At 52.3% G+C, this 141,825-nt stretch overlaps 3 protein-coding genes across 3 annotated transcripts in view; 1 reads left to right on the forward strand and 2 right to left on the reverse strand.

The window, feature by feature from the left end:
* Nucleotides 1-18,908: 18,908 nt before the first annotated feature.
* DUOX2 (dual oxidase 2) lies at nt 18,909-105,527 on the reverse strand. The gene is made up of 38 exons (XM_084640790.1): nt 105,461-105,527; nt 100,875-101,047; nt 98,938-98,995; nt 96,873-97,007; nt 96,447-96,660; nt 86,459-86,673; nt 59,055-59,165; nt 58,248-58,331; nt 56,583-56,747; nt 53,911-54,098; nt 50,647-50,848; nt 47,502-47,668; nt 47,311-47,371; nt 46,371-46,467; nt 45,772-45,862; nt 43,155-43,257; nt 42,571-42,731; nt 40,633-40,808; nt 39,989-40,107; nt 38,618-38,755; nt 37,532-37,645; nt 36,521-36,723; nt 35,439-35,624; nt 34,739-34,964; nt 31,800-31,893; nt 31,298-31,473; nt 30,889-30,958; nt 28,337-28,515; nt 27,404-27,634; nt 27,008-27,107; nt 26,656-26,705; nt 26,383-26,510; nt 25,423-25,576; nt 24,531-24,763; nt 23,905-24,063; nt 23,206-23,361; nt 22,473-22,601; nt 18,909-20,981 (listed from the first exon to the last, which is right to left on the reverse strand). The coding sequence occupies exons 2-38, from the start codon at nt 101,019-101,021 to the stop codon at nt 20,859-20,861; spliced, it is 5,343 nt and encodes a 1,780-aa protein (XP_084496916.1). The 5' UTR covers nt 101,022-101,047; nt 105,461-105,527; the 3' UTR covers nt 18,909-20,858.
* On the forward strand, nt 68,472-74,968 carry DUOXA2 (dual oxidase maturation factor 2; the record flags this gene model as incomplete). Its single annotated transcript, XM_084640379.1, has 6 exons — nt 68,472-68,618; nt 69,550-69,607; nt 71,567-71,701; nt 72,288-72,501; nt 73,318-73,532; nt 74,676-74,968. The coding sequence occupies 6 exons, from the start codon at nt 68,472-68,474 to the stop codon at nt 74,873-74,875; spliced, it is 969 nt and encodes a 322-aa protein (XP_084496505.1). The 3' UTR covers nt 74,876-74,968.
* A 26,747-nt stretch (nt 105,528-132,274) lies between the features above and the next one.
* The window catches only part of NMB (neuromedin B), a 15,504-nt gene continuing 5,953 nt past the window's right edge, over nt 132,275-141,825 (reverse strand). The window contains 2 exon segments of the mRNA XM_084641894.1: nt 132,275-132,580; nt 140,696-140,907. Coding sequence (XP_084498020.1) covers nt 132,533-132,580; nt 140,696-140,907 — 260 coding nt within the window. The 3' untranslated portion in view covers nt 132,275-132,532.

Raw genomic sequence — 141,825 nt, forward strand, 5'->3', positions numbered from 1 at the left:
TGTAATTTTTTTCTGTGGGAAACTAAGAAGTTGCCTCATTCAACAGCAACTTCTATGCTAAATGCATTGATTAATCAGCCTTTGCAAAAGTTGCAAACATCCTCATGACAAACTATTCAAAAATCTCTGCAATTGGGAAACTGAGGTTGGCCAGTGGTTCCCCTCTGAGTGCAAGCATTTAGAACCATAAATATAGCTTAGTATTTGGAATCATTGCATAGAATAAGGATACATAATTAAACAATCAGTTTGTAAGAACCTAGAAGATAATGGGATTATAAGGAACAGCCAGCATGGATTTCAAGAAGAAATCATGCCAAGCCAACCCACTTTACTTCTTTGACAGGGTTACTGACCTAGTGGCTATGGGGTAAGCAGTAGACCTGAGATATCTTGATTTTTAGTAAGGGTATGGCTACACTTGCAGATCTAGAACGCTTTGAGTTAAACCAGCCTTTGTAGAGCACAGTAGGGAAAGCACTGCAGTCTCTCCTCACTGACAGCTTCAAGTGCACTTGCATGGCCATATTTGCGGCACTTGTAGCAGCATTGGGAGCGGTGCATTATGTGGGGTGGGGTGGAGTGTGACAGGGAGTGTGTGGTGTGCATGTGGGGGGAAGGAGAGTGGGTTTTGGGGGGGGCGCTGAGAGAATGTCAGCATGCTGTCTTGTAAGTTCAGACAGCAGCAGACCTCCCCTCCCGCCTCGCCTGTCTCTCTCACACACAGCATTCCACAGTAACGACTTGCTTTGTCTCTGAGCCGGCTGTCAGAAACAGAGCTTTCAAAGAGCATATCCGCATTCCTAGGCAAGTTCAAAACAATGAGAAGAGTGGCCATTTGACTTAAGGGGATAAGGGGACATTTCCAGAGGCTGATCAGAGCGCAGTTATGCAGCACCTCGTTCACGCTGACCCCCGGGCGTTTCAGCCACTATGCAACAAGCATTAATCTTCTTGCCGAGGTGGAGTACCAGGAGCGCTCTAGCCATAGAGTCAGAGCGCTCTACTTGCCTTGCCAGTGTGGACGGGGAGTGAGCTAGGGCACCTGGGGCTGCTTTAATGTGCTCTAACTCGCAAGTGTAGCCAACCCCTAAGGCTTTTGACGTAGTCCCATATAACATTCTCAAAAGAAAATTAGGGAAATGGTGTAGATAAATTACTACAAGGTGGGTGGACAACTGTTTGAAGGATCATACTCAAAGAGTAGTATTCAATCGTTCACTGTCAAATGGGGCGGGGGGAGGGGGAGCTAGTGAGGTGCTGTGTGGATCAGTCCTTGGTCTGATACTAGTCAATATTTTCATTAATGACTTGGATAATGGAGTGGAGAGTATGCTTATAAAATTTGCAGATGACACCAAGCTGGGAGGGGTTGCAAATACTTTGGAAGACAGGATCAGAATTCAAAACAGCCTTGACTTATTGAAGAATAGGTCTGAAATCAACGAGATGAAATTCAATAGCAGCAAGTGCAGAGTACTTCACTTAGGAAGGAAAAATCAAATGCACAATTACAAAATCGGAAATAACCAGCTCGGCGGCAGTACTGCTGAAAAGGAACTGGGGATTATAGCGGATCACAAACTGAATATGAGTCAACAATGAGATCAGCTTTGAAAAAGGCTAATGTCATTCTGGGGTGGAGTGTTGTATGTAAGACATGGGAGGGATTTGTCCTACTCTACTCAGCACTTGTGAGGCCTCAGCCAGAGTCCTGTGTCCAGTTCTGGCAAAAGATGTGGACAAACTGGAGAAAGTCCAGAGGAGAGCAACAAAAATGGCAAAAGGTTTAGAAAACCTGGCCTGTGCAGAAAGGTTAAAAAAAAAATTGACATAGAATCATAGGACTGGAAGAGACCTTGAGAGGTCATCTAGTCAGGTCCCCTGCACTCATGGCAGGACTAACTATTATCTAGACCATTCCTGACAGGTATTTGTCTAACCTGCTCTTAAAAATCTCCAATGATGGAGATTCCACAACTTCCCTAGGCAATTTATTCCAGTGCTTAACCACCCTGACAGTTAGGAAGTTTTTTTTCTAATGTCCAACATAAACCTCCGTTGCTGCAATTTAAGCCCATTGCTTCTTGTCCTATCCTCAGAGGTTAAGAAGAACAATTCTTCTCCTTCCTTCTTTTATGTACTTGAAAACTGTCCCCTCTCAGTCTTCTCTTTTCCAGACTAAACAAACCCAGTTTTTTCAATCTTCCCTCATAGGTCATGTTTTCTAGACCTTTAGTCATTTTTGTTGCTCTTCTCTGGACTTTCTCCAATTTGTCCACATCTTTCCTGAAATGTGGTGCCCAGAACTGGACACAATACTCCAGTTGAGGCCTCATCAGCACAGAGTAGAGCAGAAGAATTAGTTCTCATGTCTTGCTTACAACACTCCTGCTTATACATCCCAAAATGATGTTTGCTTTTTTTACAACAGTGTTATATTTTTGACTCATATTAGGTTGTGGTCCATGATGACCCCCAGATCCATTTCCGCAGTATTACTTCCTAGGCAGTCATTTCCCATTTTGTATGTGTACAACTGATTGTTCCTTCCTAAGTGGAGTACTTTGCATTTGCCCTTCTTGAATTTCATCCTATTTACTTCAGACCATTTCTCCAGTTTGTTCAAATAATTTTGAATTTTAATCCTATCTTCCAAAGCATTTGCAACCCCTCCCAGCTTGGTGTTGTCCGCAAACTTTATAAGTGTACTCTCTATGCCATTATCTAAAACACTGATGAAGATATTGAACAGAACTGGACCCAGAACTGATCCCTGTGGGACCCCACTCGTTATGCCCCTCCAGCATGACTTTGAGCCACTGATAACTATTCTCTGGGAATGGTTTTCCAACCAGTTTTGCACCCACCTTATAGTAGGTCCATCTAGGTTGCATTTCCCTAGTTTGTCCATGAGAAGATCGTGTGAGACAGTATCAAAAGATTTACTAAAGTCAAGATATGCCATGTCTATCGCTTCCCCCCATCCACAAGGCTTTTACCCTGTCAAAGAAAGCTATCGGGTTGGTTTGACATGATTTGTTCTTGAAAAATCCATGCTGTCTGTTACTTGTCACTCTGTTATCTTCTAGGTGTTTGCAAATTGATTGCTTAATTATTTGCTCCATTATCTTTCCAGATACAAAAGTTAAGCTGACTTGTCTGTAATTTCCCGGGTTGTCCTTATTTCCCTTTGTATAAATGGGCACCATATATGCCCTTTTCCAGTCTTCTGGAATCTCTCCTGTCTTCTGTGACTTTTCAGAGATAATCACTAATGGCTCAGATATCTCCTCAGTCAGCTCCTTGAGTATTCTCAGATGCATTTCATCACGCCCTGGTGACTTGAAGACATCTAACTTGTCTAAGTAATTGATAACATGTTCTTTTCCTTTTTAGCCTCTGATCCTACCTCATTTTCACAGGCATTCACTATGCTAGACGTCCAATCACCACCACCATACTTGGTGAAAACTGAAACAAATAAGTCATTAAGCACCTCTGCCATTTCCACATGTTCTGTTGCTATTATCTCCCTTCAATGAGTACCTGTTCTACCCTGTCCTTGGTCTGCGTCTTGCTTCTAATGTATTTGTAGAATGTTTTCTTGTTACCCCTGTCTCAAGTCATGTTTAGTCTTGAGGAATAAAAACTGAGGGGGAACTGATAACAGTCATCAAATATGTGAAAGGCTGTTATAAAGGGGCAGGGATCAATTGTTCTTCATGTCCACTCAAGGTAGGGCAAGAAGCAATGGGTTTAATCTCTGGCAAGGGAGATTTAGGTTAAATATTAGGGAAACTTTCTAAATCCAAGGGTAGTTAAGCTCTGGAACAGGCTTCCAAGGGAGGTTGTGGAATTCTTGTCAATGGAGGTTTTTAAGAACAGGTTGGATAAACACCTGTCAGGGATGGTCTGGGTTTATTTGGTCCTGCCTCAGTGCAGGGGGCTGGACGTGATCACTTCTCAAGGTTCCTTCGGCCCTACATTTCCCTGTGTTAAATAAAAGGCTGGAATAGTCAAAAATGTTTAGCTTCTATTTTGCACTGCCTCTGTTTTTAACAGAACAGAAGTATAGGGTAGTTTCAACTAAATTGATACCATTACCTGAGGGTGCAGCTGCCTGCCAGGAATCTGGTTTTCAAGATGACGGTGATTTTTATATACATCAGATGTAACCAGCATTTTAAGATCACACAATTTTACTCGGCATAGGAAATTTGGAAACATCAATTGGGATAGTAAAAACTTCAAAATTCACATGTTAACAGGATTGAAAGTGTAATTTTTTAAACTCTTACTGATGTGGCTACTTAGATCAGTCATGGCCAAAGCCTTCATTTAAAAACCAAATGGCATTTTTCTCTTGCTCAGCAATTGCTTTTACACTGAACTCAAATTAATCCAGTGGCATTCCAGATAAAGGGGTTCTCTTTGGTTCCCCAAAAGCATGGAGGAAAAATATGACTAGGCTAGTTGTTAACAGTGTTAGTTTTAAAACTACGGGAGTATTTATGAACATTTTTAGTGTACTCAACAGCTGAATAGTATATTATCAGTTTTGCTATTTTAGTCTTTGAAGTTTTTTAATTTAGCCCGTTCTCTTCATTTTCAGCGTATACACCGATTCCATGAACATGAACCCATCTCTTTTGATTTCGGTGCTGACACTTTAACAATATGATTATATGAACAGACTATGCCAGGAACCTGCTTTGACCAACTAACATAAATCGTAGCCTAGCAACTGAAAAGATATTTCCAATCTCTCTCACTAGTTCACCTGGGGCAAAACTCACAAGGAGCATAATTAGGAAGTTTAGCCAATGAGAGAGAGTTGGCAGTTGCACCTCTCTACATCCTTGTCACCCAGCTTAAAGATAGCAGGTACACAAGCTCCACCCACTGGTACTGCTGTCAGAAGGCTCCGACTCAAGCACATCAGGAGCACGCACACATACTGTGGACAATATATCTCAGAAAACAACAGTGACTGGGAAGGTCAGTAACCCCAGTGCAGATATGTTCCCCCTCCATCAAGCCAACACATTGGGTTTGTCCTTGTCTAGCTGCTAAGAAATCGGATTCTGCCATCTTCCAACAGAAGACCCCAAAACATTCTTCTAGGGCATTCCCTTTCTCCAAGGGTGAATTCTGGAGCAGTGATGGGTGAGCTATCTAATCTGCTGGCATGGGGTCAGGATGGGGTGTCCTGGCCTCGGAGATGAGTAGAATTCTCTCACTCCATGCCCATAACTTACTTTGCTACATTGAATATGAATTAAAAAGCCCCTGCGAAAATTGGCCAGGAGTTTGAGCAGCCAGTTTTAGGGCATGCTGGGAGAAGGAAGGGAGTGTTGGGTTGGGAGGGGCAGTGGCCCAGGGTTATGCTGGGCAGTGAAGCCACCCATTGGTAGCTCTGGGGACACTACCCTTCCTTGGAGAAAACAGCACATGAGAGGGCAAAGGGCAGGCGATTGTGTAAGAAGGAAATGCTTGTGCTTAAGTATCAAGCTCTGCTGAGTTGCTATAGAACTGTCTGTGCATCGTAATCCACAACAGCTGGAGCGCGACTCCACCTAAGTGATGAGTGAAAGAGAGGGAGAGCCGCTGCCAGTCCAGCCGAGAACAGAAAAAGGCGGAAATTCCCCATCCACAAATGCAAGGAAACACCAACATATCTGTCATAAATATAAAGGAAAGGGTAAACACCTTTAAAATCCCTCCTGGCCAGAGGAAAACCCTTTCACCTGTAAAGGGTTCAGAAGCTAGGATAACCTCGCTGGTACCTGACCAAAATGACCAATGAGGAGACAAGATACTTCCAAAAGCTGAGGGGAGGGAAAAACAAAGCCTCTCTCTCTGTCTGTGTGATGCTTTTGCCGGGGACAGAACAGGAATGGAGTCTTAGAACTTAGTAAGTAATCTAGCTAGATATGCATTAGATTCTGATTTCTTTAAATGGCTGAGAAAATAAGCTGTGCTGAATGGAATGGATATTCCTGTTTTTGTGTCTTTTTGTAACTTAAGGTTTTGCCTAGAGGGATTCTCTATGTTTTGAATCTAATTACCCTGTAAGGTATTTACCATCCCGATTTTACAGAGGTGATTCTTTTTACTTTTTCTTCTATTAAAATTCTTCTTTTAAGAAACTGATTGCTTTTTCATTGTTCTTAAGATCCAAGGGTTTGGGTCTGTGGTCACCTACACAAAATGGTGAGGATTTTTATCAAACCTTTCCCAGGAAAGGGGGTGTAAGATTTGGGAGGATTTTGGGGGGAAAGACGTTTTCAAACAGACTCATTCCCAGTAACCGGTGTTAGATGTTTGGTGGTGGCAGTGAAAGTCCAAGGGCAAAAGGTAAAATAGTTTGTACCTTGGGGAAGTTTTAACCTAAGCTGGTAAAAGTAAGCTTAGGAGGTTTTCATGCAGGTCCCCACATCTGTACCCTAGAGTTCAGAGTGGGGAAGGAACCTTGACAACATTAAAACAAGGAGCAGGTGTGCCTCACCCAGGGTGGGCAACCGTAGGCCAGAAAGAGAAGCTGCAGCTGAGCCCCACTGAGGGGCAGGGAGCCAGAGACTTGGCATCAGGAAGATCTGTAAGTGAATTGGGAGCCAGGAGCAGAACTTGCAGCCTTTGCAGGTTTCCGTCCTGATGCTGCTGCCTCGGCAGGGCTGATCCTGTGGAAAAAACCCAAGGCAAAAACCCTTGATACCCTTCCCTGTGTTAAGGAAAAGTTAGTATATGTGACTCCATTTTTGGTTTGGGGCCCACCATTGTCTAAAAGCAAGCACACCATGCACCAGGAGGAGTGTTCCTTAGATACTGCTTTCCTAGTGAAAACCCTCCCCCTTGATTCCAGCCTGTTTCGACTCCCGGTTTCTGTTCTTTGTCTGTTCCTAACTCCCTGCCTCCTGGCCTTGTGATGTGGGCCTCTGTCAAGCTTCCTCCCCCACTCTGAACTCTAGGGTACAGATGTGGGGACCTGCATGAAAAACCTCCTAAGCTTATCTTCACCAGCTTAGGTCAAAACTTCCCCAAGGTACAAAATATTCCCCCTGTTGTCCTTGGACTGGCCGCTACCACCACCAAACTAATACTGGTTACTGGGGAAGAGCTGTTTGGACGCGTCCTTCCCCCCAAAATACTTCCCAAAACCTTGCACCCCACTTCCTGGACAAGGTTTTGTAAAAAGCCTCACCAATTTGCCTAGGTGACTACAGACCCAGACCCTTGGATCTTAAGAACAATGAACAATCCTCCCAACACTTGCACCCCCCCCTTTCCTGGGAAATGTTGGATAAAAAGCCTCACCAATTTGCATAGGTGACCACAGACCCAAACCCTTGGATCTGAGAAAAATGAAAAAGCATTCAGTTTTCTTACAAGAAGACTTTTAATAAAAATAGAAGTAAATAGAAATAAAGAAATCCCCCCTGTAAAATCAGGATGGTAGATATCTTACAGGGTAATTAGATTCAAAAACATAGAGAACCCCTCTAGGCAAAACCTTAAGTTACAAAAAAGATGCACAGACAGAAATAGTTATTCTATTCAGCACAATTCTTTTCTCAGCCATTTAAAGAAATCATAATCTAACACATACCTAGCTAGATTACTTACTAAAAGTTCTAAGATTCCATTCCTGGTCTATCCCCGGTAAAGACCAGCATATAGACAGACACACAGACCCTTTGTTTCTCTCCATCCTCCCAGCTTTTGAAAGTATCTTGTCTCCTCATTGGTCATTTTGGTCAGGTGCCAGCGAGGTTACCTTTAGCTTCTTAACCCTTTACAGGTGAGAGGAGCTTTCCCCTGGCCAGGAAGGATTTCAAAGGGGTTTACCCTTCGCTTTATATTTATGACAGCCTCCCATCCTGATAAGAAAAGTTACTGATGCATTGCTTTAGGACCATGTTATGTAGTTGAAGTAATGGTTTAGCACGGGGAATTACCTAGCAGGGATAGGTGGTAGATAAGGGAAGGGTTTGTCTATTGGCTAAGGTTTCCGATGCACGAGGGCAACATGCTTTGCTAAAAGGTATATAATCTTTGTATAACGTGCATGCGGGGTCCCCACCTGACTAGCAGGGGGGCACCACGCTCGAGCGTAATAAACTTAGTACCTTTGGGAACTCTGCAGTTATGGACTTGGTTCGTGTGTCTCAGCCTAGACTCGAACTGCATGTGACCTATCAGGTATAATTCGCAACACCTGCTAGCACTGAAATAAACCAACAAGAACCTGCCCCCTTCCAGCTGGGGCAGCCCTGAAGGAAGCTTTAGCAAAGCATGTTGCCCTCGCTCCCCTCCGAAACTGATCCAGGAGCCTCTCTGGCTGTGCTGGGATGGATGATGTAGCTGGGAAGGGTTTCCACATAGACCTGATGTGCTTCCCACTAACCTGTGGACTCTGGGAACTTCCTCAAAGTTGTACATGAGCACAAACTCCCGGACCATCCGCCTTGCTCAGTGACTTCTCAAGAAAACCAGGCTAGTGAGTCATGTGTAATCATTGATCATGAGCAGCCACAGGTGTCCTTGTACCAGGAAGTTACCAGAACACCAGCCAGACACCCATATCATCGTGACTTGGGGAAAGGCTGATGGTGCCGTTCCGAGATAAGAGCCAGCCAATTAAGAGCTGAATCAGTGTTTCTGGAGAATGACTGTATTGTGGACCCTTGTACCAACACCACCCTGCCCAAACAATGAACGACACTTAATACTCCACAGTCTGGGCTTCAAAACAACCCCTCAGCCTCTCCAAGCAGATCATCAGAAGCAAATGTTGGGGACAACTTCCTGGTACAAGTGCTGGAACATCCGACTAGGGGCCGTGCTCCTCTTGATCTGTTACTTACAAACAGGGAAGAATTGGTAGGGAATGTAGAAGTGGGTGGCAACCTAGGCAGCAGTGACCATGAGATGGTTGCGTTTGGGATCCTCACAAAAGAAGGAAAGAAGAATAGCAAAGTATGGACCCTGGACTTCAGAAAAGCAGACTTAGACTCCCTTAGGGAACTGATGGGCAGGATCCCTTGGGAGGATAATATGAGGGGGCAAGGAGTCCAGGAGAGCTGGCTGTATTTTAAAGAAGCCTTATTGAGGGCGCAGGAAGAAACCATCCTGAAGTGCAGAAAGAATAGCAAATATGGCAGGTGACCAGATTGGCTTAACAGTGAAATCTCTGGTGAGCTTAAACTCAAAAAGGAAGCTACAAGAAGTGGAAATTTGGACAGATGACCAGGGAGGGGTATAAAAAAATAGAGCATACAGGGGTGTAATCAGGAAGGCCAAGGCACAATTGGAGTTGCAGCTAGCAAGGGATGTGAAGGGTAATAAGAAGGGTTTCTACAAGTATGTTAGTAAGAAGAAGAAGGTCAGGGAAAGTGTGGGCCCCTTACTGAATGGGGAAAGCAACCTAGTGCCAGAGGATGTGGAAAAAGCTAATGTACTCAGTGCTTTTTTTGCCTCTGTCTTCACGAACAAGGTCAGCTCCCAAACTACTGCACTGGGCAGCACAGTATGGGGAGGAGGCAAAGCTTTAGCAAAACTTTAGCAAAGCTTTTGATACAGTCTTCCACAGTATTCTTGCCAGCAAGTTAAAGAAGTATGGGCTGGATGAATGGACTATAAGGTGGATAGAAAGCTGGCTAGATCATCGGGCTCAAAGGGTAGCGATCAATGGCTCAATGTCTAGTTGGCAGCCGGTATCAAGCGGAGTGCCCCAGGGGTTGGTCCTGGGGCCGGTTTTGTTCAACATCTTTATCAATGATCTGGATGATGGGATTAATTGCACCTTCAGCAAGTTCGCAGATGACACTAAGCTGGGGGGAGAGGTAGATACGTTGGAGGGTAGGGATAGGATACAGAGGGCCCTAGACAAATTAGAGGATTGGGCCAAAAGAAATCTGATGAGGTTCGACAAGGACAAGCACAGGGTCCTGCGCTTAGGACAGAAGAATCCCATGCACTGCTACAGACGAGGGACCAAGTGGCTAGGCAGCAGTTCTGCAGGAAAGGACCTACGGGTTACAGTGGACAAGAAGCTGGATATGAGTCAACACTGTGCCCTTGTTGCCAAGAAGGCTAACGGCATTTTGGGCTGTATAAGTAGGAGCATTGCCAACAGATCGAGGGATGTGATCGTTCCCCTCTATTCGGCATTGGTGAGGCCTCATCTGGAGTACTGTGTCCAGTTTTGGGCCCCACACTACAAGAAGGATGTGGAAAAATTGGAAAGCGTCCAGTGGAGGGCAACAAAAATGATTAGGGGATTATTCAGACCCCTGAGCTACTTATTTATACCTAAGTAATTTGTAGTGTAGACACAGCCAGAGACAGTTTAAGTACATAAAGCTAGAACAGCCAGAATCAGTGAGCCATGGAAAAGTAAATATTCTGCACTGCAATTGTTGTACGATGTATGATTATTAAAGCATGGCAAATAACCCACGACAAATAAGTTATTCAATTAATTGCCCCGTTATTTTTGCCTAGGATTTGTTTTACAGTAAGATCCCAATTTTCTAAAATTCATTAATTACTTTTAAAATGGTCAACAAATAATTGACAAATGTACTGCTGTCTTAGCCCTGGTCTACCCTACAGAGTTAGGTCAACGCACGGCAGCTTACATCCATCTACCGCTGTCAGTGTTTACATTAAAATGCAGCTCCCACAGATTTAACTCCCCCACTACACCAATGTAATAACTCCACCTCCGCGAGAGGCATAGCGTTTAGGTCGATGTCGTTAGGTCGACGCAGTGTCAGTGTAGCCACTGCATTCCTTACCTCACCTGTTGCTGCCTTTCAGAGGCTGTCCCACAATGCCCCACACTGACAGTTCAATCAGTGCTGGCCCTCCTGGGGAGGACGCGCACCGCCGACACAAGAAGCGTAGGGTGGACAAGCAAAATCAGTTTAATTACTGCAGTGGCTGCAAGTTGAGGTAACTTAGGTTGACTTAATTTTGCAGTGTAGCCTTGCCCATATAATCTAGCATTTGATTTGTATATTGCAGCTACTGCCTATTAACCTGTCCATGACAGGTAATTTTAGAATTACAAAAATCCACATTTTAGTTTGTAAATCTATAAAATGAGCAGAGATTAACTGAATCAAAAGCAAGTGCTGACTTCATATGACCAGCAAAACACAGAGAACAGGGAATGCTAACTATCTCCCTCCGGTCTACACATACATACAGAGCTGAAACAGTTCCCTACAAGTCCCCATTCTCTATTACCTGGAGAACAATGAGGTATTTACATGCTGCAGGCTATGCACTGACATACAAGGGCAAAATGCATGTATGTACACACATAATAGCTACACACACAGTGCTGCAGTGTAATAGCTTGCTAACCCAAGTAATACTTGGGCAGTTCTTTAGTGATCCCAGACAGCACAGCCCAAATCCCAGCCCTAGGCCTGGACTGTAAGTCAAAGTAAAGGCATGTCCCCATGACCCACTGACTCGCATTCTTCACATTTGAAATGGCAGCCTCATCAGGGTAAAGCAGCATGACCTGCAGCCAGCAGAAAGAAGGGGAACTTTTGTCCATCTTGAGATGAGTCCTCTTTAGCTGGGTTAAAGAGCCTGCCATGGCTTTGGGCTGGGCAGGTCAGGATATGGCTGGGCTTTGGGCGGCTGAGTCTCCAGCGTAGTGCTGGCGGAGTATAATGAGGCGCAGCACATCACCAGTGCATGGAGCGGGGAGGGTGGGCATGTTTAACTGGTTTGAAAAACCATTTCACAAATAGGTCCTAGAATGGGATTTAACTCTAGTGCTGGTGGAACTCCCAGCATCTGCTGCCACACACATCAGGTTCAGCCTTGCCCCATAGACACAGTGAGCTGGCTTCACACCTGCCCCACTCCTTGCGTTGCCATTTACCCCTGGCAAAGGGGCTGTCTGCAGGACCACGTGCATACTTGTAAATGTGCAGCACAGTGGAAAAGCAGGCCATCAAGCCAAGTCTTGACCAGCTTCTCTGCTCCAGCCTCTTGCCTTCTCAGGACTGCCCCCTCGAACTGTGGGGAGCCAGTGCAGGCTGGGGTGTGCTGCGTTACTAGGACCTCATGCGTCTCGCAGGCGAGCTTCTGTGTTATCCCCATTGGGTCATTGCAGGATGGGCAGCCTCACGCCTAGATCCACTGAGTTGCAGTGATCAGCCTGGAATGCACAAATGCTGTGGCTTGGGCTGAATTTGCTGGGAGGTTGTGAACAGCCCTGATCTGATGGCATGGTGACTTTGGGGTGGACAACACTGTGGGGTGTCTGGAACAAACATGGGTGCCCTTCAGGGCAGGTTTGAATACATTTGCCCTGACATGTGTTTTCTCCTAGCCCACTCCAAAGGCCTATTCCAGCCGGGCAATGGAATAATTTTGAATGTGGTTCTCACTGCTTCAAAGCTAGTCAGCGGACAGGCACACACCGATTTGCTCCTGCTTTGGAAGGGCAGCAGCGTGAGCTCCTGGGCTGTGTTGCAGAGGGTGAAGCCTCTGCATCGTCTCCCAACGATCAGCTCCTCAGTATTTCCAGGGGTCACCTGGCATGAGTGCTGCAACTGACACTTCCCGCTGTGACAGGTGCTTCCTTATTTACATTTCTCCCCAGTTTCACCGGCAAAAACCAGTTACGAAAGGGGAAGGGGCTTTAAGAAGGAAGAGAGGGGAGTTCACATCTTGAAGGATTGTGTAAGTTGGGGCAAAATCTCAACCCTTCTTTTTTTTCCAGTTGAGATTGTCCCCAGGCAGCGATTACTTCCTCTTCAGGTCTGTAAGTTAATACCAAGTTATGACTTGATCTTTGTTTCCTGAGTCAGTGCTGTGGCAAAGAGCCAGCTGTCAAGGTGGCTAGTAATTAAATGGATCGTTGCCTTTTTCAGGTACAAGTGAAACAATGTAAAAAGTACGTGCTCACGTGCATGTGTGTTCACGTGGGTCAGGGGCCAGCTCCACGGGCCCATCACACCAGCAGAGAAGCAGGCGGACAATCGTCAAAAATGGGCTGGTCTCGCTTTCTGTCAGGCCTGGAAGGAGGGCGGGAGGTTATCAAACTAGATGTCACCCAATAGTTCCTGTGCAAGGCAATTTGGGGGGACCAGTCAAAGAACCAAGTGCTGCAAGGCCTGGACCATGGAATTTGTAATAAAATGTCTCCGGATTTAGCCCTTTCCCCTTAGAAAGGCATATCCTAGCTACCGCTCTGCTGGTCCATCTCGCTGCTATTGCAGACCCAGCATGAGGCAAGCCTGAGCTGCTCAATTCAGCCAGGTAATGGCTTGCCCAGCTCAGGAATAGCTTGAGCCCAGGTACAGATCTGTGGCCATTTGAGCACCTCAGAGGGGTCACGATGCTGTGGGCCATGGCTAGTGATAACTTCACAGTACCGACAGGGCTAGCAGGCAGGTCCTTCTTCCCCAAGGCCAGAGGCACCCACCACTTGAGGCACAGGAGAATCTCTTGCACCTCTAGCAGTAGAGGGCCTATGAGACACAGTTGAAAAGAGGGTAGGGTCTGATTAGACGCTAGCTGGTGCAGTACAGTGCACCGCCTTGGCACCCTATATTTATATACATTTAGGCTGAGATTTGTCAAAGCTGCCTAATGGATTTGGAGCCCCAAGTCCCATTACATTTCCAGGGGTGCAGGCACCCAGTTCCCTCATGGGCAGCTTCTCTGCCCCCTCAGGGACAGCTTCTCTGCCCCAGGCCCAGGGTCCCGCCCACTCACCCAGAGAGGAACACAGATGTAGTTAGACAGGTACCAGAGGGGCCCCTGCCTGCTTCCCTGGCTAAGAGAAGCCTTGGTGCTACAGGACAGGATGGGCCACCCCCCCTTGTAATGTCTGCTGCCTTTTTCTGCAGCCATATTAGGAGAGCAGAAGCCATGAGCCAAGAAGCAGAAAGACACATCCTCACTTTCCTTCTAAATTACATCAAAACAATGTAATATCGGGCTGGTCAGAAGTCCCCACTCCAACAGTACCCACCATCACCAGAGAAAGAAACAGATCTTAAGACTTTTAAAGAAAACTTTGAGGGCATTCTGCCTGGCAAGGAACCACTCCTCAACAGTTGTGGGTGTGAAATCGCTACTTCTTTATTGTTTTGCCTTTGTGGTCCCCACTTCACTATTGTTTATCTGTAGGGTCTCTCTCTGGTTCTTCAATTGTTTGTTTGTTACGTAACTAACTTTGCAAGGTGTCAGTCGACTAAGGTGGTGGGGGATGATTGGTTAAAGAATTGTTTCATAGTGGGCTAGGATGGGTACAGCTAAGCAGGACTCAAGTTTCACTATATAACCTGGGGTCCAAAGGGAAGTGCTTTGGCAGCAACTCCAGGACACAGCCCACGATCAGAGCTGCCAGACCTCACACTCTGCTGCTAACAATATCATGCAAAAGCTGGAATCCCCGGATGATGTGATCCTGACTGGCCACCAGGAAAAGTTCATCTGCCTTATTGGCAGTGGTGAACATTGTATGCTTGGTGTGTGCATTCTGTTTTGGTGATGATTAATAAATAGAGGTTAAGGCTATTACTGTGTAAGGCAGGGGTTTGCAAACTGGGGGTCGGGACCCCTCAGGGGGTCGTGAGGTAATTACATGGGGTGTCACAAGCTGTCAGCCTCCACCCCAAACCCTGCTTTCCTTCCAGCATTTATAATGGTGTTAAATATATTTTTTAAGTGTTTTTCATTTGCTTCAGAGCAGGGAGGGCAGCGCACCCACAGCCTCTCCCCATGGCTTGTGCTCTGGAGCGCGGCCTCAGGGTGGCCCTGGGCTATCAGGCATGGCTGCTGGCTCCTGCACGCTGCAGCTTGTGTGGCTTTGCTGACATGGATGCCTGCTCTTAAGGGCCACACAAGGGGGTGCTGCCCTGTGGCGAGAGGGCGCCTGTGTCTCTCGCCCCGTCACAGCCTGGGCCTCGCGCAGAGCTCAATGGTTTCTGACTCGCCATGGTTCCCGTTACTGCTGTGACGCGTCAGGACCGGCGCTGATGTTAGCACCGGCAGGGGTCTGCAAAGGGGCACATACCCTGCTCAGTGGCCTCCAGCACTCCCTGCTCCTGAGCGTGACAGGCTCAGCATCTTAGGCAGCCCGCTGAGGAGATCTAAGAAGCCATGTCCCCTGCATTCAGGCAGCTGTTTGGGCAACCCACCACCTCCCAAGACGCCCCGCTCCGTGATGCTGGGCCTTCGGGGTGACAAGGCTGGTTCCCCAAAGTGCCTTGTGTCCTTCGGACCTGGGTGAGCAAATTAGTCATGGAACCCTGTGGCTGCCGGGGGGGGGCATGCAGGCTGCCAACAAGCCCAGCTGTGCTGCGCCTCAACAATAACCACAGGCTGGTTACACGGCAAACACGCCCCGGACTGTGTCATGCACCCACTCTGGAGGAGCAGCAGCCAGCGTGGGGCTAACGGCCTCCATGGGGCTCAGCCAAGCCCTGTGCCAGGGGCTGGGAGAGGCTGCAGCAGACAAGGGCATAGAGTCAGTGCTAAGGGAGTTTCCTTTTTGTAGCCTTTGTTTTTATTTAACGTTAATTGGAGAGCTGTGATAGTACATCATTGAGGGTTCGGCTCTGGCAGCTCCAGCCTCATGTTCCACCACGTTCGTTCGGCCTGGTTTCGAGCTAGAGCTCATGGGAACACATGAAACCACAGGCGAGTAACACAGGCAATCACAAGAACAAGGGCCACTCTCTTTTATTAAACTTACCAACAGCATTATGAAAGTCACAGCATAGACAACCCCTAGATCTAGCCATGCACCAGTTACAACTACAGCTAGCCTTACAGCCTCCTAGACAGCGTTAGGGGCTGATGGGTCTCTTATGGATTGATCATCAGGGAAGGGCTGAGCCCAGCTGGCGTTCTCTGACAGCAAGTGCCATTTTGCCGCTCTGGGCACCCCCTTTTTATAATGTGATTCTGCCTATACTGATGTTCTGGGCATGTCCATGAATGTATCACCCCCCCTCTTTTCCTTATTGGGCTGATGTTGTCCTAGAAACTTAAGGCACCCTGGTTTCTGTAGGCTGTGTAGGTTCTCTTTTTCCTCACTAGCACTGCAGCACCACCTGTATCCTGTGGTTAAGACACATGTTGGAGCCGGATATGCCTCTACAGCATTTCTGTGATTTAAAATGAATCTTCCAGCTGATTTTTCACATATTACCATGCGGTATCTCTTGCCCCATCATTTTAGGGCATTGGTTAGTCTTCACTCATTTACTTATGTCAGCATTTCTTATCTCCAAGGCCTAAAATAGCTAAGCTAAAATCTTACAGGCGTCAGCCTCCGGGGCTTGCGGTTCAGCCTTTCTTACTTACATGATTCCCTCTAAAATACCGATCAATCTTATGCGTCTATAATCCTACAACTTAATGCTAACATACAATGATTATACATCACAGGACATGTGTGTATCAGGAGTGTTGTAAGCACAACACGAGAAGTAATTCTTCCGCTCTACTCCGCGCTGATACGGCCTCCGCTGGAGTGTCGTGTCCGGTTCTGGGCGCCACATTTCAGGAAAGATGGGGACAAATTGGAGAAAGTCCAGAGAAGAGCAACAAAAATGATTAAAGGTCTAAAAGACATTATCTATGAAGGAAGACTGAAAAAATATGTTTGTTTAGTTTGGAAAAGAGAAGTCTGAGAGGGGACGTAACAGTTTTCAAGTACGTAGAAGGTTGTTACAGGGAGGAGAGAGAAAAATTGTTCTCTTTAACCTCTGAGGATTGGACAAGAAGCAATGGGCTTAAATTGCAGCAAGGGAGGTTTAGGTTGGACATTAGGAAAAACTTCTTAACTGCCATGGTGGTTAAGCACTGGAATAAATTGCCTAGGGAGGTTGTGGAATCTCCATCATTGGAGATTTTTAAGAGCAGGTTAGATAAACACCTCTCAGGGATGGTCTCGATAATACTTAGTCCTGCCATGAGTGCTGGGGACTGGACTAGACGACCTCTCAAGGTCCCTTCCAGTCCTATGATCAAATGATTCTATGTTAATCGTAAATGAATAATAAACTAAAACCACTGACTACATTTTGTTAGTCCCTGGCCTGCCAGGGCCAGGCTCATTTCAGTTTGAGTTGTTGGAGCCTTGTGACGGGTGCTAATATACACTGGCCCCTGGGACATGTGCCCCTGTCACAGCCCCAGTCAAGCCCGCTTCTTGGCTACTCACCAGACTCTGGGGCCTGGGTGTTTTAAGCCTGAAAAGCTTAGGGCCTCTGATCACACTCTTGGGGTGCAGCTCTTCTATCACCCTCTCCTGAAAGTTGCAACCCCATGGCCAAGTCCCTGCTGGCACCAGCACTCAGCCTCCCTCCCTGATAGTTCGAACACCCACACTCCCAGCGCTCCACCTGACAGCCTGGGCCCGCTGGGCTATCGCTTCAAGGAGCAGGTGCAAACACTTCAAACACACACACTGACTTTGCACAAGAGTCTGACTCACCATTGCTCTGTCTTTAATCGCACAAGACTCCCAGAGTGACACAGTGTGAATAAACCCTACACCCATGATCCTGCTTCCGGTTCCGCCCCCCACTCCAGAACATTCTTTGGGGGTTGTCTGGGGCCAGCCAGGGTCCTCCTGCTGCAGTGCATGGCTGTGATTCTGAACCATGGAGCCTCCCCCCACCCCAATTCACCCCCTCTGATCTTGGTGGTCCGTCCCCCTTCCCTTCAACTGCCACAACTCCTGTGCATCTCACTGAATCGTCCCCTGTAAGTCCTTTTATAGCCTTTCAGAACCTGGTGGCTCCCAGGGCAGCCTCTGAGAATGATCCTAGACCTTAACCAGGTAACTTCATTGCCAGGCAGCCATTCCTCAACACACCCAGGGTCCTGCTTGGAGGCCAACTGTCTGGGACATTTGTATTTGAATAGAGGACCAGCCTGATTTAATGCCCCCTCTTTTGTAAACCCTGCATCACTGCCCCTTGGAATTTAAGTCCGGCCTGGCAGTACCAGGACAACAGAGGGGAAGACCCCATCCCATCCAAAGTGACGTCTGCAGTCCGACACACATACATACAGAGCACCCCCACCCCCCCAGGCCAACGCCTTCATACATTGTACAGATTCCCGCATTATCCTAACCCCTCTGCCGCCCCCCATAGAGGAGCTGAGTCTGCTACGGCCCTGCCCACAGACCTTGGCCCCTTAGCTCACATCGTAGAAACTTGGGCTTTTAGCTCTGAAGGTTCCCTGGCTACATCCCTGCTGTCAGCCGAGAGGTGGCCATTACAACACCCTCCTGCAGATACCACCCGTGCTCATTACAGAACATGATCTTCACTCGTTCTTGCTAGCTTCACATCGTCGAGTTCAATGCTGTCATGCTGGAGCTGTGCCATCGGCTGCTTCCTGTGCATTGACCAAGCCGGAGGGAACAAACGCAGCTTCTTGATAAGCACATAAGAACAGCCATACTGGGTCAGACCAAAGGTCCATCTAGCCCAGTGTCCTGTCTACCAACAGTGGCCAATGCCAGGTGCCCCAGAGAGAATGAACAGAATAGGTAATCATCAAGTGATCCATCCCCTGTCACTCATTCCCAGCTTCTGGCAAACAGAGGCTAGGGACACCATCCCTGCCCATCTTGGCTAATAGCCATTGATGGACCTATCCTCCATGAACTTATCTAGATCTTTTTTTAACCCTGTTATAGTCTTGGCCTTCACAACATCCTCTGGCAAAGAGTTCCACAGGTTGACTGTGCGTTGTGTGAAGAAATGCTTCCTTTTGTTTTAAACCTGCTACCTATTAATTTCATTGGGTGACCCCCGATAAGAAGAGATTGCTACATATCAAATAACGAACCCCAATAATTACTAAAGACAAGAGAATGATTCCGCAGTTAACCAGTTTTATTTTGGAAGTGCCTTAAAATCAGTCATTTGAATTTACACATTCACAGCTCATCGAGATTAATGATTTCACTTCCCAGCTTTGGTTCTGAGGCATGGAGCGTAACATTCACAATTCACAAAAAGGGTATTTTAATGCTTGGACAGTTTGCAGTAATCGTTATTGTCATTCTTTCAAAGGCATGAATACTCAGCTAGCAAATTACGCTGGGCTGTTGGGTGATATGCCAACAAAAATAAGAGCTATGGGCTTAGCCATTAAATACAGAAAGGGAACAGACAAAAATGAGTCAGACTTTCAGAGCAGCAGCAGCAAATGCAATGAATTAATAGTTTCTTTCAGAAGCAGCCAGCAAGCCCTGGTTTAATGCATGCAATTACTCCAATACAATTCACGCCAAACGAGGGAGCCACACTTCTCTGTGTCCTAGCGGGAGCAGGTGAGAGCTGGGCAAATGGTGGAAATGTGTTTGAATGGGAAAGCAAATGGCGATTCATCCCTCGTAGGAGCAGGAAACAGGCTGCCTTGTGGGGATGGATACAGTCATTAGCAGAGGGGGGAATGTTCCCCCCCGTAGGGGTGCAGCACATGCTCTAGGCACCACTTACATCCCACGCCAGCCCAGTGGAATGAACCCCTTTTCACTCTATTCCAATGGCTCAGGCCCATCCAGAAGCCCTTTCAGGGGGGCCCAGCAACCAGCTCCATCCTGGATTTACTTGCAAGCATCCCAGTGCTCTTTGTACTGGTGTTTGCAGGCTGAAAAGCCTCCCAAGGCCCTTAGCTGAGGATTCCCTTCAGCTGGAGTTGTGCAGACACCCTCCCTGCCCAAAGCACCCTGGTGTGGCTCTGCTGGTTTCCCCAAGGTGATCCTCTTTCCACCCTCCCTAGCACAGCACACTGCTGCAGGCCACCGTCCTTGGACATGGACATGCTGGTGCTGAGTTCCTCTGAGAGCTGGGCTGGGGCAGGCAAGGGCCACGTGACACCCTCAAAAAGGGGGGTCCAGGGCCCCAAGTGAACAAATTGCCCCAGGTCCTCCCAGGTGTTCTGCTTCCTCCCCCTCTGGCTCCCCCGCCCAGCCCGCATTGCTGCTTGGAGTCACAGAGATGCAATTTCTCTGTGTTAGATTGTTGTTTGAGTGCAGGCTAAAGTCTGGCCCTAGTGAAGTTAATGGCAACTTCGCCATTAAAATCAGTGGGGCAGAATTGCGCCTGAGGGCTCTTTTATCTGAAGACTTTAAATTCCATAAGATTTGCAATTCGGTGGCTTAATGTCAGTGTCTCACTGTGAGATTCCTGCCACTGCTCTGGAGCACAGCGGAGTGGCGGAGTTGTGTCTCTCTCTCTCACTCACTCACATACACCCCCCTGTTCTGGGGAGCTGGCCACAGGGAAGTAGGGCAGAGATCCAGGAGGACTGCATTCCAGTGATGCTACCCTGGAACAGAAGCCCCTTTTTTCAGGGCCTCTGTGACGCAGCACGAAGCTGCCAGATGCCAGTACAGAGACTGACGCAGTACCAATCAATCAGTTCATCGGTTCCTAAGGTCAGACGCACACAAAAGACATGCGTGACAGGACCTGGTGGGTCCCAACGGGATGGAAGAGCAGTGCTGCCTGGCTGGCTACACTGCCGTTGGGGTTTCCATAAATCACAGGCAAAGCCGCTCCCTGCTGGGCAGTGAGCTCCAGGAACCTGCTGCCAGTGCAGTGCAGATCCCCAGCATCCTTGCGATTCGCTCCTGGGACAGCGTGGCTCCAGGAGGGCATCTCCGTGAGGCTGTGCGGGGGACGTGCCATGGACACCCAGCAGCTCCTGTCTGAAAAGTGGCAGGGAACCTTTCCCAGGACTCTGGAAGCACTGAGTTCACATAGCAGCTGGCCCCATGGTAGCCCAGGGAACCGCACTCAAGCTTGGGCAGGGCTGTGTGTCTGTGGGTGGGGGGCAGGTTAGAAGTTCTCATAGTGATGCACAAAGTAGGTCTGGTCCAGTTTGTTGATCTGCTGACAGGCTTGCTCCACGTTCTTGGTCATCCCCGGGGGGCCGCAGCTGAACACGCCAATCTTCCACACCTGGGGAAGCAGGGGCATCAAGTAACAGAGCCTCTGAGAGCAAGGGGCTCCCACAGTCAGTCCTCTGCACTGGCCTGGCTCGTCACACCAGCAGTCTCCGTTCTGCCAGAGGCTCAGAGCAGTTCACCCTGCTGCCCTCAGGTGCCAGCTCTGGTTTCCTCCCACCAGCAGGAGGGGTGGGTGGCTCTGCCCCCACTGTGCACGGGATGCTGGGGCCATGTATCTCACACCTCCCCTTCTCTCGGCAGCACCCTCCCTGGTTTGTTGCTCTAGCCCCTGGGAGAGTCCAAGAACTGAACCCGTGGCTAAGGGAAGACTCTGCCCTCAGGCTACACCACCGTCAGCCCAATGCACTTGTACCAGTTTGGCCTGCACCTTGCATGAACGTCCCCCAAAGACACCTCCCTTTAGGAACAGCCTTGACCTTTCTGGCGGGATGGGGAAAACAAAAGCCACGTTTGTTTCTCTGTTCACAACGAGCCTCTTTCCCGGAGCGTCTCAAACACCCCAGCTGGAGTTTCAGCCGCTGGCAGCGCCAAGAACTCGCTGCAGCCATGGCCTCTCCCATCAGCAGTGCACTGGGCAGTACCAGGTCCCATCCCCCTCAGAGCCGGACTGTCCCCGTTTTTGCTACTGTTTTTGTCTAGTTTTCACAATCCCCAAGCAATGGGGCTTCCCCAGCCTGGCACATCCCTCTGCCTTGCCTGCCGGTCAGCCACAAGACATGTCAGTTAATTTCATCCCACTGCTTCTAGTCAGGCCTCCGACATCCCGCCCCACGTTCGCAGGCTGTGGCTTGTCTCCCTTTGCAGAGCTGGCTCTTGTCAGCCTCCCTCACCCATCAATCCCTCCCTGGTCATTTTTGTGGCTCTGCTCTGAGTGTGGCTGAGTTTGTCAGTACTTTCCCAGTGATGGGGTGTGCACGGTCTCCGGGGGCGTCTGGGGCTCTCTGCCCCAGGGCAAGAGGACATTGCGCGTACAGCCCTCCACCGTGTTGGTCTTTCACTGCCATGGCACGGTGCAAACTCACGTCCCCCCAGCAGCCCCAGACGCTTTGGGGATTACGGGTGTGACTCGCTGGCAGGGTGCCAGGCTGCGACGCCCCTGTTCCAAAGGCTTTTGGCTCTTGCTTTGCAGCGGCAGGGCTAAGAGATTTTTGTAACCCTTTGGTGCCCGGACTGGGGTCTGCCTGACAGGACATGGTCAGGAGGGAACATGAGCCAGTGGCAGGATCAGCCCGGGCCAGCTGGCATGAGGCTGTCATTTTCCCTGTCAGTGGGTCTGGCAGATGCCTCTCCCCTCCCTTGGCAAGGCTTCAGGATAATCTGCGGCCCAGCCCCACCCTTTGAATATTTGGGAACGTTTCCTCCAGGCCCTTGGGAGCTCCCAATGCTGCACACAGGGCTCCCCCCCGGCACATTGCTCAGCTGCCAGCTCCTACACCCCTTGCTTGGCAGAGATCGGTGGGGGCGAAGGCCGGCTGGCACTGACCTGGGGATGAACCTCCTGCAGGGACTTGAAGAAGGGCACGAAGGGGGGCCGCCCGAAGTGCGTGATGGAGCGCAGCCCCGTGAACAGGCTCCGGTTCAGCACCTTCTGGAAGTGTCGCTCACAGATGTACTGAAAGGAGAAAGGTGCCATGGGTCAGGGAGGGGAGGTGGGCAAGGGCAGGGCCTCTCTGCTCTAACATGGCCCAGGGGGGCCGAACCAGCATGCAGCAGCACTGGGACCAGGGACACGGCACAGGGGACGGGCCCAGCACAGAGCGGCACTGGGACCATGGACACGGCACTGGGACCACGAACACGGCACTGGGACCAAGGACACGACACGGGGGGCGGGCCAGTACAGACTGGCACTGGGACCAGGGACACGGCACAGGGGACGGGCCCAGCACAAAGTGGCACTGGGACCAGGAACACGGCACTGGGACCGGGGACGCAGCATGGGGGGCGAGCCAGTACAGACTGGCACTGGGACCAGGGACATGGCACGGGGGGCTGCCCCACCACAGAGAGGGACTGGGGTCAGGGACACAGCACAGGGTGGGGGAAGGGGGTAGCCCAGAGCAGCACTGGGGCAATGGCTAATCACCTTATGCCCTCTCTCAGTTGGGTCCTGCCCCCCTAGCCCAGCCTTGGCGGAGGTGAAATTGGCCCTGCCCTCTCCCGTATTCGGACCTCCCACTTGGCACAGAGCGGCAGCCCTGGCGCGGGGCACTCACCAGCATGGTGGTGCGCAGGTCGAACTTCTCAGCCAGCTGGGTGATGTAGATGTGCACAGACACCAGGTCGTGCCGGTCGTTCTCCTCCACCTCGCGGATGATGTCAGCCAGCCACTCGAACTGCCGCTGAGTCCGTGTCACCCAGATGAAATAGATCTGAGAGCACAAGAAAGCGGGTCACTGGCAAGGCCCTCGCAACCCCAAGCCAGCCCCTGCTCCGGGGGATCCCCTGCAGCCAGCCCCCACTCCCCAGGTCCCCTCAGCTGGCCCCATCCTGGGGACCCTCCACCGCCAGCCCCACCAGGATCAGCCATGAAAAGTAAAATCTCTGCACTAAGGGAGGCGATAGGTGGCAGCCCAGAGGGGGCGCACTGAGAGTGCTGGGCAAAACTCATGGTGCTGCGTCAATGAGCATTTCAGAGCCTCTGAGGGAATGGGTTGGGTCCCAGAGACATGCGCAGGGCCAGGGGACAGGCTCTGACAACAGCATCGCGCTGCAGCTATCTGAGACGGAGAGCAAGGGGAGGACAGTGCTGAGACCTCAGAGTGACCTGGAGCAGACAGGCTAAGCCCTACCGCTTGGCCTCGCTGCCCGCTCTCTCCTGAGTGCTGCAGGACTGTTGTCAGACGTTCCTCCCACATCACCAGGGCAGCGAGAGGAGGGGCCCAGGGAGTCCCTCGCACTCTGTGGGCTCTCACCTTCTTGCACGGCATCTTGGAGCTGACCGAGGACTTGAAGACCAGGTCTTTGAGAATGGAGGCGAAGGGAGTTACCCCGATGCCTCCTCCCACCAGCACAGAGACTTCAAACTTGTTCCACTCCTGGTGGCCCTCGCCGAACGGCCCGTCCAGATAGAGCTGGGAAGGAGCCGGTAGTGAGCAACGCTGCCCTGCCCGCGCTGCTGTCTCAGGGAGCAGACCCCAGCTAGCACAGCGCAGAGCGCCCCAGGATGGGGGCAGAGGACATTTTACAAGCAGTGCTCAGAGATCTCTGACACCCCCTTGGGGCAGACAGGAGCCAGGACAGCTATATTTCCTTGGACCATCCCACATGCAGCCAGTGGCAATAGAAACCAGTGCACCAGCCGGGGTAGGATGAAGGACTGAGTCAGCCCATCCAGGAGTGGGACTGGTGGCTCCAAAGAATCTAGCTGCGCTAAGCCAGAAGCTTAGATCTCGGAGCCTGAGCTCCCCCCATGCTACACACAGCTCACTCTGCTGATGCCCGGGTGCTGGCGTTGTCATGCTCGGAGGACTCCACTCTCCAGAGATCTGGCTTTTTCACCCATCCCCAGACTCATAGGGGAGGAAACGCCCGGCTGTACCTTGGGATATCTGCCGATTTCAGCCACAATCTCCGGGGAGTACAGCTCCCGCAACCGGGTGGTCCAGGGCCCTGCAGCTCGGATATGCAGGCTCAGCGCGTCCTCGTGGGGTGCAGAGGTCAGGGTGAATGGGTGGTATTCATTTGTCCCTAGGGACAGGCAGGCAATTCGCACCCACTGCCCAGACTTGTAGTCAAAATCCTGCGGCCGCTGGAACTTGAGATAAGTAACGCCTAAGAGAAGGGCAAAGGTTTTCTTAGCACCTTTCTTAAGATAACAGCTCCTGCTCTGTAAAATCAGCTTCCCCCTGATCTGAGCCATGCCGGGGGTGCTGCACATGGCTCCTTCCTGGGTGGGAGCTGCACATGCACAGAACAGAGGCTCCAACGCTCACCATGCTGCCAGGCCCCGGGTGGGAGCAGGACGGCAGGGGAGGGCTGAGATTGGGTGCAGGGAGAGTCCGGCTGGGTGGTGGTGAAAAGTGGTGTGGTGCTCCCAGCAGAGAAGAGCTTCGCCCTCAGGGGCAGGGCAGCTGAGCAGGCTGCCTGGAGGGTGACGCCAGAGGAAGGCTCCTGGCAGCCTTGTGAGCCTGTGTCTGCTCCTGTTGCTGGGCATGGTTTGGTCTCCAACAGCAGCAGCATGGGGACGTACATTCCAGCGCCACTGCCATGGCTGACGGCCATCGACAGACTTCAGCAGGGATGTACCCATGTGCCTCCTGGTTCAAGGCAGCACAGGCCTGCCCCTGCCAGCCGGAGATAGCTAACCAGGGACACTGAGAGCTCCGAGGCTCCAGATCTCTGCGAAAGCTGGATATACCCCGCAGGCCTGCGGAGGGTCATGCAGACTGCCTGACACGCTAACACCCCCCGAGGAGCCGCCCCCACTGTACCTGAAGGGAGGAGCTCAGCTTTCAGCACACTCATCTCCACCTTCTTCCTGCTCAGGCTGACCAGCTTATCTGCCCCATAGATGAGAGCTGGGATGATGAAATAGATGTGGAAGCGGGGCTGCTGGACCAGGCCGTAGCTGCCATGGATAATGACCTGGGAACACAGCGCCAAACACACCCATGACTGCAGTGCAGGAAACCGCTCAGGTGTTAACGTGCCCCAAATGGAGGAGCGCAATGACAGAGCTACCCAGTGGGCAGTAAGGCTAGGTCAGGCAGGCTAGGTCAGAGGAGCCCTGAGCAGCTGTTAGCTATGACAATAATAATCCCTACTTCTTTGCATCCCCATTCTACAGATGGGGAAACTGAGGAACTGAGCAGGGAGGTGACTTGCCAAAGCTCACCCAGCAGGCCAGTGATTGAGTGCAGACTAGAACCCAGGTCTCCTAAGCCCCAGGCCCATGCTCTACCCACTAGGACCCACAGCCTGCCACATGTGCACTCTCTCTGTGAGCCAGGTTCCAGCACCTGCACGTGCTTTCTAACCAGGCAGCTTGGTGGCTCACAGTGCCATGCTTCAAGCTCTGGGTGCTGAGTGGATTTGCACCCGTCTCTTCTGTACTGACGCATATTCTCTATGCTACCAGTAACATTCATTCTTCCAAGTCTGCAAAACATTCGCCTCCCCTCTGCTTAGCAGCCCCTTCCGCCGCCCAGCTCTGGACCTGTGTGAGTGGAGGACAAATAGTAACTCCCACCTATTGAGTCTAGGTTTGCACACTGTGCTCACCCCCATGGGAGGTGAAAGACTGGTTGGGAAGCCCATCCACTCCCTGTATGTCCCTCCAGCTCCTTGCTAACAGCTGTAAGGAACACTCTGCACCAGGTACAAAACAGGCCTCGTGCCCAATAGCCAGAGCGCAAGAGTGAAGCTGGGCCGCAGGACTCCGATCCACGTACCATGATGTAGAGCAGCACGTAGAGGTGGTGCGTGATCCAGAACCCCCGGAAGCTGATGCGCCGAAAGTGATGGGAGGCGAACACGTACATCACCGCCAGAATCACCAGCAGCAGCACCCCGGTCATGCCTGCCAGAAAGAGGGTTGAAGAATGAGGGGCAAGGGGTCATCAGAATAGCCTGTGCCAAGCTTGGAACCGCCGGGGCGGTGGGTGGGGGAGCTATGCAGACCCCCCCTCACAGAACGCCTGGCATGCACAGATGGTCACCCTTACCTGGGACGGTCTCGAAGAACCACCAGTAGTACTTCTGGGGCATCTGTGACCTAGAGAGGAAAGAGATGACCTAACCCTCTGTCATCAGATCACAGACTTCTCCACAGAACAAACCAAATGCCCACTTTGGTTTCCACTCCACAAATGGCCTCTGACATTGCCCTTTGGGGATGGTGGCCACCCACAGACTGCAGTTTCCCCAAGGAGATCACTTCCCAGGCAGGTTGGATGAGATCTCTCAAGCCATCTAGCCCAGCCCTCTGCATGGCACTGTCCTCCATCTGTGGTCTTACCTAGCTGCTCCTCAAACAGTTGTGCTTTGCCCAGGGCAGGGCCTCCAAAACACACTCACCCATCATCCATGAAGACGTTGGAGAAGAGGCAGGACAGGATGCTGAGTGGGCTGACCGAGAAGATATAGACATTCACTACATGGCCCCCGGTGTGGAGAACTTCAGGACACAGAGACAGAGCAAATACATGGTCAAGCACCGTCATATAGCTGTGCTCGAGAGACCCAAACACACGGATGGAGCTAGGCAACCAATGAGTGCTTTGCAATACAGAGGGGACCCCAATTTTTGCCCGGGTATCTCTGTCTGTGTCTAGGGGGGCAGGTCAGTCCTGAATGGCATGGCCCACGTCTGACTTTGGCTGTGCAGGATGTAGAGCGGCTGGCTTTGGGGGATGCCCCATTCTCTGTCAGTATCAGGGCCAGGGGGATCCCCCCACCATGTAGCCAACTCACTTGAAAAGATCAGGGCCGCCATAGCAAGCCAGCGATGGAAGTCCACGGCGGCGTCGAAGGGGATGTAGCGGTTGAGGAAGGTTTCGCGCAGGAAGGTGATGAGGTTGCGGCACATGGTGAGCAGGATGTAGGAGTACATGAAGGAGATGCTGGCTGCCGCCCCCCGGGAGATGACAATGCCCACGTAGGTGGTGTCAGCAATTCCTGTTGCTGGCGATGCAAATGCATAGTCTGCGGACAAAGCAGGGCAGGGGGGTTACACACAGGGCGAGCACAAGAGAGTGCGGGGGAGAAGCTTGCTCCCTTTCTGTGTCTCCTTAATAGAGGGGCGACAAACCAGCTCATTTCTCCAAAGGTAAAGGCAGCAGGTCATGGTGGAATGCAGGGGTGGGCTAGCGGGAGACTGGTTATGGCTCTCTGATTCCGAGGGCCAGTCTGTGACAGCTCCATTCTCAGCCCTCCCATGATGTAGAGCAGCCTAGGGGCCTGTCTGAACTTACACCCCTGCTTTATGGGATACCAGTGGAACGTCATGCCAGGGGGGGACTGGCATAGTGGAGGAGGGCTCTGCCATGCACAGGTACAGGAACTAGCCTTGCTAGCTTTATGCCAGGGGAAAGAATGCCACGCTGGCCACTTATGGCCAGAGGCACACCCCTTTGCACTGCGGACAACAGGGACAAGTTTCATTAGAGTCTGGCTGGGGACCTCCATTCTCCTTGTCGTTCTGATGTCAATGTGTGTAACTGATTCATGGACTCCCCTCACTGTCCCAGCCCATCACCCCCCCCACCATCAGGCTGGCCTAGCACACAGGGCCCTGCTCCTGGCGCACCCCCCAGAAGCGCACATTCCTGCTTCTCTCCTCCCTGGATGGTGGCGCTCTGAGCTGCCCCGTCAGCAGGGGACGCTCTATGCTAGCTGGCCACTCACAATATGCTCTCTCCGCAAACACGCCGGCAGTGATGGCGGAGAACAGAACCACGCAGGCAATGTGGCGCCGGTAATTCTCAATGAAACGCTTGAACTGCTGGATCTTCTGGTGAACTTTGCTCCGCTGGTATTTTGTCCTTTGGGCCTCGGTGTATAAATGTGGCTGGGGAGGTGTTGCCCTAAAAAGAATAGTCGTCAGCTCACGGTTAAACAAACGCAGCACTCTTCCCACCAGAGTGGAGGGCAAAACTCCAGTGGACTGCGAGCGAGCAGGGGTTAGATCAGTCACATAACCACAGGGACCATGCAGTTCCTGAATGCCACTCAGTGCGCAGGCTCCTTGGGGCAAAGATTCTTTCACTACGTGTCTGAGCAGCAGCTAGTACGTTGGCTGGGCTGGCATTTCCGCTCGCTCCTGTGATACAGCCAATGAATGAGAGTAGTAAAATGGTGCAAATGTGTGTCAGGTGATGCCATCTGGCAGAGTTATATGGGGATTTATAACAACTAATAATCAGATAAGCGTAACAACTTAATAAAGGCAGATAGATACGCTTTAAAGGACAGCCATAAAAGGACATTAATTACAGTAATGGGAAACCTCACTAAGGGCAGGGCAGAAGGCTGGGAACTCCAACGGCAGATCTCTAAATTCATAGGAGTTCCAATGTTGCTCCAGGGCATGTTCCTTCCCTGGGTGACGGTTGGTGTCACTGCAGCTGTGGGTCTGGGCCTCGCCCCTCTCCCGCTCGTTGGGAGAGAGTTAGGGTGAACAAGCAGAGGGAGACCATACGTCCCGTTTTGATTTGAACAGTCCCTTTTTTAAGCTCTGTCTCAGCCGTCCAGACTTCTTTGGCAAGAGTGGGCATTTGTCCAGTTTGCTCTTGGCAGCCCCATGCAGGGGGAGAGACAGGGATTGGGTGAGAGGCAGGCAGGCTCGAGCAAGCAGCAACACCAGCCCCAGCCTCACGAGGGGTGGGGAAGACAGGCAGGCAGGCTCCAGCAAGCAGCAACACCAGCCCCAGTGTCGCGAGGGGTGGGGAAGGCAGGTAGGCAGAGCTTGGGCAATCAGTGACACCAGCCCCGCAGGGGAAGGAGGGACAGGGCTTGGGCAAGTGGCTTGGGCCAGCCCCACGCACTGTCCCGTTTTCCCTTTGGGAAATATGGTTACCCTAAGCAGAGGCCCCCGAGAGCAGGGAGATGATGTGCGGTGGAGTCCCCTACCCAGGGGAGCTCGGGACTGACCTAGCTCAGAACTGCCCCCAACCCCAGGCCCAACTTCGACTGGACCCGCTCAGCCAAAGAGACACGTTCCTCACAAACTGGCTCCTTTCCTGACCGACCTGACTGGAGTTGGACGCATTGCGACTACTCAATGGGCCGGATTCTGACACCCTTACACCCACAGCGCAGCCACTGGCTCCTCGTGCAGGTCCACTGAAATTAGTGAGGCTACCCCAGGTGTTAGGCACTACTCAGCCTGGGGAAGGGCATCAGAAACCAGTGCTTAGTAACTGCGTGTGGCATGCAGAGAAGGGCAGGGGTGCTCATGCCATGCTGTCATCCTACCCGAATGCCAAAACTGATAGTTGCTTTCTTCCTCCCTAGAGGGCCCCTGAAGTTTCAACTGGATCCAGATTCCTTCTTCACTTCCTGCCCTAACTGGTGTTTTATTTTATAATCCAAGCCAATCTGATACAAAGTCGCACAGCCATAATACACATAATGCTCCGGGGCCCTTTTTAAAGTCACCGTCCATAGAGAACAGCTGCATTAGAAAGGCATCAAACAGGAAACACCTGAGCCAAAGCCTGACCCCTCAGGCAGCCGGCTCAGAGGCTCAGGCTAGCGCCCAAGGATTGAGGGGGGGCATACGCATTTCTTGCCCATCCTCTTCCCCAGCTCTGGCCTCTCGCACTCCACAAGCTGTGCCGTGGTTTCGAGCTGGGGCTTTCTCCCTGGTTGGGATTGTGCTGCCAAAGGAACTATTTATAAACCAGAGATGCCTCTGTGGATAATCTGCGTAGCATGGCTCAGAGCCAGATGTGAGGGAATGAGGCTTTGGAAAGCAGCCGGGCACACTGGGCTCTTGTGCCGGGAGGCCAGAGCATGCCAGGTTCTCCTGCAGCGGGAGCCTGGCAGGTTGGGTTATTGCATGCTTATACTGCAGCGTCAGGAGCCAGACCCGCCAGGCCAGGGGAGCCAGAGGGCTCCCCAGAGCAGAAGGCTGCACGTTCCCATGATGCAGTGTAAGCCTGGGGGTTCTATACCAGAAATCTCATGTGAAATCCGGCTCTTGACAAGCTACCATGTGAACTCAGCAGCCAGCCGAGGCTGGAGTCATGGGGAGAGACAGGAGGAGCCGTGTTCTCCCTTACTGGGCTTGCAGCTGGCCTGCTCCCAGACACACGCTGGAGCTTCAGAAGCAGCCACTTGCCTTCCCTCTCTCCCCTCATCCTGCTGGGGCAGCGGCTGAGTCCGAGCGTGCTAGTAGGGAGGAGAGGGGTTGGGAAGACAGAAAGGCAGGCCCCAGGCCAGTGGGCACAGCTTACCCATTGGTATTGGGCCGGTTTATGAAGGAGACGCGGTTGCTCATGTTTTGCCTGAACACATCTGGAACTCCTGTGGGGAGGAGAAAGGACAAAGGTGTGACACGGAGACTACGCGTCCAGGAATGCCCCAATCATGCCCCTGGGCTCTCTGCTTGGGGTGGGAGGGGCTCTGCTGGGACGGGCAGCCTGCTTTGCTTGAGAGAAGGGCCAGCTTGTTGAGTCTCCGCAGCAGAAGGCAACTTCCCCACCTTATAGTGAATGGCACCTCTGTGGGTTGCGGCTGGAAAAGAGACGCTGGAGGAAAGACAGGACTTCACTCTGCCCTCCAGTGCCAGCCACCCCAGCCCAGCTGAGCGCAGCAGAAAGGTCACCTGGACTTTCTTTGCTCTTTGTGCCCCACCACGCTGACCTTTGATGCAGAGCTGGGTGAAGCGCAGCTCGCTGTCATGGTCCCGCAGCATGTAATGAAAATCCTCCCATGTCAGCTCCTCCTTTTCCTGAAAGCCTGACGCCTGGAACATGGACTCAATCACCTGCTCCATCTGATCGCCCGAGAGGCAGTTGTTGGCGATCTCGATGAAGGACCTAGAGCAAAGGGACAAGGCTGGGGGCTGCAGAGCAATCAGCTGACTCTCAGAGGGCAAGAACACAGGCCTGACTGGGGGGTTATAGAGACCCCTGCAGGGGATGTGGCAGCATCATTACTGAAGACACTTCAGATGAGACTGAGAATCAGAATACATCCAGGGGTTCTCAGAGCATCACGATACATCCAGGGGTTCTCAGCTCCAAGTACTGGACCCAAGGGGTTTCACACCTGACCCTCAGCAGTTGAAACACCTCATATGAGCAGCCACTTTTGAGAAGGCGTATGCCAACTACCTATCCTGCAGCACAGACAGGAGGAATACCTCAGCATCCTGATGAGCTCTTCCTTGGAGAGGAAGCCATTCCCGTCAACATCATACATGGTGAACATCAGCTTTGACTTCTCCTCTGGGGACCCTGTTAGGAAAGAAGATGGATGGAATAAGAATTACTTCTTATTTCTGTAGTTCCTTGCAAATTAGGGTCTCAAGGCACTTTACAAGGACTGAGGTGGGGCTTATGGGACCTGCAGTAACACAGTCATCATTCCATTAGAGAAATTCCTGCAAAGAAGCACACTGCTAATGTTACTTTGAATTTGTAAGCAAGTTTGTTTCAGCTGCATTTGCTGCTCCTCTGTGTTTGATTTCTCTAAATGCTGTCACGCGAGCTTTACCAGCATGAATAGACATGAAGAAAAAAATCTTACAGCTTGAATAACTAAACGTTCGTCAAATGCAAATTCTTTAAGGAATATTTGAGCGTGAAAGTCACAATACACACTTGTGTTAGTTAAGGACATCACTCGTCATGTCAGGGAGCAGAAACAATCCCCTGTGTTTATTTAAGTAATCAACAGGGCACAAATTTTGAATATTTCCAACAAACTCCTTCTTAGTGAACTCCCAACCAAGGATGAGTCGCTGTGGAAATCTGCAGTGATTCTGAATAATGAATAAGTCTGAGACCATCACTACCTGTCTGCAGACAGTTTGCAAAGAGAAAAAGAGGCACAATTTGTCAAACAAATTATTTGTTGTGAATTATTCTCCTAATCAGTGCAAGGCAAAGATTTTCTGGCAATCACCTTATCTAGTCTGTCAGTTATCATATCCCACCTCCTTATTCCCTCCCAGTTTCTCAATTAAAGTATTAAGGTTGCGTGTTTCTCTCCAGCCTGGGGGTAAACTGGGGCAGAGTCTGGTACCCTGGCCAGGAATAAAATCACATTTACTTTGGAACCGAGTGTCCACAGAGGCAGTTATTCCAGAATAGCTGCCTTTTCTGCAATAGCTATTCTGGTCAATTTTCCATGTAGACAAGCTCTTAATAAAGCCTCCAAATGCACCCAGTAAAATGTAACACCACCCAACTTCCCCCAAGGAAGCTACCCCCCAAAACTGCCTGACAGTATAAAAAATGATAGTATGAAGTGATCATGGGATACCCCCTTGCCACTGCCTGTTGAAAAGGCAGCTGCAGAGTTTGCTGTAGCTTTCCCTGTCTGCTAGTGCATCAGAAAAAAGGAGATTTTAAGAGTCACATCACTGGCCTCCCGACAGGTGGAGTGCAGGATACCCATTCAGAGACTAACTAGCCAAACTTTGCCCACCAGCACTGACAAAGAGAAGAGATCGCCTTCTCTGCTTTAACAGCTGAAGGAGAAATGCTGTTCTAGTTATTCGTGTTAATTCACAGGTAGAGGTCACTCTCTGCGTGAATGAAACTGGGGTAGAAATTTGGACCCCAATTTAGGAAAGCAGTTATCCTGTGCCTGAACCCACAGTATTCCTGTCAGCAAGTTAAAGAAGTATGGGCTGGATGAATGCACTATAAGGTGGGTAGAAAGTTGGCTAGATTGTCGGGCTCAACAGGTAGTGATCAATGGCTCCATGTCTAGTTGGCAGCCGGTGTCAAGTGGAGTGCCCCAGGGGTCGGTCCTGGGGCCGGTTTTGTTCAATATCTTCATAAATGATCCGGAGGATGGTGTGGATTGCACTCTCAGCAAATTTACGGATGATACTAAACTGGGAGGAGTGGTAGATACGCTGGAGGGCAGGGATAGGATACAGAGGGCCCTAGACAAATTGGAGGATTGGGCCAAAAGAAATCTGATGAGGTTCAATAAGGATAAGTGCAGGGTCCTGCACTTAGGACGGAAGAACCCAATGCACAGCTACAGACTAGGGACCGAATGGCTAGGCAGCAGTTCTGCGGAAAAGGACCTAGGGGTGACAGTGGACGAGAAGCTGGATATGAGTCAGCAGTGTGCCCTTGTTGCCAAGAAGGCCAATGGCATTTTGGGATGTATAAGTAGGGGCATAGCGAGCAGATCGAGGGACGTGATCGTTCCCCTCTATTTGACATTGGTGAGGCCTCATCTGGAGTACTGTGTCCAGTTTTGGGCCCCACACTACAAGAAGGATGTGGATAAATTGGAGAGAGTCCAGCAAAGGGCAACAAAAATGATTAGGGGTCTGGAACACATGACTTATGAGGAGAGGCTGAGGGAACTGGGATTGTTTAGTCTGCAGAAGAGAAGAATGAGGGGGGATTTGATAGCTGCTTTCAACTACCTGAGAGGTGGTTCCAGAGAGGATGGTTCTAGACTATTCTCAGTGGTAGAAGAGGACAGGACAAGGAGTAATGGTCTCAAGTTGCAGTGGGGGAGGTTTAGGTTGGATATTAGGAAAAACTTTTTCACTAGGAGGGTGGTGAAACACTGGAATGCGTTACCTAGGGAGGTGGTAGAATCTCCTTCCTTAGATGTTTTTAAGATTAGGCTTGACAAAGCCCTAGCTGGGATGATTTAATTGGGGATTGGTCCTGCTTTGAGCAGGGGGTTGGACTAGATGACCTCCTGAGGTCCCTTCCAACCCTGATATTCTATGATTCTATGATTCCTATTCAGGACAACACTTGAGCACACATTTAAATTGAAACACATGCTTACGTGCTGTCCTGAATCAGGACCTGTTAGCTACTTCTTACACGCATCATATTGAGAGAGATTTGGTCACATTTGTGTTCTGAGCTTGAAGAAATTTGGCTGAGGCACCAGTGGACTTCAGTGACTACACAGGGACAGGACCTTCGCTTTATGTTTCATTTGATAGATGGACCATGCCAAGGTTCAGCTGAGTTGCGATGGCTGGTGAGCAGAGTGTGGACAAGAAGGAAGCTGTTTAGCTGGGGCTGTGACTGCGGCAAGATGCTTAACGTGAGTCAGTGACTCTCTCCCAGTCCTCCAACAAAGTCTCACCTTTCATGAAGACCACCAAGATGTCCAGGAACTCTCGGAAGGAGAGATATCCATTGCCATCTTTGTCAGCAAGAGAGAACATGGACTCCACAAACATGGACTGGGGTTTGAGCCCCAGCGACTCTGCAAACTCAGCTCGGCTGAGCTCACACTTGAGAGATTCTTTTGCTGTCAAGGACGTTTCAAAGTTGAGGTCTCCGGCATCTGACTTGTCAATGTCCAGCACCTGCGATGAGAGAGGCAGGCTGAGGGATAGTCCCATACTCAGCACTCAAAGAACAGAACCATGCTAACCCACACCCCTTCCATTCCATACAAACACTGGTGGTCTCTCCCCAACTCTTAGCCAAGGTTTAATAGCAGATGCTGTGGCAAAGTCTCCTATGACTCCCATCTGATGGTCATTATTATTACAATACACACTGGAGGGCATTTACTGGTACAATGTACTCATCATGCTGTCATGCAACAGCCTCTTCCAGGTATTAAATGGTAATATCCCGGCACTGCCATTTCCTCAGTCTTCTGTAAATAACAGGGATTCTTTAGTGTCAAACAGATTGGCAGCTTGTTCCTTGTGAGTGGTTTGCCTATTATGATGTGCAATAATAGCAGTAGTGCCTAATGTTTAATCAATATAAATAGCTGGCCTCCATTTACCGGAGTGCTCACCACACCCATGTGCTGGCTTGGTACATACCTGGGCAAATAAATGTCTGAAGAAAGTCTCCAGGATCTGCTTCCTCTGCTCTTTGGTCACAGCCCTCTTCAGCAGGCTGCGTTCCGTCATGTCAGACATGTTGAGAGACAGTCCATTTGTCTCCAAGTAGTTGGTCAGCTTCCGGACAAAGTCACTTCGCTCTGCCTCGCCATTAAAAAGCAACACCTGGAGGAGCCCCCAAAGAATGAGCCAGTGAGCTGGAGCCATTCTCGGCTGGGCTGGGAGTGGCACTCCATTAGCGTGTTAAAACCAGACTAAAATGCCAAGACCCCAATAGCAGCCCCAATACCACTCACAGCTAATCAGGCTCTTGCTTGAAGATCTCATTTTATTTCTCTCTCATGTTCTCTCTGTGCTTAGGCACATGAGCCCTGCTTCCAACCAGCAAGACCCACCCAATGAGTGACACTTCTATTTCCAGGGGGATGATGTAGATTCATTGTTTGAGAGAAGGCTACAGCTTCTTGTAACTAAAGATCAGAACCTACAGGGCCCACCTGAAGCATCCTCTGTGTAGGCCAGACCATCAGACACGTCTGGGCCATTCCTATGGAGCTCTGGTTGTTATTTAGATAGGCAGGCGTAGCCACCATTAACATGTTTCATGCTGCATGAACCAAAGAGTGGAAACATAGGATCCAAAATACCGCTTGAGATAAAAATGCTTCCTATGGACTCTGGAGTTTCCACCTGTTTGATTGATTTACCAGCACTAAGTAGAATCCTGACATTTATTTCATGCATACGTAGGGCATGCATGCTTTGGAGCGTCATGTTTACTAGAAATTCAGAGTTATTAAACCTCACAGATCTGGGCAAAAGGCTTTTTCAGAATCAGTACAAAGCATTGGTGTTATTATCCACTGGCCTAGAACCTCCAGTGTAAGGCTACCCCAGCAATAAACCCAGCCACCCCTGCCAAAACATTTAGTTTAGGCTCCCAGGAACACGTCATCAAGGGAGGTGGAGAGTAGGGAATTTATTCCTTATGACTGGCACAGCCAGGCAGAGAGAGGGCTCAGAGGCAACGCCAAGCACATGTCATGTGTCCTACCACATACCAGGTCATACTCTTTGGGAATCTTCAGGAGCAAAGCTTTGTTCCCTTTGTTGATGGAGAGGACCATGTCCACCTGCTGTTGGTTTTTCAGACTGATGCTGCGGAGCACGGCTCGCCGGTTGTCCAGCACTTTGATAATCTTGTCTGGATGAAGCTGAAGGTAGATGAGATTGCTGTCTGTCTTGGGACCTTGCCACTCCAAGGCTGGCGGGAGAGAATGCAGGGAGTTGGGTCAGACTGGTTGTATGTGAGTATTAACAAACATTTTTCTTCACTGGGAGAGCGGCCTACAAATATATCTACTCCTGTTTGGGGTGGGTAACAGAAGCCCTTTATTCCTCTGCTGATCAAGCGGTCTATCCAAATTGCAGGGCGAACTGTACTAAAATGAGCTCAATTCTGGTATCACATGGACTGGTTCTGTCTGGTATAATTCCATTGTCTTCAATACAGTTACTCCTGTTTTACACCAGCGTACGGGAGATCAGGGTCAGGTCACCGGCCTCCATTTTTAAGGACATTATAGAGCTGGAGGTCTCCATTTCATAGAGGATACATATTATTCAGTAACCCCAGATCTCCTACTGAATCACAAGGCAACACTGAGGGAAAAATTCCTTTATCCTATCCACATGGCTCTCGGAGCGTTAGAGCTGAGATCACTCATGCAGACGGGAGAGGGGGATTTTACTCTAACTGGGCAATGCTAGAGAGAAGCTCCACAGTTTCCAGATCAGATGCCGGTAGCCTGCTCTAGGGCCAGCCCCAGAAGCTGCCACCTGCCCTCACATGAGTGCCCTGTACCAGAGTTTCCCTCCCAGCTCCCAACTGAAGGTGAGCTGCATGAAGAAGGGTGTCAGCTCCATGCCAACGCTGTCCTAGACAGTAACCCACACTGACAGCAAAGGGGGTTTGGTGGATGCATGACTTGGACTACGGAGGAACCACCCAACTCCAGCGAGCTGGGGGTTCCACCATGCCCCCCCGAGCCAGCCAAAGGTCCCCGCCTTACCCTGCACTCCCTCGCCCGACACCTCTCTCCTCACACTGGGGTTCGCTTTTCTCTGCAGCTTCTTGAAATCGCGCTTGCGGAAAGTAGCGACAATCCAGGCAACGAATAAACTCACTGAGGGAGCAAATGAGCAGGAAAGGGAAAAATGAGGTAACAGAACAACACAGGACCACCCACCTTCTGGCAATTCAGCCCTGGTGGTCACCCACGAGGGCTTACAATGATTCCCACCTACCACTGGGGCCTGGAGGGAATGTGGGATTGTTCCCCTCCCCGACTATGGCACGTTTCAACCGCAAATGGCTTTATTTAATCAAGGGTTCCAGTCACAGTTGAGCCTCTGCCTCCATCTCTGGCATCGCTAATGTCCCACTAAAGGTTCCTGCTGCTGCTGGGACCAGCGACTCACACAACCATAGATGTGTTGGGCTGGAAAGGACCTTGAGAGGTCATTTGGTCCAGCCCCCTGCAGGACCAAGTAAACCTAGACTAGCCCTGACAGCTGTGTGTCCAACCTGTTCTTTAAAACCTCCAAGGATGGGGATTCCACAACCTCCCTTGCAACCTGTTCCAGAGCTTAACTACCCCAGAACAAAAATCTGTCCTGCTGCAGACTATGCCCATGGCTTCTTGTCCTACCTTCATCAAGACAAGACCACCAGATTGTCTAATCTGACCTCCAATCAAGCACACACCCCTAAATGTCACCCAGCCACAATCTAAGGTACATTTCCCCATTACACGTGGCCCCAGTGTCACAAGGGACCCTGGCGCGGTGAAGTGACTCTCAGTGAAGTGCGACAGGAACTATCATCCTGCAAGCTGCTGAGTATCCTCCTTCCCTAGTGACTGTGATGGGAGCTAAGAGTGCTCAACATCTCTCAGAGGTACTCTACTCCAGCCAGGACTGGGCCTTTGCAGAGCAGGGGATATCACAGAGCTGCAGTGGGCCAATTCCCAAGGGTGGCTAAATGCATGCAACTCCCACTGATGCCAGTCAGGTGCTCAGCCCCCAGGGCGATTTGGCACAACAACTGCATTTAAGCAAAGAGCAAATAAACAAAGGAAGCAAAGACCAGTGCAAACCTAAAGGAAAACAGCAGAGGGCGACGAGGATAAGCCCGAATCCAGCCCCGCTGCCTTCGAAATAGTCCAGCACTGTCATGGGTGTGCAGTTTGCCAGGTGTTCTGTAGTCAGCTGCTGGGGCTGAGGACATGGATCCGCTGGTAGGCAGAGAGAAGATGGTCTGAGTGCCATGATACCAACCCAGCTCACGCTTGCTTTGCTCTCTAGGAGCACACTCACTATGGGATGACGTGAGGTCTTCTCTGGAGTCTGGAAGGGTTCCCCTAAAGCTTGGGAGGTCCTGGGGAAAAGCTCTGGGCCCTACATTTAACTCCAGCTCAGAGTTTTTGGGGCCAAATCCTTGCTGTCAGTTACATGGGTTCCAGTCCTCTGGTTGCTGCACCCATTTAACTGAATTGGCCTGCTCTGGATTCCTTGAGAAGTCATTTGTACAATAGTGTTCTGCAGCGCCCACTCTCCCATGAGACCTGGGAATGGGCAGTGAGGGAATTACCATGTCTTATGAGTTATCGGCACTACGGAGCAGGTGCTCAGCCAGGCTTTAGCATCAGATGACAGGATCATGCTGCAATTCTGGAAATCACTCTTGGCGCAGTTACAAGTTGTCAGGATTTTTGTGTCTTAAACTGAAAGCAATAAAGCTCTTGCAATGCGATTGGAAGAATGCAATAAAAAAATTTGCATGGTAAATGGATAACTTTATAGGGCAGGGTGGGGCAAAAACACAGCTGCAAAATGATCACTGACATTAATGGCCACAACTCACAAACAAACTGTGGTCTACTTTCTTCAGACCAAGGCCAGTAACAGGGGACGAGCGCATGACATGGAAAGTGAGGAAAAGCGATGGATGCTGGGTTAGCCATAGGTGCTGGCCTGGGACCTCTGGAATTCCTGCCTGCCAATACCCAGAATGCTTTACCAGCTCCGACCTGACTTATGGCCATGCCAGGGTGTGAGCTCTGGGCCATCCCCATATGAACAGAGTTGGCTTTGCTCATTGCTCATTGCAAGGGGGTTCCATCAGTCTTGGCCTCCAGACCTTCTCAGCAGCACTCTTCTATTAGAAACCATGGCAATTCCAGCCAGGTCTGTGGCTTTTCATTCAACTCCTGTGCCCAGTGTATGCTGCCCAACCCAACTGCTAATGGACACATGGTCCAGATGCGCAGCGGGGTGTATTAGAGGACAGCCATGCAGGGAGCGTCACCTGGACGATGCCCGAGCAGGGAGCCTCTCAGCTGGTGGGCAGGGTGCTGTGTGCAACCTGGCTGTATAGCCCAAGACCTACCATGGGGAAAGGTGAAGGGAACATAGCAGCCTGGCTCCCCCGGGTTATCACCCCAGCAGCACAGAAAGGAAATACTCACAAGTATTCCAGTTAAACACCTGCATCGGGACATCTGTCGAATCCGCATAGGTGACATTAACAAGGACATTATGGAATGTGGTCTTTCGAATCTCTTCAATTTCATCATTTGTGAATAACCTGGGGAAAGAGAAAATGGAATCCATGTAGGCGTCAGAGACCCCTGCCCACACAAGGACTGCGTGTGACCCCCCAGCCCATGCCCTCCCCAGATCAGCACCTGGAGAGTCCCAAGAGTGTGTCTGACCCAGAGCTCCCAGCCTACACTGTGCCCCAGATCAGCCCCGGGAGAGTGCCAGGATTGTATACCACAGACTCTGACACCCATCCCACATCATCTCAGGATCTGGGGAAGAGAACTGAAGATCAAGGCTCCACAGCAGCTTGTCGATGGGTTGCCAGGGAGCTGCTGGGATGGGCTTTCTTCACCCACATGAAAGTCTGAGCTCGTTCTCCATTGGCCTGAAGTGCTTCTCGGGCTTCACCATTGGTTCGCACTTTGTAGGACTCCAGGCCCCAGTCTCAGGCCAGTTACAGTGCATTACAGGATGTTAAATTGCACAACACCATCTTGGCCGTACTCTGGGGGAACAATGGCCAATGCAGGGACCACCCCTGGCATGGGCTGCCAGGAGAGACACTTACCTGTTCTTTGTGTTTTCGAACCAAAACCTGTCCCCGTCACGCAGGCGCGTAAACTGGTCGAAGATGATGGCGCTGAAGAGGTCTCCGGGGTCTCCGTTGCTCTCCAGCATGCCCCCTGGCAGGAGTTCCAGCTTGGAGATGTCGTTGTCGTATAGGGCAGCTACATTCTGAAGGACCTGGAGAACAAGCCCCATGGGTTAGGAAGGACTGATTACACCCAGTGCCCCCATGCGCTAGTGGCTGAGTGTATCAAAAAGCCGTGAGAAGATTCATTAGCCCTTTGGGGTCTTATGGAAAAGCCAGCTGGCTGTGGGATGGTGACAATGCCAGCTGTGTGTGTGACCCCGTACGAGTGCCACAGCTTCCCACTGAAACGGAAGGAAGGAAGCACCAACCAAGGTCAATTGATCCCCTCTGCCCCTCCTCGCCCCTCCCAGAGATGTGAAGACTCGTCTGGTGTGGGAGGGGCAGGTGCTGAGAGCCCTGGCTCGCTGCTCCAGAGAACCCCCAGGTCTCTGCCAATGAGAGCACAGGAAAGCCTAGCTGCTCTGTCATTGGCAGGAGTATCCCTGTGCTTCCCATTGTGCCTGACTCCTAGTGGTCTGTAATCTCCACCTGGCACCTCCACCGTCAGCTCCTCACTGAGGTCCCCTGTGGCTGGCCTCCTTTCCCCCAAAACACATAGACTCCAACGCTCCTGTACCATCCTCGCTGGAGCTGGGGCCTGATTATCAGGGGGAGGGATAGTTCAGCGGTTTGAGCATTGGCCTGCTAAACCCAAATTCTTGAGGCGGCCATTTAGGGATCTGGGGCAAAAACTGGGGATTGGCCCTGCAGGGGGTTGGACTAGATGACCTCCTGAGGTCCCTTCCAACCCTGAGATTCTATTATTCTATTTGCCATCAGATTAAGGATCTCTCAGCATGCAACTCGCCACTGGCAGAGAGACGTTGCAGCAGCTGGCTGCGGGGGCTGATGATACTTGTAGCTAGGTAGGAGTGAGGACTGGGGAGAACCTGGCCAGTACTCTCTGCCCTTCCTACTGACCACTCGAAACCTACGTCCACACTGCTGTCAGAGGGGTGGTGGCAGGAGCTCACGCAGAGGTACCCACACTAGCTTGAATCTCACTAGTGGGCTAAAACCAGCAGTGAAGCCGCAGCAGGCTGCAGTGCAGGCTGTACAAGTCCACCAGGGACCCTGGGTATGAACATGTGTTGCTGGCCTGCGATAAAGCCATCCCGTCTTCACTGCTGTCTGTAGCTGTGCTAGCTAGACTATCTCTGAGTATGGTGCAGACATCAGCTAAGGGTCTGATCTGACCAGTGGGAGGGGCTAAGAACCGCACTGAGGTGGGTAGATGATTCAGTTGTATCAGCCTTGCTCACAGCTGTGACTGCTCCAACTCCCCAGGCTGCTCCAAACCTCAGCCCAGGAGCAGCTGCGGCTCCAGGGAAGAGTAGAGCACACACAGCTATATGGGAGGGTGGGCAGGCGCCAGGCAGTGAGCTCAGCACAGAGCTCGTCACCAGGGCAGGGCAGGGCAGGGCAGGGCAGGGCAGCCAGCTGCACCAGCCACCAACGCCTGAGGCCCCAGTGATGCTCTGAGGGCAGCAGCAAGGAACCCAGCTCCTCACGTGGTATCTCTCTCTAGCCAATTTTAAACCCAGACCGAGGCCTGATTTACACACAGCGTTTGAGCTAGTGTAGCTATGTCAGTGAGGGCTGTGGCTCGCTCCCCTGACCTTTGGGAAGAACTATCCCAACAGAAGCACCTTGGGACCAGTGTAACCGTGTCCACACTAGGGTGTCGTAGCGCCTTGACTTCACCAAGACAGTTAAAGCCGTATGACTTTTGTGTGCAGATGAGGCCCCAGCGGTGGGTGTCTGAGGCTAACACAAGCCACTGAGGTTAAATGACATCTCGGTGCTTCTGACCTTTCCATCCACGTGGGCAAAAAATGACCAGTTTGTGGCAGTCGGTAAGTCAAAGAGCTCTTGGGCCTTGGTATAGGTGGACAGGCCAAGGTCTCGGCCCCGCTGGATGTAGCTGGCTATGTAGTCGGTGCGAGAGTACTTCAGGGGCCCGTACCAGTAATCTGGGAAGAACAAAGAGAGGAGCTAAAGACATGGTAATGCAAAATCAACCTCCAGTGATCACCCTTCCTCTCACAGCACAGCAGGGGCCCTGAGAGGACAATCCTGCATGCTGGCCTCTCCCCTCACCAAGTCCCCTTCCCTCATGGACTCATCTTAAAGTGAAGATTGCTGCCCAACACTAGCTAGGAAGGGCTACAGGAAAGAGAGCAGCTGGCCACAGCCACAGCTGCGGTTAGCGCAGGAGAGTGTCAGGACTCCTGGGTTCCATTCCTGACTCTGTCACCGACTCTCTGCCACGCCATGTCCCCTCCCTGTGCCTCTCCGCCCCAGGTGTAAAAGGGGAACAACGAGACTCCCCCTAACAGCCAAAAGAGACAGACATTCAGCCAAACTGCACAACTGCAACATGAAAGCGTCTCAACCTCTGAGATCCTCCACCACCTCGTTGTCCTCCCGCTCCGCGATCTGGGAGCACATTCCCAGCAGCAGGTCATCCACATCCTGCGCTGTCTCAAGATTGGGGTTCTAAATGAAAGAGAGATTCTCTGTCATTATGGTGCAAACCTCTGAGACACCCGTGATGTTCGCACTCGCCTGACCCAGCACCCAAAGGAACCTTGATTCATAGAATTTGAGGCCAGAAGGGACCATTAGATTTTCTAGCCTGACCTCCTGCCTAGCACAGGCCAGCGACTTTCACCCAGTTACCCCTTGATTGAGCCATTCCCTTGTGTTTGACTAAAGCACATCTCCCAGAAAGGCATCCAGGCTGAATGTGACAACATCCCAAGAAGAAGACTCCACGTGTTCCCTTGCTAGCTTGTGCCAAAGGTGGGTCGCTCTGACTGAGAAAGGTGGGCCCGATCTCTAACTGGAATATGTCAGCTTCCTCCAGGCCTTCACAGTCCTGCAGGCATCAGGCTAGATCCTCAGCTGATGGAAGGCACTACGGAAGCCAGTGGGGCTTCACAGATCTACACCAGCTGAAGATCTGGCCTTAGACCTGAATGAGAATTGCTCGGCTAAAGCCCAGGGCAGGAAGAGGCCGGCTCTGGAGGCTCATTAAGCCAGTTATGCAGTTCCTGCACTGCAGGTTTCACTGGTTGGCAGAACTGTTGGGTTCTGTTTCAGGGACATCTTTACAATTAGTACCAAAACATGAATTTTTTTTGCCATTATTTGTGAAAATCTTTCAGCAGGTGGAAATCCACCGCCAATGGAAGGCAGAAGGTCCCTTGGGGCCCTGGAGGGTGTAGCACCCTATGCCTTGTCTGTTCCCATAGGTGCCAGGTCTTCCTGTGAGCCCGGGCAGCACCTCACCGTGCGGCTGCCACACCCATGTGCGTAACGATCTCCAGATCTGGCTCCCATAGGACAGATCCATTATCTTGGCCCTGCCTGAGTCTCCTGTCTGTAGAAGCTGCCTCCCCAGGGATGGGATGGAGGAACAGAAGCAGCATCAGAGAACAAGAAGGAGCTTTTCAGGAGTCAAGCTGGTTGGGAGTTTTCTGCTGAAACAGTTTTTCAATGGAAAAAAGTTTCTGCAAAATAGCAATTTTCTGCAGGAAAATTTTCATTGACCCAAAACGTATCAACTTTTTCTAGGGAAGATCTCAACAAAATCTCTCATCTGCAGTTGGTTCGACCCAAATGAGAGCATTTGGTGCATTCAACTGTATGGACGTGTTTCATTTCAAGTCTGTTCAATGTGAAACTGCAGCTGCTGAAGGCACCTTATGTCCTGGTTCTCCCCTACAACCCCGCCTCTGACCAAGCTGCATGGTGCATCACGGGAGTTACGTGCCGGGAGTGCAGAATGTGGGTGAGAGGCACCAGAATCCAGCTCCCATGAGGCACTGCATGGGCAGATGCAGTGTAATATCGAGCTGCTCGGAATGAAAAGTCCCGACTGTTCCAAATGGAAAACGTTTGAATTTCTTTGGGTGACAGCAAGCGCAATATTCCAACTTTCCTTACAATTTGGGGTGGAAAGAAACACTGACTCAAGGGACTTTCTGGAGGGATATAGACCCCACTCTGCTCAGGAGGGCGCTGCCCGTGGGGTAACTCCCTGCTTTATCTCCTCAGAGCTGCAGTGCTTCGCGTGTCCGTTCGCAGTGAAGTGCTAGGGTGGGGCAGTGACTGCATTAGTCAAGCACTGGGCAGCTGGGTGAGGTGGTCCCGGCGGCTTCGGCAACAGCTCCCTGCCAGCTCCCTGAGTGCAGTCCTACCCGCCTGACTCTCTGTGTGGTGGAATTCCCACCAGGCCATTCTGGTGATGGGATGCGGTTGGCAAGGGCCTTGCCATCACTGGAACGGTCCATTCGGCCCCCTGATGACCAGCGAGGCTCTGATCCTCAGGATGGCTGGTAACCCTCACTTCTCACAATCTGACACTCTGCTACACGGCAGGCCGAGCCAGCCCACCACCATACTGCGCCAAGACCCTGCCCTCCTGACCCTTGAGTGCTCCCCTATTTCCTATTGCAGGCGCATTCAGAATCAGAGACCTGAATCCAGCCCATTTGCTGCGACCGTGGCCAACTCTGCAAGCCTGGGGGCCCTGGGCGGGCCGCGGGCCTGTGCCAGGTGCCGGCCTGCCTCATTAGAGCTGCCCATAAAGTCTGAGACCCCTGGGGATTCCTCCTCCCTGCCTGCCCCACTTTGAGCGGCTGGGCCAGAGCTTTGTAGTCCATGCTCTCAGGAAGGTAAACAAAGGGACGGGGGAGGGAGGAGTCTTTTAATCACTCATCTCACACAGCCACAGCTGCAACTCCGGGAGCCCATCGACTGGCAGACAGCCACCGGCCTGGGGGGAGGGTTATCCCTGCATGCTGCCTCTTTCGGGACAGGGCTCCTGGAACTTCAAGAACCTGCTGTACCGAAGCATGGAGCAGCTGCCTAAATCCTGCCCTCCTGCTTCTGGGGCCAGGTCAGGCGGCGCAGCGGGGACAAGACTTGGCCCGCGATGCAGGTAGTCCCTGCCTTTGGCCAGGGCGCGGATGAGACACTGCCCTTCCCAGGCCCGCTCCCCCATACCTTTCTGCACCAGTAGCTGTTGCAGAGCCGGAAGGCTGGCGACTTGCTGTTGTCTTGGTTGAGCACTTCCTGGAAATGGCAGCTCGTGTTTCTGGAACAGAGGAGAAGGGTGAGGCCTCGCAGCCCCTCTGGGCAGGGATAACAGCGGGGCTGAGAGGGGCTTTTCTGCAGCTTGCTAGAGTCTGAGTCCCCAGAAAACAGTCCTGAGTGTAGACAGCACCTTTGTATCCATACTGCTATATACACAGCTGGGCGGGAGCTCCAGCTGCCCCAGCCTGCGCATGGCATGACCCGGGCTACACTTCTCTGCTGAGAGGCAGTAGGGCAGGGAGCCCGCGTGGCCCCAGACTCTGGAGGGAACGCTTGCTAGGGCGGTGGTGCCAGCCCTGCTGCTAGGAGCTGGCAGGAAAGCACTGGGTTGGGTGATGCTTTGGAGGCTTGTGTCTTTCAGGGTTTGGGGTGGATCTGTTGCCCTCCAGGAGTGGAGAGCAGCTCTCCTTGCTGCAGTCTGACCTGCGACTGCTGCCTCCACTCACCCGCCTGGCACTGCTGCTTCCCCAGCTGACGGGCACCCCCACCTGCCACGCGGCTCTCCCTACCTCCTGTAGACTCCAGGGGGCACCATGGTTGCCAGGGAGTGCCCCATGGCCACCACGAACTCGGTGGATATGCTGGGATCCACATGCTGCTTGTAACCTGCAACAAAGAGCAGCTGCTGGGCTGCACCTCCTGGCAGGAGAGTGAAGAGCCCCCTCAGGGCCCCTCGCTCCCCCATCCACCCACTGCTCCCCCTCAGGGCCCCTCACTCCTCCATCCACCCACTGATCCCCACAGCCCCCCCTCAGGGCCCCTCACTCCTGTATCCACTCAGTGCTCCCCGCAGTCCCCACTCAGGGCCCCTCGCTCCCCCATTCATCCACTGCTCCCCACAGCCCCCCCTCAGGGCCCCTCACTCCCCCATCCACCCACTGCTCCCCACAGCCCCCCCTCAGGGCCCCTCACTCCCCCATCCACCCACTGCTCCCCACAGCCCCCCCTCAGGGCTCCTCACTCCTGTATCCACTCAGTGCTCCCCACAGCCCCCCCCTCAGGGCCCCTCGCTCCCCCATCCACCCACTGCTCCCCACAGACCCCCCTCAGGGCCCCTCACTCCCCCATCCACCCACTGCTCCCCACAGTCCCCCCTCAGGGCCCCTCGCTCCCCCATCCACCCACTGCTCCCCACAGCCCCCCCCTCAGGGCCCCTCACTCCCCCATCCACCCACTGCTCCCCACAGACCCCTCTCAGGGTCCCTCACTCCCCCATCCACCCACTGCTCCCCACAGTCCCCCCTTAGGGCCCCTCGCTCCCCCATCCACCCACTGCTCCCCACAGCCCCCCCTCAGGGCCCCTCACTCCCCCATCCACCCACTGCTCCCCACAGACCCCTCTCAGGGTCCCTCACTCCCCCATCCACTCACTGCTCCCCACAGCCTCCTTAGGCCCATCACCCCACCCTTTTGCTTGCCTCCTGCACCCCGTGCTTCCTGCCCCCTCACCAGTGTACGACGAGATGGTTTTCTGTAGGAATGTTGGCAGCCACTCATACAGGATGATATTCTGTGGAGGAGAGGAGGAGATGGTGTCAGCACAAACACCCACAGAGCTCAGGGCAGAGGGCCCAGCCGTCATCACTCCAGGGGCTCTCCCTCGTGCTGGCCCCTCTGCATGGGGCTCCCGGCTCCCTCACCTGGTAGGTAGCAATGACCCACTTGCGCGCATGCTGGAACACGTCCTCGTCCGACCAGCTCGGGTGCTGCTGAGCCAGCTTCGAGGCCCAGTTATTGTGGTAGCGGAACCAGACAATGCTCTCGGCCTGCAGGAAAAGGTTCTCGTTCCCTCTGGCATTCCCAAAGTCTACAACAGTCAAGGAACCCATGAAGTGCATGACAAACATACACAGAAGTTAGATGAAAACATAAAATACTCTTGCTGGCAGGTTGCCATGTAACACAACTATATTTCTTAGAATCCAAAACCCTACTGCAGAAGAATCAAAACCAGAGAGAGGCAATTAATTGATCTTTAACTATTCATGGTAAATAGGCCCAATGGCCTGCGATGGGATGTTGGATGGGGTGGGATCTGAGTTACTGCAGAGAATTCTTTCCTGGGTGTCTGGCTGGTGAGTCTTGCCCACATGCTCAGGGTTCAGCTGATCGCCATATTTGGGATCGGGAAGGAATTTTCCTCCAGGGCAGATTGGAAGAGGCCCTGGGGGTTTTTCGCCTTCCTCTGCAGCATGGGGCATAGGTCACTTGCTGGAGGATTCTCTGCACCTTGAAGTCTTTAAACCATGATTTGAGGACTTCAGGAGCTCAGACATAGGTGAGACGTTTATTGCAAGAGTGGGTGGGTGAGATTCGGTGGCCTGCATTGTGCAGGAGGTCAGACTAGATGAAAATAATGGTCCCTTCTGACCTTAATATCTATGAGTCTATGGGAGACAGAGCAGGCTGTTCTCTAAGGCAGCACAACCTTTGCTCTAGGCCAGCTCTTTGCAGATTGCATGCCAAAAGACCCAGATTGCACATTTCCCTCCAGACCCCCTACCCTGCGAGCAGAAGCAGGAAACTCCTTGAAATTTAAAGTCGTCACTTGTTTTTAAGACCATTTTCAATATACCATGGAGCTGACTGTTGCTGCTATGGGACAGAAAGGAAGCCTGCTGCTAGATTCCACACGCAGCTTCCCTGGTGCTATGGGGAGGGAAGAGATTGGAGAGGGGATGTTCCGGGGGCTGTGTGTGCTGGCACTGGGTAGGGGATTTTCAGTGTCCATGTCTGCCAGCCAGAGGCCATTCTGTGGGGAACAGAATAAAGGGAGAAGAGAAGAGAAGAGAAGAGAAGAGAAGAGAAGAGAAGAGAAGAGAAGAGAAGAGAAGAGAAGAGAAGAATGCCAGTAACTCTTTTCTAGTCCTCTCTCTATATATCAGAAGGGAGAGGAGTAAGAGGGAACACAATAGAGAAATAGAAAAAACAAGGAGGCAGTTGATTAATTTAAAAAGCAGCACATTTAAACCTGATAAAGTCAGGCAGTGGTTGGCAGAGGATAACTCGCCTTTAACACCAAGCACAGCTACCCTGTGGAACTCATTGCCACAAAGTGTGGCCAAGAAAAGAGGTTACATTTCTCTCTCATTTCTTTCTCCTTCTGTTTTTAATTTTTCCTCATGAAAAAGTAAAAGACAAAGCAAACAAAGTTGTTAGGTGCACATCAGGTATTTGATATAGTTTTATGGTAAGCAATACACTTCATAAAACAGTCATAAAACATCTCTCGTCCGTAGTGTGGCATGGCATGAGCTCACCCCCTGCTTTGGCCCAGAAGATACTGTGCTCTTCCTAGTATCAGGTAAAGGGGCAGAGAGCAAAGGAGGGCCAGATAAAGAATTCTTTAAAAAAGCACAGCTGGATTATGACCAGGTTTGTGACCTGCAGCCTAGATCATTTCAGATTAGAGGGGGAGAGTGGGTTTCTATCAGCATAGTTTGGGCTGGGTTGGGAACTGATGCAGGGCTGCCTCAAATTCACATTGCATCTTCAACTTACGCAGGTTCCTGTCTCCTCCCTTGCGTGATTTGGCATTTCTCTCCCTCTTGGGCTGGGTCCCTGCCTCCTTCCCCAGCTGGGCACCCACACAGAGTGGTTCCAAAACTTTCCCACTAGCTGGGAACTGACTTTGTTGTGACCTGACCAACATTATCCCAAAAGGAACCTTTGCTCATGCTTCCTCCCTGAGCTTGGCCGCCCCAGGGGCCTCCCTGGCCTAGTTCCCTCTCTCTAGGGAGCCAATCCGGCTAGTCCGGATGGAATTAACATGCTGCACTTGCTATAGTGAGTGCGCGGAGCTTCGGCAGCTTTGGGCAGAGTTCTGACCCTCACTGGCAGGGAGGTTCTACCCCGACACACGACCCGATAACTGTTCCAGGGCTGCGTGGGCTGCAGAGCAGCCTGGGCCTGAAGCAATTCCCCCCATAAGGGCTAGGGAGAGGCCCAGCCCTGGCAGGCTTAATGGTGCTGAGTCTGACCAGGATTCTGCCTTCTTTGATCGCTGCCCGCCGCACTCAGGGTGTGGTTGGGGAAGGAACATTACACAGGTGAGTCTTTAAACTGTGATTTGAGGACTTCAGTCACTCAGCCAGAGGTTAGGGGTCTAGTACAGCCATGAGGGGGTGGGTGAGGCTCTGTGGCCTGCGACATGCAGCAGCTCAGACTAGATGATCATGAGGGTCCCTTCTGGCCTTAAAGTCTAGGTGACCCACCAGCACGGCCTGGGTCTGTAGGGGCAGCACCTGGCTGCAGGGAGTGGCCAGCACTTTGCTGCCTGGGCCTGGCAGGTGCTAAGAAATGTTTCTCTTCATGGCGCTGCTTGAATGCGGCATGAATGCCTCGGTTCCACACCACACACCACACCCAGGAAACAAACAGCTTTGTGTCTGGGAATTTCTGCTCGGCAGCCCTTTCTGGGGAGAGTGCTTGGCATCAGGTTCCCTGGATGCAGGGGGATCTGGCCTACCCACCCAGCCCTTTGTTCCCTGCCCTGAGGTGACGCTCTGCTCGGACACACCCGGCGGTGGGTTTGCTCGGGGGATCGGGAAGGAGACTGATGACTCAGTGCTGGGCGAAGCCCAGCAGTTTTAACCGCTTTTCTGCATTAATTTGCAGCATGAGAGAAGACATTTCTCTCAAGCAGCCTGTGCAATCGGCCACCTCTAGGCCTGATTCTGATCCAGGATGGGTTGGAGACTTCAGCCTGGGTAGGGTGTGAAATAACCTTGCAAATGCACCATGGGAGGCTGAAAGATGGGAAACTGGGACATGAGGCTTCCTTACCATAGATCCCTTGGGGGCCGCCCTGTCCCGTGGACGGGTCCAGAGCCTTCCACATGAAGTTTCTCCCGTCCGTCTGCTTTGGGAAGCTCTTGTCAGGCCCAGAAGCCAGCTTCCCACCAGAGAAACTCCTCAAGGCGTCACTCCAGGAATGGGAAGGGCCATAAATGGCACTTCCATCAAGCCAGCCTGTCACCATGTTTATCTGAGGAGAGAAGCAAGGGCTTGGGTCAGAGTGGGATGATCGGCTGCCTCCTGGTCTCTGCATGAGAAGGATCAGGGCTTAGCCAAAGCCCAGGTCCTCTGTGCGCTTGTATATATTGATGGTCCACTACACACACGGTGAGATGAACAACACGTATTCCACAAGGAACAGAAGTCTTACTACCTTTTTATCAATCTGTAGCAGAAGTCACCAGAATCATCAAGAAAGGGATGAGCCTGCCAGTGTTGATAAACTACCAACCCCGTGACTCTTCACCCAGATAAGGGGCCTTCCCAGAGGTTGGAGGAAGTTCAGTTTTCATTCTTTTAAATTATTTTTCATTTCCTGCTTTCCTTTAGATTCTGAAACAAGCTCTTGAATCACAGGCTGAGTGAGGCAGGGCAGGAGGAAGTACTGGACTCCTCCCCAGCAAACCTGCTCTCAGCAAGGTGGTTCTAACCAGAGCCCCTCCTTTTGGCTGCTGCTCATCCATCCCTAGAGCCATGTCTCCTGCTGCTGCACTGTGAAGTCTGTTTCCATTACAGCTGGGCTACGCATTTCACGTGGCAAACATTTCCAGTGAAAAATGGCCTCTTTTGAAAATATACATTTCCTTGCAAACATTTTGGTGTCTTCAACACTTTTCAGGATTTGAAATTTTTCTAGGAAACATTGAATTAAAAATGCAACCTGCTAATCAGGCTCCACTGTGATTTTCCATTTCTGAGCTCTGTCTGTTTGTGTTCATCAGGTATCAATTTCAGACTTTTTGTTTTCTGGCTAGACCATTCTGACTGGACAAATTAGGTACATGGTGGGACTTTTTTCAGCACATAAACAAATTTCAGTTCTGAAAAAAATTTCAATCTCAAAACTGAAAACCTTCATTATGGGAAATTTTTATTTTCAAAAACAGTTTAAAAAAATCTGTGGATGGTTTTTCAAGAAAATTAAATCAACCCATTTGGAAAACTAGTGACATGAAATGACACGTGCAATGTGTTTTCATTTCTCAGCCAGCTCTGCCTACAGTTGGCTGATGTATTGGTGGTGATGGTACCACATGTTCCCACATCCTGACACTTCAGAATATTACCAGGTTACACTGAGCCAGCCATGCTGGTGTGTGGAAATGCATTCGATCCCATGATGTTTTTTCATAGTACCAAGACTAGGGTGCCATAATGCATTTATCCTTTTGCAAGGTCTATGACTGCCCATTTGCACAGCATACACATTCTATTGTTTATTACACCACGATAAAGGGAGTTTACTGCCTAGAATGTCTTGTTTATTACATGTCACACAGGAGCAGAGTGACAGAAAGGCTTGTTAGTCTAGTGTAAGCATTTCCTCAAATTAGTCCTAAAATGACACTGCTCATAACCCATTTCTAACACACCAGAGCTACTTCAGGGCCGATCACTAATATTTTCCTTGGGCATTTTGACTAAAGTGATAGAAATTCCCACAGCAAGAGAATTTTCTCGACCGTTATCACCGTAGGTGGCTACGTTTTCCCCCAACTCTGGCCTCCCAGAAAGTTGCGAGTGACTTGATTTGCCAATCAATTGGATCGTTTTGGGTCAATCTACAGAAATTGATGGGCTTTCTTTTGAAAGAACAAATATTTTGCTCAACGACCCCGAATGCTGACTTTGCCGAGTTGCACCAACAGCCCCGATGCTCCTTTTCGGTGCTGTTTTGTACATGGGGTAAGGTACTGCGGACTGTCTGTCTTCACAGATTTTTTTTTTAACAACAACAAAAAATGTGATTCCCCAGCCTTTCTTCACTGGGCTGTAATGCAGACAGTACCCCATGCTGCATGCCGCCCATCCAGCGGAGCCCTGTTACAGGCTGGGAGCTCTCTGCTCGGAGGTGAGTAGGGAATTTTAGGTTCCTGTGATTTCCTATGAGATGGTGTGATACTGGGAGAACATGGGGAGAGCTCGTCAGTGTCCCTAAGAGGGCTGGGATGAACCCCTTAAACTGAAGTTAGCAGATATGTCCTCCAGGAATCCAGGGCCTAAAACTAGTGAAAGAGCAATTCAGTTTGCAGTTCACAAACAAAGCAGTGCTGTTTAAGTTAGGGTGACCAGACAGCAAATATGAAAAATTGGGACAGGGGAGGGGGAGGTAATAGGAGCCTATATAAGAAAAAGACCCAAAAATTGAGACTGTCCCTATAAAATCGGGACATCTGGTCACCCTAGCTTAAGTGCCAGCAAGAATGAAAAGGCCTTTAAGTGGCGGCATGCTCTCTGCATACTGCACTGAGGGGAGACTTCTGAGCAAGTGCAATTGGATATTAATTAATGAGGAAAGCCTGAGAGAGGGTCAGGGCACCTGGCCTATCTGAAGCTTCACACAGAAAGAGCCAAGGGGTATAAATAAAACAGATGCTGCAAGAGAGACTCATCTCTCTTCTTCCTGGCCCAGGTCCATATGCACTGAGTGCTGGAGATACAGGGGTCCAGCTAAGAGCTCAAAGGGCCAGAGAACAAGCTAGATGATGAAAGGAAGGATGGTCCCCTCCAGTGGCTAGGAAGCTAGGAGATCTGAGCTCTCTTCTAGGGGTACTGTGACCTAGGGGAGTTTGCCTCCTGTCTGTAAAATGTCAATTCCCCACCTTGCAGGTGGGGCTTGTGAGGCCTGGCTCACTAACGCTTGTAAAGGGCGCAGCGTTCTTATCAGAACCTGCTTATCTTGGTCACTACATTTTCAGTAACGCATTTTCTGTCTAGTCCATGTCATTGCAATGTTTCCTCTCTTGCATCCTGGACTGGTGACCAGTGGGAACTGTGTTGTTCTCAGGTCACTGCGGGCATTAATGTCTTTAATAAATGGGGAGAGTGACTGGCGTGTGAGAGGACGGTGCTGCTGCTCTCTGCTCTCTTGTCCTCTTAATTTCATAAGGCACCTTTATGTCACTGTGCCAGAGACCTGTTGACACATGCGCTGCCTCACCCCAGCCAGTTACAAAATACTCCTGTAAACAACAAATGGAAGAAATAAATACAACCCAAAAAGAAACAAAAAAGGAAATGCTGCCCCTTCACCTGTTCTCGGGGGTTGTTGGGGCTCTGCCCCGTTTCCACAGCCCACTTGCTGCGCTGGAAGGGTAGGACCACGTTTCCAGCATTGTTAGGGTCAAACACGGGGTCTCCCATGGGGATGCGGATGTTTATGAATTGAGCAGGGCAGCCGGGATTCTCCACCGCCAGGATCTCCGAGAGCACATGGAAACCTACGAGAGACCCAAGCAGAGACAGTGACTGGGACAGCTGGGTGGGAGCAGGTTGTCAATTGCACTCCAAGAATAACAGCATTCAACGAGATTCAGGCAAATTCTCCATGGCCCTGCGTAACGACTGCTCTTCCAGCTCAGTCAGAGCAGGTCAGGTGATATGCGGATGTGGGGGGTGGGCTGCACACGGATGGCCATGTTGGACAATGACCCACAGTCTCTCTCTGACTTTGCCACTGGCTTGCTGGCTGACCTTGGGGAAGTCACTTGACGTCTCTGTTCCTCCGTTCCCCAGCTGCAAACAGGAGTGATGATACTTGCCTCTCTCTACAGTGCTTTGAGATCCCTGGGTGGGATGGGCTATGGGGCAGAGTACTGTGAGGAGTGCTGGGCTTTACCCATCTGTGAGGCTGGGCAGACGAACACATGGCTAGCACAGAGTCCCATAGTCAGCAGGGATTAAATCGGATTAAGCCAGTGGCTGTTCAGAGATCCCAATAGGTTCTGCCTTTCATCAGCCTGATGAAACCTGGTGCCTCACATGACCTTGTTCCTGGCCTGGCCACCCCTTCTCCTCTGAGCCACTCGCTGAGGCCTGTCTGAGCCTTGAGGGATTGTGGGGAGCTGTTCTCCAAGCCTGGCGACTGCCTGACATAAGCCAAGTGACACACAGCAAGCAAGGACAGAAGAGGCATCTGTCCTACAGGCAGGCTCTGAGCCGGAGGTTCACACCCTTCTTTGTTGGGAGCCTTTGAGCTGTCTGGTGTTGGTTGAGGCTCGAGGCAGAGGTGCCACAACCCTGTGAAACAGGCCACTTGTGGGCTAGTCCAGTCTGCATGGCAGCAGGCAGGGCTGGAAATCTCACAGGCTGTTTTAATGCTGGCAGACTGTGCAATGCTCGGGAGGGGAATTTCTGACGCGTTGTGGAAGCACTGACCATCACTATCTCTAGCCAAAAGCAGAGCAAAGGGCCCGGGGAAAGCGGGGGAATTTTGAGGATGTATTCAACCCAGTCCCCTAAACCTTCCAGGGTTCTCCCACTCCTGGGTACTGCAGAGCTGCCCTCAGCCTGGGGATTGCATCTCGCCTGGGGATTGCATCTCACCAGGATAACAACTTGCCTGCCCACTTCAGAGAGCCTCTAGCTCAGCTGGAGAGATGGGCTGGATGCAGGACTCTCTGGCTGGGTTCTCTGGCCTGTGATCAGAGGAGAGAGTCATGGTCCCCTCTACCATTGAAATCTCTGAGATAAAATTGAACAGAATCCTGGCCAAAGTCTCTGCTAGCAGCCAGCACTGAGCACTGCTGGGACAGGCTCTTGCTGGGATCCACTGCCCAGACAATCGAACAAACACTCAGCGAAATGATTAATGAATGGGTGAAGTTCTGCGTATGACAGGAATGGGTATTTATTCATGCCTCTTGCAGACAGCAGGGACACTGCTGACTGCCCCAGGCTAGAGGGACTGCCCCAGGCTAGAAGGACTACCCCAGGTGAGCTTGTGTTTGCTTTGCCTTTTGGATCAGTGAGACTAAAGGAAATAATAACTGAACCCCATTTCCTCTTGCTCTTTCTCCTCTGCTGTGCTGGCCCTTTGGCTTCTGGGAAACCTGCTGCCTGTTTGCTCAGCCTGCATGAACATACATAGGGGATTACACTCTCCAAACATGACTCAGACAAATGGAGGAAGCCACCAGTGTGCAGAGCAGGGCCACAGGCCCTGGTGCGAGAGGAGCCCGGATCACACCCTCACCGAGAGGAACGTACTCTGAGAAGCATGAGGGACATGCCCCTCCAGAAAGGGCTGTGGGAACATATCCCAGCCTCAGAGGACAGAGCTGGCCTGGCAAATCCTGGTGCCCAGGGCTGCAGAACTCCAAATGAGTGGCAGGGGCAGCTGTGTAGCTAAATCACCTGCGCTCCGGTGAAATTCTTACCAGGCAGAGTGTGGAGGGGCAAGAGGAGCCCCAGCTCTGAGTCTCAGAGGCACCCGAACCCTCGCTGAGTTTATAAGCTACACAAGAGTCTGCATCCGATGAAGTGAGCTGTAGCTCACGATAGCTTATGCTCAAATAAATTGGTTTGTCTCTAAGGTGCCACTAGTGCTCCTTTACTTTTTGCGAATACAGACTAACAGGGCTGCTCCTCTGAAACAAGAGTCTGCCGTGGAGTAGGAGCTCCTCCTACACCAAGTGTTCATGCATCATTGGTATAAAACTCTGTCTAAAACAACAAGGAAGTTTCCAAACAAAAACCTCATTAAGACAGAGTGACGGGCCACCACCACTCCTCGATGCCTCCCATTCAAATCCTTGTTCCTAACCCCCAGGGCTCAGCCAGGTCTGACGTCTTGGTTCAGAAGTTATAGATTTGAATCTGTCTAACCAAGGGCTTTGTAGGGGAAAGAGCGAGAGGGGTCACAACGATGGGAGTAAAGAAATAGCCCAAGGGCTGTTCCCAGTGCCCTGCCAGCCACCTCTTACCAAAGAAGACACCCAGCACCGTTCTGTTCCTGCTGGAGGCCAGCCTGGAGCTCCCCCGCGCGGCCACGTTGCTGAGGCTCCGAGCGTTGGGCACGTTTGGCTCCTGCACTGGCTGGTACACGCCATCAGCATAGTTAGCTGGCAGGAGATGCAGCAGCTTGGAACCTGGTGGTACAACATCAGTATGTCACTGTGTCCAGTATCCCGAGGACAGATGGGATCCCATGGTTGTGGGCAGCATACAGGGGAAAGGGGGCCCTTGGGGCTGCCCAGAGGGCTAGGGAAATCTGGGCTGGGGGGAGAGTACAAGGTAACTGGAGCGTTTAGGAACCTGCCTTCCAGAAAACCTAGTGTCTTTGTAAAGGACCGTCAGGGCTGCACTGCTAAATGTTACTGCGGTGTGCTAAACATCCAAATAGACACATTCTTTCTCCTCCACACAATCAGATCCACACAGCATCTCCCCATTCATCGGGGCACAAGGGATGTTTACAAGGGTCAACTACCAGCACGGACCATCCAACCCTGCACCCCCAATAACAGGCCATGCCAGATGTGTCAGAGGAGAACAAACATTTAGACCCAGCAGAGCCATGTCAGCCAGGAGCATGAAAACCCCCCATAACTGACAAAAGACAAAGCCCACCTGCAGATGCAGCTAGCCTGCATAAAAGCCCTTTTTCTGGGAGAGGCTATTCCATTTGGGGAAATGGTAGAAACTATCCTGGGAAAAGCACTCGTTTGCTAGTGCTGGTCTCCTGATCAACGCTAGCAGCAAGCCCTTGCCAGTGGAAACGAGGCCAAAGTAAACAACGTTCTGCAAGCTCCATCAGCTTGAGTTTCTGGAGGGATTGCAGGTGGGATTTTGAAAAGCACCTAAGGGAGTTTGGTGCCAGCACCCTTTGAAAGTCAAAAGAAGACACATGCATAAGGGAGTTTGGTGCCAACACCTATTGAAAGTCAGTGGAAGCCGGGTACCCAAGGGAGTTTGGCACCTATCACCTACTGAAAGTCAATGGAAGCTGGGTACCTAAGGGAGTTTGGGGCCAGCACCTATTGAAAGTCCATGGAAGCTGGATACCTAAAGGAGTTTGGTGCCAGCACATATTAAAATTCAGTGGAAGCCGGGTGCCTAACTCCCTTAGATGCTTTTGAAAATCCTCCCTGAAGGCGCAACCCCGTTGAGGACCTGATCAAAGCCCACTGCAATCAATGGAAAGACTCAGGGGGCTTTGGCCCTGGCCAGCGGAGTGGGGGCTGCCTGCCCTGGAGGTGACCAAGGTACAGATGACAGTAGCAAGGCCTGCATCTGAATGTGAAGGTTGCAACCTCTCAGCCAAGCGCAGGTGGCAGAAGCCATACGCTGCTGTATTACAATCACCTCAAAGGACCTGGGGATCCAACAAGAGTCCTGAGCGATACCCAGGAGCAACCAATGGTAGGCAAACCCCCTCTGCCACCTCCTCTGGATGCCCCAAGCCACCATCTTCAGCTCAGGCAGGTCTGGACTGAGCTTTAGCCTCCTGGTCCCCGTCAGGCCCCAGTTTTAAATCAACAGTTCTGCCCAGAGGCAGGACAAGCCAGGTCATCTACTCTGACCGAAGACGTCAAAGCTGCTGGCCTGGCCTTGCTGCCAGCACTGGCCTCCCATGCTCCCGCACTCACCTGCAGAGCCGCGGCTGTGGTACAGGAGGTTGTTGTACCAACCGTCATAGCGCTGGACTTCCCAGTGAATGTTCTCTTGAGCACCTGTGAAGACACCAGACCCCAGGGCCATATTCAGCTGGGATGGCATGTAGCGTGAGTGGCAGCTGTTATAGGGGAGAGGGGGACTGAACCCAGGGAACAGGATGCAGGTTTGGTTTGTACAGCCACAGTTGGAGAAAACTGACAGCAATGTCTCCTGAGATTTTAAACAAAACATTGAGAGGGGCCCTGGATCAGTGTGCTGGTAGCCCAGCCTGCCAAAGGGTCGCTAAGGCAACACCTCACTGCCAGCAAGGAGAACATGCTTCCCAGCGGGGCAAGATAACTCCCTCTGCTACACAAGGAACACTGGATTTCTGTGTCATGGGACTTTTACCTCTCTCAGAGTGAGGGGCCGGACTGCCTCCCAGCCAATCAGACCCCAGGGCTGCGAGTGAACTGAACAGCAAAATGATATTACTGACCAATCAAAGCCAAGGGGCCATACCAACATGTCCCACTCCCTGCATAGGGAACACCAGTGTGCATGGCTTGCCCACAGAGTAGTAGTCACAGCAAACAACAGAGCCAGGGCATCCACCCCACAATCACATGCCAGGACACACCCTTATCTCAGCACCTCTCCTCCTCCCCCAAGAGACGTGGCCTTGGGCGGTAGATTCTTTGTAATCAAAGAAGCCCAAACAGAAGTGAGAAAACATGGGGCATTCCAATATGTCAGTAACCACAGATGGGGGGTGATGGAAGCAAGGTAATGGTACTTACCCACTGCGCCCCACGTCCCAGAAAGGAGCCACCCAACCAAGGCCAGGATCCAAGTGTTAGTCCTGGCCATGACGGTCGTACTTTTCCTGGGAGACCCTCCCACTGATGCCTCTGAAAACAGAGAGGAAAGCAGGTGAATTGGAGCCCCACAAAGAATTTCTAAACCTCTGAAGGCCTTGGTGTCTCGCAGAGTGCAGGGGGCCAGAGAATGATGCTGTAGCTTGCTGGTTAGAGTATGCACACAGGATGTGGGAGACCCAGGATTCAATCCCCTGGCTCCAATAAAGTTTTAATTATTTATCCACAGAGGAACAGGAGAGACTGAGGCAGCCCCATGTCAGAATATCCCATCACCTAGTGGTTAGGGCACTCAGCTGGGAGATGCCTGTTCAAATCCCTTCTCCCCATCAGGCAGAGGGGGGACATGAACTGGGGGGGTCTCCCACATCCCAGGTGGGTGACCAACCCACTAGGCTTAAAAGTTATGAGAGAGATGCACCTCCTCACATAACATGCCTTAGGTGCTTAACTCCAAAGGGCTTCCCAACCGTGGATCTCTAGGAGGGATGGACGCCTCCCTGCAGCCTAGACTTAGATACCCATCTCTGAGACAGGACAGGACTTAGTATGCACTCCTCTCGCTGCCAGCTTCCATTGGCTGACTTAGCTTATTCCCCTAACATGCTAGATTGGAGTCAGTACTTGAAATCATCCAACCAGTTTAACACTTGTTCTGCTTCTGAGGCAGAAATCTTAAGGGTGGAGACCAGCAGTCTGCAAAGGCATCTTGCCTATGTATTTCTATAGTGTTCCTGTCCATAAGGCACAGTTCTGAATAGCAGGTCTGCACATCAGGGGAAAGCGGTTGCAGAGTTCACATGTTTGCTGTGCACGTCCAGCAAATAGTAGCATGGTGGGTCTGCTTCCAAAGTTATTTTCACCTGCTCTGTGGAAGGACCCCCTCAATGCACTGCCTCGGCAAGAAGTCACATTGTTTGGATAAACCGTTTTCTGGACATAGTTTCTGACAAAGATTACACAATCATCTTTTCCCACATTCCAGGCCTAAGTGACACTCCAGGTGTATCACGGTTTTTACATAGAGGCTAATGGAACGCATGTATTGTACCTGAGTTTTAGAAACCCCTCAACCTGGACCATAATCTTTATCAGTTCAGTTTTGCATCTGCAGTTAATGATACCGGAAACTTTTCTCCTATTATTAGCAGCAAATACAAATTATAGCATGTGCACCTCTAACTCCAATGTAGTAGTTTAAGATCTAAATGCTAGCATCTACGCCCACAAAACCAGATACCATCTCCAGGCCCTCAGTTTGCCTGGAAGAGGAGATACACACTCTAAACCCCATTATTTTTGTTGCCCTTTGAATACATGATGCCATTACAGGTGGTTTGAGACACTGTAAACAAATGTTCCTTTGCTGATGAGAAATAATACTGTATAAATCTCCTCTCAGCTGATCTCAGAGCCATACGTTAGCAAGTATTATTACAAGCAAACCACTTCATTGGCTTTTGAAAGAAAGTTACTTCTTCATGACATATAGATTTAAGATTGAACTACGACTGAAAGATTCCTCTACCTTGAAAAGCACAGTACAGCGAAAACAGAAAGGCGACATCGCCTTTCGGTTGCAAGCAGTATGGCTATGTATGCATATGAGTACGTGTTTATCAGCTGACAGAATAGTTGCTAGAGGAAAGAGTTACAACCAAATTTTCAAAAATTGCCAGCTGGGTGTAACATTAACTCAGACAGCTCCAGTACAACTAGTGCTGTGAATCCCTACTACAGCATTATCCGTAGCACCAGTAGAAAGAGACACTCACAAATGGCTACTTCTCACAAGCAGAAAACCGTAGATTCAGACTGTAACAGGATCTGGGCTGGTATGAAATGAACAGGAAATTTCCACTCCTGGTCCAGTTTAAAGAAATATAAGATAAACAGCAGAGAAAGATGGAATGTTACGCAAGGAAAATTATTAGAAGCTAGCCAACAGCGGGAGTGTCCAGTCATATATTTCTGCAAAGAGAGAGAGAGACTCTAGTCTCTACCAGCAAGGCATTTATACTGTGCTCTTCCTGCCATGGCATTAGCCAATGCACTCTCCATTCAGGTCACTTACTTCACATACTTCTCCTCTGTACGTAAATGTGATGAGCTGGGCACATGCCTCAGGGATGGGTTAGGGTTAGGGTTGTTAAGTTTTTCATTCTCTCAGGGGTAATACTTAGCTCTTATACAGCACTTTTCATCAGTAGCTCTCAAAGCACTTTATAAAAGAGAAGGAGTATTTGTGGCAGACTAACATGGCTGCCACTCTGAAACCTTTATAAAAGAGGTTGCTATTGTTAGCCACATTTTACAGATGTGGAAACTGAGGCACAGAGAGTAGAAGTGACTTGCTCGTGGGCACCCAGCAAGTCAGCGGCAAAGTCAGGAATAGAGTCCAGATCTCCTGCACCCAAGTTCAATGCTCCATCCTCTATAGCACATGAGTAACTAATGGATTTATCTTAACATTCCCTCCATGAAATAGGGAAGTGCTATCCCCAGTTTATAGCTGGGGACCAGAGACACATGGTAAATTATGTGATTGACCCATGGTCCCACAGGAATCAAACCAAATGCACTGTCCAATAGCCCATCCTTCCTCCCTTTCCCCGTCCCTTCACTGTCTCAGAAAGGTTCTGCTCTCATGCAGAGTTCCAGCCGACATGAGTTTTGAAAGTTCTTTTGTTCTTGTCTTCTGGTGCAGCCTGGGGGATTTGTACTAGGCCTGTGAAGCAGGGAGGCTGACCCTATACATCTGGGATTCTCATCTCTCCATGGCCTGGCCCGGAAGATCCACCCAGCCTCTATCAACTGACCAAGACTGTGGGGAGTATTCAATAGGGACCAAGATCCCAAAATCCTCATGGGGAGCAATTAACCAAAATTATTTTGGTGGCTCCCGTGTTCCACTTCCTTGCCTGTCCTTTTGGGAACTCTCCATACTATCCATTCACAGGGCTGGTGCAACCACTAGGTGGACTAGGCGGTCACCTAGGGCGCCAAGTGGTTTGGGGCTGCCAAAAGCGCACTCTGGGGAGGCGGTGGAGCAGAGGTGAGCTGGGACAGAGAGGTGCGGGGAGGGCCACCTGCAGCAAGTAACGGCTTGGGGGTGGCGCACAGGGGAACCGCTCCCCACCCCAGCTCACCTCTGCTCCGCCTCCTCATCTAAGCACGCCACCCCGCTCTGCTTCTCTCCCTCCCAGGCTTGCATGCCAAAGAGCTGATTGGCGCCACAAGCCTGGGAGGCGGGACAAGCGGTGTCGGCGTGCTCGGGGAGGAGGCGGAGCAGAGGTGAGCTGGGGCGAGGAGTTGCCGCATGGCTCCCCGGGCCGATGGGAGTTGCTGCACGGCTCCCCGAGGGGAGAGGGGGCGGTGGGGAGCTGCTGCAGGGAGGCCGCCTCAGGGCGGGGGGGGGGGTGCAAGGTGGAAGTTTCACCTAGGGTGCAAAACATCCTTGCACCAGCCCTGTCCATTCAGCATGTCTATCCCACCAAGTTCTAGCTAGGACTCTGGGACTCAGGCCTGCCAAGAGGACCTTCTGCACCTGAATCATGTGGTCTCCTGGGGGTGGTGCTCCTTGAGCCTGGGAGTCTATTTCCCATGCGTGGCCACCTAGCACTCCAACCAACCTGTGCAGCAGTTTGTTGCTTTGATGTCTACTCATCTGAGGGCTGATTTGCCCGATTTCCTGGATGTATTCGTTCTGAACCAGGCCAGTGTTCTCTCCCAGCACCATGGAGAAAGAACAAGCACGTTGGTGCTGGTGAGCTCAAGCGTAGCTCGCGAAATGCAGGCCAGCCCCTGGCGTGCCAAACAAATGCCTTGCATTATGGCATCTAGCAGCTCTCTGGCCTGTTTATTGAACCACTCCTGAAAACACTGGGCTTTGACTGGGGAACCAGTTTGCAGACTTAGGCAGGCTCCACAAGCCCTGGAAGCCCCACAGGGAGTTTGCAAGGTTTGAAACCCCTCCTCTACTGTGGTGAGAGGGAGGATGTGCTGGGAGGTAAACAATAGACAGGGAATCTAGTCTCAGTTCTGCCCCAGGGAAGGTCACTCACTCTCTGTGTCTCAGATCCCTGCTGGCACATTCAAAAAGCCAGCTCTGCCCTGTCCAGCAATGGGGTTTGATCCTGCTCCTCTGCCCACACCCCACTATAGCTCTGAGCTTCCCCACCCCATGAAAACACGGAACCCTGGTTCTGCCAGAGCCAAGCCCTGGTCCTTGCCTCCTGCTAGGAGCCTGGGTGTGGGACTCCTTGGTTCCCTTGATGTCTCCAAAGGCTCCAGGCCCTTCATCAAATCGTCCAGTGAATCCTATCCAAAACCGCAGGACCCTAGCAAACACTTCAGCAACTGCACTCCAGATAAGAGTGATGCAAACAAACCCTCAACGCCAAAGAAGGGCTTCCAGGAGGAATTGGCAAGGAGTCAAGGACAAGCGCCCTCCACGGCTGAGCTGCTGTGTATTGAAAAGGGAGGGGAGGGACTAGCTTCCCCAAACACTCACCCCCCTGTGTAGGAACCCTGGAGGCTGACGGGGGCTGCTCCCAAGTACCCCAGAAAGTCTCTCTGCTCAGTTAATCAGAGCTGCGCAGCACAGGGTACTGGACAGCTCCGGGAAGCTGGTCTCAGCCCCGGCTCTGATGTAAAGTGCCCTGCTTTTTTTCAAAAGATTAAACGCTGCAGAATGCCGGCTGGCGGCTGCTTTAGGGATTCTGAACCTTGCAGCACATTCAGTCCCCCCCGGCCCCCGATTACATTTCCAAGACCCAGCTTCTCAATGGGCCCCTAGCAGCGCCCAGTCAATCCGGCTGGGTGAGAAACCGTCTGGGGCCAGACGGTGCTCAGGGCTGGCTGGCAGGGGATGGGGTGGATGGGATTTAGCCCCGTCTCCGGGCAGGCCAGGGCTTGCTGTCCCTGTGGCCGGAGGGGGTCTGGGACCCCGGGAGTATGAAGAGAACTAAACCCACGGGGGCTCGGTAGCCCCACAGGGCGGTTGTACGTGCCGAGGAGGCAGATTCCCATCGCCTGGGTCCGGACCGCCTCGCTGCGCTGAATGGCTGGGGGCGGCGGGGGGGGGGTATCCGGGAAACAGCCTGCGGACGGGGAGCAGGCTCCTGGCGAGCCCCGGGGAACAGGCGCTGGGGCCCTGATCTGACTCCCCGCCTCCCTCTGGCCAGGGCACAGCCAGCAGCTGGGATGCCCAGCACAGCCCTGCCCGGGGGCAGCTGGCGGAAGCAAAGGGGACAGAATGTGCAGGGGAGCCCAGGTGCCCAGCCAAGGGCCAGGGAAAGGAGGCTCCCGTCCCGAGGGGCCTCGGTCCTGTGTCCCGGCCTCGGCGAGGGAAATACAGAGCCAGCCAGCCCCGCGCGCGGCTCCCCGCGGAGGCCAGAGCCGGGGATTCGGCCCCTCCCCAGAGCAGAGACCCTCCCGCCCAGCTCCTCCACCAGCGCCCTGAGCCCTGCGCAAGGGGCCTTGGCCGGGAGAGCGAAGAGTCCCCGTGGCCAAGATTTCACTGGCGGGGAGGGGGCAGAGCTCCCGGTGGGGGGGCTGCGCCTGGCGCTCCGCCTTGGGTCTGGGCACTTCCAAAGCGCGGAGCGACCCGCGTTGGGGAGGCGGGCTGCGCAACGGCTGTGCCGGACTCCATCTGCCCTGGCCAGGCGGCTCCAGGACTGCGGGCGGCGGGCGCAGGCCGGCTTTCCCCAGGGACGCCACCTGCCCGCGGCAGGGCCCTCTCCCCCGCACAGCTGGGCTCCCACAGCGCACCTCAATAATCAAATAAATCAATTGCAAATTAGCAAAGAGGAAGCAAATCCTGCCCCTTGTCAAGGCCACCCCCCCTCATCGCTCCGAATTCGCGCCCCTGGACCAGGTGGTAGCAAGTTCCGACGGGTAGCCCAAAAGGCCGCATTTGCGCGGCGGAAGCCGCTACTGGTAGCAAAATTGGAGGGATGCTGCTTCTGCCGCCACAGCTCCCACGTGTGAACCGATCGGGGGCGCGGCGCCCCCCAGCGGCGCCCTGCGAGCACCGCGCCGCTAGCGCCCGGTCCAACCCGCAGCAGGTGCATCCTGCGGCACCTCCCGACCCCAGGGCCCCGGCCCCAAGAGGGCGGCGCACTCACTTGGACCGCGGGTGCGCCTGGTGTGCGGTGCCGCGCAGCCCTCCGGCCCCGGTGCCTCCTGCCTGGCCGGCTCTGGGCAGAGTGGGACTGGGCGGCTCGCGCGCCAAGGAGGAAGAGCTGGGGGGCGGGGCCCAGCTGCCTTATTTGCATAGTCACCGGCCCCCGGAGTCGGGCGGGCACCCCGGGGTGAGTCGGGCGGGCACCCCAGGGTGGGGCGGGCGGGCACCCCAGGGTGGGGCGGGCGGGCTATAAGAGAGCAGCCCGCGGGCTACTGCTAGCACTGCTGGACCCTGAGCGCTGCCCTGCCGGACAGGTAAGCGAGGGGCAGGCGCCCACCCTGGGCTGGGGCTCCAGGCAGCAGGGAGATGCTCCCCCCTGCTAGCGCATTTCTGCCTGGAGCAGGCTGCAAGGGGGAAGCTAAACACTCCGGGCTTCTCGGGGCTACCGCAGTGCAGCCCATGGGGACTGGCTGTGTCCCCTCTTGAAGATCCCTGGGGACATGACCCACAGCCCCTTTACCTGACCCCGCTCCCAGGGGACGTGTGGGTGCAAGAGCCGTGAAGCCAAATCCGAGCTGACTCCCCCTCCTCCTCCAGACAGGGCATTGGCTATCCCCTGAGAAGCCCTTGGCGGCCGGGTGGGATCTCATCACTTGCCTTTCCCGTCTGGGGCACCCCAGAGCCAGCCGAAACACCCGCTTCTAGCCCCGAGAGAAATTGCCAAGGGAGAATTTTCGTGGGACACTTTTTGCAGGGGAGCTGGGAAACAAACCGGACTGTCCCGGTGGCGGGATTCGGAGCGAAATGTTGGTTCCGATTCAGTTTTCAACAGCCCCTCCCCTCAAAATACCAGGGTTTGATTTTCATTCCCCTTCCCGCTTGCTCCCCCTTGATTCCTTTTGCCGCTGAATGGCTTAGGATGACCCCGTGCCAGCCAACTTTGCTTTCTTTTCTTTTCTCACTCTAACTTTTCAAAGTCTCTTCACCTTTTGGATACTGTCGGAGCCGCAGAATTCACAAGTTTCGTTTTTTTACAGCTCTGCGATCTTTCCCCAGCCTTTTGAAAAGTTTCAGGGGAGAAAAAGAAAAAGAGGAAAAACGAACCCCCCCCCCAGGTCTAGAAATCCTGGATCCAACCCCAGAGAGGGTGAAACCTCGCCCCTGCTAGAATTTTGAAAGCTCAAAGAATTTTCAGTTTTCAAAAAGTGAACTTTCCATCTGGAATGAAGCCAGATGAAAATGGTTGTTTGGCTTTGAAATTTCTCATTGAGAAATAATATTTTTATATATAAACCCCCCTTTTTCATCAGGAGACATTTTCAGTCCAAATGCAGCGACTTGTAACGGCCGAATAGTTTCATCAGGGGAAATCTCGGCAACGAGGCAGGGGCTGCTGTTTTTTGAACTGAAAAAATTATCTCGCATGATGAGGCTGGGGCCGGTGCGTTGGGTCCAGCGCAGATCCCTACCCAGAGCGAGGCATTTCTGCGCAATCCAGGGAATGCCCGGCTGCCGCTCGACGATTAAAGTTGGACACCGTCTGATCAGCGTACCGGGCTTTTCTCAGCACCCCAGAGCTGCCTGAGCGGTTTAACCAGAACCTGATTCCCGAATTCACACTTACCCTGCGAGTTACCCCACTGGAGTCCTTGCTTGAGAAGGCGGGTGGGTTCTAACTCAGGGCTTGTCTACACGGGGGAATCGACCGGAAAAGCTCTCCTGGAATCATTGCTCCGGAATAAATGTGATTTTATTCCCGAATAATTACTCCGCTTTCGAAATGCGTTAATTATTCTGGAATAAAGTGACTTCTCCTCCGGAGAAGAGAGGTCCTACATGGGAGATATTGTGGAGTAGCTTATTCCACAGTAGCTATTGCGGTCAATTTCTCTGTGTAGACAAACCCAAACACACGGAGAGATTCCAATCTAGCGCACATTACTATTTAATTTATTTATTTATATTGTATTGTATATATATTTAGCATACGCTAAATTCCTTATTATAAAGCTCAGAGTTCTTGTCAGGTGTTTATTCGACTGAGTTTAGGTTCCCTTGCTCTGCCCCTTCTAACCGTCATCTATTTTCAGTGAGTTGTAATATTCCGAAACTTTCCTCTTTGGGGCTGAACTGTCCCGGAATCTTCCCGGAAGAATGCAACGATTTTTTTGCTGGAAAGTTTGAGCAAAATCAGTTTCGCTATTTGTGAGAAAGAGGAGAGTGAGAAACAGCCTGGACTATCCATGAGATAGAAATACCCTTTTTAAATCTGTATATTTTCTAAAGAAATCACATAACAATCTTAAGAAATAATCAAACTGGACAGAACAGCCCCGGCTGCCATGAATGCTGATGGCAGAAATGTATCTAAATCTCCTAGGCAGCTTTGGAAAATGCCAGCCAATACTCCTGTGCTCCAGCCAGTCGAGGGTGGGGGGGAGAGCTGGGAACTCCGAGCCAAATCCTGACTCTGCCCATTGCTCCCTCTTTGACCTTGGGCAACACCTCTCACCCTTTGGCGTGCATACAGGATTTCTGCTCTGCCAGGCTGGAACGGGGGGGGGGGGGGGGCGGTTACTTGCTGCTGGTAGCGATACCCACCAATGGTATCTGAGACCCAGGGCCAGCAAACGGGGCTAACACAAAGCCAGCTTTATAGGTGGAGAGATCCAATGCACAGCCCAGCCTGCGGCGGGTCAGGGCGCCCGCTAGCCCGGGAGATCGCTCCGACGGGTGCGGTTGCAAGGCGCACCGCAAAATACAAAGCCCCTGACTCCCGCGGCTGCACCGCCAGGCAGGACCCAGCTCGCCCTTGCCGAGCGCGGAGCGGTGGCTGCCTTAGGGTCCGGGCTGTCCAGGGGAAGGGGGAGGCTGAGCAGCGGGGAGCAGAGCCGCGCTCGGTGGGGACGTGGCTCTGCTTTCCCCGCACCGTCCGCTTCCCCAAACCCCGCCCGCGGCCGGGAACGGGGCCCAACCTCCGGGCCCGCAGAGCAGCCGAGCCCTGCTCCGAGCGCCGCCTCCCCCGCGCCTCTGGCCGGCGCCTTTCCTCTGGCCCCCGGCGCGACTCATGCCCTGGGGCACGTTCCCATCCCAGCCCCCTCCCCGCGGCCGGGAGCGCGTCCCAGGCGGTGCTCAGACACGCTGGCCCCGGGCACGCCTGAGTCTCTCTCGGTCTCTCTCTCAGGTTTCCTGCCCTCCGCCCAGCCCGCACCATGACTCTCTTCGACGGCGTCTACCCCTTCTACCCTCAGCCCAGGAAAGCCTTCGCCTTCGATGTCAGCTCCATCATCGTCATCGCCGTCTTCCTGTCGCTGGCGCTCAGCTTCCTGCTCATCCTGCCGGGGATCCGGGGCCGAGCGGTGAGTGCCCCGGCCCCGGCCCCAGCCCCAGCCCCGGCCCCCGCCCCGGCCCCAGCCGCTCCCGTGCAACGCATTCGGGAACAGAGAGACCGAGAGCTCTGACCTGCCAGACCTACTGCATGCGGGCACTGACACCCCCACCTCAGCCCTGCCCCACAGCCCCCTGCTAGGCCAGTACCCCAGCCCTGCCCCCCAGCTCTGCCAGGGTATCTCAGCCCTGCCCTACAGCCCCCTGCTAGGCCAGTACCCCAGCCCTGCCCCCCAGCTCTGCCAGGGTATCTCAGCCCTGCCCTACAGCCCCCTGCTAGGCCAGTACCATAGCCCTGCCCCCCAGCTCTGCCAGGGTATCTCAGCCCTGCCCTACAGCCCCCTGCTAGGCCAGTACCGTAGCCCTGCCCCCCAGCTCTGCCAGGGTATCTCAGCCCTGCCCTACAGCCCCCTGCTAGGCCAGTACCCCAGCCCTGCCCCCCAGCTCTGCCAGGGTATCTCAGCCCTGCCCTACAGCCCCCTGCTAGGCCAGTACCATAGCCCTGCCCCCCCAGCTCTGCTAGGGCACCATGGCCCTGCCCCACAACCCCATGCTAGTCGAATACTGGGCTTCCCACACCCCTGCATTTGCCCCTCCCCTCTGATAGGCTGCACTCCTGCTACTCAAGTCCTGGCCTCTCCCCCCTCACAGCAGTTTTGCTGTAAATCCAATGACATTATTGGTTATTTCTATTACAGTAGTGCCTAGAAGCCCTGATCAGGATTGGTGCGAGGTGCTGCACAAACAGGTGCAAGAGCCTCTGCCCCTGTCCCAGAGAACTTAGTCTCATAATGGCTTTGCTCCTTTTAAGTGATTTTGTTACATTCACTCACTTGCAAGAGAACTGAGGACCCCTTGGGCCACTCCTTACAGCTGACCCCCCTTCCATCTCTCTCCTCACAGAGGCTGTATTGGCTACTCCGGGTTATCCTGAGCCTTTTCATTGGGGCGGTGATTGTTGGTAAGTGCTCCCTCGAACTAGCCAGTGACCCACAGGGCTGTATTCCCAGAGCAGGGGCACTTCCTGGTAGGGAGGCTTTGGGTGTGTGCACAGGAAGCATGGGCTAGTGGTTAGAGCACAGGCAATTTGGGTTCTCTTCCCAGCTCTGACTAAATCTTCCTGTATGACCTGGACAAGTCACTTAACATGTCTGGGCCTCAGTTTCCCCATCTCTATAATGGGCTTGATAGTATTTTAATAAATGCATGGCCATCTAGGAATGCTGTGGCTGTCACTATTCTGCTCTCTGTGGCCACTCAGAGCTTCTCAGGGAATAGAAATCGAATCCCCCTGTGCCCAAACACTCAGCCCCTTATGTGATCTACAGGAGAATGGCTGTAAGCAGGAGGGAGGCCTATGACACACAGCTGAACAGTTCTGGTGCCAGCCAGTGGAGGGCAGTAGTCATGTACACATACATGCACACACTATCATATTTGCGCCTCTCACAGGGATGCTGAGAGTGGCTGAATTCCTGTTTGTAAAGCACACTGGGACCCTTAGAAGGCAGCTGCTGGAGAGATGCTGAGTGTTGTTATAACTGGCAGCACGCGATAGCCCTAGAGATGGGTCCCTGCCATTTTTACAGGCTGCTCCCTGAGTCCAAATGCCACGGGGGCACTCTGAGGAAATGCAGAAGACTGCCTGTCAAAGAAGGGGCGTGAAGCAGCGGGTACAGCCCCCACCCCCTTCTCTGGGAGTGAGTCCACCCTCCCTGAGGCACTTGAGAGCTGCCACATGCTGCTCTCAGCATAACGAGATGTCCAAGTGCTGCTTGGGCACACAAGAATAATTAATCGTTTTCAGAGCCGAAGCCAAGGATTTCTCTGTCTGGCACCACCCGGAAGCCCAGTTTGGAGTCCATAGATAGACACTCTGGCTCTGTGATCCCCAGCAAGTACTGGGGGGGCGGGTCCTGAGTACTTGGGGATCACACCATTTTGCAAGTCCTTCTGGACTGCAGTGTGTCTACAGCAAGATCTCAGAGTTTGCCCTTGGGGCATTTCCTCTGAATTCTCCCCTTGGGTGAAAGGAACAGGTCTGGGTTTGTGCCTCCACAGTAGAAGCACGAGGTTCAGCCCCTGAGCCTTGCATGGATCTCAGGCAGCTGCTGAAGGCCCCCCCATTGCAGACCACCCCAGCTCCGGCTCCCCCATTCCCTGGCAGTGCAGTGTCATTGGAGCTGGGGTGCTGAGAACTCTAGGGTCTGTGCCTGCCACGCCACCCCCTTCGAGGCCTGTTCTACAGGGGTCTTAGGTTGCATGAACTAGATATGCCCCAGGGGCTGGAAGGGGGACAATTTGATGCATCCCCTCTGCTCCACTCCTTCACACATAGACTCTCAGACCCCCCAAGCGTCTCCCTGAACCTGCCTGAGACAGGGAGGTTGTACAGGCTTCATCTTTAGAGCTTGAAAATCTGAAAGGTTCAAGGATGAATAAATTATTTGTTTTTTTTTTTAAAGTGGGCAGCTCCGCAAACAAGGGGGGCAGCACAGGGCAGCTGAGCACCCTGCTTGTGGCTCCTAGGTCTGTGCTCTTTCCACTAGGCCACACATCCACTGCTTTGCACCACTGCCAGTGAGTGGCTTCCCAGGTCCTGCTGGAACATGCCTTAGTCAAAGTGACCCTTTGGATCCAAGATGTGCAGGCTCCTCTCTGCTTCTGTTTGCCACAGGGCCAGGCAATTCTGCATGGAGGGATCCCAGACAGGGCTAGGTGTGAGCCTAAAGAGCTTATTTCAGTATGAGAAGCCAGTCAGGGCCTTTTGGAGCTTGGCCGGCTGATGACTGCGCAGAGTCCATGGCTTAGTTGTAATCCCTACAAACCCAGACTCTGCCCACAGCTGGTGATCATGAGGGCAGCAGCGCCTGGTGCTAGCCCCTGACTAACTCCACCCACGATTTCTCTCCCCTTCCAGCTGTGCAGTTCACCGGGGACTGGGAGACTGGCCAGGTGACAGCGAACACCTCCTACAAATCCTTCAGCCGCACCATGGTGAATGCAGACATTGGCCTGCACGTCGGCTTGGGGGGAGTCAACGTCACGCTAGTGGGTGAGTGCAACGCTGGGATGCATCAGCCAGTGAAACGCGGCCCATGTGCACAGCCCGTGGGGATTTCTCTCCAACCCTGACTTTGGGCATCATAGCATGAGCCGTTGGCCCTCACTTTGTCGTAAGGCCACCGACTCCATTACCAGCTGCAGGGGCCCCTGTACATCTCCTCTGGCTCCCACTGCATGCTGGGTACCAGTCTGCTTGCTGGGCCGCCTAGGTCCTGTGTGGGGCGGGGGGAACTGCCTGTAACATGCAGTCCAATCTCTGGTTGCGGAAAGCACAGTTGCTTATCACCCGGTCAGTACTGTCTGACTTCTGCCTTCTGGGCGATCCATAACACACAACTCACCAGACCTGGTCAGCCTGGGAAGAGCTGGGAAGGGGAGACAATGGGGCTTCTCCTCTTTCTGGGGTGAACTACTCAAGGCAGGCTGGTGGTATGAAGGGGCAGTAAGCTCAGCAATAGCCCTGCCTTTAAGGTAACTAACTGGCCCCCCCATTACTGCTTGGCCCCCTGGAACCCCACACAGTGCGGAATCTCTGTTCTGCCCCAAGGCTAACGAGATGCTTCCCTTCCCTGCAGGGAAGCCAGTGAATCAGATCAATGAAACCATCAACTACAACGAGCACTTTGCCTGGCGCTTTGGAGAAAACTACGACGAAATCTATGAGGAGAGCCTGGTGAAGGGGCTGCCCAGCCCCATCCTGTACGTGGCAGAGAAGTTCAGCCGGCAGAGCCCCTGCGGCGTGTACATCCAGTACAGGATCTCCGGCCACTACACATCAGCAACTCTCTGGTGAGCCTCGTCCTTCTTCACAGGGAGCCGGACGGTCTCCCTTCCCGAGGGGAACAGACTGGGCATCCTTGGTTTGGCCCCGGGCCTGCTCCAAGTGAGATGGGTTTGCTAGCAAAGCCTGCTGTGCCTGGAGACTCCTCTGGAAAGCCAGCACTGGACTCCCATTCCCTAGGAGCAGACATGGCCTGCAGCAGTGCCTGCCTCCCCCCAGCTGCAATGGGGTCTACACCAGTCAGTCCATTCACACTAACCATACAGCACCCAAGTCAATCTGCAGCAGAAGCCAGGCCCTGGGGATCACAGGTGTAGGTCCAGTGGGGCTAGAGAGTGCTCAGCACTGCTGAGGATCAGGCAGGTGCCTAAATATGGATGGAGGAGTCTGACTTTAGGCTCCTGTTTTTGAAAATCTTGGCCCCTGTTGCCTACGGCCAGGAAGCATGAGTGGGTGGACAGACTGCGGGTGAACTCCACGGGGGCTGGACAGACAGACAGGCGAGACTGGAAATATGGTCCTTCCGATCTGACTTGGAACCTTCTTTTGACTTGGAGTTGAGGGTTGGAGCCCACCCACTTTGAGCGCAGGGGGCGGAATTCACTGCAGTCTGTCTCTTCCCTTAGCCTGCCCCTGGCATGGCTTTCAGCACCTCCTGGCCCTTTGCAGAACTACAGAGAAAAGCTGCCCCACCCCCTACAAAGGAACAGCCATGTCCCACATTAGGAGCCATGCTCTGTCCATGGGTACCGCCCCTCTGTCTTGGCCTGTTCCAGTGGCTGTGTGTGGGTCTCATCATTTTGTGGCTTTTCTGTTCCCACCAGGGTGGCATTTTGTGCTTGGCTCATTTCCAACATGCTGTTCTCCATGCCAGTCCTGGTCTACGGGGGCTACATGATCCTGGTCACTGGGGCCTTCATGATCTTCTCGCTGCTCTCCTTCTCCACGGTCAGGAACTCCCCCATGTGCGCCATCCAGTTCGGTCCAGCCTCCTTGCAGACTGTCTACGGGGCATCCTTCTGGCTCACGCTTGCAACAAGTAGGCATCACACTTGCTTTGTTTGTGATGTGGTTCTAGGAGAGACCAGGCAGCTGAGAAGGAGGCAGATTCCTTCTGTGCACCTGCTGCTTGTTGTCCAGTTCTAAGTCCCTCACAGCCAACCCGTGAGGGTCAGAGTCCTCAGCTATGAACCTGGCTGTGCTGCTCCGTGCTCTGCAGCTGCCCCTGGGGCTGATACAATGAGAGTGCGTGCTCCCACGGAGCCTGGGAGCTGGTATTTTTTCATTGGACATGTTTGATTGTGATTGACATTGCTGGTATTTTTTCCTGGAAACCCCAGAAACTGAAAATGTTTTGGTAGAAATTATTAGTTTTGGGTAAAAAGTTTTGGCATTTGGAAAAACATTGGTTTAGATTTTTAAAACCTCATTTTTTAACTGAAAACGGTTTTTTAAAAACCAACTTTTTATTTTGTTGTTGTTAAGTTTTAAAAAAAATCACAGGAAATTTAAAAATCAAAAGGAAAACAATTCTCCACAAAAAAACCCTGTCGTTCTCCAGCCAGCTCTCCCAAGCAGGCTGTATCCGCAGCTCTGCCAGCACCCGCTGGCGTAGGCAGCTCCGGATGGAACTCGGCTCTGAATCGCTCACACCCAGCCAGCCTGGTCTCCGGTGCTGTTTGGAGAAACAGGCCTCATGCTCAATGAAAGTACCAGTTCCTCTGCACAGTGAAAAGCATCGCTCCCAGTGGTGGGCGGAGTGGGCTGGCAGGCCACTGTGGGACTTTTTCAGTAGATTGTGGATTTTATATGCACTTAATGGGCCAAGTGGTAAGAATTCCCACAGTCTATGTATGTTCCCCAAAACGTCCAGCTGATGGTGCTGTAGGGTGTGGCATAGGATTTGAAAGGGGGGCAGAGCACAGCAGCCCATGGTGCCGTCACTGCAGTGAGAGGCGGAAGGGGGTGTGATAGTTCCCCATTTGGAGGCCGTTCCCTTTTGCCTGTCAGAATACATACAGGGGGCATCAACTGGGTGGAAGCTGGGATGTGTCCTGGGCTGGTAGCTGGGTGTGATCTGTCACCCTGCGTGAGGGACATGCTGCTCCCAAGGGGCCCTCCTTGTGGAGGGTGCACAGTAGAGGAGCTTGCTGAGTGTGTGTGCGTTGCTTGTGTCTTCCAGGCTTGCTGTGTTTCCTGATTGGGGTGATGGTGGTTGTGCTGCACTACTTCCGACCTAAGGCATTGAAAGCCTTCTTTGACCGGAGTGAGGACGAAGAGGAAGGGAATGTGATGCTGGGAGAAGCGTATGGCAACCCCCACTTCTGGGCAAGCAAAAAGAATCCTCATGACAACTTTGCACTGACCATCAAGGCGGTCTAGAGGAAGCTCCTCCGCCCTCCCTAGTTGGACCCTAAACTCGAGGGAGCGGAGCATTATGGAGTCCAGATCCTTCTCCGGCTCTCCACCGAGATTGAACTTGCACATCCTGTTGGCACTTCAAAAATCAGCGAGCGCCTTGCCATGCTCTGCTAGGCTGAGAACCCTCCGAGTTCATCTTCTCTCCAGCGGCCTCCAGAGAAAGGGAAGGCGCTGCCTCGTAGCCAGCAGGGACTCAGCACACGTGTTGAGCTGCATAGTTGCTCTGCTCAAATGGGTTCACAGGAGCCATTTCTGCTTGCACTTCCGCACCCTTTCTGGCGTCAGGTCGAAACCCTCCCTTCTCCCACTGGACTCACACCTGGCTACAGATGTTGAACCCATGAGTCGGGGGACTGGAATCTCGCATGGAGAGGCTGTGACCCCCACATACAGTAAGTATGTGAGACACACTCGGATCCTGCAGGCGGGACTGAAATGCTACTGGCATCCAGTATTCTACGTAACAGACTGAAAAGGCCAAATCCAATATGAAGAATATTGAAGCTGTTTAGTATGTTCAATGAGCAGCCATGGACAGGGGATGGGGTGGGGCAGGGGCAGGGGGAAGGGCAGGGGCAGGGGGAGATTGCAAAGAACAATAATCAAGCCATGAAGTGACGGTTCCCTAATTAATGAGCTGCCTCCTGCTGCAGTCCTGCGGGTCAGCACTGCACCTCTCTCTCTGTTTGCGAGGGCAGCTGGAATATTGGCATGACAAGACAGCAGGGGAGCGTTGCACTAAAGCACTGCCAGGAACTGCAGGTATAGGTACAGCAAGGGGGTAGAAGTACCTTCCTGGGGAACAAACATTGCCGACTAAAGGGCTTTACTCTAGCAGCAAAAGGCAGCACGAGAACCAATGGCCGGAGGTTAAAGCCAGCCAAATTCAAAGTGGAGAGAAGGCCCCAGTTGATAACAGTAAGGGAGCGTAATGACTGGCACAAACTCCGAAGGCAGGGGTGGATTCTCCATCTCTGCAAGTTTTCAAATTCCAGCTGGCATCTTTCTGGGCCTCAGCCTTTAAGGCCAGAAGGGACCATCCCAGCCTCCAGTGTGTTACAGGTCACAGAACCTCCCCCACCCACTCTTGCAAAAGGACTATAACACAAGTTATGGGGCTCAATACCGAGTCAACGGGGGTGAAGTTCTCTGGCCCGTGCCATATGGGAGGGTTACACTAGATGATCCGATGGTCCATTCTGGCCTTAAAACGGGTGTATCCCTGCCTGCTTCAGCAGCCACATGGGGCAGGCGCTGTATGCTGCCTGTAGCTAATATCACAGCCACGAGCCTAATCCACTTGCTGGAACAAGGGATTAGGAAGGTTTCACTTTAAAAAGAGATGCATTGGGTGGGTACAAAGTTGAATGACTCCTAAAGCCATGGATTCAGTCCTATGTACCCCCAGATCCCAGTCACACCCCCAGGTCCCACAGCTTTGCTGGCACCTGAGCCAGCCAATCCTTTGTGTTAGGCCAGCCCACCCCCATGTTCCCCCTGTAGAGACCTAGGACACACCTGGGGCCCCACCCCTTGGAGATCTAGCTCCCTGTTCCCCTGGGGGAGGCAGCACTTGGGCTCACTATCACCTACGGCTTTCAGAGACCCTGCCGTCACCTCCCTGGTGCTGTGAGTCACCACCCCGGGGCCAGGTCTCTGAACCCTCTGTAAAACTCCCTGTGGTCATCCAAGCCGCTTGTGGGGGGTCCATGAATGTGCTGGGGCAAAGGATTTGTGGGGTAAGGGCCCAGGGGCAGGCGAGCTCCGTAAAGGAGATACTAAGGCTGAGCGTGGGGCCCACAGGCGGGTGGTCACATGACAGCACCTGACTGTCTGACAGTGGGCAGGCAGCAGGGGACCGTGCCCTTGCTCCGCACGTCTGGCGGGTGGGGGGGTGGTCCCTGTCGCGCTAGGAGCAGGAATGCAGGCATGGGGGATGGGACTGTGCACAGACTGCCACACCACTGTGGGGACTGGCTTCCTAAGAGAATCTTCTCACAGGGCCCGATCCTGTGAGGTGCTGAGTGGCTCTCCAGCTGGAGGAGCACGTGCCAGACCTAGGGCTGCACAAAAGGAAAGCAGTATGTTTGAAGCGGCCTGGCTCCTTTTGCCAAACCTGGGCCTGACCTCAAGCAAGCGATGACCTAGCGCGCAGTGAAGCCGACAGCACTGTGGCGTGCAGCCGCTCAGGGGATTGGGCGGCTCTCTGTACTGAGTTGGTCATGAGGGCAGGCGTCACATCACATGGAGACTCCATTGTCTCTTGGCTGGCTCCCCTCGGCTGGGCTGCCCTCTATTTATCCAACATTCCCTGCAGCATTTCAGCATCTGGGCACATGTAATTTGTGATGCATCCTGGTGAGTTTTGGAGTTTGTGTATGCTAAGAACACTGTAATAAAAACAATAGAAGTGTAGCAACGTGCAGGCTCCTGCCCTTTTTCTGACTGCCTGGGCCAGCTTGTAAGGGCAATTCATGTAGTGGGATCTGAGCCTCCAAGACCTCTAGCCAGGCCCCAGGGCTGATCACTCCTGCGAGGGGCTGCTCTCTCCTGTCTTTTCCACTCCCTCAATAGCACCTGAAATCAGCCTCCCTGCAAGTTTCAAATGACACATTTTGAAGCAGAGGTGAGATGGGATTTTCTAAAGCATTTAAGTGAGTTAGGAGCACAAGTCCCACTGGATGTCAACCCAGGGGCTGCTTTAATTGCACCAGGGTCTGAGAAGGCCTTCAGCAGACCCAGAATTCAGAGGCTGCAAGGCTGTAGAAAGCCTGAGGAGCACAGAATCTAGGCCCCAGTCTAGACCCAGATCAAAGGTATTTAGGCTCCTCACTTCCACTGAAATCACTGGGAACTAGGCACATAAATGCCTTGGAGGATCTGGACCCAAGCCATGAGCCCACTATGCCTCTAATTCTTGTCACTTAACCTCAGCTTTCCCATCTGCAAAATGAGCATCCTCTTACCTGAGGCTGTGGGCATGACATCTGGCACATTCGGGGGCATTGCTTATGGCAAAAATCTTTATTGGGCAGGGGAGCTGTATCTCAGGGATTACAAGATGAGTCACGACAGTTTCGCAGTCCCTGATATCAAAGACTGTGAAAGACATGGTGACATCATGATTGCCACCTCTCCAGCAGCCATTGCTAGGAGTGGACCATTTACCAGAAATATCATCACACTCTCCGTGCTGTAATGCCCTGAGATCTGTGTAATCTACCCAGAGCTGATAAGCGCTGCCTGATTCACTGCCAGCCGCTTCCTTTTAGCTAGGACTGTGCTGTATGCTTCCTTGTAGCAGTCCGCCACAGAGCCCAAGATCCACAACTGTTCCAGGATGACACTGGATTTGTTTAAGAAAGGGTGGCAGCTGTTCTGAGATCTGTGTTATCTACCCAGAGCTCATAGGTACCACCTGATTCACTGCCAGCTGCTTCCTTTTAGTGCGGATCGTGCTATATGCTTCCTTGTAGAGGTCGGCCACAGAGGTCAAGAACCATGCACCACCACTGTTTCAGGAATGATGCTGGATTTGTTTATGCAAACATGGCAGCAACAACACTGAAGCTGAATGGTGACTGTGGGGAGCTAACAGTTCATGCAGAAAAGTGTGTGGAGGTTCATGGGCTGTTAAGTTATAGCCCAACGTCTTAAAAAAAAAAAAAAAAGCTCATTACAGAAGTGAGATGGTAACAGATCCAGTAGCTGATACTGTCTGTACTGTACTTAAGAACATGTCTGAGATGGAAGCATGACTCTGGCAGATGGCATCCTCTATGGAAATGCCAGTTACTGCTGGAGTGCCCACATATGCCCCCACACATGGGCTGAGCCAGGCGCTCCCCTCCCTTGTCCTGTTGTGAGGAAGAGAGGTGCTGTACAGCACTATGTGGGGAGAAGCAGAGAGCCCTGTATTAAGGCTGACTAACGCTTTCCAATATAAAAATTCTTGGGACGGTTTCTTTCAAGAGCACTTGCACGTCCCTGGGCTCTAGCAGGACTTGAGCTCTGGCCAAGAAACAAGGAGGTGCCTTTTGCTGGCCTTATCCACCCTGCTCCGAGTTATACACTGTTGAGACACCATCTCCCATGTATGGGTCTGCTTGGTTTCAGCAGTGTGCCCCAGAGCCTCAACATTCTCCAGCCCTGGGCATGCACCAGCCTGGTGTCTCACTTCAGCCTGGCACATAGAGCTCAATCACCAGCCAGACTGCCTCCATCTCCTTCAGTTTTCCCCTGTGGGCTAGGGAAGGGGCACTGTGCTGGAACCCAGGAGCCCATGAGCTCAGCCCCAATCTGTAGACCGACACAGGCTAAAGAATTCTGTATCCTTCACTGTTTTTGTTATTAAGCTGGGATTAGAACCCACTGTATTATTGCAGGAGGCCCAGTGCTATCCATTAGCCACCATGCTCTCAGCACTTATCTTTCTCCTCGGCTACGTTGTCTGTAAAACAGGGCCACTCAGGTCTAGGTAACCCAGTGTGTTGCTGGCCTCCATTAGCAGCTCATTCACATCCCCCGGCCTTTTGCCACGGCCCCCTGGCAAGGTTAGTTCTGTGGCTCGCGTGGGAGCAGCCTGTACTGACCGCTCAGGCCTCAAAGCCTGATGATGCTAGGTCATGAACTAATGGTTGCAGGTGCACATAACTGGAAGGGACTTTTGCCTTTTCCACCCTTAGGAAATTACATTAAAAACCCATAACTGAGGTTGCAGAGTCAAGCACCTGACAGTTGGAAAATGCCAATTTTAACCTTGCTTCGGCCGCCTTAGTTCAGCCCCCTTGTGCCTCTGCTTCCCCCACCCAGTCTTTAATCACATGACCACATGCTCTAACCCTGCCTCACTCAGCTAGAAGAATCTGACGTGACAGGGCAGCAGTCGGATGGGTTGGTTGGGTGCACACTGGCCTACGGTGGGTGCACTTTGCTGTTCTTCAGCAAACTAATTAATAGTTCCCCATAACCCTGGACTGCAGCCCTGTGGCCTAGCATAGCATATCCCACTGCCCAAGTGCCCATCTTTGGAGGGGAATTTGGGATCTAATCTCAGGTCCATTGCTGTAAGGAGGGACAGGCGGCAGGTCTGAGCAGACAGCGGCTGCCCCAGTCACAGAAACTCTGGAAGTCACATAAGCCATCACCAAAGCCGGGAAAAAGCAGAGGGCACCGCTCAGTTTGGAATGGTGGACAAACATCTGCACCACTTTCCAGCAGGTGCTAAGCTGAGAAAGCAGGGCAGCATGCCGCCAGCACGCCACCTGGTGGAGGAATGCAGACTAGTGCCGTATGACTTACAGCACTCATCTAAGAGCTGCTGAGCCACAAGGGGTGTTGTGCTGGGGGAGCAGGGTGGGACAATAGGGTCTTCAATGCACTGGTACCATGCCCCAGCACAGCCTCCTGAGACAGCCCCAGCCCCTTCCTTGGCTACTGGGCGAGGAGCTGGGCAGCCTTCTCTCTTCCTTCTCTCCATTCCCTCCTGGCTGTGGGCAGGGAGCAGAGCCCTGTGCACTTCCTACAGCAGGGAAGGGTCACATCTACGCCTCTTGCTGAGGGATCCCCACTTACTGGTCAGAGGGGCCCAGCTGTTCTGTATCTTTTCCTCCCGGGATGGAGGTGGGGAACACAGGTGCTGCCACAGCGAGTCCAAGCCAGGCTCCATCCAGTCTGGTGCCTCACGGCAGGCCTCCCAGGAGGGTTCAAGCATCCCCACTTTGGACAACGATGCACTAAGCCATCCATGGCTAGAGCCTGCTCCTGAGCCCAGGATGTCAGGGCTCAGCTTGTGCCCTGATGGACAGGGTTTAGAAACCTTCTAAACAATCACCTGTGGAACTGCACATGGAATTCTTCTGATTCCTAGAAATGTCTAATCCTTTTGAGGGATCCTCCTATGTCCTTGGCTCAACAATGTCTTGTGGCAGTGAGTTCCACAGGTGAATTATGGGTGGTATAAAAAAATTTTCCTTCATTCTTTTTATTTCAATGACTGTTCATTCATCCATACACCCATACACCCTATGTATCTGGTTAAAATTATTTTTTTTTAATTGATAACACTTTTCACTGAAAAAAAACCCCATTTTCATTTAAAAGTTTCATTTGTCAAAGAAATTGCAAAACAAACGGTTTTGCCAGGATTGGCCCCATGTTAGGAGAGCTATGACAAAGTCAAAGTGCTTGAAACAACGGGAAAGCAGAAGGGGCTTGGTGCTGTCCTGCTCGGAGGGTCTGATTCTCACTGACACTAATGCTCTGCCCACACGTATGGCACTGCAGCAGCCCAATGCAGCCACGCCACTGCAGCGTGTCCGGGGAAGAGGCTCTATGCCGAAGGGAGAGAGCTCTCCCGTCGGCATAAAAAAATAAACAAACCCCACGTCCGCAAGTGGCAGAAGCTATGTCAGCGGGAGAAGCTTTCCGGCCGACCCAGCACTATGCACATGAACACTTACGTCGGTGTAATTATGTCGCCCCCCGCAGAGGGTGGTTTATTTACACCCCTGAGCGACATAAGTTATTGCCTGCATAGGCTGTAGCGCAGACATAGACTACACAGGAAAGCTGCACCTTCTTAAAGCAGTGTTAACTGCTCCATGGACACCCTTATTAAGAGGGGCTCATTTCAGTCCAGTTTAATTGATTCCTAGGGCTTGTCTCCGTGGCAAGTTACAGTGAGGCAAGCTGGGGTTTGAATCTGCAGTGTGCTGATTTGCTGCACAGTATCAGCCTCCGGGGGACATTCAGGGTGCAGAGGCAGGGTCCACAGGGGATGTGTGGACACCACATGCTGGTATGCTGTAGATTTAGACCCTGTCTTGCAATGCAGAACCTCGCAGTGGAGATAAGTCCCTAACTAAAATTAAGCAAAGTCTCGTTTAAAACTGAGATCACAGTGTCCACAAAGACTCTGACACTGTAGTGACATGGCACCCACCTCTCGTGAGTGCCGCCTTCTGGGCAAGTGTCTCTGTGTCCCGGGCCTGGTCTCAGGCTGTACCCCCAGGGCTTCCTCCCTGGAGGCAATGGTATTGCCCTCTTAGTCCATTTTGGCCCCAGCTCTCCAGCTGGGCCTCTTAACAGTTCATATCCCCTTCTTGGGGGGTGGAGGGTGAGAGCAAGAGAAGAGACTTCTTGATACCTTACATGCGTGCCCCTTGGAAGAGCTAGTTCTACAGCATTCAAGAGGTAAGGCTATGTTCAATTCAGTCCTAAGTCACTCACCGGAGATGGTTCAAGAACTGGGTATAGCTGAGCCACCAAGTAAGAGCCAGTGACCTCGGTCTAATTAATTTCCATGTCCCTGGTGGAGGAATCTTACAAAAAACCATCTCTGCGCCACTAATCTTCAGACAGCAGGTTCCAAAAAAACCCAATACAACTCACCAAAAAGACCCGCAAATAAAAGGGGAGACAATCCGAATCCTCACCCTTGGCATAGGTCTTCACACTGGAGGACAAAACACAGGAGAGCTGGGCCAAAGCATTCTGTGTCAGAGATCTGGCTCTGGAACCAGCATCCAGAGGAGAGCCGGCTAGGGTAGAGTCTGACCATCTTTAGGAAACACTGCAGAACCTCCTCCTTTGAAAAGGTCTTTCCACTGGAAGAAGGACCCTCACAGCATGAACACCCCCTTCTACCTACACATGGCCAACCGGCTCTCAAAACAACCCTGGAAACGTGAAATCAATCACCTAAAGAATCCCCAAGACTAATAAATTAATACAATTTGAAAAACACACAAACCCTCCCACAAGCCGAGATTTTACCCTGAAAGGGGAGAAGTGCCAGAGACCTATGAAGTGCACTAGGAACTTCGTTAGAGCTATTGATTTTAAGTGGCCGGTGCTGCAGTGATGGGTGGCAGGATAAACCCCAAAGAGAGAGAGGATTCGAGAAGGTATTTAAAGCAAACAGATATCCTTTGGAAGGCTGAAATCCAGCCTCAATGGCATAACCTTCAGCAGATTCGATGCATGATGGAGACTGGGAGGGTGAAGAGGGAACTTGGATGAGCAAACAGCCATGGACACAAAAACAATACACAATAATTCCTTCAAGTATCTCAGGAGCAGGAAGCGGGTCTGCTGGGGACAGACACTGAAGCAAAGCTAAATGCATCACTGGGACAAGTAAAAGAACAGTCAAATCACCAAGGCGAGGTGGTATCCATCTAAGAGTTTTGAAAGAGCTCATTGAAATCAGCTCCGGTCCTGGCAGGCTTGGGGATCCTCAAGGAGCCTTATTGCAGTGCCAGGGCGTAGGCACCATCTTGACCCCCGCTCCGCCCCAGGCCCCGCCACCACTCCACCCCTTCCCCCAAGCCCCCGCCTCGCCTCTTCTCTCCCCTGCTCCACCCCGTTCGGCCCCTTCCCCCAAGTGCAACCCCTCTCACCCCCACTGCCTCCTGCACACTGCTGAAGCTGATCTGCGGCAAGCAGGGAGGCTCTGGGAGGGAGTGGAAGGAGCTGATTGGTGGGGCCGCGGGGAAGGGGGGGAGGAAGCGCTGGGGGGAGGGAGAGGAGCTGATTGGGGGGCTACCAGTGGGTGTGAGCACCTATGGCCAGGGGAACGGTGTGAACAACCTGTGCAGAGAGAGCGATAAAACGCCTAGATGGGCACTATGTGAGGGACAAACCAGCTTGGTGCCAGGGAAGGACAATCATGTCTCCACAATCTCCTGGCACCCTTTCAGCACCCCAGAAAGCAGGACCAAACGGCGCGCTGCCTGATTGTATTGATTTGGACTTTTCAAAATGCCTTCCGTAAAGGCCCTCACAAGAAGCTTGTAAGGAAACTAAGGAGTGCTGGAGGGAGAGGGGAAGAATTCCTGCCTGGGATCAGAAACTGACCCAGGATACGTCTACACAGCAGCAGGGAGGTGTAATTCCCAGCGTGGGTGGATGTACGTGTACTAGCTGTGCTCGAGGGAGCACCTACAAATAGCAGTGTGGCCATAGTGGTGGCCACCCGAGTACAAGCCCCCCCATGCCCTGGGTAGTTCTCGTGTGGCTAGCATCCCACAGCCTTGCTGCTATTTTTAGGCACTAGTTCCAACCGAGCTAGCGGGGGTCTGTCTGCCCGCACTGGGAATTACCCCTGCAGGTGATGTGCAGCCGTACCCGAGAGAAACGAAAACAAAACGAGGAATAAACGGCCCATTTTTAGGTAACAGCAGGTGGCTGTCCAGGGCAGTGTACCAGGGCTGTGCTGTATAATACCTTCCCGAATGATCTAGGAGAGGAGGGGAGCAGTGGCAAGACTAAGGGACCTAAGGAAGCTGGGGGATGGCCAGTGGAATTCAGGCTTGGCTACTGCAAGGCAATGCACATTAGCTGCTCAGACACACGGCTGGGGCCTACACAACGCACAACCACTCGGAAAAGAGCTGGCCATCGCTGGGAGCAGCTTGAGGCTAGATGGGCCCCAGGTCTGTTCGGGCCATGCCTACATGCCTGGTGTGGCTGTGCAGAGCTGAGCGGCGGGGGGCAGTTAACGATGGATAGGCCACGAGAACTCCCTCACCCAGCCTGGGTACAGGCTGCTACCAGCACAGTTTTGCACCTCCCCAACCTTCCCATCGTGGCTCAGCTCCGCCAGGCAGGCAGGGGAATGGCGGGCACCCAGCAGGGATTCCCTACAGCTCAGTAACCATCACTTTGCAATGCTCGCTCAGGGGCACCAGGAGCGTGTCCTGCTCAGAGGAGCTTGCTTTGTCTCTCAGGGGTTGCTGGGCAGGCCCCTCGTCTTCCTCTTCCTCTCCCCCTTCCTCACTCAGATTAAAGACCAGCTTCAGCTTCTCAGGCTGTACAGAATTCAGGACGATCACGCCCAGCCCCAGCAGGAAGCACAGCAGCCCTGCAACGCAACATGGGGGGACTAGTTACAGGCTGCAGGTCTGTACCTTTCCTGCACTATACTACCTCTGTGCCACCAGAGGGCTCCCTGGGCTTGGCTGAGCCTCATGGCCAACTACATGGGCTTTGGTGCCACTCTGCTCTGATGGTGCAGTGCGAAGCAGTCCAGGACGTGGGACAGGGTGAGCAGAATGGACTATGGTATCCCAGGGGAGGCCTCCCTGTCTCATGTGAGGGGTCATAACATGACAGGACTCGCTGCTCGAAAAACTAAACCGCCTCTCTATGGAGAGAACTATTTACAGATCTGCTGCAACAGCATCTAGCATTCCAGCCATATGCACACTGACCGACAGCCTGGTGCCTCTTCCCTTCCCTTCCCTCCTGCAACTTTGCTGCACCCTCCAAGTTCCATGCAGATTGCTACCACTTTATATAATGCAATATCCTCCGTATTATCCATCTCGTTCCTTGTACACCTTAACATCTTGTTCGCTTTGCAGATTGCTGCTACTGTTGCACACTGAGCAGGACATCACTGAGTTGTCCACAGCGAGCCTTGCCCCTTTCCTCAGTAGTTACAGATAATTTAGAACCCACTAGTGAGTCTGAATACTTAAAACTGCTGTTTCCAATGTGCATGACATTACATCCAACAGCACTCAATGCCATGGGCCATTATATGCCCCCCAATCACCTAGCTTGGTTAGCTCTTTCTAAAGTTCCTCACGCTCTTCTCCAATCTTGCCTATCCTCAATATTTTTGGGTCATCTGCCAATTTTACTACCTCGCTGCTCAGTTCTTTTTCCAGATCTTTAATAAATGTATCAAACCAGTCCTAGCTTTACTGCTCCACTGTTAGTGGAGTTGAATATGCCAACCCTTGTAGTCACTCGCTCACACTGTACTGGTGAACGCCTTCTTTGAAAAGATACTAACCATCTCCATGATGGGCTTGAATTTCCAGTGCTTTTCCTCTTGCACTGTATCCAGGGCTTAACTTGTGCCAGGGCTTGCCAGGGCTGGGATACCACCCGGTATCTCTAGGTTTGGCAATTCAGAGCCCCAACACCTCTGGGCTTGGCAGCTCACAGCTCTGGCACCTCTGGGCTTGGCACATCAGTTATGAAAGTAACAAAATTACTGGAGCTCCAGCACGCAACTGATGGAGCCCTGGCACCTCTTTCAGTACAAATTAAGCACTGCTGTTATCCCAGCATGGGGGAGGGATTCAGGTAAAGGGGATTACCCACCCCTCGGAGAAGCAGACATTTCCTGTGTGATTAGAAACCTCTAATTTGTCCGCCTTGGCATTTAATCAAATCCAAGGCCCAAGGGGGCCCCTGAGCTGCAATGTTGCTCTGATCCATCTCTCCAGAATCACAGCCCAGGGCCCGCTCCTTTCTCACGGCTGATGTAATGCTGCACTTGGGGTCTGGAAAGAACTTTCTCAAAGGGTTGTCAGAGCCCTGGGCAAGGTTCCCCTGGAGCTCTGAGCCAATTTGCCCTGTTGGAATCAGGTGGAAGCACCCCACACCATCAGTTTCCTGTGGCCAAGTGCGGTGTTGGGGGAACTGGTGGCTTTTGGTCCCACCTGTCTCTTTCCCTGTGTTGCTAGGTCACACAGCAGCACTGGAGAAGAGGAGAACCCCAGTTCACTCAAAAAACTGCCCACTGACCTGTTGCCAGCGTGAACCAGAAGGATGCCCCGTACACAGTCTGCAAGGAGGCTGGACCGAACCGGATGGTGCACAGCGGGGAGTTCCTCGCGACAGAGAAGAAGAGCAGTGAGAAGATCAGCAGTGCTGCCGTGAGCAGGATCATGTAGCCCCCGTACAGCAGGACTGGCATGGAGAACAGCATGTTGGAAATCAGCCAGGTGCAGAAGGCCAACCTGCGAGAGAGCAGCGGGGTTGAAAGGAGAGGCCATCCCTTGCTTTTACACTGACCTGCTTTGGGCAGCTCCCGAGACCTTCTCTCCGATCACGAGTGGGCAGCATCCTCGTCACCTGACCCTGCAATAGTCATCCTTTGCACTGGTATAAAGGGCTACAGAGAGCCAGGCCCACAGATCCCACGGCATCTGCACTGAACCCAACCTCCTGCCTCGCCCGAGGGGCACTTCAGGCTGAGCTCAGCCCCGGTGTAATGCTACTGAATTCCAGGGATGACTTTCTTAGAGGATCCCAGTTGGACACACTTGCCCTTGAAACCACCTCCTCGGCAAGAGGGAGGACTGGACGTGGCGATAGTGTGCAGTGAGGATTGAGCTGGGGGTGCAAGTGTGCAAGTGCAGGGGTCCCAGTGCTCACAGACTCTCCACTCCTCACCTAGGGGAACATCTCCCTCTGAGAGGCCCTGGAATCCATGGAACGTGTGCATGCAGAAGAATTTCCTAACTACCCATGCCAGACTGCATTATCAAGGGACACACCTGCTCTGTGATGCCAGACCCGCCACAGCGGCCTTGCCAGGGGGTGCTCCAGATATTCAGAAACCCATCTTGGGAGATGACCTTGAATCAAATAGACCCCACCGTTCTAAAGCAAGACCCTACGGCAGTTTGGGCCAGGGAGTGACAAAGAACATGGTACCCCACTGACGCTGCAGGAGGGCTTTTGGAAGGCAGAATGCAACTACCTGAGGCAGAGTTTGGCTGGGATGGGGACTAACATCCCTAGTTCTGCATAAATGCCATGTGACCATAACTGACCACGGGTGGCCAGGGCCTTGGCTGGGTCTCCTCCAGGATTCAGAGTGGTAGCCGTGTTAGTCTGTATCAGCAAAAACAACAAGGAGTACTTGTGGCACCTTAGAGACTAACACATTTATTTGGGCATAAGCTGTCATGGGCTAAAACCCACTTCATCAGATACTTGGAGTGGAAAATACAGTAGGAAGATATATATAGCAGTACATGAAAAGATGGGAGTTGCCTTACCAAGTGGGGAGTTGAGACAATTCAATTAAAGTGGGCTATTACCAACAGGATGAAAAATCACTTTTGTAGTGTGTGACGAAGTTCCTCCTCTGCCTTGGTGGATCCTGTGCTTTTTGGCAGATTTGCTCACCTCAGAGTTTCACGGCAGCCCTCAGTTTGGCCACTTTTGCTAGTGGCTCAAACCTGCCGTTCAGTCAGCTAACCTCAGCACTGGCCAGCATGGGGGAAATGGCAAACAATCTCCAGTCTCTGTTGTCCTACCTAGTGGGTCAGGGATAGGCCAGATCCCTTTCCAAATTAGACCTTCCCTTCTGGTGTTGCTCACAGACCAGGTCAACTCCTCCTATGTCCGATCAGGAGTTGGGGGGAACCCAGGCCTGCCCTCTACACCGAGTTCCAGCCCAGGGCCCTGTAGATAGCAGCTGTCCACATCTCCTGTTTTAGCTGCATGACAGCTACAACTCCCTGGGCTACTTCCCCATGGCCTCCCCCCAGCACCTTCTTTATCCTCACCACAGGATGTTCCTCCTGAAGCCTGATCACACTTGTACTCCTCAGTCCTCCAGCAGCACACCTTCTCGCTCCTTGCACGCCCCCCACTAACTGATCGGAGGTCCTCTTAAAACCAAGTGTCCTGATTAGTCTGCCTGCCATAATTGATTCTAGTATTTCTTAATTAGCTCCAGGTGTCTTAATTTGCTTGCCTGTCTTAATTGGTTCTAGCAGGTTCCTGATTGCTCTAGCGCAGCCCCTGCTCTGGTCACTCAGGGAACAGAAAACTATTCATCCAGTGGCCAGTATATTTGCCTTCTACCAGACTCCTGTAACACCTGCCCCTTTTGCGGCGTGAGGGAAACCCTGGCGCACGTCTATCTGGAGTGCGCCAGGTTGCAGCCCCTATTCCGGCTCCTCACCAATCTTTTGTTACGGTTTTGGTTGCACTTTTCTCCTCACCTTCTCATCTACACACTCCCTGTCCGTGGCCCCACTAAGTCGCGGGACCTCCTGGTCAACCTCCTCCTGGCCCTGGCTAAAGCGGCCATCTATAAAACCAGGGTGAGGAGGTTGGCCGATGGAGTCTCCTGCGACTGCGGGGCCTATTTCCGCTCCTCTGTCCGTTCACGCCTCCGAGCGGAGTTCCTCTGGGCGGCGTCCACCGACTCCCTTGACGCCTTTGAGGAGCGGTGGGCGCTGTCCGGGGTTCTCTGCTCGGTGTCCCCGTCCGGTTCCCTTCATTTGACCCTTTGACCGCACTCCCGTCCCTGTTTTTCATTAGTTGTCCCCCGTAATTAGTTGGTTCTCCAGGCCCTGTGGATCTCCCCCTTAGGCTGGGGGGGGATCCTTTTGTAGTGGACGAGCTCTGCCCGCCCACGTCCTGGATTCCCAATAGGACCAGACTCCTGTAACACCTGCCCCTTTTGCGGCGTGAGGGAAACCCTGGCGCACGTCTATCTGGAGTGCGCCAGGTTGCAGCCCCTATTCCGGCTCCTCACCAATCTTTTGTTACGGTTTTGGTTGCACTTTTCTCCTCACCTTCTCATCTACGCACTCCCTGTCCGTGGCCCCACTAAGTCGCGGGACCTCCTGGTCAACCTCCTCCTGGCCCTGGCTAAAGCGGCCATCTATAAAACCAGGGTGAGGAGGTTGGCCGATGGAGTCTCCTGCGACTGCGGGGCCTATTTCCGCTCCTCTGTCCGTTCACGCCTCCGAGCGGAGCTCCTCTGGGCGGCGTCCACCGACTCCCTTGACGCCTTTGCGGAGCGGTGGGCGCTGTCCGGGGTTCTCTGCTCGGTGTCCCCGTCCGGTTCCCTTCGTTTGACCCTTTGACCGCACTTCCGTCCCTGTTTTTCATTAGTTGTCCCCCGTAATTAGTTGGTTCTCCAGGCCCTGTGGATCTCCCCCTTAGGCTGTGGGGGGATCCTTTTGTAGTGGACGAGCTCTGCCCGCCCACGTCCTGGATTCCCAATAGGACCAGACTCCTGTAACACCTGCCCCTTTTGCGGCGTGAGGGAAACCCTGGCGCACGTCTATCTGGAGTGCGCCAGGTTGCAGCCCCTATTCCGGCTCCTCACCAATCTTTTGTTACGGTTTTGGTTGCACTTTTCTCCTCACCTTCTCATCTACGCACTCCCTGTCCGTGGCCCCACTAAGTCGCGGGACCTCCTGGTCAACCTCCTCCTGGCCCTGGCTAAAGCGGCCATCTATAAAACCAGGGTGAGGAGGTTGGCCGATGGAGTCTCCTGCGACTGCGGGGCCTATTTCCGCTCCTCTGTCCGTTCACGCCTCCGAGCGGAGCTCCTCTGGGCGGCGTCCACCGACTCCCTTGACGCCTTTGAGGAGCGGTGGGCGCTGTCCGGGGTTCTCTGCTCGGTGTCCCCGTCCGGTTCCCTTCGTTTGACCCTTTGACTGCACTCCCGTCCCTGTTTTTTCATTAGTTGTCCCCCGTAATTAGTTGGTTCTCCAGGCCCTGTGGATCTCCCCCTTAGGCTGTGGGGGGATCCTTTTGTAGTGGACGAGCTCTGCCCGCCCACGTCCTGGATTCCCAATAGGACCAGACTCCTGTAACACCTGCCCCTTTTGCGGCGTGAGGGAAACCCTGGCGCACGTCTATCTGGAGTGCGCCAGGTTGCAGCCCCTATTCCGGCTCCTCACCAATCTTTTGTTACGGTTTTGGTTGCACTTTTCTCCTCACCTTCTCATCTACGCACTCCCTGTCCGTGGCCCCACTAAGTCGCGGGACCTCCTGGTCAACCTCCTCCTGGCCCTGGCTAAAGCGGCCATCTATAAAACCAGGGTGAGGAGGTTGGCCGATGGAGTCTCCTGCGACTGCGGGGCCTATTTCCGCTCCTCTGTCCGTTCACGCCTCCGAGCGGAGTTCCTCTGGGCGGCGTCCACCGACTCCCTTGACGCCTTTGAGGAGCGGTGGGCGCTGTCCGGGGTTCTCTGCTCGGTGTCCCCGTCCGGTTCCCTTCGTTTGACCCTTTGACTGCACTCCCGTCCCTGTTTTTTCATTAGTTGTCCCCCGTAATTAGTTGGTTCTCCAGGCCCTGTGGATCTCCCCCTTAGGCTGTGGGGGGATCCTTTTGTAGTGGACGAGCTCTGCCCGCCCACGTCCTGGATTCCCAATAGGACCAGACTCCTGTAACACCTGCCCCTTTTGCGGCGTGAGGGAAACCCTGGCGCACGTCTATCTGGAGTGCGCCAGGTTGCAGCCCCTATTCCGGCTCCTCACCAATCTTTTGTTACGGTTTTGGTTGCACTTTTCTCCTCACCTTCTCATCTACGCACTCCCTGTCCGTGGCCCCACTAAGTCGCGGGACCTCCTGGTCAACCTCCTCCTGGCCCTGGCTAAAGCGGCCATCTATAAAACCAGGGTGAGGAGGTTGGCCGATGGAGTCTCCTGCGACTGCGGGGCCTATTTCCGCTCCTCTGTCCGTTCACGCCTCCGAGCGGAGTTCCTCTGGGCGGCGTCCACCGACTCCCTTGACGCCTTTGAGGAGCGGTGGGCGCTGTCCGGGGTTCTCTGCTCGGTGTCCCCGTCCGGTTCCCTTCGTTTGACCCTTTGACCGCACTCCCGTCCCTGTTTTTCATTAGTTGTCCCCCGTAATTAGTTGGTTCTCCAGGCCCTGTGGATCTCCCCCTTAGGCTGTGGGGGGATCCTTTTGTAGTGGACGAGCTCTGCCCGCCCACGTCCTGGATTCCCAATAGGACCAGACTCCTGTAACACCTGCCCCTTTTGCGGCGTGAGGGAAACCCTGGCGCACGTTTATCTGGAGTGCGCCAGGTTGCAGCCCGTATTCCGGCTCCTCACCAATCTTTTGTTACGGTTTTGGTTGCACTTTTCTCCTCACCTTCTCATCTACGCACTCCCTGTCCGTGGCCCCACTAAGTCGCGGGACCTCCTGGTCAACCTCCTCCTGGCCCTGGCTAAAGTGGCCATCTATAAAACCAGGGTGAGGAGGTTGGCCGACGGAGTCTCCTGCGACTGCGGGGCCTATTTCCGCTCCTCTGTCCGTTCACGCCTCCGAGCGGAGTTCCTCTGGGCGGCGTCCACCGACTCCCTTGACGCCTTTGAGGAGCGGTGGGCGCTGTCCGGGGTTCTCTGCTCGGTGTCCCCGTCCGGTTCCCTTTGTTTGACCCTTTGACCGCACTCCCGTCCCTGTTTTTCATTAGTTGTCCCCCGTAATTAGTTGGTTCTCCAGGCCCTGCGGATCTCCCCCTTAGGCTGGGGGGGAATCCTTTTGTAGTGGACGAGCTCTGCCCGCCCACGTCCTGGATTCCCAATAGGACCAGACTCCTGTAACACCTGCCCCTTTTGCGGCGTGAGGGAAACCCTGGCACACGTCTATCTGGAGTGCGCCAGGTTGCAGCCCCTATTCCGGCTCCTCACCAATCTTTTGTTACGGTTTTGGTTGCACTTTTCTCCTCACCTTCTCATCTACGCACTCCCTGTCCGTGGCCCCACTAAGTCGCGGGACCTCCTGGTCAACCTCCTCCTGGCCCTGGCTAAAGCGGCCATCTATAAAACCAGGGTGAGGAGGTTGGCCGATGGAGTCTCCTGCGACTGCGGGGCCTATTTCCGCTCCTCTGTCCGTTCACGCCTCCGAGCGGAGTTCCTCTGGGCGGCGTCCACCGACTCCCTTGACGCCTTTGAGGAGCGGTGGGCGCTGTCCGGGGTTCTCTGCTCGGTGTCCCCGTCCGGTTCCCTTCGTTTGACCCTTTGACCGCACTCCCGTCCCTGTTTTTCATTAGTTGTCCCCCGTAATTAGTTGGTTCTCCAGGCCCTGTGGATCTCCCCCTTAGGCTGTGGGGGGATCCTTTTGTAGTGGACGAGCTCTGCCCGCCCACGTCCTGGATTCCCAATAGGACCAGACTCCTGTAACACCTGCCCCTTTTGCGGCGTGAGGGAAACCCTGGCGCACGTTTATCTGGAGTGCGCCAGGTTGCAGCCCGTATTCCGGCTCCTCACCAATCTTTTGTTACGGTTTTGGTTGCACTTTTCTCCTCACCTTCTCATCTACGCACTCCGTGTCCGTGGCCCCACTAAGTCGCGGGACCTCCTGGTCAACCTCCTCCTGCCCCTGGCTAAAGTGGCCATCTATAAAACCAGGGTGAGGAGGTTGGCCGACGGAGTCTCCTGCGACTGCGGGGCCTATTTCCGCTCCTCTGTCCGTTCACGCCTCCGAGCGGAGTTCCTCTGGGCGGCGTCCACCGACTCCCTTGACGCCTTTGAGGAGCGGTGGGCGCTGTCCGGGGTTCTCTGCTCGGTGTCCCCGTCCGGTTCCCTTTGTTTGACCCTTTGACCGCACTCCCGTCCCTGTTTTTCATTAGTTGTCCCCCGTAATTAGTTGGTTCTCCAGGCCCTGCGGATCTCCCCCTTAGGCTGGGGGGGAATCCTTTTGTAGTGGACGAGCTCTGCCCGCCCACGTCCTGGATTCCCAATAGGACCAGACTCCTGTAACACCTGCCCCTTTTGCGGCGTGAGGGAAACCCTGGCACACGTCTATCTGGAGTGCGCCAGGTTGCAGCCCCTATTCCGGCTCCTCACCAATCTTTTGTTACGGTTTTGGTTGCACTTTTCTCCTCACCTTCTCATCTACGCACTCCCTGTCCGTGGCCCCACTAAGTCGCAGGATCTCCTGGTCAACCTCCTCCTGGCCCTGGCTAAAGCGGCCATCTATAAAACCAGAGTGAGGAGGTTGGCCGACGGAGTCTCCTGCGACTGCGGGGCCTATTTCCGCTCCTCTGTCCGTTCACGCCTCCGAGCGGAGTTCCTCTGGGCAGCGTCCACCGACTCCCTTGACGCCTTTGAGGAGCGGTGGGCGCTGTCCGGGGTTCTCTGCTTGGTGTCCCCCTCCGGTTCCCTTCATTTGACCCTTTGACCGCACTCCCGTCCCTGTTTTTCATTAGTTGTCCCCCGTAATTAGTTGGTTCTCCAGGCCCTGCGGATCTCCCCCTTAGGCTGGGGGGGAATCCTTTTGTAGTGGACGAGCTCTGCCCGCCCACGTCCTGGATTCCCAATAGGACCAGACTCCTGTAACACCTGCCCCTTTTGCGGCGTGAGGGAAACCCTGGCGCACGTCTATCTGGAGTGCGCCAGGTTGCAGCCCCTATTCCGGCTCCTCACCAATCTTTTGTTACGGTTTTGGTTGCACTTTTCTCCTCACCTTCTCATCTACGCACTCCCTGTCCGTGGCCCCACTAAGTCGCGGGACCTCCTGGTCAACCTCCTCCTGGCCCTGGCTAAAGCGGCCATCTATAAAACCAGAGTGAGGAGGTTGGCCGACGGAGTCTCCTGCGACTGCGGGGCCTATTTCCGCTCCTCTGTCCGTTCACGCCTCCGAGCGGAGTTCCTCTGGGCGGCGTCCACCGACTCCCTTGACGCCTTTGAGGAGCGGTGGGCGCTGTCCGGGGTTCTCTGCTCGGTGTCCCCGTCCGGTTCCCTTCATTTGACCCTTTGACCGCACTCCCGTCCCTGTTTTTCATTCGTTGTCCCCCGTAATTAGTTGGCTCTCCAGGCCCTGCGGATCTCCCCCTTAGGCTGGGGGGGAATCCTTTTGTAGTGGACGAGCTCTGCCCGCCCACGTCCTGGATTCCCAATAGGACCAGACTCCTGTAACACCTGCCCCTTTTGCGGCGTGAGGGAAACCCTGGCGCACGTCTATCTGGAGTGCGCCAGGTTGCAGCCCCTATTCCGGCTCCTCACCAATCTTTTGTTACGGTTTTGGTTGCACTTTTCTCCTCACCTTCTCATCTACGCACTCCCTGTCTGTGGCCCCACTAAGTCGCGGGACCTCCTGGTCAACCTCCTCCTGGCCCTGGCTAAAGCGGCCATCTATAAAACCAGGGTGAGGAGGTTGGCCGACGGAGTCTCCTGCGACTGCAGGGCCTATTTCCGCTCCTCTGTCCGTTCACGCCTCCGAGCGGAGTTCCTCTGGGCGGCGTCCACCGACTCCCTTGACGCCTTTGAGGAGCGGTGGGCGCTGTCCGGGGTTCTCTGCTCGGTGTCCCCGTCCGGTTCCCTTCGTTTGAGCCTTTGACCGCACTCCCGTCCCTGTTTTTCATTCGTTGTCCCCCGTAATTAGTTGGCTCTCCAGGCCCTGTGGATCTCCCCCTTAGGCTGGGGGGGATCCTTTTGTAGTGGACGAGCTCCGCCCGCCCACTTCCTGGATCCCAATAGGACCAGACTCCTGTAACACCTGCCCCTTTTGCGGTGTGAGGGAAACCCTGGCGCACGTCTATCTGGAGTGCACCAGGCTACAGCCCCTATTCCGGCTCCTCACCAATCTTTTGTTACGGTTTTGGTTGCACTTTTCTCCTCACCTTCTTATCTACGCACTCCCTGTCCGTGGCCCCACTAAGTCGCGGGACCTCCTGGTCAACCTCCTCCTGGCCCTGGCTAAAGTGGCCATCTATAAAACCAGGGTGAGGAGGTTGGCCGACGGAGTCTCCTGCGACTGCGGGGCCTATTTCCGCTCCTCTGTCCGTTCACGCCTCCGGGCAGAGTTCCTCTGGGCGGCGTCCACTGACTCCCTTGACGCCTTTGAGGAGCAGTGGGCGCTGTCAGGGGTTCTCTGCTTGGTGTCCCCGTCCGGTTCCCTTCGTTTGACCCTTTGACCGCACTCCCGTCCCTGTTTTTCATTAGTTGTCCCCCGAAATTATTTGGCTTCCCAGGTCCTGTGGATCCCCCCCTTAGGCTGGGGGGGGATCCTTTAGTAGTGGACGAGCTTCGCCCGCCCACTTCCTGGATCCCAATAAGACCAGACTCCTGTACCCCTCTGGGCTGAGTCTGTCACAAGTGGTAAGCAGGGTGGCTCATTTCAAACAGTTAACAAGAAGATATGAGCAACAGTAGGGGCAAATTAGCTTGGGGAAATTAGTTTTCTTTAGTTCTTGTAGTGACCCATCCACTCCCAGTCTTTATTCAGGCCTAATTTGATGGTGTCCAGTTTGCAAATTAACTCCAGTTCTGCAGTTTCTCATTGGAGTCTGTTTTTGGACACCATCTGTTACTCTCACCTTCTTGTTAAGTGTTCGAAATAAGCCACCCTGATTACCACTACAAAAGTGATTTTTCATCCTGTTGATAATAGCCCACTTTAATTGAATTGTCTCGATCCTCCACTTGGTAAGGCAACTCCCATCTTTTCATGTACTGCTTTATATATCTTCTTACTGTATTTTCCACTCCATGCATCTGATGAAGTGGGTTTTAGCCCATGAAAGCTTATGCCCAAATAAATTTGTTAAGTCTATAAGGTGCCACAAGTAATCCTCGCTGTTTCTCCTCCAGAAGTGGCACCTCCACCTATCTCCTACGTGATGCACTGAATCGTCACTGACTGAGAAGGAAGAGTACCAGCTACAGAACCACCAATTTCTGGAGCATCTAGGATGGGTTCTTGTCACCCAAGTACTGGCCTTGCTTATCGTCTGGCATGGCAGCAGATCATGAGCCCAGCTAAGTAAACCTTAGCTCAGTGTTAAGAGCATCTGGATGACTCTGCAGAAAGCTCATCAACAATCTGTCAGATGCTATTCAAGCCTTGGACAGTAATTTCCTAAGGATGGTTTATGGCCAATGAAATCAGTCCCATTATGATGCTACATTGAGCCGCACACTGTGCATCTCAGGAAGCTACTGAAGCTCTTTGACCTTCCACCTGAGAGAAGCCCCTTCCCTCGTGGACGGATCTCCCAAGGTGCGGTGTCTTGCTGGGCCTTACCACAGAGTGACAGAGGTATAGTGGCCAGAGATCCGGTACTGGCTGTGCACGCCGCACGGGCTGTGCTGGCTAAACTTCTCTGCCACATACAGGATGGGGCTGGGCAGCCCCTTCGCCAGGCTGTCCACGTAGATGCGGGCGTAGTCTGCTCCCAAGTGCCAGGCAAAGTGCTCATTGTAGTTGATGGTTTCGCTGATCTGATTCACTGGGTTCCCTGCAGGAAAGAGACATGTTTCTGTTCTGCAGCAGCTCAAGGAGACCGAGCACATGGGGAAGGGGAGCTGGGAAGAGCTGCTCAGTCACCCAAGGGCAGGGCACTTTTGCTGATCTTACCTCCCCTCTGTCCTGCCAACCTGCCCCGGGGGAGCTGAAAGACCCCAGTGTCTCCCCCTCCTACTCACGCTTGACTTGAAGACCAGGACTCACCCACTAGCGTGATATTGACCCCCGCCAAGCCGACATGGAGGCCGACGTCTGCGTTCACCATGGCACGGCTGAAGGATTTATAGGAAGTGTTCACCGTCACCCGGCCGATCTCCCAGTCCCTGGTGAAGTTAACACCTGTGAAGACGGCAGTAAACAGACATAGCCCCTGTGCTACTGAACCAGCCATTGGCTGTGCACAAAGAGCGAGTGACAAACTCCTTGTCTCCATGGCAGCAGCCAAGCGCCTGTACATCAGGGGTGTGCATTGAGAGCGCTCTAACATAGGGCTGTCCTGTAAATGCGCTATGTAGATCCTGCAGGCGGGCAGCGGTGATAGTATGCCAACTAGATAGCTTCCACAGCATGACAGCAGGGTCTATGTGGGGCAGTCAGAGCACAGCCCCATCTCAGCGTGATCTCCATGAGTCTGTCCTGCTCTGCTGACCCAGAGGCCACAGTGCGTCCTGCCCGTCCCAGCCCCAGTATGGAGAGCCTCACGCCCTGGCGGAAGACTCACCATCAGTGTTTGCCCCTGGTGAGGGAGGTGACTTCACTCAGGGCAAAGGCACTTGGTCCCTCCTCCCCTCAGCACAGAGCAGGCCAGGGGTAGCTAGGCTGGGGAAGGCCACTGGGTTGTGTGTGGGCATGGGGGGAGCTAGGCTGCTTGTAGGGGCAGTGGAATTTGGGGGGAGGGTTGTTTGTATGAGGCACTGGTTTTGGGGGATGGGGCTTCAGGTGAACATGAGTAAAAGCCAGCTGGCCTCTGTGTTGCCCTTGAGCCCCAGAGCATTGCTGGGGAGCCTGACTGACAAATGCATGACTTCAGTTCACCTCTGGGTGGGATTTCACTTTCTGGCCCCTGTGTGAATAACCTGCTGGTCACATGGAGGGGGCGAGCGCTGGCAGCCAGCCCTGAAGGGTTTATTTACCTTGAGATGTGCGTCACCCAGCGCTGGCGGCGGCCTGGCCACCGCTCACAACTTCTGCACAAGTATGTTCGAATCCTGCCCATCCGTCCCAGCACAGGTGCTGACTTTCATTTTTCCCAGTGGGTGCTCCACCCCTGCTCTGCCCCAAGGCCCTGCCCTGACTCCCCCTCTTCCTGGCCTCGCTCTGCCTCTTCCTGCTCCCACTCCACCCCGTACCCCAAGGCCCCCCGCCATTCCCCAAGCACCTCCTGCCAGCTGCCGAACAGCTGATTGGTGGCCCCACCAAACAGCTGTGGCTGGTAGGCGCTGAGCACCCCCTATTTTTAATATGGGTGCTTGAGCCCTGAAGCACCCATGGAGTCGGCGCCTCTGGCTCCAGCATCTCCACTCGCTGAATGTCAGCGGTCTCGTCTCTGAGAGCTGCCCTTTCCCCGATGCTGCCATGCCGAGTGCCAGGAGGATGGCACCGTGCTGCTGGGACACCAGGGCATTGCAGCCCTGCATGCCTGAAAGGGAGCTCACTGAGCCCAAAGGGAAAGGGCTGGATCGATAGCCTGAGGGACTGCAATTCCCTCGGGATCCATAGATCACAGCCCCCCGCGCAACCTTCCCCACCCCCACCCCACAACCCTCCCCTAGAAAGGCTGTGTTCAGGAGGCTGTGGCAATTCTCGGCACACCTATCGGCCCAGGCCTCTCTGACGAGGCACAACAGAGGGTCCCGCTGAGGTGCTGGTGTTTGTGATGCAGACGCTTTCATGATTAGGGTCCCCCAGCAGATGTCCAGCGGCAGTGGGCCTTGTGTTCTGTCAGTGCTGCAGATGACCCCTGGAGGAGAGCTGCTTGAATGACTTGTTGCAAATAATTTATCCTACCAGGGGCCAGCCACTCCTCTGCTCGCTAACTGCACTGCTGGAGCCAGCGCCTCAGAACGTTAGTCAAAAAAGGGGTTGAGTCGTCTTCTTTCCCCGCACGGTATTCAATGGGACACCCCCACTTCCTTGCTCTTCATCAACCTTTGCTCTTCCTCTCCTCTCTACCGGGGAGTGTTTCTTGCTATTTCCCACTTTGGTCCAGCCTCTCTGCCTGAAGGGGCAGATGACTACGGGGAACCGGGGCGTGGCAGCAAGTACTCACTGAGAATCACTGCTCCAATGAAGAGGCTGGTGACCACTCGCAGCAGCCAGAAGAACCTCTGTAGGGAGGACAGGACAGATCAGGAGCCAGCCACGCTCCCCTTTCCAGTCTGTGAACTCAACAGAGCCCAATGGCAGAACCAGAGAAGTTCTGTTCACTTCATGGTTTCTGCAGGCCAGGGCTGGCCAGAAATTTCTGATCAAAACATTTTTCCTTCAGAAAACAGGGCTTCCTTGAAATCACCATTTTCTGCAGGAAAAGATTGATTTCAGAGGGATTTTCCAATGGGAAAATCAAAACAAACGAGTTCAGTTAGAAACCTCAACCAGAAACAAATCATAATGTTTTGGAACCTGCCCCAATCCTGAGTAGGGTGACCAGATAACAAGTGTGAAAAACCGGGACACATTTTGGGGGTGTGGGGTGGGATAGTTGCGTATATAAGACAAAGCCCTTAATATCGGGATGGTCCTGATAATATCGGGACATCAGGTCACCCTACTCCTGAGCCCCAGATTAACTGCAGTGGAAGTGGTAGATTCTGAAACAAACTGAGATGGGACAGGAAACTGCAACTCCCATGAGTCACTGCGGCAGCTCCCTCACAGGGAAAGACTGCTGTGCATCATGGGAGTTGCAGTCCAGCCGTGGCATGGGGCCTCTAGGGGAACGTGGTTGCGGAGGGACACAGACCTACAACCCCCTGAGGCACTGCAGTTGCACAGGCCAAGGGAGCATTCTGAAATGTTTTTACCTAGGGAAGTTGAAACCTTTCAGCGGGTTGAAAATGAGGCAGCAGGGTTCTGTTTCCACGTTCCCAAATGGAATTTTCCTGAACTTTTCAATTCATAGAAGTTTAAACATTGCAACATTTTGTCCCAATTCAGGAAGAAAATGTATGTCACAATATTGGAATCTGACACCAGACGGGAAACCTGTTGGTCAATCAGGTCTAATGTAGGCACACGTGACCAGGGCTATTGTATTTTATACTAGTGTTGGGGACAGTCTGAGGTCACAGTGAAGGTTTGGCTTTGGAGAAGGAGGCAGGGGTGTGCTGGGTGGGGTTCCTTTGCTACAAGGCCAGTGCGTTCCTTGTGGAGGTGTGAGATTAACCAATAGCACGTGGGGTATCGAGGCCTGTGAAGTGTGGCTCTCTTCACTGAAGTTCTTGTTTCTCTGAGGTTGCGTGGGTGGGTTTCACAGATCAGCTGTGGGATGGTGGGACAGATACCCCCAGAGCTAGAGCTGGGCAAACGCTGAAAACCTTGGATCTGGGCCTGAATGTTCCTCATGAGTCTGGCAGTTGGTCTAGACCTCCATGAGATGGGGCCAGACATGGAGCTTGGAGCCAGGTCCAGGCTCCAGGCCCACCTCTAGATAACACCTCAGACATTAAAGAGCCCATGAAAGCAGGCTTCTGGCCCAGTCTCCTGGGCCAGGCTAGCCCCCTCCATGCTGCTTTTCATTAGGAGGAGTGCCCAGAGGCATTTCCCCTAGTCAAAGTGGCTGCAATAGCCCTTCTAGTTCCCTGGATGGTACTAGCGACTCGGTTACTGGGGCAGTGATGTGTCCCCCTGGGGTCTCATACACACTGAGTGTGTCGCTGTCTCTCTGTGGGGGAGGGGAGGGCTCTCCGCTTCCTCAGCACTTTAGTGGGTTGTTCTAGTGGCCAGATGGCTGCTCACGCTACCTGCAGGCCCCAGAGCGCCTCCCCAGTGCACGAGTTCAATAGCCTCTGCCCCTGGGGAAGTTCACCCATCCAGAGACAGTGTCAGCTGTTCGGTGCCATCGTGGCCTATCAGTCTGTGCCACATGCTTGGTGGGGGAGCTCTGAGTCCACCAGCCAGGAGGAAAGGGGTGAACTCCCCCTTGCTTTTAGCCTAGGACGGGAAGCTGTGCATCCCCCACCCCCTTCACCGAATTCCTGCCCTTACCCCTTTGCCCCGGATTCCAGGCAGGATGAGAATGAACGTGGCCAGCACGGTGAGGAACACGGAGATGATCACGACCCAGGTCGTGTTAAAGGGGAAAGGTGTCCTGGTGTTGGGGTAGAAGGGGAAGGAGCCATCGAGCAAGGTCATCACAGTGCCTGGGAGAGGCAGGAGATCTACAGACACAACATGAGCAGCGAGTGAAACGAATGCTTCTGGCTATTCCTCCCCACAGAGCAGGGACACACTTCCCCCTCTCTGGAGAGCAGAGGAAATATACCCTGGGATACCAGCCCGGCCTTCTCCAGCTCTGCCGGAGCCCCTCAGTCCCAGCCCACGGCCCCCTGCTATCCCAGCTCTGCTCCGGCCCCCCAGCTCTGCCGGTGCCCCTCAGTCCCAGCCCACAGCCTCCTGCTATCCCAGCTCTGCTCCGGCCCCCCAGCTCTGCCGGAGCCCCTCAGTCCCAGCCCACAGCCCCCTGCTATCCCAGCTCTGCTCCGGCCCCCCAGCTCTGCTGGCACCCCTCAGTCCCAGCCCACAGCCTCCTGCTATCCCAGCCCTGCTCCCCCAACTCTGCCAGCTCCCCTCAGTCCCAGCCCACAACCCCCTGCTATCCCAGCCCTGCTCTCTCCCACCAGCTCTGCCAGTGCCCCTCTGTCCCATCCCTCAGCCCCCTGCTATCCCACCCCTGGACCCTGTTGTATTAATTTAGATGGAATATAAGGGCCAAAGATGCTATCACAACTCAGTTATTGTTCAACATTAACCAGTTTTCAACAAGGCACGGGGTTTGGTACGCAGAGACACTTGGCCTGTTCAAGTTCATGGCAAACGCACCATTCAACAGTATTTTTACCTTTTATTAAGAACACAAAAAAGAAGGACATACAGTTAAAGTCTTTGAAATGTGACCTGTTTAGTAAGGCTTGTAGTTTAATGACCTTTGTTGTTCCCTTTTCCTTTAGCTAGGATTACTGTATTTCAGGTTCCCAAAAAGAGGACACTGCCAGAGGGGCAGGGAGCGGGAGAGGGAGTGGGACATGGGGTACAGTTGTGGAAGGGGGTGTACTAGGAGGGGTGCCTGGGATGGGGGTTGGAGGGGGTACCTGCAGCCTCACACTCGAGGTGGGGGGCAAAAACAACAAGGAGTCCGGTGCCACCTTAAAGACTAACAGATTTATTTTGGCATAAGCTTTCATGGATAAAAAACCACTTCTTCAGATGCATGGAGTGAAAATTAAAGATACAGGCATAAATATACTGGCACATGAAGAGAAGGGAGTTATCTTACAGGTGGAGAACCAGTGTTGAAGGCCAATTCAGTCAGGGTTTATGTGGTCCACTCCCAATAATTGATGTGGAGGTGTCAATATCAAGAGAGGGAAAATTGCTTTTGTAGTGAGCCAGCCACTCCCAGCCCCTATTCAAGCCCAAATTAATGGTGTTAAATTTGCAAATGAATTGTAGCTCTGCAGTTTCTCTTTGAAGTCTGTTTTTGAAGTTTTTTTGTTGAAGGATGGCTACTTTTAAATCTGCTATTGGATGTCCAGGAAGATTGAAGTGTTCTCCTACTGGCTTTTGTATGTTACCATTCCTGATGTCTGATTTGTGTCCATTTATTCTTTTACATAGAGACTGTCCATTTGGCCAATGTACAAGGCAGAGAGGCATTGCTGGCACATATCACATTAGTGGATGTGCAGGTGAATGAGCCCCTAATGGTGTGGCTGGTGTCGTGGGGTCCTATGATGGTGTCGTTAGAGTAGATATGGGGACAGAGACAGCAAGGGGTTTGTTACAGGGATCTGTTAGAGGTTGGGGGCATGTCACGGCAGCAGGACGGCTGGTGCAGGATGGCTGGTCAGGACGTCTCTCAGGATGAGGATGAAGAAGGCCCAGGGTCCCAGGAGACAGTGGGGTGGCAGCCATAGATTGGTGCAGCTTGCTCCATTAGTCAATTTTTCCCCACAGTCTCTTTCTTTAAAGACCTCCCAAGGTGGTGGTGGGAGAACAGCCCTTCCCCTCATTATTTGTCCACCAATTAGGCCTAATTTCCAACACACCGATTTTGGTTCATTGCTTTTCAATCTCACACTGTTCTTGTTTACCAAGCATGATCTCAACACAGTCCTTGAGTTATTTCAGGGGGCCTTTTTGTATGGACTAATTCAGTCTTGTCTGCTTTCGTGCTTTTTCCCATCAACATCTGCTGTTACCGGGCCATCTTATGAATTTACGCTCACTTCTGACAGTTAAGCTCACAATTATGGGAAATGTGTAGGCCCAGTGATTACAACAGCCCCGGCACAGCACTGCCAGCGGCCCTCAGACCAACCTGCAGCCCCTCTGCTATCCCAGCCCTCACCCAGTTCTGCTGATGCCCCTCACCCAACCCACAGTCCTGTTGCTATGCAGTGCAAATGACTGCCCCCAACTGCTCTGCTGACGCACCTCAGTGCTGACCCGTTATTGACCAAAACCGGCCCTGGAGATAGAGAGCTCTGTGTGTGTTACATACTGACTAGCTCTGGGCGGGATTACGGACCATAATGCCATGATGATGACCTGTAAAGCCAGCCACATCAGGAAGAGTACCTCCTCAAGAGCTTTAAGAGACTGTCATGCTTTTCGACAGGGCCGCAGGGGGAAAAGGCAGGGCAGGGGAGGTTCCAGTACTCCTGCTCGAGTCTCCAGTTTTTAAATATTATGAAGTTGGCCACCCTAGGCAGGGGGTGAAGTTCATGCACAGTGAATCACTTCACTCCCAGATAGGTCTTTCCACAGCTCTGAAATGGTCCTGCTCACTAAAGCTCCTCTTTTCAGGGACTCAAAATGCCTAGGCTGAACAAGCCATGTTTCAATAAAACGTGGTTTAAAAAACCATGTATCTTGTGAGTCCCGTCAATAGACATATCAGAGTCTCAAAATGGCTCATCCATATCGCCTGAAATTTGAGGGGAAAAACCCCCAACCATAAAAATTGCACAATTTGAAGTGGAAACGGCCTTTGCTGAGGGTTTCCAAAAGCAGCCAGTCAGGTCCATCGGTATAGTGGAAAGCAAAAAGCCTCCCGAACCATGGGCGGGGGCTGTCTATCTCTGGTAGCCCTGGTTTGGGCCCATGCTCTGGCTGCTTCATGGGCCAGCTTCTCAGGACAGCTCAGCATTCTGGGTTGGAGATATGGGCTCTGGGCACTTCCGAAAAGCTGGTCCGAGGTGCGGGCGCTGAGCACGCAGAGATCTGCCCACCCTCTACCCTGCAGATTTACAGACTACAGGCAGTGAGTCACCCTGTGCATATGCTGCCAGCCTGTCCTCCATGAGTCACAAATGGAGGTGCCGCCGGTCAATAAAGGGAAACTAGTAAGTCATCATGGGAACAATTTTGTCACGCCTACCCAGAACCCCAGAGACATAGCACTAGGCTGCAGAACTCCCTCAAAGCGTCTTCGCACATCTGAACCACCTACTCCCTCATCCTCTGGGAAATCGTCTCTCCTGGCATTCACAGGCAAGAGAGGCCGGGGCCTAGGGCAGGGTGGGCACACGTCCAGAGAGGCAAATTTACTTCACTTGGGCCCAGCGCAGTGCCAGGGCAAATGCCCTGCCTGGCTCGGTCATGAGCACAAAGCGACTGGGAGAGGAGGGGAAACACGGTGCTCTCAGGACCATGCACATTTCAGCCAAAGAACAAGGGGCGGCTGAGAGCGCCTCCAAGCCGGCCAGCATGATAGAATGCTCAACTATATTATACTGTTCAGCCACTAGGTGGCACCGTGCCTCAAATACCTTATTTAAAGGCCCCTCAGCCATGCCTGGAAGAGCCTTAAAGAAAGAATCCAATGATGGACACATCTGGGACAGGTAAGCCAGCCCTGATCTGGTACTGGAGCATGACAGCCAGTGTCTCCTGCCAACTCCATGGGGACCAGCTCAGGTCTCTGCTCCTGTGCTGTGCCCCCACCAGACTGCAGCCTGCCCTTGGGTCCAGGCTGGGGGTGCTAGCATAGGGGGAGCCAAAACAGCACAATCCGCCCTCCCTCCCCGCATTTATTAACATTCGCTGAATGTTCTTGCTGTAGCTTAAAGCCCTGGGCCTGAGGGGCTTGTTGGGCCTGTGCCATTCAGCCCCAAGGCAGTGCTGAGCCGGCCATTCCAGGTTCTAGGTGAGGGGCCCTTTTCCTTGTATTGTCACTGAGCTCTCCCTGCCGCTTCCCTGCAGCAGTGCTCAGTGCTCAGAGGAGACGGGTGATTCTGGGGTGCAGTGAGTGACACCCCCCCCTATTGGCCCCATAGCTCAGAAGTTTGATCATGCCACAGGTGCCTGCTCAGGAGTATATGGCTCTAGGGAAGCAAGACTGCAGCTCCCCCCCCCCCCCCACCCACATACAGAGCAGCCCCCATCACCACGGCAGCGAGGCACTTAGTTCCCATGGGCAGTTAGTTGCCAGCACCCCTAGCAAAGGGGGTGTCCCAGAAGCTCTGCTCTGCCTGCAGAAGTGCCCACGTCCCCCAGCGCGCCAGGCCTGGCTCTCCCACGCTGTGTCTGGGAGCAGTGCACAGAGGCAGCAGCAATGCACACTGACTTACCCGTCTCTGCTGCTCACCAGCAGCCAGCTGGGCTGCTGAGCAGTGGTTCCACACGCGGCCGAGCGCTGGCTGGAGAACCAGAGCTGCTCTCCCTGCCTCTATATAGGAACTCCCTGGGCAACAGGCAGGCTGCCAGGCCTGCGCGTCTTGGCTGTGCTTTTCCCCATGGCACATGCCTCCTGCACTCCAACAGCAGCAGGTTGCTGGAGTGTGTCAGGGAAGCACCAGCCCCACCCACACCTGAGCAACATCTTCCTGCGCTGCAGTTACCCACCCCTGCTCCAAGCCCGGCGCAGACAGGAGGCAGCAGAGCCACAGACATGACCGCCCCACCTGCTGCAGCAGTGAGCACCCTCTGGGTGCTGGGGGCCTGCTGGGAGCCTGCTGGGAGAGGCACGTTCCAAACTCTCCGCCCTGCCCCCGCTGGCCCCTTTGGCTGAACTGGGAGATTCCAAACTGGCTTATGAGTTAGTTTCAGTCAAGCAAAAAACTAGATGGATAAAAGTTCCAGTTGCCTTTTTCAATGAGCCTTCAGAAAAGGTTCAGAGAAGGGCAACTAAAATTATTAGGGGTTTGGAACGGGTCCCATAGGAGGAGAGATTAGAGACTAGGACTTTTCAGCTTGGAAAGGAGGGAAAGGAGCTTTTCAGCTTGGAAAGGAGACTAAGGGGGGATATGATAGAGGTATCGAAAATCATGAGTGGTGTGGAGAAAGTGAATAAGGAAGTTATTTACTTGCTCCCATAATATAAAAACTAGGGGCCACCAAATGAAATTAATGAGCAACAGGTTCTTCTTCACTCAGCGCACCTTGCCTGAGGAGGTTGTGAAGGCTAGGACTATAACAGGGTTTAAAAGAGAACTGGATAAATTCATGGAGGTTAAGTCCATTCATAGAATCATAGAATCATAGAATATCAGGGTTGGAAGGGACCCCAGAAGGTCATCTAGTCCAACCCCCTGCTCAAAGCAGGACCAATTCCCAGTTAAATCATCCCAGCCAGGGCTTTGTCAAGCCTGACCTTAAAAACCTCTAAGGAAGGAGATTCTACCACCTCCCTAGGTAACGCATTCCAGTGTTTCACCACCCTCTTAGTGAAAAAGTTTTTCCTAATATCCAATCTGAACCTCCCCCACTGCAACTTGAGACCATTACTCCTCGTTCTGTCATCTGCTACCATTGAGAACAGTCTAGAGCCATCCTCTTTGGAACCCCCTTTCAGGTAGTTGAAAGCAGCTATCAAATCCCCCCTCATTCTTCTCTTCTGCAGGCTAAACAATCCCAGCTCCCTCAGCCTCTCCTCATAACTCATGTGTTCCAGTCCCCTAATCATTTTTGTTGCCCTTCGCTGGACTCTCTCCAATTTATCCACATCCTTCTTGAAGTGTGGGGCCCAAAACTGGACACAGTACTCCAGATGAGGCCTCACCAATGTCGAATAGAGGGGAACGATCACGTCCCTCGATCTGCTCGCTATGGCCCTACTTATACATCCCAAAATGCCATTGGCCTTCTTGGCAACAAGGGCACACTGCTGACTCATATCCAGCTTCTCGTCCACTGTCACCCCTAGGTCCTTTTCCGCAGAACTGCTGCCTAGCCATTCGGTCCCTAGTCTGTAGCTGTGCATTGGGTTCTTCCGTCCTAAGTGCAGGACCCTGCACTTATCCTTATTGAACCTCATCAGATTCCTTTTGGCCCAATCTTCCAATTGGTCTAGGTCCTTCTGTATCCTATCCCTCCCCTCCAGCGTATCTACCACTCCTCCCAGTTTAGTATCATCCGCAAATTTGCTGAGAGTGCAATCCACACCATCCTCCAGATCATTTATGAAGATATTGAATAAAACCGGCCCCAGGACCGACCCTTGGGGCACTCCACTTGATACCGGCTGCCAACTAGACATGGAGCCATTGATCACTACCCGTTGAGCCCGACAATCTAGCCAGCTTTCTACCCACCTTATAGTGCATTCATCCAGCCCATACTTCCTTAACTTGCTGACAAGAATACTATGGGAGACCGTGTCAAAAGCTTTGCTAAAGTCAAGAAACAATACATCCACTGCTTTCCCTTCATCCACAGAACCAGTAATCTCATCATAAAAGGCGATTAGATTAGTCAGGCATGACCTTCCCTTGGTGAATCCATGCTGGCTGTTCCTGATCACTTTCCTCTCATGCAAGTGCTTCAGGATTGATTCTTTGAGGACCTGCTCCATGATTTTTCCAGGGACTGAGGTGAGGCTGACTGGCCTGTAGTTCCCAGGATCCTCCTTCTTCCCTTTTTTAAAGATTGGCACTACATTAGCCTTTTTCCAGTCATCCGGGACTTCCCCGGTTTGCCACGAGTTTTCAAAGATAATGGCCAGTGGCTCTGCAATCACAGCCGCCAATTCCTTCAGCACTCTCGGATGCAACTCGTCCGGCCCCATGGACTTGTGCACGTCCAGCTTTTCTAAATAGTCCCTAACCGCCTCTATCTCCACAGAGGGCTGGCCATCTCTTCCGCATTTTGTGATGCCCAGCGCAGCAGTCTGGGAGCTGACCTTGTTAGTGAAAACAGAGGCAAAAAAAGCATTGAGTACATTAGCTTTTTCCACATCCTCTGTCACTAGGTTGCCTCCCTCATTCAGTAAGGGGCCCACACATTCCTTGGCTTTCTTCTTGTTGCCAACATACCTGAAGAAACCCTTCTTGTTACTCTTGATATCTCTGGCTAGCTGCAGCTCCAGGTGCGAGTTGGCCCTCCTGATAACATTCCTACATGCCCGAGCAATATTTTTATTTTATTACTCTTCCCTGGTCATATGTCCAACCTTCCACTTCTTGTAAGCTTCTTTTTTATGTTTAAGATCCGCTAGGATTTCACCATTAAGCCAAGCTTAATGGCTATTAGCCAGGATGGGTAAGAAATGGTGTTCCTAGCCCCTGTTTGTCAGAGGGTGGAGATGGATGGCAGGAGAGAGATCACTTGATCATTACCTGTTAGAGAGATTACTTCCTCTGGGGCACCTGGCATTGGCCACTGTCAGTAGACAGGGTACTGGGCTGGATGGACCTTTGGTCTGACCCAAGATGGCCATTCTTATGTTCTTATGAGCCCATTTGGGGGCAGCTGAACTCCCCTCAGACCCTGCCCAGCACAGGCTCCATCCCTAAACCCAGGGTGAGGGTGTGCAGCATAGGTGTTGATCCAGCACTGTGTCAGTGAGACAACTTGGACTGCCAAGGCCCCCGTGCTGCATGTTACACATGGGGCCAGTCCTGCTTTCACTTCCAACAGCCTCACGGACTGGGATCAACCTGGGCTCCTCTCTCCCTGTCTGAGAGCAGAGTCTGGCCCTGGGGTGAGCTGGTGAGAGAGCCGGGGGAGGGGGAAGTGGCGCTGTAACTTGCATCATTTGGCATTCAGCAGGGGTGCCACATGACATGCTGGAGGGTGCAGATGAGGTGTCATGGGAAAACTACCCAGTGGACCAATGAAGGAAGTCCTCAGCCTTGGCTCACAGCAGGGCTGCCCGCTCTCGTGACTGTATTATGAGCCTCGTGATATTTATTATGTTTAAGACCCCAGCTCCTGGAGTCATGAGAATCTCAGCTTTCATAGTGGGGGAAAAAGTAAATGTCTAGCCCTGGTGGTTGCGGAGGAAAGTTGGAAACCGTGACCTACGGCTCAGAAGCCAGAACACAGTCAAAAAGAAACCCAGCATGAATAATTTTTAAAACCTCATGATTTTGAAGTCAATTTCATGCTTTTAGGTGCTTGATTTATGATTTTTGAATGCTTGGGGTTGGCGTCGCAGTCACAGCCTGCAGCCAGTGGCTGGTTCTGCTCTGCCCACGCCACCCTCCAGCAGGGAAGTTGCACCAGTGTAACCCCAGCACTGAGGCATGACTTAAGCCTTCTCCCTGTTGCCTTCTGCATGGATGGGATCTCCCCTTTCACTTTAGGGGCATGGGTCCTGTATCTTGGCACCTGGTGCTTCCACCTCAGGGGGACTCCTCCCAATGCCTGGGACATATGGGGTGCTGTCCCCTAAGAAAAGATTCCTACCAAATAATATACTAGGAGCATAGTCCAATACACAGGAAATAAAATAATGATCAGAATCCCCAAAATAACAATACAACAATGGGGAGAACTTTATTAGGTACAGGGAACAAAGGATAAGGAAAGAACAAGAGTAACTAGAATAATAAAAAAGCAGTAATACCTCAAGCCTTCCCGCTTCCAACACCTACAACTGGCCTAAATCACCCCGCTCCCGCCCAGCACCCGCCTACACAGACAGAAGGGGCAATGCAGCACTGCAATCAGTGGCCAACTTAAAACCCTGAGCAGAATAAATAGACATAGGATTTCTTACACGGTCCTCAGACTCCCTAGTCTGTAGTCCAATGGACGGTTAGGTTGGCTCTTGGCAGCCTCATCTGGATTCGCTCCTCAGCCTCCAGGGTTGCTGGTCTCTGCTGGGCTGACACTTTTAGGACCCAGCACCAGAGCTCAATTTCCCCTCGGGTAGGAATGGGAAATCAGTGAGGACCACCCTGGTTTCAATGTTTCTCTTTCTGCTCCACTCCAAACAGCCACAACTGAAAGTAGAACCAACCCTTTTGTCTCCGAGTTCTGGCATATGATTGGTTCTTGCAATAGCTTCTGCTTCTTCCATCTCTGCTGTGGGCTCTCGGTGACAATGGAAGTGGAGTCCTGAGCCTCTGCCACACTTAACACTGTGGTGAGACATATGGGGCACCTATGGGGCATGCTCAGGGGCACCTCTCTAGTCTATAGCCCCTGGGAATTCAACCTAGAGGCTCCCAGGGACACAACTGCCATGAGCTCCAGGCTGCTGCTGGGGTTTATTTTGGCTCTGCAGGGCACTCGGATGGAGAGCGTGTCCATAGGAATTATGCTGACCTAGAGTACTTGTGCAGTGGGAGCTTGCAGTCAGAACGGACAGGCAGACAGGGCTTTTTACCCAGTGGGGCGGACATGGGAAAAACACAGCGAATGGCATTTCTCCTTGTTCTTTGTCAGGCCTTTTAGTAGCACAGTGCTACAATTCTCTGTCTGGCTGTGGCCTGATTCTGCGGCTCTCGCTCACTGGGAGCAGGGCTGACTCATGCAGAGAGTCACGCAGATATCCCCATTGGGGTGCGTCAGGGCAGGCTGCTCCTGCACACCACATAGCCACAAGCTTCTGGGGTTGCCCCCACCCCGGACCCACTCTGACCCACTGCAAGCCATGGAGCAGCTTGATAACTCTTCCTGGCAACCCTGCCTGCTCAGTCCCAAAGCCGCAGCATGGGGGCCAGGCTGGTCAGTCATCCCGCAACACTGTGCCTGCGTGAACTGGGGGAGGAAGGCACTCTCGCCCCCTGGAAGAGATCTCAGCATCTGGTAAGGGTGGCAGGTGCTATGCAGAAAGAAGCATGTTATGCTACAGCCCAGCAAGAAAGAAGAGATTTCTGGGGAATGACTTTATTGCCCTATTTCTGTAAGGTCCCAGGCTGACCCTGTCCGATTCCAAACACTGATTCCACGGGACTCTGACAGGCGCTGCTAATCACCTAGCCTCACTTCCCCAAAACAGGTGTGTACAGGGTCTCTGTCTGTGGCAGCAGGGGAGATTTCTGAGGCCCAGCTACTACCCACCCCATTGTCTTGAATCCTCTTGAATTACTGCCCAATCTCTGGGACAGGTAAGAAACAATGGGATATAGTTGGGGAGAAATAAACAACCCAGCAAGATGCAGTTCTGGGCTGCATGTGCCAAGGCATCAAGTGTTGGAACAGAAGGAGAAGTCCCTTTGCACAGATACCACACCTGGGATGCTCAGCTCCAGCCAGAGGATGCCAACAGATTGGAGGAGCACGGAGAAGAGAAAGAAAGAAAGAAAGAAAACAGGTTTGGGGACTGATGGGGTCGAGTGAAAGGACAGATTAGAGCTAAGGACACACTCGCTGGGCTAGTGATTCCCAAAGGGTGCTCTACGTGTTTACACTTTGTGGAAGGGTGCAAAGCCTGAGGCAGGAGAGGAATTACTGAGGGGTTATATGTGATGACTAGGCACGATGGAGTGAGAGGAATTAAGAGAATGAAAATGTAGCTGGATACTAGGAGAAATATCTGAGCGGTGAGATGTATCAGGCTGTGGGACCATCGCGCTAGGGCAGGGGACATCACTGATTAAACATGCTAAAGTCCAGGAAAAAGCACTGTAGGGAAGAATTCTGCACTGGCTTAGGGAGTGTGAGAGATAGTGTGGGTGGCCTAGCGGGCTTTCCTAGCTCAGTGCTGGAGAAAGAAGGGGCCCATTCTGCGCTATCTGTCTGTGGACTAGAGTATCCAGGGACCCAGAGTCCAGACACAAAGAGCAGTTCTCTGAAGCCTCAGTCAGGATCGGTCACATCTGGAACTTGTCCAGTGCATATAAAGCCAACTTTTTCTGTGTGAAACAGCTGACCCTGCTGGCTCAGAAAACTGAGTCACCAGCAGAATAGAAAGAGAAGGAGGCTGTGATGGGTTCCCCCCAGTGTGCCACCTGGAACTGGGGTACCATTGAGCCCTCTGATCTACCAGCCTGGGCTCCCTCTCACATTGTGCTGCTGTGACAAGTTGCAATGCCCTCCAGCCTGCACTTTCACCAGCATTCACACAGGTAGGGACATACCCAGCTGCAGTTACACGCAGGCTCTCTGACCACCAGCTTCCCAGCCTGGGATCCCAGAGCAGTACTGTCCTGCCCTGGTCAAATCTGGCCAGTATATGGGTTTAACACCAGTCTGTCTCTCCCTCAATGTGAAGAGAACAATGCACACTTGTGGTAACCAAGCTGAGATTTTCCCTAGACACTTTAGTCAAAGGCACACTGGTTTGGATTAAAACTTAAAATAAGTTTATTAACTACAAAAAGATAGATTTTAAATTATAGCAAACAGGTCAAAACAGATTACCTAGTAAATAAAGAAAACCACAAGCTGAGCTTAACATACTAGATAGGTAGGATATGAATTAGAAAATTCTCACCCTGAGTGATAAACAGACTGGCAGATTCTTAAGGCATACGCTGCCTTTGCTTTGCAGCTTGGGTTTCACAGGTTTTCAGACAAAAGCAAGCAATCCCTTTAGCCTGGATCCAGCACTTCCCCCAGTTCAGTCTTTGTTCCTCAGGTGTTTCCAAGTGTGTTGTTGAAGGGAGAGTGAGGTACCATCATGATGTCACTGTCCCCCAGCCCTTTTATATCTTCTTCCCACTTGCTGGAAAGTTCTTTTGCTGTGACATGGGTCAAACAGTTCCCATTATGTAGTGCTATCTCTGGGAGGTTTCTATTGTACACAGTCCTTGGGGTAATCCTTGCGCTTGTGTGCATGTCCTCAATAAGCCATTAACATTGTTTGGCCTTTTTACTGTTGTACCTGAAAGGCTGCTTGAGGGTGTTTTCAATCTTACAACATGTTTCAGTAACACACACATAGCCAAATTTCATAACTTCATGTACGACAGGAGCACATACAATCCAGTGAGATATTAATGTCTAGCAGATCAAGACTTCTAGAATGATACCTCACAAGGCATGCTTTGTACAAAACATATCCTAATTACATGACAGTGGTGAATATTGGGGTTCCAGGGTGCCACAGAGGTATCAGCAAGCTGGTCTCCCAGAAAACAGGCATTAGTCACAGTGTGCTGCAGGAACCGGAGCCTGGCCTTGCTTTGCTTATTCCTGGCAGCGTTCTGGAAGTCGGGCTGTCAATACAAGTCACGGAGTCCAGTTCCTAGCTGCTATTCATTTAAATGGCAAGAACCTGAGCCAAGCAAAAAAAAAAAAAAATCCCAAACAAATTCCAGGGGAGGCAAAGGGGTTGCCCTGGCAGGACCAGGCCTTGGAATGTTATTCTTTGTGTGTTGTCCACAAAGACATCATCACTCATCAGCCCTCATAAAAACCTGTGTCAGACACAAAAATAACAGGAAAATTCCAATTCTTCTTCCCTTTTCTAAGTGAAGAAACAGAGCAGACAGCAGTGGAGGAAGAATGGGCCAGTGGCAAAGGCACCAGCAGAGGAGTGAGGGTTCAGTGCCTGGCACTGCACAGATCCTGCCCTAGCTCTCCCCTGGGACCTTGAGCAAGTCTCTGTGGCTGAGGCTGTAAAGCTGGGATACAGCCCTCACTCACAGGGGTGTCAGGAAGAAAGATGCATTCCAGACTGTGAGGTGTTCAGTGCGCCGGATACATACCTTGCTCCAGTTTTCAAAGCAACCCAAGGGAGTTAGGTACCCCGATCCCTTTGAATTTGGACACCTGACTCAGGCTCCATGAAAAGTCCATCCTGAAATAGGATTTCCCTGACATTGGGTCTGAACACACGCACGCTCTCTCTGAAGCATAATCCGCGCACCCACAGGGCTGTGAAGTTATGAACCAGGAGTAATGGGTCAGGTCGGGGGGGCGGCCAGGGCTGGGAAAAGGGTCCCAGGGCCGGCCACGCACAAACACCACCCCTCCCCTATAGGGGGCCAGAGTTAACCCCTGGAACAAGCCCCACACTTCACAACAGCACAAGACTTTTATCAAACCCAGGCACAGCCAGGAGCAGACCCACGCCTGGAACTTGAGCTGCGGTTACAGCTACAGACTCCCCTCCCATTCCCCACCTGGCTAGACACACAGACTCTGTGCCCCATGCCAATGCAATCCCCTCCCCGCTGTGGGCCGGACCCACCTCTCCATGCACTCTGCTCTGGTGCTGGCATGTGGGGGGAGCCCAGGCTGGTGGGGTGAGTATGTGGCCTCAACTCCTGTCAGCTCCAGGCTGAGCATTTCTAACAGTCCCCTTTTGCCAGCAGCTGGCTCTCACTCCTGCTCCTTCCCTTGTCTCTTCTCTTCCAATCTCCCTGAGCTGGGCTTTTCCCACACCACTTATTCACTCAAACCCTCCCAAAGTTAATGAGGGGTGTTTGACTGGCATCCATCCCCCAGGCAATCAGGTTTGTGCACAATAGTCGGGCAGGGGAGGGGTGAGCTCTCTCCCCAGCTCCATAAATTGGATGCAATGGAACAAAGCAACCTCAGAGATCTCTGGGAGCCTGCAATCCTCTTGTATTAGTGCATCTTTACATACCCTATTGGACAAAGCACAGGACAATGTAGTTCAGGGAATCCGGTCTTGGCCAGTTATTGTGTGCGCACGGATGGGGGACACAGACTTGCCCTGTGTGAATGCACTGAGTCTATGACCACGCTATGTTTTAAATAATCCTTTCATTGTAATTCTCCATATATTTCTGTTGCTATCCAGGAGCAGAGGGGCAGATCCTCCCCTGGCATAAATTAGCATTGACTTTAGTGAAGTTACAACAGTCTACACAAGCTGGGGGACTGGCCTTGCGCCTGGTTGTGGCTCACGTACCATGTTTGCAGTCACAAGCTTTTTAAGCAAAGAGCATGTCACCTATTCACGGTTCAGATTCTGCAGAGGCCTCTTTTTCATCACAGCAGCCTGCGTTGTTTTTGGTCAGTTATGGGTAATAGTACACTTATAGATCATTTCGAGTACGTCTTTGGAAAGAGACAAATTACAGCTCCAAATCATTTCACAGGTAATAAAATCACCGGGTCAGTTCAGCTATCGTGGAAAGAGGCAAGCAGCCAAGGTAGGGAAGAGTGGGACACTTGCATGATGATGCTGAACTGCCCAAGCAGAGTCCCGTGCTCGGTCCGCTGGCCCTTTATCCACTCAATTACCTCGAGGCCTGTGCTTGACTTCAATGGAACAAAATGGAAGCATGTGTTTAAGTGCTGTCCTGAACAGGAATGGACTTAAACAAGTACTTAATTGCTTTCCACAATGCCCTTGATTTTGCATTAATTCCAGTAGGGCTACTCCAGCACGGTGCTCTTTAGCCTGAATAAAGATGACAAAATCAGCTGCCATGCATGTGCCAGGAATCTCCCTATGGCTGCCTGGTCCTCTTCCAATTTCGCCCCTGGATCGCCAAGGCAGGTGATGCTGTGGGTCAGATAGAGCCTATCTTACGCAGGGCGAATTGCATCCGTGCCATGGTGAAGCTAGCCGAAAGGCCGAGTGCCTCTGGAGGGCCATGGGCGAGATGACTGCCATATTTCATATTGCAGCCTGCATCAGGCTTCAGCTGGGCCTGAGCAGTGCCAGCTCAGAAGCCCAGCCCTTTTCTCAGAGGGGAGCGCTCTGAGAAATGGATGACGAGGCCGTCCTGCGGCTGCAGCCCAAGCTAATCGCAATGGCAGCTCAGGCACTAGCCCCAGGTGATTTCTGCCTCTGGCAGCAACTGAGCTGCGTTGTCCAGGAGGAGACAGTGTGCAGGGTGTGCCATAGGGTGACGCAGGTGGTCCGTCAGCAGCAGAGCTGAACCGACAATTCCAATGAAATTAGCTTCTCCTGTTTGTGAATTGCACCGGCTGATTGTACCAGTTTATTCACCGGCCAACAGCTGTTCAGTTTGAGCAAATGTGGGTGGTTCCCCCAATCCGTACTGCCAGCGTGGGCTGGGGATTGGCCACCAAACTGGGGCTTAGGAGACCCGGGTTCTGGGCCTGCTGGGTGATCATGGGTGGATCATGCACTCTCTTTTAGTGCCATTCTCTGCCTCATCCATTTCTCTTATTTGCTCTTCAGGGCAGAGGCTGTCTGTCCGTGTGTCTGTACAGTGCACAGCACAGTGGGCTCTGGATCTCCGCTAGTGCAATATACATGATAATAATAATTAGCCATTTCTTAGCCAAGAAATAGGCCAGGTCACCTAAGTCACATGGTATTGTTTCTGCTCCCTTACTGGATGACTTCGCCATCATAAAATACATCAGTGCCCATCCAGCATGGATTGCTATCTGTGAGCTCCCTGCCCGCATGAGCCTTACAGATGTCACAGCCTCCTCAGCAGTAATTAGCAGCTAGGAAAACCACTTGGTTTCCCCCCCCCCAATTACCAGTCTCTGCAAAGTAGTGTGGGGCACCCCTGGGAAGCCCATGAGCCAGCTCAGCACAGGAACAGGACTGTTGCCTGGCCTGCTGCTCCAGCCTTGGGGAGAGCTTGGCTTTTACCCCGTACGGGGGCTGTGACAGAGCTGCCCAGTACAGATGCCACTCTAGGGGAGAGTGCTACAGCTACACAGCGGCCAAATCACTGCAATATCGCTGTAGAGAGAGGGGCAGCTAATCCTGAGTCTCCTAAAGGAAAAGGTGGAGGCCACATTGCTTAAGTCACGTCCAGCTGAACTGGACAAAGCGCTGACAGACTGTCTCGGGATGACCCCAGGGTGCTGACCTTGGAGGGGATGGCCAAGGGGATCCACATAGATCTTTCCCAACCATGCAGTCAGGGCTCCTCTGAAGCATGCAGGGCTTCCAGTGGTCCCAAAAAAGTGTATGTGGGGCGGGGGTGGGGGTGTGTGTGTCTCTCAGCACCTGGGAACACTGAGACAGTGCTTTAGGCCGGCCCCTTAGTTGCCCAGCTCAGTTTCAACACAACATTTTTTGCCAGGTCCGTGAGCCTTTGCGACTCCCTTCCGCTTGGAGCATTGGCTCTGGGTCAGGAGGGGGATTTATTCTCCGCGCGGTGCACACAGCCAGTAGAGGAGGGACCATGGTGAGCCGGCTTCGGGGTTTGCCAGTGGGGTGGGTGGAGGAGGCTTGGCATGCTGAGCTTGCTGCCTTGTAAACCTTTAAGCCATGACTCACTGGGAACGGGTGCTTCTTCTGATAGAGCCTGGGAAGTGGCGAAGGGAAATAAAAGGCATTAGTAAATCTACTGTGAAACGAGAGACAAGAAATTTACTGTTCGTGGCTTGGAAAGCTCCCAGCTGGGCTTAACTATTAAATGCCACTGCAGTGCACCAGAGAGTAAGAGGTTAATAAAACTGACTAGGGTTGGAACATTGCAGACAGATGCTGGGCATGTTTTCCTCACACAGCTCTGTCCTTCAGCTGCCCCAGCTATACCAGTCCTGTGCTCCCCCCACAATTCTGCCAGTGCCCATCCTTCCTGGCCTTCCGCTCCCACACCAGGGTCTGTCACCAATCCAGGCACTCCCAGCGGTGGAGGCTGTCACCGTTCAGTAGGAAACTGCACCTCTGACCCCCTAGTGGCCACCTTGAGGTTGACCACTCAGGTCTCAGGCCTCTAGCCATCACCCTTCACAGGGTGGTGTCCCATGAGATTTAGGCTGCAGTTCGCTGCAATCCCCTTAGCAAGTCTGAGTTTAGCTCAGCATCTGCCCCCCTGTTCTCTCTGAGGCAATGGCAGGGTTAACCAGTGACCAGTCACCTTCACAGAGCAAAGTGGTATTTATTCAGAACAAAACCATTTCAGAGAAAACGGATCTTAAAACCAATAAACAGCTTCTATGCAGGTCTAGTTTACCAGGTGTCCCTACCTTCTATGAGAAGACCTGGCAGGGTTCAAAGCACATCGGAGCCTCGCAGGGCTGGTCCCTCTGGTCCCAGTCTAATGATACTAAACTGCTCAAGATAGTTAAGACCAAAGCAGACTGTGAAGAATTTCAAAAGATCTCACAAAGTTAAGTGATTGGGCAACAAAATGGCAAATGAATTTTAATGTGGATAAATGTAAAGTAACACACATTGGAAAAAATAACCCCAACTATACATACAATATGACGGGAGCTAGTTTAGCTACAACTAATCAGGAGAAAGATCTTGGAGTCATCATGGATAGTTCTCTGAAGACGTCCACACAGTGTACAGCAGCAGTCAAAAAAGCAAATGGGATGTTAGGAATCAATCATTATATAAAATCATGAGTGGTTTGGAGAAAGTGAATAAGGAAAAGTGATTTAGTTGTTCCCATAATATAAGAACCAGGGGCCACCAAATGAAATTAATGGGTAGCAGGTTTAAAACAAATAAAAGGAAGTTCTTCACTCAGTGCACTGTCAACCTGTGGAACTCCTTGCCTGAGGAGGTTGTGAAGGCTAGGTCGATAACAGGGTTTAAAAGAGAACTGGATAAATTCATGGAGGTTAAGTCCATTAATGGCTATTAGCCAGGATGGGTAAGGAACGGTGTCCCTAGCCTCTGTCTGTCAGAAGGTGGAGATGGATGGCAGAAGAGAGATCACTAGATCATTACCTGTTAGGTTCACTCCTTCTCGGGCATCTTGCATTAGCCACTCTTGGTAGACAGGATACTGGGCTGGATGGACCTTAGGTCTGACCCAGTATGGCCGTTCTTATGTTCTTATGTCAGTTTTTGATTTGGCTCCCTATGCTAGGTTGGTCACTTTTTCCAGTTCTCTGTCTGCCTGGCCTCTTTAACCAGGTCAAACCAGTCTATGCTATTTACCCAGGGAATGAGGCTTCTCTAGCCTACTTACTGGTCTAGGGGTTTGCTTTAATAATTTCCAGGTGACAGTCTCTACGTAAAAGAATAAATGGACACAAATCAGACATCAAGAATTATAACATTCAAAAACCAGTTGGAGAACACTTCAATCTCTTTGGTCACTCAATTACAGACCTAAAAGTTGCAATTCTTTAACAAAAAAACTTCAAAAACAGACTCCAATGAGAGACTGCTGAATTGGAATTAATTTGCAAACTGGATACAATTAACTTAGGATGGAATAGAGACTGGGAGTGGATGGGTCATTACACAAAATAAAACTATTTCTCCATGTTTATTCCCCCCCACACATACACACTGTTCCTCAGACATTCTTGTCAACTGCTGGAAATGGCCCACCTTGATTATCACTACAAAAGGTTCCCTCCCACCACCCCCGCTCTCCTGCTGGTAATAGCTCACCTTAAGTGATCACTCTCGTTACAGTGTGTATGGTAACACCCATTGTTTCATGTTCTCTATGTATATAAATCTCCCCACTGTATTTTCCACTGAATGTATCCAATGAAGTGAGCTGTAGCTCACAAAAGCTTATGGTCAAATAAATTTAGTCTCTAAGGTGCCACAAGTCCTCCTTTTCTTTTTGCGAATACAGACTAACATGGCTGCTACTCTGAAACCAGGTGACTATAGTTTCTGCAGGAAACCCTGTAACTCCCCCATGGAATCAGAACAGTCCCCAGCCCATACAGACACACGTGATGCTTATAGAGCTGATACAGTGATCTTTGAATATTATGTGTCTGTCATATTTATCACAAAGACAAATTAGCGCGAATGCCACTGTAGTTAGATGTTCAGGCCATAAATATCTAGTCTGACCTCCCGTATCACATCCAATGGGCTGCTCCGTTGCCGGGCTTTAACAGCTTCTGAAATTCCTCACAATCCCTTCTAGACTTGACTCACTTCAATAATTTTGGTGCCTCTGCAGATTTTTCTGTATTTCACCCCCTTTCCCAAACCATTAATAAATATATTAATCAAACTGGTCCTTGTATGGGCTGTTGGGAAACCCAGCTATTCGCCTCCTTCCATGTTGATGATTGGCCATATTTTCCTGCTCATTGCTTTCTACCTCTCAATGAGTTTGTAATGCGTGATGGAATGGGTTCCTGAAAACCTTTGAGCAGACTGAAAGTTTGCCTATATTTTCAAAGCATTCCAAGCTCTGGGCTGTGAGTCTGTCACTAAAGCAAGCAGATGCTGTGAAAATTCACCCAGCTGGACCACAGGTGCCAGAGAGTCATAGATTCCCAGGCCAGATGGGACCACTGCGATCATCTAGTCCAATCTCCTGCATAACACAGGCCAGAGACCTGCCCCCAAACAATCCCAAGAGCAGAGCTTTTAGAAAAACAGCCAGCCTTGATTAAAAATGTTCAGTGATGGCGAATCCACCATGATCCTTGGTAAATTGTTCCAACAGTTAATTGCTTTCGCTATTAAAAATGCACGCCTTATTTCCAGTCTGAATTGGCCAGTACGACGCAATGCAAAAAAGAAAAGAGTTGTTGTTTTTGGCCTTGTTGCGTTATGGACAGTTGTTTCTGCTGGGGATTAATGGAGAAACTCACAGAACTTGCTCCTGTTCCCATTGAAGTCACTGGGAATTTTGTGACTGACTTTACTAGGAACAGGGTTGGGCCCACAGTAGAGAAAGGCTGGGTAATGGCAGCTGCAGATAGCAGCATCCCTGTTATTATCTTGATGACATAAAGTACTCACGCTTTCTCTGGCTGCAGGAGAGAAAGCTCTGAGTCAGCCTCATAAACCAGCTATCATTCGGCACAGACTCTGCCCCAGCCCTCCTGTATGGGAACTGGAATTCAAATGTATGTCTACAAGTAAAAGTCTGGTGCACTGTGGGTAGCTATCCCACAGTTCCTGCAGTCCCCACCACCCATTGGAATTCTGGGTTAAGCTCCCAGTGCATGATGGGGCAAAAACATTCTTGCGGGTGTTTCTGGGTGTGTGTCATCAGAAAGCTATGGCGGACAATTGTTTTGCGCCTTTTTGGTGTGCAGACGCCATACTGCTTTCAGCAGATGGTGCACCGCTGCTCTCCTCCTACTATGAATCCACCTCTCCAACTCAGCTCTGCTCGGCCATCATGAACTGAGCAGCACAGCTTCCGCCGCCAACTCTGCTCTCCCGCTATTGCCACACTTCCGAGCTTCTCCATGTTTTCTGTCCTGGGCTCCCACCTCCGTGAAAGCCACAGAAGACAACCATTTTCCGCCGTTGTTCGGCTACCGTGAACCAAACAGCACAGCTTCCGCTGCCGCTCTGCTCTCCTACGTTTCGCACCCTTTTTCCAGGATTACCTGTGCAGGTGCCATAGCCATGGAACCTGATCAGATCTCCGCGGCAGTTTTGACCATTGTAAATACCTCGCGCGTTATCCAGCAGTATGTGCAGTACCTGCAAAACCGGGTGAGGAAGTGACAACAGCGCGATTACTATACTGATGAGGACATGGACACAGACAGCATGGCGTGTGGCGATTGGGAGATCATGGTGCTGTTGGGTCAGGTTCATGCTGTAGAATGCCAATTCTGGGCCCGGGAAACAAGCACAGACTGGTGGGACCGCATAGTGTTGCAGGTATGGGATGATTCCCAGTGGCTGAGAAACTTTCATATGCGTAGGGCCACTTTCGTGGAACTTTGTGACTTGCTGTCCTCTGCCCTGAAGTGCAAAGACATCAAAATGAGAGCAGCCCTCACAGTTGAGAAGCGAGTGGCCGTAGCCCTGTGGAAGCTTGCAATGCCCGACAGCTACCCGTCAGTCGGAAATCAGTTTGGAGTGGGGAAATCTACTGTGGGGGCTGCTGTGCTGCAAGTAGCCAACGTGATCATTGACGAGCTGCTATCAACGGTAGTGACTTTGGGAAATGTGCAGACCATTGTGGATGGCTTTAATGCGCTGGGGTTCCCTAACTGCGGCGGGGCGATAGATGGACCGCATATCCTTATCTTGGCCCCGGAACACCGGGGCGGCCAGTACATAAACCGAAAAGGGTACTTTTCCATGGTGCTGCAAGCACTGGTGGATCACAAGGCATGTTTCACCGACATCAACGTGGGATGGCCGAGAAAGGTACATGATGCTCGCATCTTCAGGAACTCTGGACTATTTGAACAGCTGCAGGAAGGAACTTACTTCCCAGACCAGAAGATTACTGTTGGGGATGTTGAAATGCCTATAGTTATCCTCGGGGACCAGCCTACACTTTTAATGCCATGGATCATGAAGCCGTACACAGGCACCCTGGACAGTAGTAAGGAGCAGTTCAACTACAGGCTGAGCAAGTGCAGAATGGTGGTAGAATGTGCATTTGGACATTTGAAAGCGCGCTGGCGCAGTTTACTGACTCAGTTAGATCTCAGCACAACCAATATTCCAATTGTAATTGCTGCTTCTTGTGTGCTCCACAATATCTGTGAGAGTAAGAGGGAGACGTTTATGGCGGGGTGGGAGGTTGAGACAACTCACCTGGTGGCCAGTTTTGCACAGCCAGACAACAGGGTGATTAGAAGAGCGCAGCAGGACGTGCTGCACATCAGAGAAGCTTTGAAAGCCAGTTTCATGACTGGCCAGGGTATGATGTGAGAGTTGTGTTTGTTTCTCTTAAAGTTACCCACCCCCTATTTATATATTAAAGGAAATAAAGTCACAATTGTTTAAAAACCATTCTTTATTATTTGTTGCGCAAAACATTGAGAGAAATCAGAAGCTAGACGGGGAAGGGGGGTATTGGGTTGGGGGGTGGAGGAGGAGGGAAGGCCAAGTCCAGAAACCAAATCAAAATTTAGGATATGCCAGCTTTCTGCTGCTTGTGCAATCCTCTGGGGTTGACTGTGTGGGTTCCCATAGCCTCCCCCCTTGTGTTCTTGGGCGTCTGGGTGAGGAGGCTATGGAACTTGGGGAGGAGGGAGGTTATTCAGGGGCTGCAGTGGCAGGCTGTGGTCTTGCTGCCTTTCCCGCATTAGATCCACCATACAGCGGAGCATGTCAGTTTTCTCCCCCACGAGCCTGACCATAGCATCCTGCCTGCTCTCATCGTGCACATCCCCCCTCTCTTCGTATTCATGTAATGCTTTATGCGACTCAGCAATTGTTTTCCTGCACGCATTCAACTGGGCCCTATCAGTGTGGGAGGACCGCATGAGCTTGGCAAACATGTCATCCCGAGTTCGTTTTTTCCGCCTTCAAATCTGGACCAGCCTCTGGGACGGAGTAGATAGGGACCTCATCGAAACATGTGCACCTGCTGCAGGAGGAGAAAAGGGGAGGGTAGTATTTTAAAAGATACATTTTAGAGAACAAAGGGGACACTGTTTCTCAGTGAAACAGGCAATTCATAGTACACAGAACAAGTTCTTTCTGTACAAGGTCTCATTTCGCCTCTTATACTGAAGTGCCTGCCACTTCGGTGTGAGTAAGCCATCACATGCAGCCAGACCACTGAATTCAGCTTGCAGGCAGCAGCCAGGCAACAGAATTCAGCTTGCAGGCAGCAGCCAGGCAACAGAATTCAGCTTGCAGGCAGCCTGAGGGCTCTCTGGGATGATCGATTCACACAACACCCTCCCCCCCGCCGCCACACACACACACACACCGCGGGGCTCCAATGGGGCTCTGAGCAGGGATGAGCCCTTTAAACTAAATACAAACAGCCCAGCACGGCTGGGTTTCCCCCGACCCCCACCAAGTGGCTCCGATCAAGCTCTCACTCACCAGAAGTGCCTTCTCCAGGGTCATGGCCCAGGAGCACACTTTGGGAGTAGGGGGAAGCTATTGGCTCCAGCGTTAAGAATAGTTCCTGGCTGGGGGGAAAGCAGATCCCCACTTGTCGCCTGTGCACTGTCCTCCTCCTCTTCCTCTTCATCCTCCAAAAACTCATCCTCCTTGCTCCATGCTACTCCCCCCTTGCAGGTATCCACGGACAGTGGTGTCATCACCCCCCATAATTGCATGCAGCTCACAGTAGAAGCGGCATGTATGCGGTTGTGACCCAGAGTGCCCATTTGCCTCCCTGGCTTTTTGGTAAGCTTGCCTGAGCTCCTTGATTTTTGTACAACACTGTTCTGTGTCCCTGGAGTAGCCTCTTTCTGTCATGGCCCTGGAAACTTTAGCATATGTTTTTGCATTCTTTTTTTTGGAACATAGTTCTGCCATAACAGATTCATCTCCCCAGCGTGCAATGAGATCCAGTACCCCCCGTTCGGACCATGCTGGAGCTCGTCTGCGAATCCGGGACTGCGTGGTCTCTTGAGATGTTGGACTCTGCATGGTTGCCTGGGATGGTGAACTGTGCTGATGGTGACCAAACAGGAAATTCAAAAGTTCCCAGGGCTTTTACTGCCTACCTGGCTAGTGCATCAGAGTTCAGAGTGTTGTCCAGAGTGGTCACAAGGGAGCATTCTGGGATAGCTCCCGGAGGCCAATATTGTCGAATTGTGTCCACAGTACCTGTAACCCGGAACTGCGATCTCGATTTTAGCGCTACTCCACTTGCCGAGGTGCAGTACAGAAATCGGAGTAAAGAGCCCTTTAAATCGAAAAAACTGGTTTCGTCGTGTGGATGGAACCAGTGCTATTTCGAGATAACTCAGCTAATTCCAAAATAACCACATACTGTAGACCAGGCCTTAGGGCTTATGGGAGGTAGGACCATGATGCAACACTGGGCAGGCCAGCACTCTTCCCACGTGTGAGTACACACACACAGGGTGCTAGAGGAGAGCCTCCTCCTCGGCGGCCAGGGCTCATTTCACATCCCTTGACTTGCCGTAAGAGCAGGACAGACACGCCAGCTTGGAGATGCTCCTGAAGCTGGTCTGTCCTCTCTGGCATGTCAACTGCTCCCTGGCCATCATCTCACCACAGGAGCTTCTCTATCTCCATCTTCCTTTGTGGAAGATGCCAGAGTTGGTTCACTCTCTGCTCTGACCCAGTGACCCCAGCTGCTCCCCTCGAGCAAACAGAGCTACCAAAACCCTCTGGGCCTTAGGAAACAGCAGGAAACAATTCACATTGCAGGGACACCGAGAGATCAGAGGCTTGATTTCTCTTCCCTTTGGATTCCCCAATCCTCCAAAATCTTGCAGAAGAGAGGAGAGGGAGAGACGAGCAAGGACAAATTGCATCTGCCTTTCCCCTCTTCCCAAGGTGCGGGAGATTGGCGTGTTCAGCTGCACTGCCCCCCCAGTGGCAAAGATCAAGAGCTTGGCACAAACCTGTCTGTGGATCAAGAAACAGGACTAGGCCCATTTCTCCCACCACTACGCAGGACATTAAGAGAGAAGGCAAAAGGACCCAGATATGAAGCCAGTCTGTCCATCTGCATCTCCCGCATTGATGCACAGGGAAGCACAGGCCCTGGGGTGCCCTACCTGTGCAGGGCTGATCAGCTGCAGCATGGTGAAGCTACCTCTATCAGTGTGTGGGAGAAATGCCCAGCTACCACCAGGGTAAGTACCACAGCCAGCCAGCGGGTGAACATATAAGCTGCTTCCTGCAGCAAACGGGGAGGATGGGGCCAAGCAGATGGGCCAGCGATGTGCAGAGCCACTCTGTCTGCAGGGCACTTTGCCAGGGGCCAGAGTTTCTGTGCAGTGGCATCTCCGCAAATATTTGTGCTTAGTTTTATGAGAACAAAGAATATTTTCCTGCTGCTTAAAACTGGGTGTTTTGCTGCCCAAGTCTGCTTCCTCCGCAGACACAGGCCACTTCCCACTGGGCAAGCTAACAGAACTCCCCCGTCCACGTGGCAAAGGGCCAGGCCAGCCCAATGGGTGCTTGTTAGCAAGTGCTCCTGCCAGCCCCTCGTTTCCACCTGTAAAAACTTACTGCCACCAGCACCAGGCGTCTAGCAGTCCTGAGTCAGGCCCCAAACACAGGAGCTTGGCTTAACAAGCAGGAGGTTTTAAAAGGTAAATAACCATTGGGCTCTTTGCCTTCTGGGTGGTGAGCCTTTAGGCTACAGCTGAGACACGTGTTCCAGTTTTTCTCTGCACCAGCGAGGACTGGAAATGTACCACTTTGTAACACACGCTGAGCTGGTCGTGCGGTCACTGGGCGGCAGAAGCTGTGGAATTTAGAAAAACCACTATCGCGAGATGCACTACAATCACTAGCGTTGCAACCCTAGACCATGCAGAGCCCTGGCTGTGAGCTGAAGGGCTGTGAGCCATGGGACTCTTCCCAGACTTGCCTGGCCCCATCTCCTCCCAGGACAGTGGAAAAGAGAACAACCGAGACCCCAGTGTAAGGCTGCAAGCTGAGGTCAGCGCCTTTGGGTACACTGCATGGAGGTGAGTTTTGTTTGTCTTGAATGTTCTGCGCACCCCTTTCTTTTACCAAGTGCCCCCCCCCCGGACATCTCAGCTGTCTGGACCCATCTCAGCCAGAGGCCTGGGAGCTGGTTGCTGTAAGGGAGTGTTTGCGTTCCAGCAGCACATGGCTGTACTTACCTTTAAACCATGTGAGGCTGGGGTGCCCTGGGGATGGTATTCAGCCAGGGGCAGAATGGGACTATGGAGGCAGAGCTCGCCAACCTCATGCAAGGAGCTTCACTGGGGGAGGAACAGTCTGAACACACACACTGCTGGACTCCGAGTCCCTGTCAGTGCTCACAATTACCACGGGCAGGTCAGGGAGGCCTCCTGCCCAGTGAACAGTTGCACTCCTAGGACCAGATCCAGGCTTGCAGGATCCTAGTCCCCTAGAGGGCAGAGGGATCTGTGCTCCACTCAGACCTTGAACAGCCAGACAGACCCAGAACTGCCCTCACACCGCATGATCACTTGCCCGCTGTGTTTCCAGCTTGAACTCTGATGTGGCCTTTGTCCCTTGCCCCAGGGCTGTTCTGTTGCAGGGTTCACACCAATGGACGCAGGAATTGATGCCCTGAGGCATTTCCCTTTCAGGGTCATCCAGGGGGCTAGGCACTCACTTTGTTTCACAGCCATGTGGGTTCCCCAGGGTTTTAAACCCAGTTTCTGTAGCTGCTGCCACCTGCTGTTTTTTTGTTGCCTGCAAGGAGGTACAGCTCATTGAGTCAGTGCCCGTGTTTCATGTATCACCCCGAGAACGCGATCCTGGGACGGCCGTGTTATGCTGCCACAAAGGGCAGGCTGGCTACAGCCATGTAAACTGGCCACCTCCATACCTGGGTCCCTGACCACCAGGCTGTGATGTGGCAGGTGTAGGATAAAGGAGCACTGAAGGCAAGAACAATTTTTGACAACCTAATGGAAGGAAAACCCTGCACAGAGCAGAACCCTGCTGCAGGGGCAGGCAACCAGGGCAGCCAAATCTTTGCATTTGAGGCACCAAATCCTTGGGGGGGTTACATAAGAATTGTGCTTGACTTTTTTTTTTTTTTTTTGCACTTGGACTTTTTGGGTGCGGGGGTAGGGACAGCAAAACTAGCAGTCCTGGGCCTACTCTGCTGACATCCCGGCATGAGGACACTTCCCCACCCCTTCCTAGCCCACCCGCTGAGCTGCCGGACACCCCCCAGCTCCTCTGCTGGATGGAAGGTGACTCCAGAAACTATAGCACCTAGGGCAGCTAGGAAAGGGTCTTCTGCTCAACTGCAGGTCTTCCCGCTCTTTTCTCTCAACCCAAGGTCATAGGTTGGGGGAAGGGACATTTGAGGCAGAAGAAGGTAGTGGGGGAGGTAACAGATGGGGCAGCTCTTGGGAATGGTCTGACCAGGGACCAAAGGGAGCTGGCAGGGCAGATGGGAACAGTTTATACAATAAGTGCTCGGGAAGAGGGGAACTGGCCATGGCAAAGTGGGGGGAGTTTGTATAACATGGCTACCAAGACGAGTCGTGCACTCGTCGCCGCACTGGTCACCTTGTGTGCAGGGAGTGCCCCCCTCCTGACCATTAATGTTTGTTTTCATTGTCCTGGAGCAGTGGGGAAGCTCCAGAAGACTGGAAGAAAGCAAACGTGCCAGTTTTTAAAAAGAGTAAAGGGAATGACCCTGTTTATAGGCCTGTCAGCCTGATGTCTACCTGGGGCAAGGTAATGAAGGGACTCGATCAATAAAGAATTAAAGGAGGGTGATGTAATTAGTGCAAATGAAGATGGGTTTATGGAAAACAGATCTTGTCAAACTAACTTGATATCTTTTTATGAAGATATTGCAACTTTGGTTGATAAAAGGAATAATGTGGACATAAGATATTTAGACTTCTGTAAGTCATTTGACTTGGTACCAAACATTTTGACTGAAAAACTAGAACAAAATAAAATTAACAGGACACACATTAAATGGATTAAAAACTGGCTAACTGATAGGGAATGGTCATCAAACAGGTGTGTTTCCAGGAGGGTCTCTGCAGGGATTGGGTTTTGGCCCTTCACTACTTTTTATCAATGATCTGGAATAAAACATAAAATCATCACTGATCACGTTTACAGGTCACATAAAAATTGGAGGAGCAGTAAATAAGGAAGAAGACACGTCAGTGATTCAGAGCGAGCCGGATCACTTGATAAACTGGGCAGAAATAAACAATATGCATTTTAATATGGCTAAATGTAAATGTTTACATCTAGAAACAAAGAACGTAGGTCATCCCTGCAGGATGGGGAGCTCTAGCCAAGGAAGCAGGGATTCTGAAAAAAATGTTGGGGTTGTGGTGGATAATCCGCTCAACATGAGCTCCCAGTGTGACGCTGTGGTCAAGAGAGCCAACGTGCTCCTGGGATGCATAAACAGGGGAAGCTCAAGTAGCAGTAGAGAAATTATTTTACCTCTGTGTTTGTCACTGGTGCCACTGCTGCAGGAATCCTGTGTCCAGCTCTAGTGCCCACGATTCTACAGTGATAAATTGAAGAGGGTTCGGAGAACAGCCACGAGAACGATTAGAGGACTGGAAAACCTGCCTTCTAGTGATAGACTCAAGGAGCCCAATCTATTTATCTTAACAAAGAGAAGATTAGGGGGTGATTCGATCACAGTCTGTAAGTACCTACGCAGGGCTGGCCCATAAAATTTTGGCACCTCAGGCAGGGAGCTCAAATGACGCCCCCATGCCCCCCCGCTTGGGCCAAAACTTTGAAAGGTCTCAATTCTGCCTTCTTCCCATTCTACTCCTCTCATGGTACTGCTCTGCTACCTACCCCAATAAAGGAGAACTAACAACTTAAAATGTCTTGTTCGGAAACTTTAAGTAACACTTAACTTTCAAACGCCTGGACAGCAAATGTAACTTTTCTTGTCTGCACAGGAAACACTGGTATTTTTATCTGTTTCAATAATCAAAGTGGTGCTTTCCGTGCCTTCTTGGTTGCAAGGATTTGAACTGCTTCCTGAAGGTTCATAGTCTGGGCCAGCTCATGCTCTATTGAGATGGTTGCAAGGCCGACCAGCCTCTCCTGTGTCATTGTGGAGCGTAGATGTGTTTTTATTATCTTCAGCTTGGAGAAGCTGCGTTCTCCACTGGCAACTGTTACAGGAAGTATGTGCAGAGCAACAAAAGCATATGGAAAGAGGGTGGTCATCTTATTTGTGCACATATATTCCAGAACAGCCTTTGGAGTTGATCCTGCTGAAATGCATCTTGAAAGGGCTTTCAGTTCATCACCTAAATCACTCGCATCAATATCGTGCATGTCATCATGTGTCAACACTGTCTCTAGTGCTCTGCGTTGCTGGTGTAGGTCTTCTTCAGGTATAGTGAGGAGTTCTGGAATATCATACAACATCCCAAATATACTGCTGAGTTCCTTGAGCTGCATGAAACGTTCTTCATCTGACTGTATTGCACAATCTAGCACCTGGTTAAAGAATTCAACTTTGAATTGTTGTTTGGGGTCTCTTATGGGATTATCCCGTGCCTTGTAACCAAACTGTCTTCTTCTTTGGTGACTCTTGTATTCTTGAATGGGTGGGAAAATAGCTTCAGCGTGAAGTTCCTCTGCCAACTTCTATGAACTCTTTAGAACGTTTTGAAATCCCTCATCTGACTGGTAAGACTGTAGGTAGGACTTTGCTTTGTCCAGTTGTTCCATTGCTCTAGATATATCAAGGTCAACTCCTTGGAGTCTCTTGCTTATAACATTTATTTCAAACAGCATGTCATGCCACAACACTAAGCACACAGAAATTTGAAGTTATTTATATTTCTGGTGATTCCATTTCCCTCTGCCACTGTTCTCCCATGAACAGTTCCTGTCATAGCATTATCCTCCATAATGGCAACTATGGCATCATCGATCTTTCCAATTCGGTGTTTGATAGGTTTTATCACCTCCACTCGACTTTCCCATTGTGTGGCACTCAGTGGTTTCAGTGTCAGAGAGGATGTTCCCAGATGTTGCTTCAAAATCTGCCATCAATGAGTTGATGCAGAGAAAAATACATAGATACTTTGAATTACATTAAAAAATTCAGAAGCTTCACTAGAAGCTGATGCTGCATCACTGACCACCAAGTTCAATGAATGAGAACTGCCTGGGACAAAAAAAGCTCGAGGGTTTAAATCTCGGATCCGTGTCTGCACTCCTCTGTTCTTTCCTCTCATGTTGGCACCTCTCATGTCAGCTATCGCAATTCCCGTATCTTCTGGCTTTTTAAGAAGCACATTTGTCATACCAGCTCCTGTAGTATCATCAACGTCAATAAATTCTAGAAAATGCTCTGACAGTCACCATTGCAGGGACATTTTCACTAGGTTCTGTTGTTACAAAATGCACCATTAAAGCAATTTGTTCCGTATGGCTGATGTCAGGGGTGCAATCCAGAATAACAGAGTAATATCTTGCTGACTTCAGATCTGCCACAATCTTCTGTTTGACTTTTGTTGCCAGTAACTGTATGATCTCATTTTGAATTGTTTTTCCAAGGTAGTGGTGTGTGTACATTTCTTGGGTGGTGACTCTTCTTAGATGCTCCTGGAGTACAGCATCAAACTCAGTCATCAGCTCCACAATTTTAAGGAAGTTTCCATTGTTTGGCACATACAGCTGATCTGAAGTGCCATGCAGTGCTCGGTTTTGGGTAGCAAGCATTCTCACAACGGCAACGAGCCTTTTCAGAACTTTTTGCCAGTAAAGAGACCCTGATGCAATCTTCTCTTGATGCTGATCATCTATGGTGACCTTTAACCTTAGTCTCATCTCAAGCTCTTTCCACCTATGGAATGATCTCTAGTGATTTGCTGCCTTCTCATGGCATGCCAGATTTCTAGTCAGATTTTTCCAGTCCTTTGTTCCTGTAGAACCCAATGTGGCTGGAACATTAGACTGGAAGAGTTTGCAACAAAAACAGTATGCAGCATTCTGGGGTTTTGAGTATATAAGCCATGGCCTCTCCACTTTGTCACCATTGGGGATTTCACACCAGTAATGTGTTGGATGAACACTTCTATTTTTCACTTGCTGTGGCCCATGAAGTACAAGGAAGTCCCTCAGCCTACTGCTCAAGTCCACAGTCCTGGATTGTCTAGACTTAAGGAACTAAACTCAGCAGCTGCTGTTTCTTGCGCCTCCACCACACTCTTCTCTCATCTACACTTTTCTTCAGGAATGTGCATGGTTACATCCATTTGAGATGGAGATATGGATGCTGCAGTAGCTGCCAGGTCACCTGCACTCTGACTAACTGGAAGATCAGGCATCTCCTCACTACTCACATCCTCACTGGGGCCGGAAGGCTCACCGTGAACATTTGTGTCTATGTATCTCAGGAGAGCTCCTTCCTACTTAGAAAAGCTTCCTTTGCTTTCTTTCTTTTTCTGAATGCTGCCCCAGAGTGGTGTTTTCTTCTTTCACTCATGACTGCTGTTCTGTGCCAGCTATAGTGGCTCTCAACACTCAGTTGAAGGGGACAAATAAGCAGGCTGGTAGCAGGGCCTGAGTGAGGGAAGATACCAGTGTCTTAAGGGCCCAGGGATCAGCGGCCTGGGGGTGGGATATCTTAGGAGCAGGTTGCTCAGAGAAGGGATCATGGAGATCCCTGAGGAATGATTTCTGGGAGGGCGGCTGTGCCAGGGAGGAGGAATATATGCCACATGCATCAGCCCCAAACACACAACTCCTGGGGAACCCCATCCCCATATATCCTCACAGCTCATCGCTCCTCTGCTGCACGGCCTTCACCACAGCCTGCAGCAAACACACCCGTGCCTGCTCCACCCCCTCAGCCACATTCACTGAGCCCCTCACTCCCACCCTCTGCGGCAGCCTCCCTGCAACATTCAGTAAGACTCTCTCAGCCCTCACACATTCAGCTGCAACCCCCCCTCTGCTGCATCCCACCCTGCCCATCAGTCGCACTGTGCATAGCAGACTCAGGTCCCAAGAAACAAATCACCCCGCTCCCTAAACGCTGGCCTGTGCTGACTGCAAAGGAAGCGCTCGCACGTGCTATACAGAGAGTTGGTTTTATTCACAAGGGCTCTTTGACCTCAGCAGTAATGCAGAAAACGCAAGGGAAATATACAGTCAGCGCTTTGGGGCTTTCTTCATACAGATGGTCAATATTCACAATATTACAGTAATACTAAATCATAAGGGTGATGTAGCTCCACAGAACCATAATTCAAACATTCCCCGGTGTTTACTACAAACCAGCCAGGCCTTCCTGATGCTGGACTCGGTAGTCTATGTACACGGCACCTTCGTCCCTTCTTCAGTTTGAAAGGTATTTCTCCAGCGCCTTCATTACCAATCCTGTCTCCTGAAATGAGAGCAACAGTATGGGTCCCCACGCAACAGCTGCAGGTATAACTCACCCAGGGCTACGGGCAGCATGAGTCCCTGGCAGTCCCTTAAGCCCTCTACAGGGGCAGCTTATCCACTTATCCAGCCCCATGGAGGGTTCCTGTGCCAGCATATCCCAATCCCAGGCAGCACAAGAGCGGTGAGGGGCTGGTCGGGATGTGCCAGGAAAGAAGAGTTTTCACAGATCCATTGGCCCCAACTCACAAATGGGGCAGTGTGACTGTGGCCAGCATTGCAGCCCATAGGCTAGAGATGCAGGGGGGCTGCTCTGCGGATCCAGGCTGGGGGATGGATTCCATCTCCCCAACCCACCCAGATGTCACTGTGACTTGGGCTCCCACGTTAGGAGTGACTTTCACACTGATAGAATATCCTGCCATGACGTGATGGCAGATGCATGGGTCGGATTTCAGGGACAGCTGGCACAGGAAAAGCCTAGAGCTAGGGTTGGCCAGGCACGGACTGCCCAGTAACTGACAGGGAGGCCAATCACATCGCACAGGGACTGGGGACAAGGTGAAAACAAACCCAGAGGGAGTTTTTACAATGCTACAGATGTACGTACAGCATTTTGCAAAGCTTGCTGCCTGCCTGCATCTCTGGCTCTCCACCACCGAGCCAGCAACACCTCCCTGCTGGTCATGAATAGCCAGGACCTACCCAGAGCTTTGCAGTGTCTCTATTACCATTGCTCAGAATACTTCACCTGCAAGGACAGTCTAACGTGCCCGTCAGATACAAGCCCATTATTTCAACACAGCTTTATGGGAACACAGGAACTGCCGGCTCAGAATGGACATGGGGCCCTGCTAGCCCAGCATCCTGATGGACCAGCACCTTCTCAGGAAGATGACAGCCCATGAAGTAAGCAAATGTGGGATGATCTGCCCCAGGGACTGCTTCCCTTGAGTCCCCTGGAGTTAGAGGTACCTCAAGCCCTGAAGTAAGTGGATCCCTGCCAAGATGGTTGGGCCCAGACTCTCTCCTGCACTAGATCCACCCAGCACAGGAGAGAAAAAAAGGCAACAGGAAGCTGGTTACAGTTCATGGTGCATCTGCACCAGCCCTGACAGACTGGAGCAGCCTAGGAGCTGCTCTAACTTACCTCACTTGACCATGGGTCCAAGGGGCTGTCTGCCAGCTGCAGCATACTGGAGTGTGCCAGCACTCCCCTCCTCCTGACACACCCCCTATACCAGGCAGGGAGCAGTTGTAGGAGCTGGATACAGCAGATTTGCTACAGCTGAGAGCTCCCCCCTTGGTGAGGCTGGTCAGATCTGGTTGCTTCACAGTCTTTTTATGCCACCAAAGCAACACAAAGGGACCGGAGTGCAGCACAGAACCAGGCCCTTGGTATTTTATGTTCAATCCTTACTGTTGTAATTCAGGATATTTTCATTATCCACAGAAATGCTCAGGCCTTTTGTGAATCCTGCTACTCTCTTGGCCTCAATGGCATCTTGTGGACTGTGTGAAAAAAGGATTAATCAATTTTAAATGTGCTGCCTTTCAATTTCACTGAACAAGCCCTTGTTCTTCTATAATGAGGCAGGGTGAATAGCAGTGTGTGATCTCTCTACCAGTCATTTGCTGTTAGCCCCTCTTCCTTGTCCCTTCTCAAGTAAACAGTCCCAATCCTTCCCCGCTCTTGTAGTATGGAACTTTTTCCATGCCCCTACCATTTGCCTATGCATCATTACCACTGTGCATAGGCAGTTCTAAGCCTTCCCTTGAGTGTGTGCCATTTGTGTGACATTGGCAAGGAAGCCCCAGCTTGGGCATCATAGCATGGAGACTCATTGTGCCATGTGCAGCAGCTCCCTTACCAGTCAGAGGTAGAATGACATTTCCTGTGACGCCGTCACTGGCCGTGGAATTGTGCTGCGTGCATGTTGGGGGTCAGCTAACAGGAGTCTCTGCATTTCAGGGTGCACACAGGGCCACCATACTCCCGCACCCTTATGCCCTGTTACACAAAGTTTTGTGTATGGAATTTTCATAGTTAGATGGACGTGATTTATGTTCACTACTGCCATTCTCCTGCCCTCGGTCACTTACGCCCCTACAGTGAGAGTGATTATCCCATCTCCAGAAGAAATGTCATCAGGCCGATACTGAGGGGGAGAAGCGTCAGTTTCATCCTTAAAGGGGACAAGACTCAGGCCGCTCCTTATCTCCCATGGCAGAGTTCCAGAGCCTAGGCACTTCCACCAAGGATGCCATGTGCATGGCCCTGGAGAGGCTCCTCTTGGTGCTGTCAGCCAAAGAATCCCTGCAGTGCATAGGAACTGGGGACTATCCCTTTAAATAGGGTGTGAGCCCTCCAGTGGTCCTCACTGTGGTGTATGGTTCAAAGGCCACCAGCACCCTGCTAGAGCAGCAGCGGGAGCACAGACCTGGGCCTGGCACATTACACACAGTGAGTAACACCATTATTTGGACCCCACTGGGCCCAGATGGTTCCTGCACATGACAGGAGCTGTGTGAAGTGCAAAAGACCTATCGACAGGCAGTGAATCATGCTCCTGTTGAGGGAACTTTCAGTGCCTGCGGTGGGGTGTCCCTGGCCAGTCACGGTGTGGCAAGCTGTATGTAATGTGCCAGGCCTCGGTCCACATAACCCTCTGCTGCTCTAGTAACACAGTGTGTGGACAAGCCCTTGGTTCCCATTGCATGGGGGGAGAGGCAATGAGAAATAGGATGCTCCCTACAACCACCTACAGAACTAACTCCCATCCCCCATTCATAGGAGGAATGGAGTGGGGGGCGCAGGCGCACACAAAGGGAGGTATTGAGACTGGGGGGAGGGGCAGCCAGCTGGGAAGGGGCAATTTAAGCAAATTCGGGCAGGTTAAGTAGAATCCCTCAGTATCACATTGCAATAACAGGGGGCAGCAGGGACAGTTGGCCACATCCAAGGGAAGTGCTGGGATGAGGCTGTAACTATTTGCCAGCAAGAGGCAGAGTGCCGAGAAGGGTAGAAATTAGACCGGGAAGTGCGAGAGGCGTGTGAACCCCTCACAGTTATGGAGCCGCTGCAGGATGCATGAGCCCCACCCCATGTCACTTGCCAGCGCTGGCAGGCTTGGGGAGGGTAGTGGGAAGGGGAGAACCAGCTCAGCCGGAGAGGGGGGCCAGGGAAGGAGAGGACACAGGCCATTCCCAGGTCGTGCAAGAAGCCTGGGTGAGGCCAGGAGCTGACTGAGGGTAGGCCTGGCAGCAGTGTGCACGTGACTGGTTACCTGGCACCATGGGGTGGAGGTTAAGGCAGCCTTGGTAGCTGGGGTTCATCTGAAAGAAAGAGGCTGAAAGCTGTGCCCAGTGGAGCCAAAGAGTCTCTTGCACTTTGACTTGGGGACTCTGCCCCCCCACCCCACCTGGAAGGGGTTGAACGCTCGCAGGGCCTGGGCCAGAGGCTGAGCCCCAGCCATAACCCTTAGGAGCACTGAGGCAGATCTAATGCAGTGCTGGGGCACACCATGAGGGAGCATCCAGGGCTGGCACCTCCACCCCAGGGAGCTAAACGGAGACTAGCCAAGAGTTAAAGAGCTCACTGACCCCTAGGAGGAACTGTGCACTGAATCTGAGCCTGTGCAAACGAAGGCAAAAGAACTGGGAAGGCCAAAATAGGCTGCAGAGAATGCCCTCCAGAAAGCCTGTAAATCCAGAGCCAGCCCTGACATACTGAGCAGAGCAGGAGCTCAACAGTTACAGGAACTGGGAAGTGATGGGCTAATTGCCCCAGCTGTTCACACTGTGCCAGCTGCACCTATTGAGACCCATTGGTCTGAACCAAGGGGGTGAGGCGGTGACAGCCCGCCCTTGATCAGACGCACAGCCCTACTCCCTGCCAAACATTCCCCCTTGTAAGCAGGGCGAGCGGCCCTGGCTCTCCACTGAGCATTGGCAGTTTGTTCACCTTGCTGGAGCACATGCTCAGACTTGCAGCAGGCAGATCGGATCATTGCTGCAATAGACACGGAGCAGTCAGCATGGCTCAGCCAGCTCCCTCCTGCTGGCAGTCTCCTACACGCACCTGCTGAGTGTGCACCTGGACCTGTTTTATCCATCCAGACAAAGTGCAGCTGCTAGGATCGTCTTCCTTCCCAATGGCCATGATCACCTCATACCCCTCATCAAATCCCACCCCAGTCCCCAACCTGTTACTGCACCAGATCTTATCAGAGCTCCACAGGACTCTCCCCTGCCTGCTGATCCTCTCCTGCCATGGGTCAGACCTTCCCCACGCCCTCCACCCACAGCCACAGCCTCCGCTGCCTGGTTGCAGCCCCCCACTCTTTCCCCCAGCCTCGTGCTCCACGTGGCAATCACAGGGCACAAAGAAAGCCTCCTCCCTCACCCTGAAGTTTTGCTGCCACTGCTCCCCCATCTTCAGAACTTGGTCTCATCAGTCCGTGCTCAAGCTCTGGGCCCTGCAGCATGCAGCCCTCCACCTGGACAGTGCTGGGCGCGGAACCACTGCAGGATGAAATCTGGGAGCTGCTTGTTTCAGGCTCTGGCTCTCAGCTGGCACATCCCCCACTCTCTCACCACAGATACCTCAGCCTGCCCTTGAAAGCCTCGAGCAGAAACCTCTCCTTCAAGCATTCATACTGGCTTCTAAGTTCAGAAAAGGTCTAGGAAAAGGTACCTGTGCCAAAGGGCTACACAGGAGCATCCCCCAGATTATGGGAGCTGGGCCTTTTCACCCACAATTCCCATAGGCAAATTCCAAAGTATCCAAAGGCACTGCTCCCAGGAGCTGTGCTGGGCTGCATGGGATAGGTGCCCAGTGGCCTGTGCACACAATAGCTGGTGTGTGCTGACACCAAGGCTCTCCACCAGCTCATTTGCCACTGGTTCAGTTCTCTAGTCCAGACAAGGCCAGAGACCGTTCCTGTGCTGAGCAGCTCCAGCAGAATGTGTGTCAGTGCGAACAGATCACCCAGGTTCAAAGAGTTCCTAGCGCTGATCCACAGCTGCAAGCAGTACCCAGCTTCTGCGGTACCCAGGAGTCTACACCAGCCATGTCTCTCTCTTCCCCAGCCCCTTCCTAAGAGAACAGCCTCACCTCCCCAGGAGCCCTGAGGGAACTCTGCTGTACCCCAGGAGATGCAGCGCTGTTCCAGCTCCAAGGCAAGGGGCCCATTGGAGACAACCCCCTACCACAGGCAGCTCTACAGACAGGCAGGGGTGAGGCTGAATGGGATAAGTGCTGTGAAAGGGAGTTCATCTGTTACACAAAAGGAAATGAGCGTGGGAGGAAGAGCAGGTGGTTGATTTAGGGCAGGCCACATCTATGCTAGGAGAAAAAGGGCGCTTTTAACACGTTAGCTGGTCATGGTAAACCCTATGTTGAGCCCCCTATGGTTGACCCCACCTAGCTCACGAGTTAAAATACATGTCCTGTTTACATGAAGGTTTTAACATGTTACCTGATGCATGCTAAAAACATTCCTTTTCTCTCAGTGAAGGCAAGGTGTTTGCAGGCACAAGAAGCCTTCCCTCAACCCTCGTGCACCCTACGGAAGGGCCAGCTACAGCTGCAGTCCCTATGCTCTTGGAAGTACAAGGATTGCTCCCTAGTTTTGTCCCCTGGGGCATATAGCACCCAAAGGGTCGGAGATGGTGAAGCCCCTTTGTACTGACCCCCGATGGCCAGTGCAGCGTACACAGGGGCATTAAAGGAGGGCTTGAGCCTCTCTGCATTGCCATGTATTTGGGCCAGGGCCAATCAGGCAGTTTGGCCATTAGCAGGATCCAGCACATTGTGAAGGGTGGCTAGCAATTGGTTCAGGTGAGACTATTTCTCAGAGAGAGACTGACTCAGAGCAACCCAGCAGACCTACCAGCACAAATCAGTAAATTAGCAGCTGGTAGTTTGCATCACTCTTCAGGAAAGAGACAGGACTTTGTTCAGTCTTTGAGCTCCTCATCAAGAGGAACAAGCAGGAGTAAGATGCTACCTAAATGGGGTTGATTAGTCTGAATGCATTTGGTTGTGCCACACCACACAGACCTCCAGTGCAGATAATTTGCCTTAGAATGACCATAGGATTCCCTTTGCTTCCTGCAATGAGAATGTAACCTAATTCTGAGAGAATAAAACTGGGTAAGTCTTTTTACTGTTTTTAATCAGCCAGGCTGTGTGCCTGCACTGCACTCTTGAGTCCAGTAAATCATTGGCTGGCCTGACTAGTATCACTTTGGCCTACCAGAAGTTTTGTCCCTTTTAAATAATTGTTTGCACTACAGTGGGTGAAAATAATCCAGTGATGGACCCAGAGAAAGAAAGGCAGGTTTCAGAAAGGACCCATTGGGGGTGACAGCTCAGGACTGGGAGCTGGGCAGGAGCAGCAGACCCAGGGGGCTAGTGCCCCCACACCGGAAATACTGGGGGGGGCTGATGCATGTTTCCACCCCCAATGTTTGTGGGGAGCTGTGGGGGGAGCACGGGGCACTAGCCATCAAGGAACGACCAGGACACCTGTTCCCAGCCTGGAACCGGCTTCCCTCCCAGGCTGAGTCTCTGTAGCTCCTGTCACTCCACCTCAGCCATTCACAGCGCATTCTGTCCCCCCTGGGGCTGGCCGAACAGTTGCCACAAACACAGGCCACTCGGTGTGGAACTGTATGAAGCACAGAGAGAGGCCAGATCTCCACCTGCCTGGCATGTCAGTCACTGCTAACGGAACACCCAGCCTCTGTGTGAACTCACACTGCCGGCCACGAGCCACCCCAAGAAGTTAAGGTTAAAAACCAGGTCAGCATTACAGCTTTCGGACAGGCAGCATTCAGGACAAACTTCCCAGAATTCCAAGAGGCTGCAGTGGGAGATGCACAGGTAGGGCAGGAAACTGCGGAAGGTCTGCCCCGGAGTGACGCCAGGCAGTAGCCGTGCCATCACGATTGAGATGCATCTGTAGCTGTGGGCCCAGATTAGATCAAACTGGTGTTTAAAACCAAATTCAGATGTTTTCATTCATTTGGCATCACTGCAGGGCATTCATGGTGTCCAAAGAGCAAGTACTGGCCGGGGGGTACAACCCACTGTGTCCTTTGTATGTGACTAAGTGCATGAATCCCTGCTTGAAGTGCGTAACTCGGCTTCGCCAGCAGCTGTCAGGTGTGACCAGTGCCTCCGTAATATAGGCTGCATTCCCTGCTGTGCTCGGCTGATGCTCACCAGCCAGCTAAGCCGGGCGTACGGGCATTTTATGTCACTGGAGCACCACAATGCGATGGAGCAGGCAGGTGATTCTGAGCCATCTGTTATCATGCCTTCCTACTGTCCTGATTGTGTTGCTCCTCACTGAATCCCCCTGCTCCCCCCCAATTTACCTACTTTACCCAGCCTGCATGCAGGGTTCCCAGCACCAGAGATGTCGGAGGGACCTTGCCACTCCCATGTGTGGGAGATGCCCCTGTGCTATCACTCCAGAGGATACTGAAAGGATCAGCCCTGCGGTGGCAAGGGCTAAGTGACTACAGACTTTTCCCTTATAAGAGCTATGGCTCAGACCATCCCCACTGCTCCATGAGCAGAGGGGACAGAGATCCTGGGCATCTGCCCATGGGCTGTGGAGGGCGAAGAAGCTCCAGCTCCAGCATTTATCCTAGCCACGCGCTGTGCCGGGCCGAGCTCTTCCACTGGCGCTCTGCAGGGTCAGTGCCCCACAGGGGTTTGGTGGCAGAGGCATGAGGGACTGGAGCAGGAGCCCAGCTTCTGGTATTAGCATTGCCAAGCCAGAGTTAACACTGCTTCATCTTTTACTCCCACTGAGCCCCTCCCAAGCTTGGCTCCAATGGAGGTGGCAGGGTCAATAGAGGCATAGCCTCCCTTGGGAAACAGGAGTTTCCTTCCCTCTGGATCTCTGGGGTTAGCCTCCTATGTGGGCTCCTTAGCCCAGATGTGAGGGAAACTGTTCCAGCCCAGCCTTGAGGGGCTCCTTGGCCCCTCCTCTGGCTGCCCCAGGGGGGTAGGATGATTTGGCCCTGTGCTGCTCCTTGCTGCACTCCCCTGCAGCCTCTCTCTCAGCTCTCTCTCTCTACCACATTGCTCAGTAGTCACCTGGTTGTGAAGATCAGATCTTCCTTGGTTCTCATCTATTAGTCTCTCTTGCAAGAGGATTTTCAGGAGCTCTCTGGTAAGCAGCTCTTTCATGTCCTTCAAGACAGCTCGGAGCGTTGGGCTGAAGGCCACTGGGATGGAGTTTGCTACAGCATCTCCCGGAGACTCCAGAAGCGGGGAGGCCGCAATGCTCTTCTTCCCCATGAAATGACCTGAAATGACATTGGGCACGTGTATTAGAACAGGGAATGGGCAAGATGGTTGTGGGGGCGGGGAAGATTTCAAGCTCTGGCAGGGGGCCTGGATGCAAAAGTCCCACAGCTCCCTAGCACCAAGCAGCCTTCGAAATCCGCAATATAGCAGTGGCTGCTATGGCACTGGAATTTTTCAGAAGCAAGATACTGTAGCAGAAACCCACCTCTAGCTGAAGGAGGCGGAACTGAGGGGGAGCTAGCAAAAGAACATGACAATGGCCACATGCTTTGTTCCTCTTGAAATACTAGAAACTCTGGGTGACAACTATCCAGAGTTACCACAGTAAGTAGCAGAAATAACCACAAGTTTTGCTTTCAAGATCAGTAACTATGGGGGTTTGAAGGGAACTTTCCCTAGGGGCCAGAGATCCATCGCTACATGGGTCTTATGCCTTCCCTGGAAGCAGCTGCTGCTGGCCCCATCAGAGACTGGAGACCAGGCTAGAGGGCCCCCTATCTGAGCCACAGTGATGATTCCCAGAGCCCTAAAAACATCTTGGCAGCTCACCTTTAATAACCACCCAAATAACAACCTACGAGATAGCTTAGCTGTTCAGAGAAAGGCAGCCAAGACGACACTTGTGCAGACGACACAGAGTGCAGGGGTGCAGGGGGTTGAGGGCTCTGGTTGGGGGTGTGGGCTCTGGCATGGAGCCAGAAAGGAGTTCAGGGTGCGGGAGGGGGCTACAGGCTGGGGTAACGGGGGCAGGGATGCGTGCGGGTGGGGGGGGGGTTGTGGGCTCTAGGATGGTGCTCTGGGCTGGCATCGAGGGGGTTGGAGAGCAGGAGGAGGATTGGGGCTGGGGCAGGGGGTTGGGGCACAGGGGGTGGCTCAGGGGTGCAGACTCTGGGCAGTGCTTACCACACGCAGCTCCC

The sequence above is a fragment of the Lepidochelys olivacea genome (assembly GCF_965140295.1).
Source record: "Lepidochelys olivacea isolate rLepOli2 genome assembly, chromosome: 10".
NCBI classification, from domain to species: Eukaryota; Metazoa; Chordata; order Testudines; family Cheloniidae; genus Lepidochelys; species Lepidochelys olivacea.

What these genes read in the sequence shown, in the direction of transcription:
- DUOX2 (XM_084640790.1), bottom strand. Translation starts at nt 101,021, where the DNA reads ATGACCTTGCTCGATGGCTCCTTCCCCTTCTACCCCAACACCAGGACA. An exon ending in AAATCGGCAGATATCCCAAG is followed by an intron (nt 24,064 to 24,530) that starts GTACAGCCGGGC and finishes GCTCCTTCCCAG; the next exon opens with CTCTATCTGGACGGGCCGTT. An exon ending in TGCAGGAGGTTCATCCCCAG is followed by an intron (nt 20,982 to 22,472) that starts GTCAGTGCCAGC and finishes CTGCTTCCCCAG; the next exon opens with GTGTGGAAGATTGGCGTGTT.